This window comes from Microplitis mediator, chromosome 3, assembly GCF_029852145.1.
Source record: "Microplitis mediator isolate UGA2020A chromosome 3, iyMicMedi2.1, whole genome shotgun sequence".
NCBI classification, from domain to species: domain Eukaryota; kingdom Metazoa; phylum Arthropoda; class Insecta; order Hymenoptera; family Braconidae; genus Microplitis; species Microplitis mediator.
Window position 1 is genome coordinate 23,635,438 of NC_079971.1, and position 115,009 is coordinate 23,750,446.

Sequence of the window (115,009 nt, forward strand, 5' to 3'; positions counted from 1 at the left end):
ATTGAATTTAATACCTAATTGCACTGGACCTTTTTTATAGAGGATAAAATTCTCTATAAAAAATATATCAATGATAAAGTCTGTAAATTCAGTATTTAAAAAGTTATCAAATTTTGAAGACTGACGTCTCGGAAATGGGAATTAAGAATTAATTTTTGAAAAAAAAATATATAACTTTTTAAATATTGAATTTAATGACTAATTGCACTGGACCTTTTTTATAGGGAATAAAATTCTCTATAAAAAATATATCAATGATAAAGTCTGTAAATTCAGTATTTAAAAAGTTATCAGACTTGAAAGTTTTATTACCCGGGAATTATTAAAAAATTCTTTTAAAAATAAATTACTTGTTTATAAATATATATGAATATATATATACATATATATATATATATATATATATATATATATATATATATATATATATATATATATATATATATATATATGTATACATTTTCAACTAAATGTATACACATATAAATATATATACATCGATATCTAGAATAAAATAAAAAAAACAATTAGAAATCTAAAATAAAAAAAATAAAAATTTGAATTTCCCGCCGATTTAAACTTAAAAAATTCAAACCAATGAAATCATCAGAGCTGAGAGTTTGAACCAATGGCAATCACTCACATAGTTTCTTTGTCTCTTCACCAATGAGATAAAGTCAACCCCTTCTTCTTCTCTCAGATGATTCTGGGAAACTGGAAACAAACACCAGACACCCGAGCAGACAAAACACGCGGACGCGGTAGGAACAGACGCGCTTTAGCACCGGCATTGACATCTTGTGTGTCGCCGGAAATAAAACCGGTAACCTTTAATTTGTATTTCATTTGCCATCACCGCAGATTATAATTTATATCCTCAGTGTTAATTCGCAATAATTGATAATAAATAATTAATTATTTAAAAATAATTAGAAGATAAACAGAAAAGTGATAAAAATATCAGGTAAGATTTTATTTTACACGACGCGGTTCTTTTTTTCTTTTCTTTGTGTCGTCTTAGTTTCATCATTTTCGCACGTTCATATTTTTTAAATATATATTGATATATTTATTAATAAATTTTTTATTTATTATATTTAATTTTTTTATCACTGATTGGATTTTTAAATAAATCGATATTTTTATTTATTATTTTGTAAGTGAAATTCAGTAGATCGCGTCATAGTTTACATTCGTACTGCGATTCAAGATCAAGTTTCTTGTGTATTTAGGGGGAGGTAGGAAACTAAAAGATTTTTTTAAGATTAAAATTTTTATCTTCCATCTTTCGTTACCATTTCATTATTATTTTTATTTTTCAAACTCAAGTATGTAATTCATACATTTATATATATAGATATATGTATACTTTTTTTTTTATTCATTTTATTTAATCAATTTTTTTTCTTCGAAAGTTGACTGATATTTTTTTTTTAAATTTATTTCATATATTTAATAATTCAAAATTTTATTTTTCGCTGTGGGCGGGAATAAATTTTTGAAAATCCGAATAATTTTTTTCTGCCGTAGGATAGACAGGAACTGAATTTTTTTTTTTTTTTTTTTTATAAAATAAACTTTTTTTTTGAATTAATTTTTCTTATTTATTTTTTGCTATGAATGCGCGGGAAAAATAAAATTTTTAAATTTTTTTAAATTTATTACATTTCTAAGTCTACATCGATAGTAAAGTTACCGGACATCTGAAAATTTTTAAACCTTTAAAATAATAAATAAAAATGTTTATAAAATAAAAATATAAAAATACATGTTTAGAAAATTCAAAATTCAGTACATGCATTTTTTAAATTTTATTATTTTAATTATTTAATTTTTTTATTTGTAATTTTAAAATTTTCGTGTTTTACATTTGCACGAGTGTGAATGTCGCAGACATCAAATTTAAAATTGTTAATAAATAAAGTAAATAATTAATCAAATTAAATTTTTAAAAAATGCGCATTTACAAAATTTTGAAATTGATAAGTGCATTTTTTAAAATTATTTACTCTATTTATTTATATTTTTAAATTCAAATTCTGCTGTATTCACACTCGTTACATTTACATGATATGATACTGAAGTTAGCAGACGTCTAATAATTTTTTGATTTTTTTTTAGAAGATAAAACATTAAAAAAAAAATCGGTCTGTCAGTTGACCCTGCGGGCCAGCCCCAAAACTTCCCGCTGTTTTCGAGCTCGCTGAGCTCGAAAACATTATTGTGAATATATTTTCGAGCTCTTCGAGCTCGCAAATACTTTTGTATGCCATTGTTTTGTAAAAAACCATTTTTTAGCATTTCTTTCTTCCACGATATCTCGCGAACGAATCAACCGATTTTGATGGTTGAGGTGGCAATCGACGCGTTTTATCAAGTTCTAAAGCTGGTCGAATTTTGAAATTGATTTACTCAGCCGTTTTTGAGAAATTTCAAAAAAACCAAGGAAAAAATTTTTTTTGAATTCTTTCGTCAACGGTTTCTCTTGAACGAATGAACCGATTTTGATGGTTGAGGTGGCATTCGACGCGGCTTATAGAGTTTTAGAGCTGATTAGATTTTGGAATCAATCCATCGAGCAAATTGGAAGTTATCCAAATAAAACATTTTTGAAAAAATTTTATTTTTGAAATATCTCTGAACGCACCCTACCGATTAAGTTCAAATTTCTACGGCCTCAAGACATTAACAAGCCGCGTCGAATGACACCTCAACGATCAAAATCGGTTCATCCGTTCAAGAGTTATGAATATTTACATACATACATACGTACGTACGTACGTACACACATACATACACTCGGACATCATCGTGAAATTAGTCAGGATAGCTTCCTAGGACCTCGAAACGTCGACATCTGATGGAAATTCGATTTTCGTAAATCGGACCGAAACCAATAACTTCCCGAATTTTTGAAAATTTACAATTTTCTTAGCGGGAAGTTAAAAATATTTAAAAAAATTCCACCTGTAGTTTTTTAAATTTTCTACATGTGCATATTTTTATATTTTTTTTTTGCAATTGATTTATTGAAAAACAAAAATTCAAAAATTTTAAAATGTCTGCTAACTTCTGGATCATTTACATGATTATGAAGTCAGCAGACAATTAAAAATTTTCGGATTATTTTTCCACAATTGAATTTGAATAAAAAAAAAAACTAAAAATATGCACATGTAGAAAATTCAAAAGACTGTAAGTGCAATTTTTTAAATTATTTTTCATTTCAAATTTATCGTGTTTTAAAAAATCCCAAAATTATTAGACGTCAGCTAATTTCAGTATCATGACATTTACTCTCATGTCTCTACATAAATTTTATTAAATTTTTCACAGAATGGCTGATCCAGGACGTGGTAGAGGTTCAGCAGGACGTGGTGCAGCATTGCTGGCCATGTTAAACAAAGCACCGGAAGCAGAAGTGGGTGAGGCTGTACCCCACCCACCAGCACCAGCTCCTACACCAGCACCAGCTGGTTCTCAACAACCGGGTGTCCATGTTGAGCCAACGCGACCTCGTGGACGAGCATCGCTGATGGACATCGCCCGCCAATTGTCAGCACCCGGCGAGGTTCCGTTTTCTCCACCCGCACCATCAGGACCAGCACCCGTGTCTCCATCGAGACCACTGACGGTATCAACGAGCGTTCCCATGTCCGGTCGCGGTGCCGGTCGCGCGACACTTCTAAGTCTCGCACAGAAACTGAGTCCTCCTGGAGAACCCGAGCCCATCAAACCTCGACCTCAGACTGCTGCGCGTCCCGGTGGGGATTTGCCAGTAACCGCTTCCGTTGCGGGACTCAGTCTCGACTCCAGCGACTCTCGTGGTCCAGTAATCCGTCAGGGATCCGATGGAACTACGTAAGAAATTATTTTACTTGACCTTCACTTGGTACCCAGCTGCTGATCTAGACGAATGTTGATTTAATCCTCAATTTTTTTCACAGGATCGACATAATGTCTAATTATATAAACATCAAAATAAATCCCAGCAAGGGAATCCATCGCTACGAGTGTAAATTTGAACCAGAAACCGATTCCCCACGTCTACGTAACGCTCTGCTGAACCAGCACATGGCATTTTTGGGGAGAACAAAAGTTTTTGATGGAGTTATTTTATTTTTACCACAAAAACTTCCACAAGATGTGAGTTTTATTTTTTTTTTTATTCATCTAAAAATCACCTGGGGTTGGAAATTTTTGTCATCATCGACTTCCAAGCTTCTTTTAAATTCGTCCCTTTTACGCTTGCACATTTGAAATATTTTTATCAAAGTTCCATTTGAATGGAAAATTTTCGGTATTTAAAAAAAAATTTATTTTTAAATTATCGGTACCGAGACCAACAGCAGGACAGTAATAATATTTTTTTAAAATTAAAAAATATGACGTACGATTACACAAAAAAAAGAATTTTTTTGGCGCGAAAAATTTTTACACGTCCAATAAATTTTTCGCATTTCAAATTTAAAACAAAAAATTTTTTCTAGTCCTAAGATAATTTTTGTCTTCAATTCGAAATTTAAAATTTTTCTCGTTCCAAAAAAATCAAATTTATATAAAAATTATTTTTAAATCTGTCCCTCTATTGGGTCAATTGTCCCACTACTGGATTTTCACGATTTAAAAAAAAATCTTTTTGGCGCGAAAAAATTTTACTTGTCCAACAAATTTTTCGCGTTTTAAATTTAAAACAAACAATTTTGTTGGCGCGAAAAAAATTCTTGCGTCAAAAAAATTTTTCTAGTAAAAAAATTTTCGTCTTAAATTCAAAATTTAAAATTTGTCTCGCGCCAAAAAATTCAAATTTATATAAAAATTATTTAAAAATCTGTCCCTCTATTGGGTCAATTGTCCCACTACTGGATTTCCACGATTTAAAAAAAAATCTTTTTGGCGCGAAAAAAATTCTTGCGTCAAAAAATTTTTTCTGGTAAAAAAATTTTCGTCTTAAATTCAAAATTTAAAATTTGTCTCGCGCAAAAAATTCCAATTTATATAAAAATTATTCAAAAATCTGTCCCTCTATTGGGTCAACTGTCCCACTACTGGATTTCCTTAATCAAAAAAAATTTTTTTTATAATTTTGAAAAAAAAAAAAAACTCAAGTTTCGAATGTCAGGTGACTGAATTAAAAAAAAAATATTAAATAAATTTATTTATTTACAGCGAACTGTACTAGAGTCAGTACGCAAAGACGGAACCAAGATAATAGTGACGTTAATTTACCAGCGACAACAGCGCGCAGACTGCGCCGAAAGTATCCAATTCTTCAACATCCTCCTGAATCGCATTCTCCGTATGCTGAAGATGATCTGCATCAACAAAAATTACTACAACCCGCGCGCGCCGCACAAGATCGAGCAGCACAGGATGGAATTGTGGCCCGGGTACGTGACAGCGATTGAAGAAATGGAAGGAGGATTAAAACTGAACATCGACGCGTCGCACCGCGTGATGCGCACCGACACAGTCCGCGATTTCATCCAAGACATCTACAAGACCACGCAAGACCGCGGTAATTTCAAAGAGACGATCTTCAAAGAGCTCTGCGGCATGACGATACTCACCCGGTACAACAACGCGACCTACCGCGTAGACGACATCCTCTGGGAAAAAAATCCCACATTCACTTTTGATTACAAGGGAACCCAGACCTCAATTGCCGAGTACTTCAAGTCGCACTGGGATCTAGTGATCAGAGATTTGCAGCAGCCGCTGATCCTCCATCGCGCCAAGAAGAAGCTCTCCCAGGGTGGAACCCGCGAGGAAGAAGTTCTGCTGGTACCCGAGCTCTGTTACCTGACCGGTCTAACGGACAAAGTCCGATCCAATTTCCGTATCATGAAGGACCTGGCCCAGGTGACTCAGGTCCAGCCCCAAGAACGTCGCGGGGTGATCAGAAAATTCATTCAGACCGTCAACGAGGAGCCCGCGGCTGCCCAATTGCTGGCAGACTGGGGCCTGTGTCTGGCGGACGACATCGTCAGGCTCAAAGGTCGAGTTCTTCCACCAGAAAAAATCATTTTCGGGAACTCCAAAGAATTTAATGTCAATGAGAAGGCGGACTGGGGTCCGATGGCTGCGCGAAATCCGGTTCTGACATCCGCGAGCTTACAGAACTTCTGCATCGTCTATGTCCAGAAGGACGAGCGAATCATCAACGAGTTCGCCAAGATTCTGAAGAATGTCTGCGGCACGATGGCTATTAAATGCGGCGACCCTATCAAGGTTCCGCTGAGAAATGACTCCGCCCAGAGCTACATCACCGAGATCCGGAAGCTGATAAATCCCAAGCTGGACATGGTAATCGCGGTGACTCCGACCAACAGGAACGACCGGTACGCGGCGATTAAAAAACTCTGCTGCGTTGAGTCCCCGGTAAAGTCCCAGGTGATCATGACCAAGACCATCTCCCAGGACAATAAAATAAAAAGCGTCACGGAGAAGATCGCGCTGCAGATGAACTGCAAACTGGGAGGCGCTCTGTGGGCACTGAAAATCCCGATGAACGACATCATGGTCGTGGGAATCGACGTCTATCACGCGGGGGCCGGCGCCGTGTCCAAGGCTAGTGTCGCTGGTTTTGTTGCGAGTCTCAATCAGAATCTGACTCAGTGGTACAGCAAAGCCTACTTCCAGAGACCGGGACAGGAGTACGTTGATGTTCTTAGAGCCTGCTTCGTTTCGGCGCTCACTTCCTATCGGAAAGTCAGGGGCGAGTTTCCCAACAGAATTGTCGTCTACAGAGATGGAGTCGGTGATGGCCAGCTCAATACTGTCGCTAGTTATGAGGTCGAGCAGCTCTCCAAGACATTTGCGATGGTCGATCCTAATTATTCGCCTAAGCTGACGGTTGTTATTGTGCAGAAGAGGATCAATACACGTGTCATGGCCTTGGTAAATTTTATTTGAATTTTTATTTTAGCCATTGAATTTTTTTTTTACTAATAATTTTGACGTTAAGTTTTGAAAAATTTTTTTTCTGCCCTCCGGCCGGAAAGTGGCAACTTTCGGGCCGCTGCCCCAAACGAAGTTGCGACTTTCCGGCTTCGTCGAGCAGAAAAATAGTATACGCACCTTGGCCAGTAAAAAAGAAAGCCTCAGACCACATGTTTGTCAGCCTCGGCTTCGCCTCGGCCAACAATTACATGTGCTCTGAGACTTTTCTTATTTTACTGGCCTAGGTATGTAATATACTATTTTATCAAAAATTGGACTTCTGAATTTAAAAGAAATTTTTTTCACTGAAAATTTTGCTACTGAAATTTGTCTTGACTGAAAATTTAGACGTTGAGTTTTGAAAAAATTTTTTTACTGAAAATTTAGCTTCTGAATTTGCAAGAAAATTATTTTCACTGAAAATTTTGACATTAAGTTTTGAAAAAAATTTTTTTATTGAAAATTTAGCCTCTGAATTTAAAGGATAATTTTTTTCATTGAAAATTTTGCCATTGAATTTTTTTTTTTTACTTAAATTTGGACATTAAATTTTGAAAAATTTTTTTTTATCAAAAATTGGACTTCTGAATTTAGAGGAAATTTTTTTCACTGAAAAATTTGCTATTGAAAATTGTCTTGACTGAAAATTTTGAGGTTAAGTTTTAAAAAAATTTTTTTTACTAAAAATTTAGCCTTTGAATTTAAAAGAAAATTTTTTACACTGAAAATTTTGCTATTGAAATTTGTCTTGACTGAAAATTTTGACGTTAAGTTTTGAAAAATTTTTTTTTTACTGAAAATTTAGCCTCTGAATTTAAACGAATTTTTTTTTACTGAAAATTCGGACATTAAATTTTTTTTTACTGAAAATTTGGACATTGAATTTTGAAAAAATTTTTATTATCAACAGTTGAGCTTCTGAATTTAAAAGAAATTTTTTTTCACTCAAGATTTAGCTGTTGATTTTGAAAAAAAAATTTTTTACTGAAGGTGTAGCCATTAAATTTTTGAAAAAAATTTTATTTCATCAAATTTTTAATTACAAATCGATTATCAAAAGGCAAAACGGGTCTGAAACACAAAAAAAAATTAAGAGTGTGAATGTAGCAGACATCAGACAAAATTAAAATTATGATTAAATAGAGTAAATAATTAATAAAATAAAATTTTAAAAAAATGCTCATTTAAAAAATTTTGAAATTAATAAGTGCATTTTTTAAAATTATTATTTTTTAAATTATTTATTCTATTTATCTACAATTTTAAATTTGTCTCATGTCTGCTACATTCACACTCTTAAAAAAAAGGATATCTTTGTGATTTTTTTTTTCAGAGTGACTTCGTTATTAAATTTTTCAAAATTTGTGACATTATTAAGCGACATTTCAAGAATATTCTGCTAAATTTTTGGAAAAAAATATTGAAAAATCAGCCAGTGGTAGTGGGGAGAGACGAGTCACAAAAAAAAGTCTCCATGCCGTAGGCAGGATAACTCATGACTGCCTCATCTGAAATAAAAAAACCAAAAAGATTTCTTTAGTACACAAGTTTATCTTAGATTTGAACGAAGGATTTTTTTTTTCAATAACTACTTATTTTTTAATTAAACAAAAGGAGAAATTTTTGGCAAAAATCAGAGTTTGTTTATTGCACCTTTACCAAAAATTCAAAAATGAATATTTTGTTTATTCCTTCGTTCAAATCCAAGATAAACTTTTGTACTAAAGAAATCTTTTTGATTTTTTTATTTCAGATGAGGTAGTCATGAGTTATCCTGTCTACGGCATGGAGACTTTTCTTTCGTGACTCGTCTCTCCCCACTACCACTGGCTCATTTTTCAATATTTTTTTTTGAAAATTTAGCAGAATATTCTTGGAATGATACTTAATAGTGTCACAAATTTAAAAAATTTTAATAACGAACGTACTCTGAAAAAAAAATCACAAAAATATCATGTACCCGAAGATCGGAACTTTTTTTACGCAACAGAAATGAAAAGTAAAAAATCTACCGCGTCAAAATTTCTGAAATGTTTCTCATACGTGCTAGTATTCCAGCCGAAAATTACAGGCCACCCCCAACTTCCGGAACTACCCCTTAAGCATTTAAATTACTAAATTTTTTCAATTTCCGTGGCGTGAAAAAAAAAGCTCCGATCTTCCGGTCCATGATTTTTTTCTCTTCATTCTGTTTTTTTATTTTCGTTCAACGAAAAACTTTCCGATCTTCAGGTACACAAAATATCCTCCATTTTTTTTTATCTCAGACCCGTATTGAAAAAAAGATGACAATAAAGTTAGCAGACATTCACATTTTGATTTTTTTCAACAAAAAAATAAATATTTTGAAAAATTGCATGTATAGTTTATTGAATTTTCTACATGTGCATTTTTCAAAAATATATTTTTTCTTATTATTTATCTATTTTAAAAAATTTATTTAAATTTCAAATGTCTGCTAACTTTATTGTCATGAAAAAAAGTCAATTACTAAAAAAAAATTGTCATAAAAATGAATAATTATTTACAGAGAGGACAGAGATTAGACAACCCACCGCCCGGTACCATCGTCGACTCAGAAGTGACCCGCAGAAACTGGTACGACTTTTTCCTGGTGCCTCAAACGGCTCGTCAAGGGACCGTCACACCAACGCACTACGTCGTTCTCCGCGACGAAGCCGAATTCAAGACTGATTACATTCAGAGACTGACTTACAAAATGTGCCACCTGTACTACAACTGGCCCGGCACAATCCGCGTACCTGCACCCTGTCAGTATGCCCACAAACTCGCGAATCTCGTCGGGCAGAGTATCGGGACTGAACCCAACGAGTGTCTCGCCGAGTCCTTATATTATTTATAAATTATTTATTATTTAAAATTACTGACCAGTTGATAATTTTTACGAGTATCAGTACCTCGACACTACAATTAGCGTTTTTCAAAAATCACGTACGCGCTTTTTTTTTTTTTTTTTTTTTTTTATAAAACAAACGCTAATTTTAAGTATTTATTTTTTTTCTTTTTTTTTAATTTAAGTGAACGTAAGTGAAGTATTATCGTCAGTAATTATTTTTCATATTAAAAAATATTTTTTTTTTATCACGAGCAATCGCCCGAGCAATTATAGTTTTATAAGATTTGATATTTTAATATCAATTTAAAAAGTCAAAGAAAGAACTTGAATGAAAAAAAATATATATATCTATATTTATATATAGATATTTGTTATAATTATAAATGTTGATTACATTTAATAAGTTTGTTAAAACTGGCGCGAGTCGCTGGTTTATTTTAAATATTAAAAGATATTTAATATTTAATCGTTACTATTAATGATGAGTTAATATATTAAACTTATTAATAATATATTAATATTTATATTGATATTTAGTCGACAATAAGTATTATTGTAACTCAAGTGTATTGAAATTTGATATTTAAATACATTAAAGTTCTTTCAAAATATTTATTTTTGCATTTAATTTTTAAAATTTTTTTTACCAGAGGTAAGTGACCAAGTTTTCGCGCTTAAAATTTAGTTTAAATTTTTTGATGATCGGTAGAATTTTACGAAATTCTCCTGGTGAATTTGTGACATTCATTATGATAAATATGAAGTTTTTTTTTGAAAATCCGCGGCAAGATTTAATTTCTGTATAATTTATAGATAGAGGACCCTATGAAAAAACAATGTATGGTTAAAATATATAACATCATATATGTTTGCAACAAAAAAATATATAATATATTATATTGTGTATTATAAATAATCATATAGAGATTTTAGCCGAGTTGATATAAAATTATATACAGTAGTAAATATATGTATTCCATATATATAATAGGGTGTGTCATTTTAAGGCCATATTTTTTTTTTACTGCTATACCAGCAAATCTGGTAGTATAAAGAAAATAAAAAATTATGCCGCTGGGCTAAAGGGTTTAAGTCCAATAGCGGCTTAGCTCATCAAAAAATTCGATTTCCCATTTAAATAACACGGGAAAATTTTTTTTTAACTTTGAGTATTTTTAACTCGTGAACAAATTAATAGATCGAATTGACTAATACATATTTTTGTAGGAAATTGAACGCTCTACAAAAAAGGTCTCTTATCATTTTTCGATCAATCCATCTGTTCTAAAGTTATTGGAGCTCGAAGTCAAGTTATAGTAAATTTCGAGATCTTTTTACTTTTCCGGCAAAACTATCAGACTTATCACAAAATATCATAAAATCTTTTTTGTAGACAATTTTATTTCCTACAAATTATTATCAGTAAAATTTTTTCGAATTCCGCATTGTTTTCTAGTTATTTTCATTTTAATTTTAAGCTCCTAAAAAAGTAGTGTTCTGATCGATTTCAAGAGCTCGACATTGAAATGAAAATAACTAGAAAACAATGCGGAATTTGAAAAAACTTTACTGATAATAATTTGTAGGAAATAAAATTGTCTACAAAAAAGACCCTATGATATTTTGTGATATGTCTGATAGTTTTGCCGGAAAAGTAAAAAGATCTCGAAATTTACTATAACTTGACTTCGAGCTCCAATAACTTTAGAACAGATGAATTGATCGAAAAATGATAAGAGACCTTTTTTGTAGAGCGTTCAATTTCCTATAAAAATATGTATTAGTCAATTCGATCTATTGATTTGTTCACGAGTTAAAAATACTCAAAGTTAAAAAAAACAATTTCCCGTGTTATTTAAATGGGAAATCGAATATTTTGATGAGCTAAGCCGCTATTGGACTTAAACCCTTTAGCCCAGCGGCATAATTTTTTATTTTCTTTATACTACCAGATTTGCTGGTATAGCAGTAGAAAAAAAATATAGCCTTAAAATGACACACCCTAATATATAACTTATATGTTTTTTATATTAAGCTATATATACATTGACATTTACCTTATAATATATTGTATTGATATATTTCCCTTTATATTTAAAAGATATAAAATTTTTATATGAAATGAAATATATGGTAGCATGTAATTTATATTATATATGGCACCATATATTTTCTTTGTTATATTTAAGCATATATTTTATTCGGTGTATGTATATTAGGGTGTTTCAGAAAGAACAAATTTTTTTTTGGTATTCAAAAATTGAAAGTATACTTGAAAATAAAAATTTTGGTGCCAATCCGAGTTCTTAATAATAATATTAAGGTTTGCCTCAATCCATTTTTCTATTTTCCATTTAAATAACATAGGAAAAAATTTTTTTTTTTTTTAGAATTCTCTAGCTTACAGACCACTCAAAAAATTTTTATGCGCAATGAAACTTTTTGTAGGAAATTGAACGCTCTACAAAAAAAGTCTCTTATCATTTTTTGATAAATCCATCTGTTCAAAAGTTATTTAAGTTTCAAGTCAAATTTATAGTAAATTTTGAGATCTTTTCACTTTTTCGGCGAAACTATCAGTCTTATTACAAAATGTCATAGAAACTTTTTTGTAGGTAATTTTATTCCTTACAAATTATTACGAATAAAATTTTTCAAAATTCCGCATTGTTTTTAATTTATTTTCATTTCAATGTCAAGCTCTTAAAATTAATCAGAAATCTATTTTTTCAAGAGCTTGACATTGAAATGGAAATAACTTGAAAACAACGCAGAATTTCGAAAAACTTTATTTGTAATAATTTGTAAGGAATAAAATTATCTACAAAAAAGTTCCTGTGATATTTTTTGATAAGACTGATAGTTTCGCCGGAAAAGTAAAAAAATCTAAAAATTTACTATAAATTTGACTTGAAGCTTAAATAACTTTTGAACAGTGGGATTTATCAAAAAATGATAAGAGACTTTTTTTGTAGAGCGTTCAATTTTCTACAAAAACATTTGTCGTGTATAAAAATCCGTTGATTGGTTTATGAGCTGGAAAATTCTAAAAAAAAAGTTATTTTTTTTCCTGTGTTATTTAAATGGAAAATAGAAAAATGAATTGAGACAAACCTTAATATCATTATTAAGAGCTCGGGATAGTACCAAAATTTTTATTTTTAGTTATACTTTCAATTTTTGGATACCATAAAAAAAAAATTGTTTTTTTTTTTGAAACACCCTAATATGTATACATTTTTTATATTTTCATCCATGAATTTGATATATATATTTAGATATTTGTTATATTTTAACATATATTGTTTTTATAAATTTATTTCATGGGGGTATAAATTTTCATGAGTTTTTTATCGACATCCACACTCAACAACAACCATGTCCTCGTATCCATACTGATAGGTAAGAGTTCCACTGGCATCCAAATAAAGCAGACTAGTAGGCGCTAATCGAGTCGGAACACAGCAGACACGCCCGACAGATTTCGTGCCATCAGCACCCTGGAGAGCTCCCGAAACCAATGCCTGGACAATAGCGTGCTTGGTAGGACTCAAATGGTCCCCAAATGGAAACAGACACCTTCCGACACACTGATAGGCTTCCCAAAGCTAATACTCTGAGCGGACGCAATTTACACCGGCTTAACACCGCCGAATTATACCTACACCGGTGTGATTTCATTTTAACACCGAGCGGAGTTAAAATAAGTCCATTTTTAACACCGCTCTTTTTACAGTGTATTTAAAACATTTTATTTCGATTTTAGTCGAACTGGTCGTTAGTCTTATAGCGAGGTTTCGGCGCAAAACTATTGAGTTGTTGGTAGGGGAAGAGTTCCGAGCGAGTTTTGAAAAATTGAGGGGAAGAGTCTTATAACGCGTAGTCTTATAACGAGGCCCTACTGTAATAAATATGGCGGGAACGTAAGAACAATTCAAAATAATCGGAATCATTTTGAATATAATGTTGGCCATGAAATTCATTTATTTTATTTAATTGATAAAACCAAAATAATGAATAGATATTTAAAAAACTTTTTAACAACTGAAAGAGTTTAAACCATCTGTGTTTCTATTAAATAATTGATATCAAATAAAATATTCTCGTAAAATGTTTACTCAAGTGGAAAATATAAATATTTTATTCATCCAGACAATCTTATCTTACAATTTGGAATGTAGAAATTTCCTATTCATTGCAGATGTTTTGCTTTTATCAGTGAATTAGATTATGATAATATTTAACTCCTTTGTTTCTTTCGCTTATAAATATTGTCTATGAATTCTAGATGTATTTAGTTGTTCCTTTGCACTCCACCGTAATTGGTAAGTTTTTAAATTAATATTCTTATTTTATTTTATTTTATTTTATTTTGTCAATAAATTTAAAAAAAATAAAAATTTTAGAACCGAGTCTGTAAAAAATGAAAATCCCTAAATTTTTTTGGTACATTTTCTTTGGGCTGATATTTAAAATGATAATGATAAATATAGTCGCAGCTGGATGCGCTGGCAGTAAAGTAAGTGTTCAAATCATTTTTTAAAATTTAATATTTTATAAATTTTTTAATTAATTACTATAATTATTGTAGTGCTCTTCAGACGCAGATTGTTGTGAACATCATAAGTGTCAGCATCAGTTCACGGGCATGTCGCTTAAAAGATGCCACCTACTAACTAAAAGATAATTATTTACACAAATTTTTAAAAATTATATTTGATACATTGTAAAGATTCGGAAGCAAATCTCAAATTTATTTTATTCCGAATTTACTACCTCATTTAAAGTTCTGGAGTTTTTTTTTAAATTACTCCGTGTATAAAAAAAAGAGAATTTTTATTTTCTTCATCGGGTGATGTAAATTTTATTTAAATGCGAATACACTTGAAATAAATTTTATAACAAGAAAATTAAGTAAAAAATCATTTTCATTCGATCCGCATCTACTATACATCCGATCCACAATTTCTTCGCACTCCGTCTGTATTCATTTCACATCTACTCCATATCTAATCCGGATTCACTCCGTACCCGATCCGCAATCACTCCGTATTTATTGCGTATTCGATCCGCATTTACTCCACATCCGTCTGTTTATCAGCCGTATTAATTTTGCATCCGCTCCATATAAAATCCGCACTGGATCCGCATCAAATTTGTCAATTACTTCATATCCGATCCGCACTCACTCAGTATTTCATCCGCATTCACCCAAAAATTACTTTTTATATAATCCGCAATCATTCCGCATCAATTTCTCAAATACTTCGTATCTGACCCGCACTCTCTCCGTATTTCATTCGCATTCGCCCAATAATTACTTTGCATATAATCCGCAGCTGATCCGCAATCATTCCGCATCAATTTCTCAATTACTTCGTATCTGACCCGCACTCACTCCGTATTTCATCCGCATTCGCCCAATAATTACTGTGTATATAATCCGCAGCTAATCCGCAATCATTCCGCATCAATTTCTCAATTACTTCGTATCCGACCCACACCCCCTCTGTATCTTACCCACATTCGATCCGCATTTACTCCACATCCGTCTGTTTATCAGACGTATTAATTTTGCATCCGCTCCATTTAAATCCGCAGTCAGTCCGCATCAAATTTGTCAATTACTTCGTATCCAACCCGCACTCACTCCGTATTTCATCCGCATTCGCCCAATAATTTGTATATAATCCGCAGCTAATCCGCAATCATTCCGCATCAATTTCTCAATTACTTCGTATCCGACCCGCACCCCCTCTGTATCTTACCCACATTCGATCCGCAGCTACTCCGCATTAATTATTGCACATACGACTCCTACTTAACATCAGCCGCATTAACTCCGCATTGATTCCGCACCGGATCCGCACAAAATTTTTCAATAATTTTGTATCCGACCCGCATCGACTTTACACCCGCTCCTTATCTAACCCGCATTCACTCCGTACTCGATCCGCAGCCACTCCGCACAAATTCAAAATTTAACTCGCAAATTTTTTACAGCATTACCAACATACTCCTTAAACGTCATCCAGTTCCCCCAGAAAATAATATAAAATATATCATCCACTCAAATATATAACAAATGTATGAGTTTCCTATTTTTAAATAATTAATTTATTGGATTGCAAATAAAAATAATAAATATCCGAGTTTTATTTATCAATCACATCCCCGTTAATATTTTTTTTAATAACATTTGACCCAACATAAATTTCCAACGCATATATCAACTCACGATAAATTTATCTACATATATTCATATATATTTATACTACTTGATTATAAACAAAGTAAGCTTTCATATTTCAAATAACTGCAGTCGCTTCTCCCAAGTGTTCATTAAAACAGTTTCTGTAGTTCGCCATCTTGTCCAGCCTTCAAAGCTTTCAATTAAAATCCCAGCCGCTAATTAACCAATTAATCGATCAATTGTATGAACGTTTGTAATCAAAAAATCAGAAATGGGAGTGTCCGTGGAAATATTGTTGGCCATAGTCGCGGTAATAGTTTTGCTTTATTACTATTTTGCATCGGCTTACAATTTCTGGTCATCCCGGGGCATCAAGGGACCGAAACCTTCTCCACCCCTGGGTAACATCGCCGAGATACTTATGGGTAAACATAACCCTGGTACATATTTACAAATGCTGTACAACGAGTATCCAGATGAGCCAATAGTGGGAATTTACCGTGTGCGTGAGCCAATAGCCTGCATCAATGACTTGGACCTGATAAAAGACGTTCTGATTAAAGACTTCAGTAAATTCGTCGACCGCGGAACGGAAATGTATGAAAATCACGAGCCCCTGTCCATAAATATCTTCAACTTGGAACCAAAACGCTGGCGGATGTTACGGACAAAATTGTCACCCATTTTCACATCCGGTAAATTGAGGGACATGTTCCATTTGATCGTCAACTGCTCGGAAAGTATGGGAAAGTATTTGGAAAAACATGACAATGAGGTCATCGACATACGAGAACTTTCCGCGAAATTCGCTACTGACGTCATTGGAGTTTACGCGTTCGGGCTGAAAGCCAATGCCCTGGAAGACGAGAACAGTTTGTTCAGGCAAATCGGCAGGCACATGTTTGAGGTAAAATGGACCACGGCGGGTAGAAATTTACTGGGGACCTTTTTGCCGACAATTTACCGCATGATTGGTTACATCATGCGCGATGACAAGACTCATGATTTTTTGATAAATGTCACCAAGGAAACGTTGGAGTACAGGCAGAAAAATAATATTGTGCGCAATGACTTCATTGATTTGCTACTGGGGATTAAAAACCAGGGGAAAATGATCGATGATGTTGGTAAGTATTTGGAAAATTACTTTTCGAATAAACGCAGAAATTTTCCAAAGGAAAATCACCCTAGTCGATTTAAATTGCAGTCATTTTACTGTAAGTTTACCGCGGCGATGACTTACGGGAACAATTTGTTGCAAATTTACCACGTGCATGAAAAATTTACCGCGGCAATGAATTTTTCTGTTAATTTCGCGTCAAATTTACTGCCGATGGTGAATTGTTTGAGAAATAACGGTTAATTAACCGGGGGTAATTTTCGGTTAATTTTCTGCGGCAGTAAATTCCTTAGGGCAATTAATGGAAATTTGATTGATTTTGTGAATTGGCCAGTAAAAAAACGGTCGTCAAAGTTTGGATTTTATTTTAAGAAAATTACTTTAGTTGATTGAGTGACTGCAGTTTTACGGTAAATTTGTCCATACGGTGAAATAACTACGAAATTTTAAGTCAACTTACCGCCGAGTGGAAATTTGGCGGCAAATTTAACGCAGTGACAAAATAACCGTACTCAGCGGTAATTTAACCAGCGGTTAATTATCCGGGAAATTTACTGGTTAGCAAATTTGTTAGAGAAATTTTTCGTAAATTTCCTGAAGTAGTCAACTTACTATGAACTTGGAGACACGTGGTCGGTAAAATTAAAATATTTGCGCACATCGAAGGTGAAAATAACCGCAAACACGGTCAATTTCCAGGAAATTTAACCGGAAATTATCTAGACCATAAATTTTCTAGGGAAACTTGTAGTAAATTTGGGAATAATGAATTTACCGCGAACTTTGAAGTAACCGCGAAAGGCAGCGGTAAAGTATCCCAGAAATTTAACGGTTAATTTACCGGCGGTGAATTTTTTAGAGAAATTTGTCGTAAATTTTCCGGAGTAGTAAGCTAAATTTGAACTTAAAAACACGTGGGCGGTAAAAATAACCGCGGGCGCGGTAAATTAACTGACGGAAAATCATCTCGGAAATCATCGGGAAATTTATGAATGGCGACAACCGCGAACTTCAAAATAACCGCAAAAGTAAAATAACCGTGACAGTGGCCGGTAAATTGACCGCAAAATAAATCAATCGGAAACTTGTACAGTAAATTTGCTGTCGCGGTTAATTGACCCTGAAAATTTGGTAACTTTGTCGTTAATCGAACAGCGAACTGCAATATTTTTATAGAAATTTCTACCATTACCATAAATGAAATTAATTGACGTAATTATTTAGAAATAACGGATAATTTATTGGCTGCCCAACTGTTGATTTTCTTTGTGGGAGGATTTGAAACAACGTCATCAACAATGAGCCATACATTGTATGAACTGGCCATAAATCAACATTGTCAAGACCGTTTGCGACAAGAAATAACCGAGCAATTGGAAAAAACAAACGGACAAATCACTTACGACAGTATAAAGGAAATGAAATATCTCAACCAAGTCTACCATGGTAATGAAAATTTCCGTACATAATTAACTCATTACTTATCTGCGATCTTATAATTTCCATTTATTTCGCAGAATCATTGAGAAAACACCCGGCGCTAATGATGTTCACGAGACGTTGCACGGAACCTTATACATTTGCGCGGACAAATGTCAGCGTGCCAGCGAACACCAAAGTCTGGATCCCGCTGTACGCGATCCAGTGGGACCCCAAGTATTGGCCGAACCCAGAAGTCTTTGACCCGGAGAGATTTAGTGAGGAAAATATCAAAAACCGGCACCCGATGGCGTTCCTTGCTCTGGGTGACGGACCGCGGAACTGCATCGGCGCGAGATTCGGCGCCTATCAGGTCAAAGTAGGGATAACAAAATTGCTGAGCGAATACAAAGTTGAAGTCTGTGAGAAAACTGATCTAACTCATGAACTAAATAGACGCGGTTTTCTTTTGGTACCGAAAAATGGAATTCACTTACGCGTCAAAAAAATATAATTTTTTTATATTGCATAATTATTTTTATACTAAAAATTTGTTTAACTTTGGTTTATTTTTATTGTTAATGATTAATTGTGAGTAAATAAAGTTATCATATCATAAAGATATATAAGGTCAAGATTTTTATAGAATTTAGAGCAGGGGACGCTAAAAATCGTATGCTCGGAATATAAAAAATTATTATTATTTTTTTTTTCTACGGCATGTCATATAATTTTTCATATTTTTCATACCAACGACCCACTAGCAGAAAAAATTTCAGTAGTTTTTTCTTTTTTTGTTGTTGTATTCAACTAAAAATACTAAGATATGATGATATATGACTATATATGATGATATATGACTATATATGATGATATATGCTCAGATATGATGATATATGTCCAGATATGATGATATATGCTCAGATATGATGATGTATGTCCAGATATGATGATATATGATGATATATGACCATATATATATGATGATATATGACCAGATATGACGATATATGACCAGGCAGTATCATATCTGTGACCACATAGATACTGGGAATACATCGGCTATCTGATCATATATGCACGTGCACTATATAGTTATCTATATGATTGTATAGGGTCAGATAGTCATATATGGCCACATACGGTCGCGGATAATGTTATATGCTCATATTTTGTCTATATGACATTTTCGTATATGATTAGATTTAAGTGTTCGTACATAATTATATATGATCATATAAGGTTATTTTTCAGTGTAAATCAGATCAAATGTTAGTGAAAAATCATATATATGATCATATAAAATCAGATATGATCAAATGAGGTCATTTTCTGTATCTGATGAGATCTTAGCGCCCACATATGATCATATAAAATCATACTTGCCAATTTTTGACCATATATGACCCAGCAGTGACATTTATTGTATATCATCCGATCAAATTTTTATATATGATCATATAAACTCACTTATGACCATGTGTGATCACATACAATCAAATATGACCATATATGACCAAGCAGTGACATTTTTCGTATTTTATCCGATCAAATGCTCATATATGATTATATAAACTCATATATGACCATGTGTGATGATATGTAATTAAATATGATCACATACGAATATTTCATATGATGAGATATGAAAAATGTCATTAATTGATCATATAAACTCATGTATAAGTATGTGTAATCATATGAAGTCGTATATGACCATATAGAATCATATATACTCATATATGACCATAAATAACCAATCAGTGAAATTTTTCGTATCTGATCAGATCAAGTGTTCATATATAATCACATAAACTCATATAGCTGTGTGTGATCATATATGATCATATATAATCAAATAGTGACATCTTTCGTATTTCCTCATATAAAATGTTTGTACATGATCATATAAGCTCATATTTGTAATCATATATGTATAAGCACGTGTAATCATATGAACTCGTTTATGACCATATAGGATCATATATGATCATATATGACCATTTGTGCTGATATATAATTAAATAAGACCATATATGACCAAGCAGTGACTTTTTTCGTATCTGATCAGATCAAGTGTTCATATATGGTCATATTTAATTATATATTAGCACACATGGTCATATATGAGTGTATATGATCACTATATCTCTGAAAAAATTTAAAAATAAAAAAATATTTGAACTTTTCTTAACTAATAAAGTAAAATAATGGAATAAACTGCTTTAGTAAATTTAAAAAAATATTTATATATAAAAATACTATTTATTTTCTCCTCCTAACAAAAAATAAAATCTAAAAAATACATTTTCAATACTTTTTACAACTGAGCCATTTAAACCCTCAATTACTTAAAGCCTACGAAAATAATTCTCACATCAACAATAACTTTCAATCTCGTAACTGCAGCCTGCGCAACAAAAAATAAACCCGCAGAATTACTTGAGCAATAAATCCTGGGTTATTTTACCGTCACCTCCTTACAATTCCTGACCCGGATGCTGATCAAAAGAATCCAAATATTTACTGGAATTATCTATCAGCAAAGCGTTTCTCTGAATAACGACCCGCGAAAACAGAAAATTATCATAAGAAACGTAGTCCGTGATTACGATATTGAGTCCCCCAGCTCCAGGCGCATGTCTTCTGATCCAGTCCAGCGAAGTCTTTCTGCAAACCCCCGCCAGGTCGCGATGAAGACTCCCGCAAAAATGTCTCAGAATATATCTCGCGTCCGGGGTCAGCAGGCACTGGGACACGAACCCCGTGTCCGCTAACCGGGTCTTCAGTCTCATGTCGAGAAAATCTACCAGGGCCCTGGGTCTCGTAGTGTCCGGCCACGGGGTCGGCCACAACCCACTCGGCCAGAAATTCATTTCCTTCCTGATAATCTCATTCCTGTAGATGATTATCACCTGGTACCGGTAATTTACCATCCACTCCAACGTTACCTTCCACAAATTGACCGTCGACGGGCAAATAAAATTTTTGAATATATTCTTAAGTTTGCTGACGAATTTCCCATGGGCCCGTTCGCTGAACGAATAAAAATGCTGGCAATCGATGATTATTATTTCCCCTGGATGTGAACGCAACCAATTGTTTATTTCTACTAGATGTTGTGTCACTTCGTCACCATAGAGACCGTGCAGAAAATAGACATCGTCATCATTGCGTTCAATGTCACTGTTATTATTTCTGGCCTTCGTCGCCAATCGAAAGTCCAGGTAACGCACCCCCCCGTTCAATTGCTGGACTACGTCATCGTATTGCGTAACAGACCAATTAAATATGAGAGGTTTCGAAACAACAGAAAAATATTTACCGAAAAACTGAAGCGAGGCCGGTTCGTCGGGTCCTACGTCATTAAAACGGTTTATTGTGTAGGTCATTGTGTTGTGGGAGCCTAGAAATTTATCCTGATTGTTGATCTAGGTTAATTATTGTCATTACTTTAGACTATGAACGCACCTGGAATCGCCAAGTTGATGAGCGGGATTTTTTTCAGCGTTCCTGGGAGTCGGGTCATCCAGAATTCCAAGTTTTCGGCCAGCACCGGATTGTTGTCGTGAGTTGGACCAATGAGATGCGTCCGGATGTTCTCCTCCATGATTGATTTTTAATGTTTTTCTTTTGTTTTTTGTTTGTTTGTATTGTTGTTGTTGTTGGTGGGAATTGTTGAGAGGAATTAACTTGAGAGACGACGGTAACACTGACGTGGCTTTTTATGAAGTTGATTTATTTAATTATTGACATACTTGGAAAGAAATTAATTTTTTTTTTTAGTGGTTAGGGCGACAGTGGAATATTTTTGTTTTCTACGCTACTGAGAATGGCGGGAAAATTTGAAATTGAATAATTACAGAATTATTTAATTATTACTATTATCAATTATATATGTGAAGGTGCGTCATTTCGTTGCAACATTTTTTTTTTGAAGTGCATGTAAAAAAAATTCATAGTTCAACACAAAAAAAAAATTTTCTCGCAAGAAAAAAATTCTATGTCGATTACAGACCTAGCTCATTGAAAAATTCGATTTTTCCGTTTAAATAACACAGGAAAAATTTTTTTATTAGCTTTAAGTATTGTTAACTCATTAAACAAATCGATAGATCGAATAGACTAATACATATTTTTGTAGGAAATTGAACGCTCTACAAAAAAGGTCTCTTATCATTTTTCGATCAATCCATCTGTTCTAAAGTTATTGGAGCTCGAAGTCAAGTTATAGTAAATTTCGATATCTTTCTACTTTTCCGGCAAAACTATCAGACTTATCACAAAATTTTGTAGGATCTTTTTTGTAGACAATTTTATTTCCTACAAATTACTATCAGTAAAGTTTTTTCAAATTCCGCATTGTTTTCTAGTTATTTTAATTTCAATGTCGAGCTCTTGAAATCGATCAGAACACTACTTTTTTAGGAGCTTAAAATTAAAATGAAAATAACTAGAAAACAATGCGGAATTTGAAAAAACTTTACTGATAATAATTTGTAGGAAATAAAATTGTCTACAAAAAAGATCCTATGATATTTTGTGATAAGTCTGATAGTTTTGCCGGAAAAGTAAAAAGATCTCGAAATTTACTATAACTTGACTTCGAGCTCCAATAACTTTAGAACAGATGGATTTATCAAAAAATGATAAGAGACCTTTTTTGTAGAGCGTTCAATTTCCTACAAAAGTATGTATTAGTCAATTCGATCTATTAATTTGTTCACGAGTTAAAAATACTCAAAGTTAAAAAAAAAATTTCCCGTGTTATTTAAATAGGAAATCGAATTTATTGATGAGCTAAGCCGCTATTGGGCTTAAACCCTTTAGTCCAGCGGCATAATTTTTTATTTTCTATATACTACCAGATTTTCGGGTATAGCAGTAAAAAAAAAATATAGCCTTAAAATGACACACCCTAATAAATATATATGTTCATAGAAGGGAGGGGGTATAATGGGCCGGTAAAAAAGTTAGTTTTTAAAAAAAATTTTGCCTAATGTTGCGATTATGGATATGTGACGGTGTATATGTAACACAGATATTATATATTTCACTACACAATCCTTGATTACTGAACGCGCAGCACGTCATGCGCAGAAATTTCAAATACAAGCATTTGAATTTTTAAATAAGTATTATGAAATTTCAAATGGAATTATTAAAATTCAATATGTCTTAGAATTTTCAATACTTGCTTTGAAAATTTAAAAAAAAAAGTATAAATTTTAAGTACGTATATTAAAATTCATATTTTTTATCTTAATTTTAAATACCAGCTTGATTATTAAATAACGTATATTAAATTTGAAGCTTTTTTCATTGAAAATACAATTCAAATATCTAGTTATGAAAATTCAATTCCTTTTGTATTGTAATTTTCAAATTATTTTTAACAGTGTATTAAATGTGATATACTGTTAAAAAAATTGTTTGAATTTTCAAAACATTGTATATAACGCAATAAACACATACAATTGTGTTTGAAATTTCATTGTAACGATCGTATAGAATTTAAAATACACGCTTTTGAATTTTTAAATAGACACTTCAGATTTTCAAATATATTTATTTGAAAATTAAAAAAAGAGTATTTGAAAATTAAAAAAAGAGTATTTGAAAATTCAAAAAAAAGTATTTGAAAATTCAAAAACATGTATTTTAAATTCTATATGAAATTAGTAATGAAATTTCAAGCACAAATGTATGTGTTTATTGCGTTATATACAATGTTTTGAAAATTCAAACAATTTTTTTGAACAGTGTAGTTTTTATGACTCGTGGTTCGAGTACTTTAAGCTATCTTTCTCCGAAATAATAAAATAAAACATTTTTCAAGGGTAAAAATGTGTTCACTAAATGTTACTCAAAAAGGAAAACTTTTCTTTTTCAGAATAAAAACAAACTCAAAATAAATAATACACTGTAAAAAAAATTGTTTGAATTTTCAAAGATTGTATATAACACAATAAACACATACATTTGTGCTTGAAATTTCATTACTAATTTCATATAGAATTTAAAATACATGTTTTTGAATTTTCAAATTAACACTTTAGATTTTCAAATACTTTTTTTTGAATTTTCAAATAAGTATTATGAAATTTAAAATAGAATTATTAAAATTCAATATATGTTTTAGGATTTTCAATACTTGCTTTGAAAATTTAAAAATCAAGTATAAATTTTCAGTACGTATATTAAAATTCATATTTTTTATCTTTATTTTGAATACCAGCTTGATTATTAAATAACGTATATTAAATTTGAAGCTTTTTTCATTGAAAATACAATTCAAATATCTAGTTATGAAAATTCAATCCCTTTTGTATTGTAATTTTCAAATTATTTTTAACAGTGTATAATATAATAAAAGAGAATGATTTTTGTAGAAGAACTCAATATTTTAACACCTAAAATATTTATGACCTATTGATAAAAAAAATAATAACAGTTAATAAATTTTCAAATAATTATTGTAAAACGTACGTTTTATTATGTACAATAAATTATACATTATAATAAGTATTTATAATTTATAATCTATTAATAATTATATGTAAATTTTATTTTTTTATTTTAAGTGGATATTTTATTCAACGCACATCACACTATTGTTTTAATTCACTCAACATTTAAATATCATAAACTTAATACGCGATATTATATATTTAGACAGTAATTATTTATCATATTTTTTAAATTAACACAGTAAGAACTATATTTGATTTTTTTACTACAAGGCGCGAATTTCAAAAATAATGAAAAAGTTTTTGGTCACTTCTATTTTTTTTAAAAATGTAATTAATTATGAGGTAAAACAAAATATGAAAAAATATTTTTATAATTTTGAATTTTTAAATTTCGCGGGCTTTCAAAATTTTCGCGCTCAAATTAAAATTTGATATTATGGTACAAATATTTGACGTTGGACTGGTAATTTTTTAAAAATCAGATAAATAATTATCACCTGATATATATATTTACTTATAATTATTGATATTTGTTCGAGGTACCGCAAGAAAAAAACTTTAAAGTGATAACGGAAAAAAAATAAATACGTGAGATATAAATTTATTATTCCCAATGAAAGTATGTACGATTTAAATGCGATGGTCAGTCCTCTTCTCAAAATATATAAATAAATTTATAATCACGATATTAGATTACTAAAAAAAAATATATTTATAAAAGGATTTAAATCACAGGGCTTTGACTTTAAGTTGTTTCATTCTGGGAGCGCGTTTTTTTGCCAAACGTTTCTGCTCTTTTTCTTCCCACTTGCGCTGTTTGTCAGGATCCTCTTCTTGGAGAATCCTCTCTTTCTCTTGTCGACGTTTTTCCTCACGTTTCGCTGCCGCGGCTTCGGCTCGCGCTGCGTGAGTAGTTTTCAGAAAAGCTTCCTCAACTTTTTGTCGGTTTTTGTCTGCTTTACTTTTACCCTGGAAATAAGAAAAAGTTTATTAAAGTCTGTACGAGAAGAAAGTAATGGTGACTGTTCTCAGTACATTAATGAAAGATCAACCAGTGAAGTTATGGTAACAATTACTGGGAATTATGGGATGTACGGCCATGTCTGGAAAAGTTGGATGCAATTTTTGGAATTCATTACTATTTTAAATTACATCTACAGAGACGTTAGATAAATTTATAATCCATTTATACGTTTACTTATTAGAGATTGAGGAACGTGAACGACTGTGAGATTGCGCTACTTATGTTTTATATTTTTCATAAAATATTTATTTGTCTGTATGAGAGAGTGTTTGTATGTTTATACGTGCCTGTGTAATTTTACTTTTATAAATATGGATATAGGTTAAGGAGATTATGTTTAATATATATACAGATGGAACCGCAGGAAACAACTGCTCAGTCATTAATAAATGAATGAATTAATAAAAGTTTCATTAATGATGGGAACAGTTGTGGTAATGGTTACCATAATAGTATAGTAACGATTACTATGATAGTATGGTAACCATACCATAATATTATCGTAATATTCATTATACTATCACAGTAATTATTACCATAATTTTTAGTAACAACTACTATACTATCATAGTAATTATTATCATACTTTTACAGTAACCATTATTATATCATAGTCATTACTATCGTAATATTATGGTAATTGTTTATATATTCATAGTAATTATTACCATAATACTATTGTAGTAATTACTATACTATCGTAGTAATTATTACCACACTTTTATGGTAATCATCACTATACTATCATAGTAATTATTACCATACGTTTACAGTAACCATTATTATACTATCGTAGTAATTATTACCACACTTTTATGGTAATCATCACTATACTATCATAGTAATTATTACCATACGTTTACAGTAACCATTATTATACTATCGTAGTAATTATTACCACACTTTTATGGTAATCATCACTATACTATCATAGTAATTATTACCATACGTTTACAGTAACCATTATTATACTTTCGTAGTAATTATTACCACACTTTTATGGTAATCATCACTAGACTATCATAGTAATTATTACCATACGTTTACAGTAACCATTATTATACTTTCGTAGTAATTATTACCACACTTTTATGGTAATCATCACTAGACTATCATAGTAATTATTACCATACGTTTACAGTAACCATTATTATACTTTCGTAGTAATTATTACCACACTTTTATGGTAATCATCACTAGACTATCATAGTAATTATTACCATACGTTTACAGTAACCATTATTATACTTTCGTAGTAATTATTACCACACTTTTATGGTAATCATCACTAGACTATCATAGTAATTATTACCATACGTTTACAGTAACCATTATTATACTTTCGTAGTAATTATTACCACACTTTTATGGTAATCATCACTAGACTATCATAGTAATTATTACCATACGTTTACAGTAACCATTATTATACTTTCGTAGTAATTATTACCACACTTTTATGGTAATCATCACTAGACTATCATAGTAATTATTACCATACGTTTACAGTAACCATTATTATACTATCGTAGTAATGATTACCACACTTCTATGGTAACCATTACTATAATATCATAGTAATTATTACCATACTTTTTAGTAACAACTACTATACTATCATACACTGTAAAAAGAGCGGTGTTAAAAAGGGACTCGTTTTAACTCCGCCCGGTGTAAAAATGAAATTACACCGGTGTAGGAGAAGTAATACACCGGTGTTAAAAATACCGGTGTTAAAGCGGGGTAACCGGTGTAAAAGAGGAGTAAACCGGTGTAAAAGCGGGGTAACCGGTGTAAAAGCGGAGTAATACCGGTGTAAAAGCGGTGTAAATTGCGTCCGCTTGGAGTATTAACTTTAAAGATTATAAAACACAAAAAATGTCAGTTCTTCATGAAAACTAATAAAGAATATTATTTATTAACAAGTATAGTGATCGAGTAAGTAAAAATATTCACAAAGTAAAATATTTTAACACCGATAACGAATATCTACACCGGTGGCGGCGTTATTTTAACACCAATCTAAAATATTTACACCGGTGGCGGCGTTATTTTCACACCGCTTTCGGGGGTAAATTTAACACCGATAATTTTAACACCTACACCGTTTGGACTTACCCCGGTGATTTTTTACAGTGTAGTAATTATTACCATACTTTTACAGTAACCATTATTAGACTATCGTAATAATTACTACCATACTTTTATGGTAACTGTTACTATAATCTTATAGTAATTACTATCATAACATTTTTGTAATGGTTACTATACTATCGTAGTAATTATTACTACACTTTTATGGTAATCTCCACTATACTATCATAGTAATTATCACTATACTTTTACAGTAACCATTATTATACTATCATAGTCATTGTTATCGTAATACTATGGTAATACTTACTATACTATCATAGTATTTATTACTGTAATTTTATAGTAATTATTATTATAGTAATTGTAACCATACTTTTTAGTAACAAGTACTGTACTACCATAGTAATTATTACTATAATATTACGGTAATTACTACTATACTTACAGTAATAATTACCATCATAAAGGTATGGAACTGATTCCTATATGAAAAATTTCTCACGGTAATCGCTACCACATTATTACGGTAATTATTACCACAACATATGGTCACGTTTACCACAGTAGTATGGTAACGATTACCATACTGACTTAGGAGATTACCACAATTTCCTATGAACTAGTCTACAATCGTACAGGAATGAAACCCATATAGATAGTAATTGTTACCGTAACTATTCTATTATTAATATAAAAAAAATCTATTCCTTACTTCTTTCGACAATTTAAACCGCCTCAATTTATCAACAAGATAAAACGTCAACTGCAACAGCGCTCGCATTTTTTCCACAGATTCAGCATTAGGAACTTTTCCTTTGATGCTGATATTCAGCCCAATCAGCAGCACACGTTTTACTTCTGGCATCGTCAGTGCCCCCGAGTCTCTAAAAAAAAACAAAATTAATAAATAAATTATCGATAAAAAAAAATATAAATAAACTCACTCTTGTTGTTTTGTTCCGCTGTACTGATCACTGACATGGATGTAATCAATAAATTGTGAGTATTTATTAAAAGCAGCAACGACTCTCGTGTCCAGAATCGCCGGCGTGGCCTCTGCTATTTCGGACATGACGTAGAAACCCATGGGTAACCCAAACTTCTCCCCGGGTCTCTTGTCGGGGCAATAGGTCGCGATATCCGCGATATCGCGAATGAAATGGACGGCAGTTCGCTTGGTAGCGACTGCGAAAACAAAATTATCCGTTTCATCTTTGGCCAGCTCGATCTTCAAATGCGTCTGGTCGTTCTGCGGCCTCAATATTTGGGCGATTACGTTTATCAGATCCTGTCGCTTCAATAATTTGAGTTCAATCAGCAACGAATCGCAACCAACTCGACCTGAACAGTAAATACTGTACTGAGATTCGCTTTCTTTTACCAAATAACTTTCCGAAGACTCTTCGATTGATTTTCCCGTGTCGCCGACTAGGGAAAAATTGTCCTGGAGAATTTTCCGGTGCTCCGCGAACCAGGACTCGGCAATGCGGCAATTCTTTGAACACCCGGTGAAATAATTTATGAAGTAAATTATCAACCCGGCGACCATCAAAATCTCCAGGTAGTAACTGTCCCAGCGGGCACGTAAGTGCAGGGGCACTTTGGTTATGGTCAGAGTCGAAGGCTCGTCGGATTTCCCGGGATTTTTGTTCTCGAGACCCTCGAATTCTTCTTCGTCTTGGAAGTGATCGAATTCTGAGTCGACGTCATCCTCGACTAGGGTATCGTCTTCTTCGTACTCGTCTACTTGGTTGTTATCATCATTATCATTATCATTGTTGTTGATATTGTTGTTATTGTTGATGTTTTTTTTTTCACTCGAAAACTTTTCGGAAGCCGCCGCAGATTTTTCGTCTTCGAAATCTTCAAATTCAGCGAACTCGTTGTCTTCGGTCAGCTCTTCATTGTAGTGAGCAGTCGCCCATAAGTTCGTGCCGACGAGGATGATGTGAATTATCACCAGCCAGAGTTTCATTTTCAATCTGGAAAAATTCAAATTTTTTCGATCGAAATTAGGGTTTTAATTCCTGGCCATTTCTGGACATTCATGTGGAATAAATGTTCATCTTTGGAGGTCTTTGGAAAGGAAATTTAATTCCCTACAACTTTTGTTTCAGTAAAAAATACCCTAGGATCAATTTTTGAAAAGTTACAGCCATTTTTTTAATTTGGAAATTTTTTATTTCGTTATGTAACTAAAAAACGCTATATCTTTTGAAATATTGATTTTATAAAATTTTTCAAAGACACAAAAGTTGTAGGGAATTCAATTTCCGATCCAACGACCTCATTTTTTGTAACTTTATAATTATTTAATTTTTTCCAAAAATAAAACAAAAATTCTAATTTTTATCAAAAAAAAAAGACACGTCATCCTTAAAATTAAGGGACAAAATTTGAAGTACACAAATATATACATAAATATATGTCATAATATAAAAAAATTTCTTAATGAAAAAAAGTAAAAATTTTTAACTTACAAATAATGAAAAAAAACTTGTAATTATTTTTTTATGTATTTAATCACGTCCCCTCATGTGATTTAGGTTTTAATTAACTTTATAATACAGGCCGAGGTAGAATAAGTCGAGATTCTAGAGCTCTATAATACACATATATATCTACATAAATTCTATATATATATGGCGGCTAGTAATCCAGCGGTTGTAAAAAAAATTATAAACCCATTTGTAGACGAAGAGAACTAAACTCGTAGTACTTTTTTTAATTGTCTTAGTTGTCACTATCTTACTACACTGTTTTGCGAGGATACTATTGGAGTAACGTCATCATCTCGCGTGGTTACAATATTTGACCACTGGTTTTGTAGTCACAAGTGAGAAAACTCAAAATTTTTCCGCGATTTAGGTATAGTTTGGTCTCAAACTCTTCTTTTCCGTACTACGGTACCACGAATTCCTGTTTTACCTCAGAAAATTCCGAGTATTCCCTCTCTGTTCCACGCATTCATTGATCGCTCGACTAAAAGTCTGAGGCAATTACGCGTGCGCAACTTCAAGCAAAGTCTTGAATGTGAACTGAATTGCGATAAACAAAAAAAACTAAAGATGTGACGCTTATCCTGAAAAAAATCCTAATCGCAATTATCGGAAAGGGCGCAGATATTTTTAAAAATCATTTTTATAATTGCCGCGATTGGAATCGAAAAATATAAGAGCGCTATTGGAGGTAATTGATTCAGAAAACATTGACATGGTTGGTATGGACTCAAACAATGGATCAATACACTCTGTTTCCAAGTGTTAAATAACAAAACTCTTAATAATTGATAAGGATCAAAGGTAAGTTGGCGTTAACTGATAGAATTTACCCTAGAAAACAATAATTTTTTATAAGAAATGATAAAAATTTTAGATTCCAAGATGGAGAAGGAAGGAAAGTTGTCAAAAAAACGTGCCAAGGCACTGACGATATCCGAAAGTGGTACCCAGTGTGTGCAAGTCGTGGTCCGATGTCGGCCGATGGATGCCAAGGAGACGTCACGTCAGTATTCGAGGGTCGTGGAAGTCGCGCCTTCGCGGGGGGTCGTGGAGATCAAGAACCCGAGGGAAGATCCGTCGAAGGACAACTTGAAAATATTCACATTCGATGCAGTGTACGATTGGCACTCGAGTCAGCAGGACATTTATGAAGAAACCGTCAGGCCGCTGGTCTCCTCAGTCCTTGACGGGTTCAACGGGACGATATTCGCGTACGGCCAGACGGGAACTGGGAAGACCTACACCATGGAAGGCTCGAAGAACGACTACGACCGTCGAGGAATTATTCCAAGGTCATTTGAGCATATATTCAATCATATAGGACGCACGGAGAACATGCAGTACCTGGTGCGCGCCAGTTACCTCGAGATCTACCAGGAAGAGATACGGGATTTGCTGCATGCTGATCAGTCCTTGCGATTTGAGCTCAAGGAGAAGCCGGAGAGCGGAGTCTTTGTCAAGGATTTGTCGACGGTGGTCTGCAAAAGTGCTCAGGAGATTCAGCAGCTGATGAACAAAGGGAACCTCAACCGGACGATAGGAGCTACGAATATGAACGAGCATAGTTCTAGGTCGCATGCGATATTTCTGATTACTATTGAGATGGAATCGCTGGTGGGCGACAGTCGGGGAATTCGTGTTGGTCGGCTGAACCTGGTTGACCTGGCTGGCAGTGAAAGGCAGAGTAAAACGGGTTCCTGCGGTGACAGACTCAAGGAAGCGAGCAAAATAAACCTGAGTCTTTCAGCTCTGGGTAATGTCATCTCAGCGCTAGTTGATGGGAAGACAACGCATGTTCCTTACCGTGACTCAAAGCTGACTCGGCTGCTTCAAGATTCCCTGGGTGGTAACTCCAAGACTATTATGGTGGCTAACATTGGACCTGCTTCTTATAATTATGATGAGACGCTGACGACACTGAGGTATGCAAATCGTGCTAAGAATATTAAGAATAAACCGAGGATCAATGAAGATCCTAAGGATGCCCTGCTGAGACAGTATCAGGAAGAGATCAGCAGATTGAAGGAACGACTAGCGCTCAAGGGACCGGTTGCTAAAAAGAAGAAGAAGACTAAGAAACGTGTAGATAAAAGTGATAAGGACGAAGATGACACGGAGTCGGAAATGGAGGACAGTCGGGAAGACAACCGGGTTACGGAGGCTGAGAAGAAACTTATTGCCGAGCAGCTGCGGACTGAGAAACAAGAAACTGAACAGCTGGTGATGAGGATCAAGGAGCTGGAGAGCAAGATGTTGTGTGGGGGTAAAAATATTGTTGATCATACAAACGAGCAGCAGCGGGCACTGGAGCAAAGGTCTGCAGAGATCGCCGAGAGGAAGAAGCGCGAAGTTGAGATGCAGCAGAAGCTAGAGGATGAGGAATCAACTTTCCTGGGAGTCAGAGACACTTATGCTAATTTGCAACAGGAGGTAGATGTCAAGTCCAAGAAGCTGAGGAAGTGTTTTGCTAAACTGCAAGCTCTGAAGCAGGAGTTGGAAGACATCAATGGCGAGTACAACCGGGACAGGCGTGAACTGGAGGAGACCCAGCATGACCTGATGAAGGAGTTGAAGCTCAAGTACTTGATCATCGATAACTTCATTCCTGTGGAAGAGAAGCACAAGATCCTATCCAGGGTACGGTTTGACGAGGATGAGGACACTTGGGTCATCAAGGAACCCAGTGTCTCTAGTGTCGAAGTGATCCAGCGACCCACTGCGACTCCTGGTGCCAGAAGACCTACTACTGAGTACGCAAAGATTGCTCTGGCCATGGGACGTGGCTACAGGTACGCTGGCGAGAACATCCTCAACCTGGAACTCGACATGCCTTCGCGTACGACCTTGGACTACCAAGGGCCCGCCATCGCCCCGACCATTCAAGCTGTCCTCGAAGAAGCGCTCCGTGACGAAGGTGACATCGACGTCGACGCATCGAATGTCAGGCTCAGGACACCCAAACCCAGGATCCCATCTGCCAAGACGCGGCCTCGGAGTGTTGGTAAGATCCCGCAGATGCAAATTCCCGCTCCAGTTTACCCTAAGACCCGGGGACTTGTTCCTAAATAGGCTTGTTTTATATTTATATGTTATATATAATGACTTATATGTCTACGCTATTTTTCTCGCTGGCTTCAGTCGATTTCACGTCTGCTTATCCTAAGAAATCAATGGAAACTTATTGATTTTGAGGATTTTTTTATTTTTTATAAAATTCATAATTGTACAGCAGTAATTAAAAATAAAATTATCAGGCCGTTTAATCAATAATAAATACTATTATTAATTAAACGCCCTGATATTTTTTTTTCAATCAGAGAACGGTCAATAGTTTCAATTAATTTCTTTTACAGCGGATTAGGTATTTTTATCAAAGTATTTTGTAATTATACAAGAGTGGACTCCAGAGTCATCTCGAGTCGACTTTTGTATAAAAGCCGTATTTATAATTTAATTGTCTTACTAAAACTAAATGACTAAGGATGAGATAATGAACGTGTACTTGTCTGAAATAAAACTAGACTGAATAATCTAGTCATAAATGTGCAATTTAAACACTTAAATAAAATAAATAATTATTAATTTGAAAGTTTATTTAACCACTAGCTTATTGACGTACTGAGTACATAGCAAAATCTTAAATACTTATTTTAAGCTGAACAATAAAACAAATAATAATTAATTAAACAAATCTAATAAAAGAGTTATGCAGACATTTTTTTACACGATAAAAGTTAAACCTTTTGTTCACGCAGGCCTGTAAAAAATGCGGTAAAAAAAATATCAATTTGTTTTCCAGGCATTGGTTAAACTTAAGACTTAATTTAAAACGGATGACATTTTAAAATCAGGGGTAATTTTGTCAGTTAACTGGAGATTAGTAGAACCTGTTACTGTAGTTGCTGTACTGGTTGTTTTGCTGGGGGTACCCGATGGGTCCAGGAGCTGAAGGTCCTGATCCGTACTGAGGGGGAGGGGCTCCGTACATCTGCTGGGGCTGGAGTTGGGACTGGGGTGGATACTGGTTCTGATGCGGCGGAGGTCCGTACTGACTTTGGTTGGAGTTGATGTTGTTGCCAGAGTAGGGTTGGTTGTAATTATTGTAGCCATTGTTCATGCTGGAGATCGGCTGGACGTTGTTGTTCATGTAACTAGAGTTGGGGTAATTTTGCTGGGGGGGTTGATAATTGTAGGGCTGGTTGGGCAGATTGTAGGGATTCTGGTGAGATGGGGGCTGGTGCTGAGATTGGTGGAGCTGAGACGCTTGGGGCTGGGGTTGGTGAGTCTGGGTCTGGGGTTGGGGCTGATGGTGGCTCTGAAGCAGAGGAGGGTTGAAAGCCGGGTAACTTTGGGGAGGGATCGTTACGTTGGTAGAACCTGGAGGCAAGACATCGGTATGGATTGGAGACCGGTCTCTCTGCATGTGGGATTTAACGACATACTTATTGGGAAGTCCGCCCATGATATTGTCGATAAGCCGTTTGGTTTCGTTAAGAATAGCGGCCGCGTCGTTTGATTTTTCTTTGCGATGCGGCGAGCGCGATCGCGACCGCGACCACGAGCGTGCTAGGGAATCTGAGTGTCTTTTAGCTTTCTCGCTTTCCACAACGTTCTTGTCCGCTGCTTTGTAGATGTCTTCGAACGAGTAGTCGTCATCATCGTCGGACAAATCGAGTTTTTTGGACCTGTCGTCATCTTTGAGTCTACGATCGTCGTCCTCGTCGTCGGCAAATATATCGATCTTGGGTTTCCATTTTAGATGGTCGTCATCTGAGGGATTATGAGCGCCCTTACGCGACGCGAATGGAGATATGCTGCGAGACGGTTTTGTGATCATCTCATCATCACGAGGCGAATCTTCACGATGTGAACTTCCACCAGTGTTGCCAAGATTTACGTAACCGCGTAGTTTTTCAACCCGCGCTGGATCACTGGCTTCGAGTTTCTTCAAGAAATTTATAAGCCCGTGCTGTTTATCGGTTCCCAGGTCATTGAAATTTTGTAGTAGATCTTTAAGATCATTGTCGGTAAGATTTTCCATCCTTGCAGTATGAGTTTCAACAGTTTCGACTGGTGAAGGTGTTGGTTTCTTTTCTTCGACTACAGCTACTGGAGCTGGAGCTACTGGTGCTGGTGCTACTGGAACTGGAGCTACTGGAGCCGGTGCTACTGGAGTTACCACTACTGCCGAAGCTGGTGCAGAGGCAGGAGCTGCAGGTATTTCAGTACCAGCCGTCAGACTCTTGACGAAGTTCGCAGTAGTGATCGGTTTGTCGCTGTGTCGGGAGGCTTCGGCCATTCCAACGACAGCATTTATTAAAGTCTCCAGTTCATCTTGCGACACGTTGGTCCGACCTTGGGCAATCAACGCTGCAGCAATTTGCTGAGCAATAGCGACCTTATCAACGGCACCAACACCCGGTACACTGACTGGTTCTGATTTAATCGAACCAATATCCGTAAGACTGCGCGTTCCCAAGAATGAAGAGCGCGATAACGAGGCCAAGGACCGTGCGATTTCCTCAGTCTGTTTCTTACGTTTTTCCTCTTCTTCTTCCTTCTTACGCTTATCTTCCTCCGCTTTGTGCAACAACTGAGCGATATTTTGTATCGCTGATTTAGTCGCTGGAATTGCTTTCTTTTCAATCATACCCGCGAACAACTGACCCTTCAATTTCTCTTTTACCGTTTCAAAAAATACACTTACCTCGTCGTCGAGCAACAATTCTTCCGCGGAATTCGGCTTTGCTTTTTCCAAAGCCAACGCGCGTTTCAACAGTTCCACGACTTTAGGGCCCATCGAACCCAACTGCTGCTCAATAGCTGACAGCAATCGCAGCAGACCGATTATCTCCAGGTCCTCTTTCAGAGCGTCCAGGTTCTGAGCGGAAGGACTTGGAGATTTTTCTTTCATCGCGTACGGGGCGTAGTGACGCGGGCGGGAATGGATCACTGGTCTGGGGGTCGCTTGGTAATAGGGCCGATAAGGCGGCTTATCACGAGCATACAAGTAACCGTAGTCACGATCGCGTACCAATTCGCGACTATGCTCATGATGACGTTCACGATCGCGAAGGTATTCACTGCTGCTACGAACGGTCGGCTCTGGTTTTATGGTTTTGGTGCCCACGTACTCGACATCATCGTCGCTGTCCTGCTGCCGCGACTTTTTACTCGGAGGCGGGGGTGAGGGCAGACGATCTTCTTTGCTATTACGCTTGGAACTGGATCCCCATTTGCTGATTTGAGGCTCTGGTGGTTTGTCTTCGGGTAATTCCAGCTGCTTACGAATCTCCTCTTTACGCGACGCCAGCTGCTCGTTATGAATTTCGCGCATCCGTTTGTTCCAGAACTCGATCCACTCGGGCTTGAAGTCGTGCTTTGACGGATCTTTGCCTTCGGCTTGGAGTTCTTTGTACCGACGGTTCCAAAACTTTTTCCACTCGTCCGGATACGCTGAATGTTTCTCGGGATTTTTCTCGTGGAAGGCCAACGCACGGTCGAGATTTTCTTCGGCGCGACGTATCAACTCGCGGTATTTTTCCCATTTATCACGTTCCCGTCGAGGCTCAAGGGAATGGGACCGTGAACGTGATCCACGTACGTGGTGACGCGACTTCGAGGACGCGGGTCGGTACTTTGAGGATGGATGGGCATGTTTCGAATGGTTTGATAGATCTAATCGTAAATCATGGGGCGAGCGTGAGCGCGAACGCGATGGCGATGGACTACTTGATATACTTGACAAGGATGACAGGGATTTTGTATCGTCTGACGGACGTATATTGTCTTTTGAAGGCTTCTTCATCAATTTTTCTTTTGTCACTATCCGTATTTTCATTGACCTAAAAAATATTATTTATTTTTAGTATTTATCCTTCTGATATTATTCATTATATTGTTTCACTGGTGCATAATTTAATTGTGGGATGTAGAATTTTTAAATAATTTTATGTTTATTACTTACGATTTAGTAGTATCGGGTTCTATTTTTTTAGGGAATGCTTTTTCCATAACTTTGTCTTCTTTTTTTGGTTTTTCCTCTTTATCCACTTCTTTTGACACGTCTTTTTTGTAACAAAATCATAGATTATTAGTCAATGATTTGAAAATTTTATTGTTTGTTTATAATTATTATTAATAATCATAACTATTCACAGTAATTATTAGCAGAATAGTATTTTTAAGGATTGGTATCAAAGATTTATTTTTATTTAAATTTTTACAGCAGAGGTCAGAAAAAATAGTCATAGTAATTATTACTGTAACGTTATTTTCACAGTAATTATTACCGGGGTAGTATTTTTCTAAGGACTGGTAGCAAAGATTCAATTTTATTAAAATTTTTTACTGCAGAGACAAGAAAAAATAGACGTAGTAATTATTACTGTAAAGTTATTTTCACAGTAATTATTATCAGAATAGTATTTTTTTAAAGATTGACAGCAGGGATTTATTTATTTATTTGCGTTGAAATTTTTATTTTACGACTAAGAAAAAAATAGTCATAGTAATTATTACTGTAACGTTATTTTCACAGTAATTATTACCAGAATAGTATTGTTCTAAGGACTGGTAGCAACCGTTTAATTTTATTAAAATTTTGTACTGCAGAGACAAGAAAAAATAGACGTAGTAATTATTACTGTAACGTTATTTTCACAGTAATTATTACCAGAATAGTATTTTTTTAAAGATTGACAGCAGGGATTTATTTATTTATTTGCGTTGGAATTTTTATTTTACGACTAAGAAAAAAATAGTCATAGTAATTATTACTGTGACGTGATATCCATAGTAAATATTACCGGGAGAGTATTTTTTTAAGGATTGGTAACAAGGATTTATTGACATTGAAATTTTTACTGTAGTGCTAAGAAAAAATATTATTAGTAATTTCTACTGTGATATCGTCACAGTAAATATTACCATAACAGTAGTTTCTAATAATTGGAAGCAGGAATTTATTTTTACTGGAATTTTTATTGTATCGCTAAGAAAAAAATATTCATAGTAATTACTACTGTGATATTATTTTCACAGTAATTATTACCAGCATAGTATTTTCTAAGGATTGATACCAGGGATTAATTTTTATTGTATCACTAAGAAAAAATATCCATAGTAATTTTTACCGGGAAACTATATCCTCAGTAATTATTAAATTACTAAAAAAAAGTATCCACGGTAATTTTTACCACGGAACTATCTTGATAGTGATTTTGGCTAAAAAAAAACAATCTACAATAATTATTACAGAACTACCTCAGTAATTATTACTAAGAAGCTCTCTATTTATTTTTATTTAGAAAAATAATTAAGAAAAATACACTCACCTTTTTTTTCAGCAGACGATTCAGCCAATTTCTCTTCAAAGTTTGTCACCCATCGCACATCATAAACTTCCATAAATGTTAACTCTGGCGTTTCCCTGCGCACGTAGGAAACAGCCACTTTTAATATATTCATATCAAACAACATTAATTTATAACAATACATACATATATATAATATTTTTACATACATATTATATATACATATATCAACAAAACTTCCACTTCCCGTATTATTTACAAGTTGATTTATTTTTTTACTTTAATTACTAACATCATTTCTTACTAATCAAACAATATCTCCAGAACTATTGATCTTACAAAATTTTTTATTGATACCAAATTTATAGATCATCAAATTTCCGTTCCAAAACCCATATAATTGATCAATTTATCCCTAATAGATACTGAGATATTTAAAATAAAAACATTCAATTTCCCTAAAAAATTTTCTTTTTCCCCCATTTTGATTCCTACCAACTCAAGTGGCCATATCTTCAAAACTATCGATCTTACAAAATTTTTTATTGATCCCAAATTTATAGATCATCAAATTTCCGATCTAAAACCCATATAATAGATCAATTTATCGCCAATAGATAATAAGATATTGCCCTTAAAAATTTTCACTTTTCCCAAAAAATTATTTACTTTCCCCATTTTGATTTCCAACAACTAATCTGCCCATAACTCAAAAACTATTGATCTGACAAGATTTTTTATTGATACCAAATTTATAGATCATAAAATTTCCGTTCCAAAACCCATATAATCGATCAATTTATCTCTAATAGATACTGAGATATTTAAAATAAAAACATTCAATTTCCTTAAAAAATTTTCTTTTTCCCCCATTTTGATTCCTACCAACTCAAGTGGCCATATCTTCAAAACTATCGATCTTACAAAATTTTTTATTGATACCAAATTTATAGATCATCAAATTTCCGTTCCAAAACCCATATTTTTCATCAATTTATCTCCAGCAAATACCAAGATATCAGTAATTAAAGTCAAGGTAAAAAATCAACTAAAGAAATAATAAAATCCAATAAAAATAAATAATAATAAGACCTACCTGAAGTGGTAATCTTGAAAGACATTTTTAATAAACTGAACTCTGTTTTTTTCAAATTGCGCCTTATCAACAAGCTGTGGTTGCAATCGGCCGAATTTTTCTTCTATTTTTTTAGCCACCAACACTGACATTTCATTCGCCCCACGTTTATAATTAGGGGTACGTGGTAGGTCCGCGATAGCACGTGATATTGTTGGAAAGTGACGATTCAAATAAGTAATACGATGATTATAACTGGTAATGTGGGCCATAACAGTGCGTGGGTCACCACGTTTATCACATAACACACAAGTGTAACTCGGTTCACATGAATCATTATCAACTAATTCTAATAAATATTCCAACCCCACAAGCGGTGAGCTCTGATGGCGATCTAAGCTCATCTGAATAGTAGTAACCCGGGTTATCTGGTCTTCCATACCCGGCGGAACGGGTTCTCCGGGCGCCAAAGAATTCGGAATCCCAATGGTCGCTCCCTGCGGGCCCTGCAGTTTCTTGACCGTGTCCCTGTCGGACCAAAGTGACACCGGGTACGGCCATTCGTCCAACTTGAGTTTGTGTCTCGACGACGTGTTGTGGCTTTGCAACTTGTGGGCGCCAAATAATTGCAAATTACAAATGTGGCACCAGATGTCGCCATCTTCCATCCGCGAGTACACGGGTCTCAATGTGCTGTCTTCCGCGGTGACGCTGCATCTCATTAATCTTTTGCGATCATTTTCTTCCTGTAATTAATTTTATTATTTATAAATACGTTGGCTCTCGACCTATTCATTATTTTATTAATTATTGGCTGAAAATAATTTTCTTCAGTCGTTGACTGCGACCGGTTTATCTTCGGGTGATGACATTTCTTTACCTTTTCGCGTTCTTCTTCAGATAAATATGAAGGATTACGTCCTTCTATATCGAGATCGTCGAAATTCTGCATGCTGTTCGGTGGTTAGCTTAAGTTTTTAACGCATTCTGAAAGTATATATATATTGAGATTTTTATATAAGTTATCAAGGGGTAAGTAATTAGTTTTTACTTAAACTATGGCCGTGTCATGTAATCTATCCTTTAAAACCACAATCCATCTACTTACCGGAGTTTTATTTTTTTTTAGGTACAATTACTTTAGGAGTAATTGTAGGAAATACTTTTTTTAATTATCGGTTACTTGTTCAAGTTTTTATTTGAGAAATTTGATAACGAGATTGGGAACTTTCTGTTGAAAAATTTGAATTTCGAGTTTTTTTTAAAATATATATTCATATATATTTATACAGAGGTAATTGTCGATGTAATTTATCAAATTTATCAGGCTCTTGATAAAATGTAAAAATAATTTTTAAAAATGGGCGCCATTAGGCTTAAAGTCAAAGAATTTAAAAAGCGCGGGAATTTTTAAAAATTCAAAATTTAAAAAATAGTCACTGGAAATACTTTCTACAGATTGATACTTTTTTAATAAAGTTTGATATTTTTAAAATGAAGGGAAAAATTCAAAAAAGCGCGCGCAAAAAAATAGAATGATTACAGATTTAAACAGAACGCGGCGCTGCGAATTGAAAAGTAAATATTGTTTTTTTAACATTAGGTAAAAATTGCACTTGCAATTAATAATTTTATTAAATACTTAGCAATTAATTAATTTCTCGCTGGTAATTTAGTAAAATTTTTAATTATTTTACTCTAGGAATTCAAAAAATTTTAATCGATCACTCGCCGCCTGTATACAGGATATTGGTACCATTTGTGAACACTTGAAAAAGTTTCATTGCAATGAGTGTAATTACAGAAACTATAAATGCATTGAAAAAATTAATTACCTCATTGCTTATTTTTAAAATTAAACGATTTTATTTAAATTTCACGATCTTGAAAGTTAACAGGCAATTAAAAATTTTTGATTTTTTTTAACAGATCAATTCTAAAAAAAAAAAAAAAAACTAAAAAAATGCACGTGTAGAAAATTAAAAAAACTATAGGTGCAATTTTTTTAAATATTTTTTTTTTACAATTCATCATTTTGAAAAAAATCCAAAAATTATCAGACGTTAGCTGACTTTATTATCACTAAACTTTGACAATTAACAATTTTCGGATTTTTTTTTCCAACCAATCAATTACAAAAAAAAAAAAAACTAAAAAAATACACATATAGAAAATTAAAAAAACTATAGGTGCAATTTTTAAAAATAATTTTTTTTTTACAATTCATCATTTTTAAAAGAAATCAAAAATTATTAAACGTTAGCTGACTTTATTATCATTAAATTTTGATAATGAACAATTTTTGGATTTTTTTTTCCAACCAATCAATTGCAAAAAAAAAAAATAAAAAAATGCACATGTAGAAAATTAAAAAAACTATAAGTGCAATTTTTAAAAATAATTTTTTTTTTACAATTCATCATTTTTAAAAAAATCCAAAAACTATCAGACGTTAGCTGACTTTATTATCATTAAATTTTGACAATTAACAATTTTCGGATTGTTTTCTCCAACCAATCAATTGCGAAAAAAAAAAAAAACTAAAAAAATGCACATGTAGAAAATGAAAAAAACTACAGGTGTAATTTTTCAAAAATTTTTTTTTCTTGTAATTTATCGTTTTTTCAAAAATCCAAAAATTATCAGACGTTAGCTGAGTTTATTATCATTAAATTTTGACAATTAACAATTTTCGGATTTTTTTTTTCCAACCAATCAATTGCAAAAAAAAAAAAAATTAAAAAATGCACATGTAGAAAATGAAAAAAACTACAGGTGCAATTTTTCCAAATTTTTTTTTTCTGTAATTTATCGTTTTTTCAAAAATCAAAAATTACTAGACCTCGGCTAACGTCAGTATCATATTCTGTCCAGTGTCCAAAATTCACCAGAAGTAGCACCGGTACTCTAACCTCTAAAAATCCCCAGTAAAATTAAAAAATAATAACAATTACAAAAAATATTTTTCAAAAATTTCAAGCCAATTTTTAATTACGAATTTCAATAAACCGGCATAAAATTTATAAAAAATCTTAAACAAGTCACCGATAAATAAAAACATTTTTTTTTAGTAACCATTAACTATATTAATTAAATATATATATAAATATATCGTGTCTTGATCACAGAGATTTAAAAAACCAAAGAATGACAGTAATTATTTTTATAACTTCAACAAATTATCACAGCTTTCAACTTTTTACGGGTAAATTACCACTTTACTTACCAACAACTTTAATTTACAATTAATTTACTATTCAATTACGATATAATTCAACACTTCCACGTACTTTTTTTTTTTTTAATAAAAAAAAAAATGGTAAAAAAATTTTTATTTGATTTAAAAAACCGAGTCAGCGTCTCGGTAAAAAAAAATGATTAAATTAAAAAATGTTTAAAAAAAAAATATTTGAAAATAATCATGACAATGAATCACAACTTTATTATGTAAAATTATTTTTTTATGAAATTTAAAACAACGCCGAATTTTAGCGCATCGTAATATATATACATATATGTATACATGTATATGTGTATGTATATAATTAAATTATTTAATAAAATTAGATGAATAAATTAAGTTTACTGATAAATAAATTAAGTAATCACTTACCAGCGCGCGAAATTTTTTTATTTAAACAAATATATATATGTATATTTATGTTTTTTAGTATTAGTTATTTATATTTTTAATAATTAATGGTGAATTTTTATTGTAGTCACGTTTAGATATCGAGTCTGTGACCTGATTGCGTCCATTTTGTTTTTTTTCTGGGATTAGAGACGGCGACGAAAAATTTTGCGGTGCTGCCATCTGTTGGTTTTAAAAATTTTACTTTGCGTTGAGGTTTAGAAAGTTTGAATTTTTGGCGGGAAAATTTGAATTCATTTATCAGACGGCAGGAATTATTTTCTTAATTTCAGATTTTACGTGAGTGAGTGTAGCAGATATGTGACAATTTTTTAATTTTAAATAAATAAGTTAATTAATTAAAATAATGAAATTTAAAAAAAGGCGCGTACTTATTATTCAAATATTTAAATACAAATTTTTTTATTTTTATTTTATTCACGTTTTACCGTCAATTCAAAATTTTCCAATCGTCTGCTTCATTCACACTCGTGATTTTAAACTTCCCGCTATAAAATTTGAAAATTTTCAAAAAATGGGAAGTTCGATCCGATTTTTGATAATCGAGTTTTTACCAGATCTCGACGTTTTGAGGTCCTAGGAAAATATTCCGGCTATTTCCAGATGGACGTCCGCGTGTGTGTGTGTGTGTATGTGTGTAAACTTTTTTTGCCCGACCATATCTTTAAAAGAACTCACCAAGACTGAGAACTAATTAGATTTTGAAGTCCTTCAGTCAAGTAGTTTCCGAGTCATAAAACATATAAAAGTTTTTTGAACCCAAAGATAATTTTTTTTCCTTCGCTTTTGTATGCTGGCGTTTTTCCAAAAGACTAAGGCCCCCGATGCCTTCAAACGGCCATCCTACGCCTTAATTTTGATCAGGATCGCTGTCTAAGAAAATCTATAGAAGATCGAAAATCTAGACTCAGGGCTCGGTGTTGTAAAGTTTTTTTTTTTTTTGATACTTTTGGCTATCGTCCCAATTGGGCCACGTGCCAAATGTCTTATGAATTCCTACAGATAATCTAGACTCACCCTGAGCTTGAAAACAGCGGGAAGTTTGAAGTTTTTTTAGATTTTTCAAATATTTGAAAAATTTTTATAATCTTTTCTTATAAAAATTATAAAAACCCATTAATCAGCTAAAGTGGGCGACTAATGATACCGATAATATTTTGGGTCTTTTACCCTCAGCCAAAGATTGAAAAAAAATTTGATTTTATTCAAAATTAATTTTTAAATAAATATCTTTCTATTTCACTGTCCACTTTTGTCTCAATAAAAGTATCAGAATTTAAATTTTAAAATTTTTTTCAAAATTTAGTTTCCTAAAAGAATGAAATTTGTGCCGCAGTATTTTATTTGAAATCACACCTTATATTCCGCCGCGAGCACGTCGCAGCGCAATGTAAAATCAATATTGTTGACAAAAAAAATCTTTTGTTCCCCGGAAACTTGAGTTCCGCGTTGAAAAAAACTAAATCCACCTTAAATTTTATAAAAATTATTAATTCCAAATAAAATCAACATTTAAAAAAAAAAAAAAACATTTAAACTCTTAAACTCTCGAGCTCCCGTAACATAAATTGATTAAATTGAACGTGATTAAGTTGAATTGAATAAATCGTACCTTTATGGACCCAATTGTCTATATCTATACCTATATGTATACACACATATATATATATATATATATACATAAACAAGCACATTAATGTTATATATTATATGAGTATGAGAGCTTTAAAAGGACGCTTAAAAGCTTCATTCCTCGTTTAACCACCGTCAATAACGCTATGGAGTATTTGATACCCTTTCTTCTCAGTAAGTACTCACATTTAATAACTAACCAAACAATATATATAATATATATCAAAGTGGTCCGTAAAAGGGTGATATCCTAAATTTTTTCAATCACTTCTCAAGCGGTTCAAAATACAAAATTTTACTAGTGATTTCTATAGTTTTTGAATTTCCCGCCATAAAAATTCAAATTTTCAAAAAGAGAAAAGTTAGTGGTTTCGGTCCGATTTTCGATAATCGACTTTTCATCAGATCTAGACGTTTTGAGGTCCTAGGAAATTATTCTATTTTTGAGTCGACGTCCGTGTGTGGGTGGGGGGGGGGGGGGGGTAAGATAATTTTTGTCGTACGATCTTTGGAACGAATCAACCGATTTGAATTTAATTGGCGGCAATCGAAAGGGCTGATGAAAAGTTAGATCTGGATAAATTTTGAAGTTGATTGATCGAGTGTAACCTTTTGGGAAGTGATGGTAAAAAATTCAAAAATTGCCGTTTTAAGGATCACTTTATTGTATATTTTTTTGAATTATTTCAGGCGCACAGTATTCAATAAATGACCCAAATGTTTACAACATGCCTGAATACGTATTCAACTTCACTAAAAATTGGGAAAGGCACTACGACAATTCAACAATCGGCCACGGCAATATTCTGACGATACTGAAATGTCAAAATTCATCTTTTAGAAGTATAATCTGTTTTGTAGAAAATTCATGGACCCAAACGTACATTGAAGTACCTGGCGGTACTACGAAACCTTTGGAGCCAAAATTCGTACGCGAAAGCTGTGAAAAAAATTTAAATCGCGGACTGTGCGAGCCGTTTGAAATAGTGTTCGATAAAAATGGAGTGACCGAATTGGTGGCGCCCAACGATACTGACAAATCAATTTACGGATCCTGGTGGGAAATGGCCAATCAGCTCAACGTTTTGTGGATCAGCGAAATAGATCTCGGCGGGCAACTGGTTCCCACTTTTGAATCAACGATTCACGGGAAATGCAACGCGACTATTAAGGCGAGCAAAGAAAAACTGGGGATTGATTTTTTGGACAAAAATAAAAAATTTTATAGGTTCAAAATTGACATTGACGGCGGGTTCGACGGAATGAGATTCATTTACAAAAAAACACGAGATGTCAAAACCTGCACGCGGGGTAAAAAAGTTTTAATGGCGGATGCTAATTCATTTTTGATTTATTCCTTGGAGATGGCGATGATGAGAGTCGTTGTGTCCGAGTATGAATTTTCTTCCATGTTTGAAGATGAAATTTCGTTCATCCTACCGGATATGGAAACGGTTATTAATCATCACAAGATTGGGTTGACGCTTACTGAGATTCGGATCGCTGGAGATAAAATTCCACCGGTTAAAAATCCTAAATCTAATCCGTTTACCAGTGGGTGAAATCCTTGGTATTAATTGTAAAATAAAATAATAATAATAATGATATAAATAGATTTGTAATAGAGGGCGCTGTAAAATTATGTGAAAAATTTAATCGATGTACCTGTGGTAGATGAAAGAAATTTATTTGATGAATTGATTGGATAATAAATAATTTATTTTGAAGTTTTGTTGTTGTTTGGTAATTATTTGTAATTTTATTTTATTATTTTGATATTTGATACAGTGGAAAATACAAAAAAAAATAATTTTTTGGCACAAAAAAATTTTACTCTTCAATTCGCAATTAAAAATTTTATTGGGGTGAGTAAAAATTTCTTGTGCCATAAAAAAAATTTCTTGACGTAAAAAATATTTTGCATTTCGAATTAAAGACTAAAATTTTTTGGCGCGAAAAAATTTTTTGTTGCGGGGTAAGTCACAATATTTTGAGCCGAGAAATCTTTTTTTTCTGTGTATTCAAACAATAAAATGTATACATATATGTCTTGAAAATATATAAGTATATAAAAATATATAGTTAATTATTGGGTAATAAATAATATATAGGGAAGAAGGGGGGGGGGGGGTTTGTAAAAGTTTTTGTAGTCTCTAGAAAAATTGTGGGGTAAGTTGGTCATATAGTAGAGCGACGATTTAAAAAAATTGAGAGTAAATTTTTCGTGTTTAGTAAAATTGAAAAAAGAAAAATAACGCGGGAAAAAAAATTTCAAATTTTGTGGGAAAGTTGTGATGAATAAATTAAATATCTACATGCAGTTTATAGCTGATATATTTATTTTCGAAATTTAAAATAAAAATTTTTTTAATTTATTTTACCCTTCAGCTTTTTTGACTTTTTGTAAAAAAATTTGAATGAACACAAAAAAATGTTTTCTTGTCAAAATTTCAAAATCGTCGCACTGTTGGGGCTGACCAACTCACCCCATATTTTTTCTAGACAATAAACATTTTCAAAAAATTTTTTTTTTTTTTATAATAAAAGAAGTGTCTCATTTTGCCCCACTCCTTCAGAATTTTAATTGAAAAAATAAGTTTTAAAAAAAAAATGTTAAATAAACTATTTGTCAAACAATTCATACAAAAAAAAATTCCAAGAGTTGCTAATTTATAACAAAGTTATCGGACAGACTGGAGCGAGGTAAAGTTTTAGAAAAAAAATCTAAAAAACAACTCAGTTAACACAGCTAACAATTTAAACTCACTTCTATTTTAATTTCCTGTTATATTGTTTCAATATCAAACTACCAAATACTACAAGCCAAGTAATTGTTTTTTTTGTATAAAAAAATTTTTATCGCCTCCTAATTTCGTGCCATTTCTGCCAGTTAATTATTCAAATAAAAACCTGGCGAAATTCTTTTAGCAGAAATCCCGAAAGTAAAAATAAAACATCTCTGGCAAATGGCGGGGTCATAAATAAAATATGTAGTAAAATCATTATTTATATATATATTATATAAAATTCAGTATTTATATTTGAAATCGTGTAATTTTAATCATCCCGACCCACTGGTCGATAATTTGCTCTAAAAATACCCGCGAGTTCGGCTTTATATATTTTTCATACTTTTTATTCGTCTATTTATTTAAGTCTTTGATATAAAAAAAAATAATTATAATTGTCATACTTATTTTTAGTAATTTTATATCAATTTATCAGACTTTTCATCCCCAGTATTTGAATGTTTCATTATATTTATTTAAAAAATCAACAAATTTTACTCAATTTTTTTTTTTTTTGCAAATTTGACCCAAGTCTTGTTAGTAACAATTATATATATATATATATATATTTTATAACAACGTTTACACAGCAAACATATTTTTTAACGAGGAATTTTTTTTTTTTTTGAAATATTAAATATCAGCATATTTTTATCCCGTATGAAAATAACATATATGGTCAAAATATATGATAAATATCAGAAAATATATGTGGCCAAATTAACTATATTTTCTGATATATTTTTTTTCATATTAAAAAATACAATATTCATCATATACGAGTCCGTATTGTTTAGCATATATAAAATATATATGTCAATCATATACAAAAAATATATTTTTATCATATATGAAAATATATATTCTTGTCATATACGAAAACTATATTTTTATCATACATAAAAATATATATTTCTATCATTTACGAAAAATATATTCTGATCATATATAAAAACATATATTTATATTGTGTATGAAAAAAAAAGTTTGATGCGAATATATATACCCATATACAGATACATTCACCGAATAAAATATATGCTTAAATATAACAAAGAAAATATATGGTGCCATATATAATATAAATTATATGCTACCATATATTTCATTTCATATAAAAATTATATATTTTTTGAATATAAAAGGAAATATATCAATACAATATATTATAAGGTAAACGTAAATGTATATATAGCTTAATATAAAAAACATATAAATTACATATATGGAATACATATATTTACTACTGTATATAATTTTATATCATATCGGCCAAAATCTCTATATGATTTTTTATAATATACAATATAACATCATATATTTTTTTGTTGCAAACATATATGACTTTATATATTTTTACCATATATTGTTTTTTTATACGAGTATATATTTAAGCAAAAAAAAAATTTTATTATGGGAAAAAAAATAAAAGTCTGGATAATTTATTATTATTATAAACTATCGCGACTGGAAGAATAAGACGCAGAAGAAGATGAGGTTGAAGAAGAAGAAGAAGGAGGAGAAAGAAATGGAGGGGGAATAAAAAGAGGATAATGATGAGGTTGATGGTCACCCAGTTGAGTGAGATTTCCGCATAAAGAGCAAGACCTTGAACCAGGGAACAAGTTTGCGTAAATCATCAAAGGCCACTGTGCCTTTTATACCGTATTGTGTAAATACACATCGATATTCACATGAGTGTTGTCTTTGTGTGGCTGTTGTAGATGTCCCGTTGTTGTCACAGCCGTGTTTACATTACCTACGAGTGGCTGAAGATAAGTGCGCTGTGAGACACAATAATTGCTGTGTCGTTACGTCCTCGGGTTTTATGCGACCATACGAACCATGTGCCGATGGACTGCGATATCATGCTGGTGGACTATTATTTTGGTTCTCGTGGCGCCGAGTCAACACTGGTCCGTGTTCAATATGTGGCCTGGCTTTGGGCAATCGCCAGTCAAGGGGAATAAACAACAACTTTTTCCGAATCGAGAGATAGAGCCCAGAGGTAACGATATTTTATTTATCCGCCTGGGAAATTATGATAAAAAACGGGATTTCTTTTCATGGCTGAGAATAGGGACCGCGATCTGAAAAGTGGTTCAAGCTGGACACAATAATTATTTACTTTTTTTAATACTAATTATAGTTATTAAATACTGCAATGGGATTTAAATAGACAGCATGGACTATCGATCGCCGAACACCTGAGTCCGAATACTTTAAACGCCGGTATTCATAAATAGTACCGATTATAAACTTTTAATGACCCACTTACTGACACTAACAATTAACGAGATAAATAATTATTTTATTTTATTTGCTGAGCCTTTTGTTGGGACGAGATCGGCACTTATTCTCATACATTAACATTTTTAAATTGTCTTTATTTATTTTTGAAATGAACTACCGACAAATAAACCACTTGGGATTTAAAATAGTAAACAATAACAAACTTTAACATCTTTATTTTATCTTTATAAAACAAAATAATATTTTTAATTAATTAACATCTCCGCAATAATTATATTTGTCATGCGATTATTTAAATAATTAATAGAAAAATGTAAATCATCGGCGTTAAATATTATTGAGCAAAAGCGGGTCAATTGTTGGGGACTTTTTGACTAAAAAATGATTAATTAAATAAATAAAATGGTTTAATTAGCAAGTGAGATAAATAAACAAATAAATTAGTATATATTTTTTTTTTAACAAACGATTTTTAAACTCAAGTTTCCTGGTTTTATTTAAAATAAACCAAATAAACAAAATATTTTTTTAAAAATATTATAATATAATAAAATAGTTATTTTGTCTCAACATCGGGACATTTGTCGATGATATTAACCAGTTCATAAAACATCACCACCCACCCATTTGTTATTTAAAAATAAAATAACTCGAGGGCCTGAACATTGAGTCCGATAACCTCATGCCCAATAACAAAATTCCCAACCGCGCTTTTAAAAATATTATTTGATCCTTGTGACCCTCTCGTTAATTAAATAATCCGTCGATTTGAAATAATTATTTACCCAGCCCGACCAGTTGTCCTTCCACTAATAAAACTCTGTATAAATGTCACTAAAGTTTTATTGTGTCGTGCAAATAATCTGTTATTTAAATAAACAAATAATATTTATCTGTTTCCCCGCTCACAAGCTCCCTATTCCTCACATTAGTCAATTACTATTTTCCCCCACTCCATTATCTACTATACTACGCAACACCCACTCACAGTTGTTAAATTTATATAAATGTATCACTAATAATTTCTTACCAGACTCAATATTAATTGATTAATAACAAATAGAGTCCGTTTAATAGCAACAATAGCTCAACATCTCAATAAATCCAATCACGGATTGGAAATAAAACAACTGGTGATTCAATGCTACTCAATGCTATTTATTATATTATATATTACTAGCATTGTTTCAATTTTCAATATTATATCCTTTATCTCATAATATATATATATATAGATATATATGTATTTTATATACTAGCACGCCCCGTTCCCATTTTTCCACATAAATAATTAAAGTATATCGGAGTATAGTTGCTTTAACTCACGTGAATCTAAATTAACTTTGACTATTTTCCCCCTTAGGTAATTTTGTTCATCGGTGTTTGAATTATTTCTTTTGTTGCAATCGTTGTTTTTTTTATTTTATTTTTATTTTTATTTCAATCACTCCAAAATTTAGTTGCACTTTCATAAAGAAAATTACTTTTACTCGAATGAATTTTTTTTTTTGAACTCCATTAGTTTTATTTAAAAAAAAATTATAAATTTGATGTAAAAAAAAAAAATGGATATTGCATTGCAATTTATTTAGTCGAATATATACATATATATATATATATTTATATATATAGAGTATTTACATATAGATTTATTAATGTTGCACATCTGTCTATATATTTGCTTTGTATTATATTTATTGTCATATTTATACAATGTCCAATTCAATACAATGTAATTTTTATATTCATACATATATGAATTTCGTGGCAGCTTATGAAAAATATATGACGACGGTTGTAATTCCACGTTATTGGTTTCACAATTTTTTTTATATAGAAGATAATGTGTATGTATACATTAGGGAGGCCCAAAAAAACCGACTGTTTTTTTTTTAGTCTTATATGAAAATTTGTTGGTTTGATGTTTTAAGAACCCGCTCCAAAAATCAGCTGGATAAAAAATTTTTAAGGAGTCGCTCAAAAATTTGGAAAATTACAAAAATGATTGAAATTCGGATTTTTTTTTTTCTAAATTTTTTCTTTCTCGTGGCAGAAATATTTTATGTAAAATCAATACCAGGCTGAAAATTTTAGCTCAAAATATAGATTTTTAGACGTCGCTCAATAATTTTGAATATTAACTCAAAATATGTAACTAATACTTTGAATTAATTTTTGTATTTTTTTATAACTCAATTATTATCATTCCACTAAAATATAACTGTTGCATAACCGAAAATATACTGGACAGTCTTAAACAATAAAATTGGGTAAGATTTGAAAAACCAAAAAAACCTAAAAATTTAATTAAAAAAGGAAAAGTGTGCAAATAAATAATTTTTTCTATGTCTCGGGTTCTATTTTTTTTATTATGATACAAAATGATGGTGAAAAAATCGAGAAGCCTTAATATTAATATTTCAGGGTCGCTCGAAAATGTCCAAAAGACAGCACTCGGAAAGATTCGAAATTCCCGAGCGACGTTTAAGTACTCAAATTTTGGGCTTAAATTTTCAGCGTATTCATGATTTTACCACAAACTATTGCAGCCACAAGAAAGAAAAAATTTATAAATAAAAAATCTGAATTTTAATCATTTTTGTAATTTTTCAAATTCTTGACCCTTCAAAAAAATCATCAGTTTTTTTGGTTCACCCTTACATATATTGAAAAGTATTTTTTGACCCTTGATTTTTTCATTAATTTTTTTTTTTTCGTTAGTTCGTTCATAAATCCGCTAGGTGGCGGATGGAAGTAATTTTGCCCGCTAGTAGAAATGACAAAAATTAAATTATCCATTTTAACGGTAGTCAAAAAAAATTTATTGATCACTTGCCTATAGTATGAAGGCTACAAAAATAATAATTGAAAAAAAAATCAAAATTAACTAAACAAAAATAAATAAATAAAATCATCGTACAGCAAAATCATTACAGAAAAAAATCTAAAGAAATATTAAAATTTCCGATAATAACCCAGAGAGGACAGTACCACGGGCTCAGGCTTGGCCCAGACTTGGCCCAACTTTGTAGAACCTTGGGCCAGGCTTGTAAGCCAGTCTTGGCCCAGCCTTGGTAGAAGCCTGGAATGATAATCTCAGGCCAAGCCTGGTTGCCAGACCTGGCCCAGGCTTCCAGGAAACGAATAAATTTAATTAAAAAAAATTTATTATTATTAACCTCGTTAATTCATGATCATTAACGTTTTAATTATCTAAGGGAGGTAAATGATGTGAAAAAAACTCGGTGGAAATTCTGCTGGACTCTGGGCGCGAACTGCCGTCCTTCTGATTACTGGGTCCGAACGGTAGCTACTGGACGAACCTACTAAAGTTGAACTGGTACATTTATATGATCTACTTATATAAACCATAGGTATATCCAAACTTGGGTAATCCTACCTTGGCCCAAGACTGGGTTGCCATTGGACGGCCAAGGCTAGGTTACCCAGTCTTGGTCCAAGCCCGGGTAATCATTGTAACGGCCAAGGCTAGGTTACCCAGTCCTGGCCCAAGCCTGGCTTGCCATTGGATGGCCAAGGCTAGGTTACCCAGTCTTGGCCCAAACCCGGGTAATCATTGTAACGGCAAAGGCTAGGTTACCCAGTCCTGGCCCAAGCCTGGCTTGCCATTGGATGGCCAAGGCTAGGTTACCCAGTCTTGGCCCAAGCCCGGGTAATCATTGTAACAGCCAAGGCTAGGTTACCCAGTCTTGGCCCAAGCCCGGGTAATCATTGTAACGGCCAAGGCTAGGTTACCCAGTCCTGGCCCAAGCCTGGCTTGCCATTGGATGGCCAAGGCTAGGTTCCCCAGTGCTGGGCCAAGTAGGGGCCCGTTGTTCCTGGCAGCTCCTGTATGGAAAGTAACAAAAAATACCAAAATTTTGTACTATTAAATAAAAATGAACAACACCTTCATCTAAAAAAATTATCAGTATATAAAAACTATGAATACAGCCCTCTTAGGTGAATTTATTCAAAAAAGTATAAATCCCAGCTTAATAAATAATTAATAAAACTTTTTATATATTATGCTAACAAGACACGTTTCTTTACGATACGAACTTATAAAACCACCGGACCAGATATTACTGCACTATCACTAAAAACTTTTTTCATGCCTTAAATTTATTCTCCATAATAACAATACCCAGGAGCTTAAGTATTTAAGTGATATAATTAAAAAAAAACCTGTAATATTATTATATAAATTTTAATTATTAAATTACAGTTCTAAACTTTTTTCCCGTACCCGTCGAGGAAGAGTGTCGGTCTGAAGATCAACGTCGACGTGGAATATGCATGAACACATACGAGTGCCGAATTCAACAAGGAAAATCACATGGACCATGTGCTCTAGGTTTTGGTGTTTGCTGTGTCTGTAAGTTAATATATATATATATATATATATATATATATATATATATATATATATATATATATATATATATATATATATATATATATATATATATATATATATATATATATATATATTTATTATTCATACATTCGTACCACGTTTTAGTTACTCGTGAATCTTCAATAAAGTAAATAAAAAAAAAATATTTTTACCATAAAATGAAATTAAAAAAAAAAAAAAATTTTTTTATTAAAATTTAAAAATTTTATTGTCAGAAAAAAAATGCAGAGAAAATTGAATTGTTTCATAAATTCGTGAGAAGGAATTTTTCACAGATTTAACACATGTTGCTTATATATATATATATATAGATATAGATAAAAAAAAATTTGTATTGAATCACGTACATGTACAACCGGATCCCAAGTACAGTTACTTGATTGCTTACTTTTAAAGGTTTGGTGTAGATTTAATTCAACGTTCGAAAAAAAAAAAATTCAATAAATTTAAAAATAATAAATAAATCTAGGAATTGTTTTTATAAAATATTTACCGTGGACTTTGTTGCGGGATTAAATTTTTTTTTTTTTAATTAAAATAAAATATAGACACTGATTATTTATTGAGAAAGTCAATAAAGTTTATTGGCGGGTAGTTAAATATTTAAATTGTGATACTTGTTTATATGGACCGTAAATTAGCTTATTTATTTATGCTGAGACGGAAGAATTTATTATTTAGGTGATGGCTTATAATATGAGGAAATGGATAATTCCGTACGGTTTTTTGTTAAGAGGCAAGTTTGTAGGTTGCGGAGTTTTATTATATTGTATGGTGATGGGATGGGATGGGATCTTAAGAGTACGGGATTTTATTTTAACAAACGGGAAATTCTTGAGTCGCAAATCGTGAGTGAGAATTTTTTTTTATTTTAATATTGTAATTTTTTTTTATTCAGATATATACAAATATATATTGTTCATATTTTTTACGGGGTACAAAATTTATAATCAATTTTTTTTTCATGTAAAAAAAATTTGGAAATAACTCAGTCTTATCGTGTGTCCAAAAATCAATTCTCCAGCTTAAAGTCTTTACTTAAACTTCTCAACTTTTTAACGTCAGATCTAAAAAGTAACTTAAGAAACTCTATCAATTTTTTCCCCGAAAGCCCTCAATAACTCAAAAGAACGCAGCCCAAATCTCCGCCTGGCTCCTCAAGCCCAAAAACTCTTTTTTATTGTAATCAAAACACATCTCAAAAATTTTTTAACCCATTTTACCCATACTTACTCACAACCTAGACATTCCCCGCTCCAATTTCTTTTTTTTTTGTTTCAATTCCCACAATTCTGAGCCAAGTTACAACCGTTTAAATATTAATAATGACTGGGGCCAGGATTTTTGCGTTAATTTAAAAATAATTAATAATTAGTGGTGTGAACTTTTTTATATTACGAGGAAAATATTGGTCTTATTAAAAAAGTTTTCAAACAAAAGTTGTAGGAAATTTAATTTTCTAAAAAAAATGTCTCTTATTATTTTTTTTTAGGACTAATAAGAAAGCCGTAATTTCAAAAATAAGATTTTCATAATTCCAAAATTTTGAATCATTCATTATGAATCTTAATTTTTGAATTACGGCGAAAATATTGATCTCATAAAAAAATCATAAGAGACATTTTTTATAGAAAATTAAATTTCCTACAACTTTTGTTCGAAAATTTTTTTAATAAGACCAATATTTTCGCCGCAATATCAAAAATTTGAACTACTCATTTCAAATAATGACTTTCCAAAAAAATTATCATTATACTTCCAATTGGTACCTTCATCACTTAGACTAAAAAAAAAAATTTCAATTAATAATCACAGTCTTAATAATAATAATCTCGACTAATCAATGATTCTGAAAAAAAAAAAAAAAAAAAAAAAATTTATATCCTCACGTTGACATTTCATCCAGTATTAGGTTCTATAGATAACTAGTTAATACCGTTGAGGTTCATGACCGGTTTTCTACTTACCCATGAGAGTGGGGTAATAATCCCCCTCTCTCTCCCTTCTCTCAATACCCAGCATCCAGTAGCCTCTGGTATAGTCAGTATCTTTGCTGGTGATGCTTTTGGATCCATCCTGTCGACATGGGACTCCCAGCTCGACACTTGTGACATTTGTACTTACCCACTAGGGAAATTTACCGTCGAATTGTTGGGTTTAAGGGCCCAATTTAATCCCCAGCTTCTTAACTTGCATATTCTCTAATTTATTTGTTTATTTTTTTAGTCTGGTACTTAAACTTTACCTTTACCTTTGCCCTCAACTCGAATCCCAACGGTAACCCCAAGCCTGAGCCTAATTTCGACTCCGTCTCCAACCCTCGACCCTCATCCACACAAGCTTACGTTTCACCCCCTCCCCTTTGAAGCTTTGAAGCTCAGAAGTAGAATCGGTGGTCGTGAATTTTTAAAAGCTAGTTTTTTTTACCCGCGCCGTGTGCAAATATCTGCTCTGGAATGAAGAAATTATAAATGAAAAAAGAGTTTGTTAGTTGTGCCAGAGTACCATGCGGATAAATCGTGAATAGACTGAGCGGGTGAAGATGAGAAGAGAAAGAGACGAGAGAAGAGGCAAGAAAAGTTTTTTTTTAAAAATAAAATAAAAAATAGGTTTAACCACTAGGGAATTGCTTTGGAATGCATGAGGAGTTAAGGACCCACTTGCAACATTTCTCTCCGATCTGTGAATTGCCGGGTAATTTTCTATTTTTTTTTTTTTTTTCTTAACGGCCCTTGTGTAGTTTTTAATCAAAGTCTTTAAAAAAAGTTTTTTTTAGCTGGAGACTTTGTGAATTCGGTACTTGGTTTTATTGTTTTTAATTATTGATAGACGGAATTGTTGATCAAAGAAGAATATTTTATCAGGGTTCTCATTATAAAGTAGAATGTTGTTATTAACAGGTGTGAAGGAAAATTGGGTAATTTAAAAAATTGCGGGCTTTGAATTTTTTATATGAGTGACATCGGAAAATTTGGGAATTTAAAAAATTGCGGGCTTTGAATTTTTGTTTTAATTTTTTATATGAGCGACATCGTAAGATTTTTGAAATTTGAAAAATTGCGGGCTTTGAATTTTTTTTTTAATTTTTTATATGAGCGACATCGTAAGATTTTTGAAATTTGAAAAATTGCGGGCTTTGAATTTTTTATATGAGTGACATCATAAAATTTGGGAATTTAAAAAATTGCGGGCTTTGAATTTTTTATATGAGCGACATCATAAAATTTGGGAATTTAAAAAATTGCGGGCTTTGAATTTTTTTTTAATTTTTTCTATGAGCGCCATCATAAAATTTGGGAATTTAAAAAATTGCGGGCTTTGAATTTTTTTTTTAATTTTTTATATGAGCGCCATCGTAAGATTTTTAAATTTAAAAAAATTGCGGGCTTTGAATTTTTTTTATGAGTGGCATCGTAATATTTTTGAATTTTTTCTGTAAGAGAAAAAAATTTATGTAACACATAGGATATTTGTCAACGCATATATGTCATATATATTTTTTCGTCCGGGTGTGGACTAGAGGGTTCACTGCATCGTCTTGAGAATTATCGCGTACTTCAAACGCGAAGCGGAGAGGTAGTGCTCTACTGTCACAAAATTTTTTTATATTCGGGATATCGAATCTCCTGATCTGTAGGAATTATGGAAAATTTTCGAAATATAGTTCAGTGTGGCCATATCGTGGGTCAAAATTTTCCCCGCCCAGCATTACGCTCCATGCTATTTAACCTGGGAGAGGAAAATATCCCACGATCTGGCCGCACTGATACAGTTACTTAGAGATAATTATGGTTCAAAATAGGGGCAAGTAAGGGAAAATAAGACCCATTTTTTGATAAAATAGTACATTACACATCAAGGGAGGAAATTAAGGCCTTTCCCTATGGTGTGTATTCTATTTTTCATCAGATCTGCGCCTAAAAGTTAAAATTTTGATTCCGTTTGCGGGAAGAATGGCGCATGCGCAAATTTTTATCATCTGTTTTCTCGTAAAAAAAAATAACGACTTTCTTCCCTCTGAACATCAAGGCAGAAATTCAAACTTTCGGCGCAGGTCTGGTGAAAAATCGTATTCAAACCACGGAGGCAAGTAGGACACCCCGAGCCGAAGGCGGATTGGCCTTCAAGACAATTACACACGTGGGTCAGCATGTCCTGCTTTGCTCCCTAGGTGTGTAATTTACTATTTCTTAGAAATAGTCTCATTTTACCCCGCTGTTATTACTATGTATAAAAATGATAGCAATAAAGTACATAAATAATTTATGTCCCATCAAGTCACAGCGAGTTGCGGCGGCGAGGTGATCAACAATTTGACCTACGTGATAAGTCCTGGTTTTCCAAACCTTATCGATCAGCCTATGAATTGTTCAGTGGTTATAAAAAAAATTGAGTCGCAAGTCAGCCAGATGAGAATCGACTTCATCCACTTCAATATTGTAAGACATTATTATTATTATTTTTTTTATAAAATTTTAATCAAAGTTTGAATAAAAATAACACCCGAAATATTGATCGTACAAAAAATTTAAACAATACTTTTTTGTCGCAAATTTAATTCTCTATAAATTTTGTCTCATACATTTTTATCGTATCTCTCATATATATCTCACAATATGAATTTTATGTATCTAGTCCCCAAAACTGTAGCCTTGTTGTGGTTTTCGGTCTTCATATCAATTTTCTGTCTTAAATATCAAAAATATGACAAAAACACATCAGTGCAATTTTATCAGAAATTAAATTTTCTACAAAAAACTATCAGGTAACTTTGTCTATAAACTCAATAGTTTAGCCATAATTCCAAAAAATCAATTAATAAAACATCACATTTTAGTGGATTGGAAATATTTTCTATTTTTTTTTTTTTTTTTCAAACAGACAATCCAAACCCGATATGTGTATTGATCGATGTAAAAAATTCATGAAATGAGAATAAAAATAAATAAAAAAAAATTGTATTGCATCCAGGGTCAACCGAATTTACGAACTGGAGTCTGCGACGAGGACGTTATGGAGATCAGCAGCGATGTGCGGACATTCCAGCTGTGCGGTTGGAATAGCGGTCAGCATAGTAAGTATCTTTATATAACAACAATAATAATAATCATAATATGTAACTTTATATCCAATAGTCTAGTAAGATAACTACAAGGTGGTAATGGTTTGGCTAAAATTGCAGGTGAAATAATAATGAGAGCGTCTAATAGTATGAATTATTTATATATATCTATATATTTATATATGTTTATTAATGTAGCAAAATGTATGTATATATATATATATATATATATATATATAAATATATTTTTGTAGAATGCAGTTATGAAGTTTCTGTTATTTCGTTCCGATTGCAGGCGCGCTTAAGTTTTTTTTTAAATTTTTTTTTGAAGACGTGCAATACAAATAAATATGGATTCATTCTAGAATATCAAGTGAGCGAGTTGTTATTTGTTGTTTATTTTTGTAGAGAAAAGTGGAGAAAATGAGAGAAAACAGGAACTGAGAAAAAAGAATTTGAAATTTTTTTTTTATTTAATTTAACAACTGTGAGTGAGTGTTGCGTAGTATAGTAGATAATGGAGTGGGGGAAAATAGTAATTGACTAATGTGAGGAATAGGGAGCTTGTGAGCGGGGAAACAGATAAATATTATTTGTTTATTTAAATAACAGATTATTTGCACGGCACAATAAAACTTTAGTGGCATTTATACAGAGTTTTATTAGTGGAAGGACAACTGGTCGGGCTGGGTAAATAATTATTTCAAATCGACGGATTATTTAATCAACGAGAGGGTCACAAGGATCAAATAATATTTTTAAAAGCGCGGTTGGGAATTTTGTTATTGGGCATGAGGTTATCGGTCTCAATGTTCAGGCCCTCGAGTTATTTTATTTTTAAATAACAAATGGGTGGGTGGTGATGTTTTATGAACTGGTTAATATCATCGACAAATGTCCCGATGTTGAGACAAAACAACTATTTTATTATATTATAATATTTTTAAAAAAATATTTTGTTTATTTGGTTTATTTTAAATAAAACCAGGAAACTTGAGTTTAAAAATCGTTTGTTAAAAAAAAATATATACTAATTTATTTGTTTATTTATCTCACTTGCTAATTAAACCATTTTATTTATTTAATTAATCATTTTTTAGTCAAAAAGTCCCCAACAATTGACCCGCTTTTGCTCAATAATATTTAACGCCGATGATTTACATTTTTCTATTAATTATTTAAATAATCGCATGACAAATATATTTATTGCGGAGATGTTAATTAATTAAAAATATTATTTTGTTTTATAAAGATAAAATAAAGATGTTAAAGTTTGTTATTGTTTACTAATTTAAATCCCAAGTGGTTTATTTGTCGGCAGTTTATTTCAAAAATAAATAACGACAATTTAAAAATGTTAATGTATGAGAATAAGTGCCGATCTCGTCCCAACAAAAGGCTCAGCAAATAAAATAAAATAATTATTTATCTCGTTAATTGTTAGTGTCAGTAATTGGGTCATTAAAAGTTTATAATCGGTACTATTTATGAATACCGGCGTTTAAAGTATTCGGACTCAGGTGTTTGGCGATCAATAGTCCATGCTGTCTATTTAAATCCCATTGCAGTATTTAATAACAATTATCTTAAGTTATAAAAATAATATCTCATAGCGAAATTAAATTGTCTAGATGTTAATTAATACAAATTATACCTCGATAGATTTATACATCGAATAAAATTGAATAAAAAAATGTATGGATTTATTATAATGAAAATATATGAACGCCGTCTGCACGGCTAGCATCAGATATAGATAGGGTCTGACGTCATGAAAATCGATCAACAAAACACCGTAGTTACAGTATCGATTTACACGAAAATAAAGAAGCTCCAGCGAAATACTTAGCTCACAATAGTTCCTCAATTTTCCCAGATTTTTTTTTGTCCCACCCTCGACAAATAACTACTAGGGGAGAAACGCCGGCCTCTGACAGGAACTACAATAATATATACTCGTCAATTACTTTTCATTTAATATATATCAGCTCATTTCTCTACACAAGTCCATTGAAATTTAATAAATATATATCTTTATTCTCTCTCTCTTCTCTCCTACCCCCTCTCTCTCTTTCTCTATATACATATATATATATGGAGAAAAAAATTTAGGGAACTTTACTTAAATATATGAGTTTAAATTATTAAATTTAGGGGAGGGTGGGGCAGAGCGGCCCCCCTGAAATTTTGATAAAAAAAAGTTTGCGCATTTTTACCCCTACGCATGACATTTGGGGCAAAATGAAGAAGCCCAAAATTTTGAAAAAGTGATTTTTTCATATTTTTATCGTCAAATTAAAAAAAAATTATTATAATTCCACATTTCTAGCCCTACGCATAAGACCTGGGGCAAAATGGACCAGCCGAAACTTCCGAAAAAATTATTTTTTCATATTTTTCGGCCGTTTCTCTATAAAAGAGGCAAATTTGGTCACTAAAAATTTATAAAAATAAAATTTTTTTTTTAGTTGATAAATTTTTGAAATAAAGTAAAACTATAGAATTGTTTTTTTTTTTTTATTAAATAACAATTAGTAATTAAGGTAATCGAGAGTGAACGATTTATTACACCTTAAAAAATTTTTTTCGAGTAATATAAAACCAAAAATAGTTGTCAAGAGAAAGAAATACATTCTTAATGATGAAAACAATTTAAAAAAAAAAAAACGAAAAAAAAAAATTTTTTATCATTTTTGGAGGGGGGCCGCTTTGCCCCACAAAAAAAATTTTTTTTTTTCAGAATTTTGGCAAAATGTCCATAAATTTGTTCGAAATAGGACAAAAGTAAAGTGATCTGATGGTTGAAAGACACAGAAAGTAATAATTGGCTTAGGGGGGCCGCTCTGCCCCACCCTCCCCTATATGGTAAACTCAAATCGCTATTGAAATTCTGTAATTTTTACTATCATGATTGTACGATAACATTGCGGTATTTCACCGTAAAATACCGTAAATTATGGTTAAAGTGTCACAATTGCAGTAAATTACCGTAATATGTCTATTATACCGTAAATTACTGTTATCCCACTGCAAATTTACGGTAAAAATCCCATACTTTTGCCTTAAAATACCGTAGAATATCGCATTTTGCCGTGAATTGCAGTATATTAACTTACATACCGTCATTCCTCCGAATATCGTAAATTGCGGTAATTTATGAAACTTCGCGACAATTTTCAGGAATTTATAGAAATTTACGGTATTCTACAGCGAATTTTGGTAAAATTTTGGTAAATACTGTAACTTGCGGAATTTTTACCGTTTGCTTAAGCATCCCTGGTGGACCCAAATTACGGTAAATTACCGTAATTGACGGCATTTTGTCGTAATTCACGATATTTGGGAGAATTACGGCAAACTACGGTATTTTACGATAAATTACTGTATTTTGTGATAATTTACGGTAAAGTTACAGTTGATTTGCCGTAAATTTGTGGCAATCCTGCGGGATTGTAGGTAAAAGAGTGGTATTTTACCACAAATTTGCGGTAACTTTGCGGTACTTCATCGTAAAATGCCGTAAATTACGGTTGAAGTGTCGCAATTGCAGTAAATTGCCGTAATATGTCTATCATACCGTAAATTACTGTTCCCTTACTGCAAATTTACTGTAAAAATACCGTACTTTACCTAAAGCATCACATTTTAATGTTAAATACCGTAAATTACGGTATCTTAAGTTACACACCAGTGTTCCTTCGCATATCATAAATTGCGGTACCATACGAAACTTCGCGGCAATTTACTGTAATCTGCGGCATTTTTACCGTATGTTTAAGCATCCCTGGCGAATCTAAATTACGGTAAATTACCTAATTTATGGCGTTTTGCTGTAATTTATGATATTTGGGAGAATTACGGCAAACTATGGTATTTTACGATAAATACCGTATTTTTCCGGTAATTTACGGTAAAGTTACAGTTGATTCGCCGTAAATTTGCGACAATCTTGCGGGATTGTATGGTAAAAGTGCGGTGTTTCACCGTAAAAGGCCGTAAATTACGGTTAAAGTGTCGCAATTGCAGTAAATTACCGTAATACGTCTATTATACCGTAAATTACTGTTCCCTTACTGAAAATTTACCGTAAAAATACCGTAATTTACCAAAGGCATCACATTTTACTGTTAAATACTGTAATTCCGAATACCGTAAATTACAGTAATTATCGTAATTCGGATCCACCAGGGCATGATATTTTCGCGATTCGTTTTCTCCTTGAATATCAAATCTATAGAAAAGCTCCCAGCTTAGAAATCATCATATAAAAAATTATATATGAGAGTAATAATAAATATGATATAGATAAAATCGCTACCCCAAATTGATATTAAATAATTTAATAAAAAATAAATCCCATAGAATGTAATCCTCCCTCAGTATAAACCATCTATCAAAATATCAGTAGCCAATAACTCATGATGACACTTACAATAAATTACAGTGTACGTGGACGTAACCGATGGTCCGGTGACCCTAAATCTGCGATTGCCCCGCAATATTCAATCACGCATGTGGGAAATGTCCATAACCCAGTTGCCATTTGAGCAACGGGCGCCAGCTGGCTGCCTCCAGTACTTCGACGGCGCCAAGGGAACCCTGAGAACCCTCAACTATTTGCCGAACGGACGGTACCTGGCCAACCAGGACTACCTGATTTGCATCCGTCAGGAAAAGGGATCCTGCAGCATCGCGTACTTCCCCTGTACCAATGACTCATTTCGCATCGGCCCGTCAAGGTTTCGTCGGCAAACTAACGGCAGTTCCACCAATCAGCCCTCGCTGGATGACGAAGGATCTGGAACGGGACCCGTTGATGACCCTATTGTTGACGGGCTTCCATTACGTCGCTGCGTCGATCGGATTCTCATTCCTTGTGATTTCGAGGAATTCATAACGGTATATTTTAATTGATTATTATTATTATCATTCATTACTTGCTCTGACTTCTGACTCTAGCTCGGGTTCTGAAGCTTGTGCTTGTGCTTGTCCTGGTTTTGGGGCTGTTTCAATCCCTTTAGTTTAGTAATTTAGCAAAACTACTATAGCCGACGTCACCGTCACTCTCATGATGGCTATGAATTATTCAACGATTCGATCGACAACGTCAGACATTGTTTGCAACAATCGCTGACAGAGTTTATATATTGAAGCTATTGTTGATTTGACTAACGGTTTTTTTTATATTCATGATTATAATAACAATAATTACAGGGTAAATTAATTTTTCACTTAAAATAAGTCGAAGATATTTTTTTTTACGTCATAAATTCATAGGAAGAAGGGGTCGCGTGGGGTAAAATGGACCCATAATTTTTTAAAAATTAATTTTAGTTAAAAAAAACAATTTTTGATTTTTTTAAAAGGGTTTTTTAAATGTCAAATATTTTTTACACGGGTGGAAAAAAAAATATGGGGTAAAATGGGTCAACAAAATTTTAATTGGCTGTTTTGTATCTGATTACGGCCTGCAATTATGAGCAACCGATGAAAAAAAAAATAATTTTACACAAAAATAAGACTGGATTTTTTTTTTATTAACACCAAAAATTTGTAATAAACGGGGTGGGGTAAAATGGACCCATAAATTTTTTCAAATTAATTTTACTATTGGAAAAAAAATTTTGATGTTGATACGAATTTTTTGCGAGAAAATTTGGAATTTTTTAAAAGGGTTCAATTTACCCGTAGAAATTTTTTAGCCGAATTTCATTTATGAAAAAAGAGGAAGAAAATGGGCATGAAAATTTGGAGAATTTGAAATTTTTTTTAATTAGCTGACTAAAAATTGAGTCAGTTTGATGTCAAATATTTTTTAAACGGGTGGAAAAAAAAATATGGGGTAAAATGGGTCAACAAAATTTTAATTGGCTGTTTTGTATCTGATTACGGCCTGCAATTATGAGTAACCGATGAAAAAAAAAATAATTTTACACTTAAAATAAGACTGGATATTTTTTTTATTAACATCAAAAATTTGTAATAAACGGGGTGGGGTAAAATGGACCAATAAATTTTTTCAAATTAATTTTACTATTGGAAAAAAAAATCCTGATGTTGATACGAATTTTTTGCGAGAAAATTTTGAATTTTTTAAAAGGGTTCAATTTACCCGTAGAATTTTTTTAGCCGAATTTCATTTATGAGAAACGAGGAAGAAAATGGACATGAAAATTTGGAGAATTTGAAATTTTTAAAAATTACCCGACTAAAAATTGGGTCAGTTTAATGTCAAATATTTTTTAAACGGGTCGAAAAACAGTCATAGGGTAAAATGGGTCAAAATTACGGTCTATAATAATGAGAAAAATAATAATAATTATCCAATAAATTAATTTCCCACTTAAAATAAGTCGGAAATTTTTTTTTATCATCAGAACTTTACAGGAAGAGGTATGGGGTGGGGTAAAATGAACCCATACATTTTTTAAAATTAATTTTATTTTTGAAAAAAAAATTTTGGATTTTCGGGTTCAATTTGCCCGCAGATTTTTTTTACCCGAATTTCATTTCTGAGAAACCAGGGGGAAAACGGACATGACAATTTAAAATTTAAAAAAATTACCCGACTGAAAATTGGGTCAGTTTGATGTCAAATATTTTTTTACCGGTTGGAAAAAAGTCATGGGGTAAAATGGGTGAAAAAAATTTTAATTGACAGCTTGTGTCTGATGACTTTCACGGCCTGTAATTATGACCGACTGATGAAAAAAAACTATAAAGATAACAATAATAATAATTGCAGCCAGGAAACGACGGCGCGGGTATCTGCGATATGGAGCACTGCGGAACATCGCTATGTATGACGAGTGAATTTGATGCTGATGGTAATTGCCGAGTTGAAACATCAGCCACTCCATTTAACATCAGGGTGGCGTTTGGTATGGGTGATCAAAACAACACATATCCTGTTGATATGACGGGCATGTGTCTCAACTACGAACAACTTGAATGTGCTGCCTAAAATCCTAGTCTTTATTTTTTATATTTTTTTCTTTTCTTCATTATACAATATATATATACATATATATTTGTATTTCTACCCTCGTATTTCATCCCTTAAATATTTACACTATGACATTGATAAAGTGTAAATTGACATTAAGTGCTCATTACTCCAGTTATATTTGTATATATATTTAATATTAAAATAGATTGTAATTTATTTTATATTTATATTTATGTTATTATTGTATGTATATAAATATATATTGACTTATATTTATTTTTAGTCTATTAAATTTAATGATAAATACACAGAAAAAAAAATTGCTTGGCGCAAAAAATTTTTTCTTGCCAAGAAATTTTTTGTTTCATAAATTAAAGAAAAAAATTTTCTTAAGAAAAAAATTTTTGTTTGGCCTCAAAAATTTTTATTTGCACGAAGAAATTTTATGTGAATTTAAAACCAGAATTTTCTGGGGTCGAGAAAATCTTTATTGGCGTGAAAATTTTTTCTTGTGTCAAGAAAATTTTTATTTGTCCCAAGAATTAAAAACAAGAATTTTTTTGGATCGAAAAAATTCTTAGTGCAAAAAATTTTTTTTTCTTCACAGTGCAAAAATTTTGTCAAATTCAAATTTTTTTGGCGCCAAAAAATATTTTTTTCTTCACAGTGCAAAAATTTTGTCAAATTCAAATTTTTTTGGCGCCAAAAAAATTTTTTTTTCTTCACAGTGCAAAAATTTTGTCAAATTCAAATTTTTTTGGCACCAAAAAATATTTTTTTTCTGTGCACGTATTTAAGGAGGATAGCCATTGTGAGGATCGAAAAAATAGGTGATTTTTGGGAATTTTTTTGACTGGAATAATAAAGGAATTCGGGGATCGGGTTTTTTTGTTTTACAAAGTGTACATTGAAGATAATTCTCCTAAATTTTTATTAAAAAATATCATGTTGTTACAAAGTTATAAGCATTTTTGTGGAGCACCAAAAAAATTTCCCCCACCACGGTGTCATCTCTAACTCAAAAACGGATTATCAGAAACAAAAAAACCAAACGGCGTTGTAATCTGTATGCATGTGGTTATCGTTCCACATAGGGGATTTTGAAAATTTGGATTTGAAAAAAAATGGCGACATATTAAAAATTTTTTCGTTTTTTTTTCTCATTTTTTTGGATTCAAACAGCCCTAAAAAATCTTAAAAATCAAAATTTTAAAAATTCCCTACGTGCAACTTTAGCTACTGAATAGACGAATACGAAAAAAAAAAAAGTTGCGAATAGGTTCATATTTATGAAAATTACAGATGCCACCAGTACAAAAAAAGTAGTTTTGAGAAAAACGCGTTTAAAGTTTTTAGTCGATGCAACGGTCAGTTAACGTGCTGTCACAAAAATTACTATAACTTGAAAAATATTCGGAATTTTCATATAAAACTTTAGATACATATTTTTGAACATATAAACTTTGATTTAATAAAAAAAAAAAATTTTTTTTTTTAAATTTCACAGTGGCTATCCCCTTAATAATTACGCTCCCAGATATGACCTCTCAGTTTATCGATTTTCGAATAATCTTATATTCTCACTATCAATAATTTAAATCCTCAGAATAAATTAAATTTCAGGATAAAGGTTTTAAAATAAAATAAACTTTTTTTTTTTTTTTTTTCAAAGAGTCAAATAATTTTATTTACAAACCAGCTAGAGTAAGTTCGTCGTTAAACTTCAGCTCCCGTTTTCTTGTAGTACAATAGTAATAATATATATATATATATATATATATATATATATATAATCATATTTAATATTTTATCTTGTTGTTTAGTTATAATATATATTATTATTATTCGTATCATGTAATTTATGAATTTTATTTTTAAAACTTTGTTATATTTTTTATTTTTATTTACGAAAATCATAGTAACGAGTCAACCATTTATTTTTTTTTTAAACATTATATTTTACAAACAATTGTTTTGTTTATTTATTATTATTTTTGTTATTTTGTTATATTTAAACTCTCGTCCTGTTTATCTGCTTAATTTTATTTAATATCACGGGCCAAGGAGCCAAGCACTCAACATATTTTATTAAAATTTTTATTATTTCACAAGCATGATTTTTTTTTTTCTTTCCCTTACATAATTTGTCGTTCGTAATAAGTCATGAGACTTTACTTAAGACATTAATGAAGTTAATTTATTATTAATAATAATTTTTTTTTAAATAATTTATATTATTACTATTTTAAGGAGAGGGCAAGATTTAACTTCATTAAACTCTTAAATTATCAAAAATTACGTAGTACTTTTTTTTTCGATAGTAAAACTTTGTTAGATAATTGCCATAATTTAATTCAACGATGCAATTATTTTATTTTTTTAGTATAAAGAAAATAATTTTTTTTTTTTTTTTTTTTTTTTTTTTTTTTTTTTTAACGCAATCTTATAAAATATTTTACATACTAAATATTGACAATAATATTAATAACTTTCACATTCTTAAAAAAGAGGGCAAAAAAAAAATTTTTTCAAAAATTAATTGACTAAAAATTTTCAAAAATTGATGGAAAAAAAATTTGAAAAAATTTATCGACAAAAATTTTAAAAAATTAATTTTCGAAATATTGTCAAAAATTAATTGACAATAAATTATCAAAAATTAATAGACAGAAAAATTAATACTTTTTTTTTTAAATTCTGGTACTGAAATAAAAAAAAAAATTAGGCAGCAGTAAAAAATTTTTTTTTAATTTTTGAATTTGCCCTCTTGTCTCTGAAAACGATCGAGCAGAAATTCATAATTGATTAAAGATAATTAGATTTATAGTAAAAAAAAAAATTTTTTTTAATTAAAAAATAATAATTATATATAACTGGATTTGGTGTTGATTTAAATATATACTTTAATTATTAAAAGGATACAAAATTTTTTTTTTATTGTGATTATGTGATTATGTTTTGTGTCGTGATGTTAACTTGCGTGTCATATTTATAATAAAAAAAAAAAAAAAAATATTTAGTTTTAAATTTATTATTATTTTTAATCCATACGAGTAAATCTTTCGCGTGACCTAAACCGTGTGCGTGAGTTTTAAAGTTTTTTTTTTTTTATATATATTTTTTTTTCCATTTCTGAAAACATATTCTCGTACATGAATCACAAAGTATGTTCGTGACACACATGATTTTTTTTTAAATCCCTCTCGTCATTAATTTCTTCATTGCTTCCTTTTTTCGCGCATAGAATTTACACAGTACTCGATTTTTTAATCTGTTTGTTTATAAACATATACTTTTATATTTTTTAATTATTTAATATCAGTGCTTACGTGCATTGTGTGTGCCCGTGTCTGGATATGCATTCATTTCCATTATTATTTGACAATCATTTCATGCATTCATTAAATATAATTAACGATTTAATTTAATTACGTTTTTGTGATGCGCCAGAATAAATTAGTTAGATCTGATTACTTTTTAATGAACAGAACCGAGTTAAATATTACGTATTTTTTGTGAATGACATGAAAAAAAAAAAAAATTTCTAGATCTGATTATTAGAAATTTTTCCAATTAATTGGATCTGATTTTTTTTATTAAATGGTTACATTTTATTAACAAAAAGTTTTTAATAATTTTCATTTTTCTAAATTTGATAGTTCAGATCCAATAGTTTGAGTTAGATCCAATAAATTAGATCTGATAAATTAACGACTGATTTTTAATTGTAAGAAAATTATTTCACACTTCAGATCTGAGTTATTAGACATGAAAAGTTTAACTATTTAGATCCATTAGTTTTTTATTGGATCTGTATAATTAGATCTGAAATATTTTAATTCTAATTTTTCATAAAAGATTTAATAGTTAACACTTATTAATTTCTAATTTAGACCACTGACACATTTAGATCTAATTAATATAAAATATGAAGCTTAAATGTAATTAATATTTTTAGATCTAATCGGACACGAATATGTACAATCTTCATAGTTTCAGATCCAATATTATCAGATTCAATTAATGAGAGTAAAAATTTTCTTTTTCCAAACTTTACCCTTTTAATGGATCTACTCGATTTTTTTCACATCCAATTCGACCCAACTCAGTACTGTTATTAGATCTAGAAAATTTTAAATCATCAGATCCAACAATTTAATCTATAATTGGAACTAAAATGGCATTTTTAATCATAAGAAAAATAATTCATCGTGAAATATATACAATCCTTACAATTTCAGATCCAATACTATCAGATCCAATTAATTTGAGTCAAATTTTTCTTTCTCATTTCACAATTTCAATAAATTTACTCGATTTATTAAATTTTTTATATCCAATTAGATCTAACCTTCCATTTTAATCAGATCTTGAAGAAAATTAGAATCATCAGATCTAAAAGTTTAATTTCCATAAGTGAAACTAAAATAAAATTTTTCTTTATAATAAATGTAATTTATCTCGAAATATTTACAGTCCTTAAAATTTCAGATCCAATACTATCAGATCCAATTAATCAGAGTAAATTTTTTTTTTATTTCACAATTTCAATAAATCTACTCGAATTTTTTTACTTTTTATATGCAATTAGATCTAACCCTCCACTTTAATCAGATCTAAAAAAAAATCATCAGATCTAAAAATTTAATTCCCACGAGTGAAACTAAAATAAAATTTTTCTTTATAATAAAAGTAATTAATCTCGAAATATTTACAGTCCCCAAAATTTCAGATCCAATACTATCAGATCCAATTAATTAGATCTAAAAAAATAAAAATCATGAAATTAAAAATTTAATTTCAATAAGTGAAAGTAAAATATTTTTAATCATAATAAAAGTAATTTATGATTAGATCTAATCAATATTCCCCTCAGCTCATATATAATATATATTTTATTACATACATTAACATGAAAAACTTTCATATCTTTCTGCTGACTCCCTGGGCAGAACAAACAAAAGTTTTTGAATATATTTTATACCCATATCCTCTATTCATACAATAAATTAATTAAAAATTAAAAATAACAATTAATGTTAACATTAATACTAATTTTCATATTGTTAGCATCATATATTTAACGAGTTAGTCCGATATATAATACTGGCGAAAAAAAAACCGCTCGAGAGTCACGTTTCCCTCATTGTTCCCTAGTAAAACGACAATTCCCCTTTTTTCACCCTTATAAAAAATTTTTTTTTTCTCTTATTCACATTTTCTTCTCGTTTTGTCTCGAGTTTTTTCATATATTTTTTATACTCTTCAACCTATGCCTCAGCTCTTGTGTTCTGTCGTTTCTCATTTGTTCGTTAACTGAAAAGAATAAGAATAAAAAAAAAAGAATTGATTGCGGCGCCACCCTCGCGAGCGAACAATCGAAAGAGCTCTTTCGTTATCGCAAATCGTTTTTTAGCCACCGAATATTTTAAGAAAAAAAAAAATTTCTAGTGGACACGAGAAAAAAAATTTGAATTTAAAAATTTATCAATTTGTCTTTAAATATAAATATTTATTGTGCTGTACATTTTATCACGTGATATACATTTGTATATATTTTTGTTGCATGGCCTTTTATTTATTTTTCATCCCCATTGAAAAAAAAATTTTAACAAATTTATGAGTGATAGCAATTACTTATGATATATATTGATATTTAAAAATATATAACATTCTCTAGGGCGGGTTTTGATTTTTGAATTTTTACTGCCTATGGGATTGCAAAGAAATTTTTTTTAAAAGAAACGGAGTTCAAAATTTGAAAAAATGGCGCGAGTGGAAACTGGCGGGAAAAATAAAAATTTAAAACCTGACTTTGGACCCAAAATTCCCACCTCACTATCGACTGAAATAATTTCCAAAATTCCATTTTGAATTCCCGATATGTCTATTTGAATTTAAAATTTTAATATCTCATTAGATTTTTTGAAAAATTTAAAAATTTTTTTGTTAATAATTCACTCGATTCAGGTCTTTGTTCTACCGTCGCTACAGGACTTTATTAAAATCGATACCAGAGTAAGCTTCTGAGCACGCGATTACTCGATCATACCCGAATTATTTTTTTAAAATTATTGTTATTTCGTGTTTTTTTTTTAATATATAAGACTTATATGAGGTAAAAGACACATTACCCGCTCACTTTTAATCAGAGTGAGGTTAAACCACACAATATAAATTGCTAAGGAAATGAAAAATCATTTTTTTTTTAGGTTATTTTTTGTAGTTTTGAATATTAGAATATAATTATAATTTAAAGAATAATGTTGATAAGTAATTATTATTAATTTTTAAAATAAGCTCGTGAGTGCACCCATAGTCGCTCACTAAAAGTTGTCATGCGCCATCTCTCGATCAACACATGGCCCCATACTCGCTCAAAGACAATATCAAATTGAACTGTCATGAGTTCATTGATTTGGATAATAATTTATAAAATATATAACTTTATTTTATTTTCACAAATTTAAAATATATATTGAATTACATATAATTATAACAGTTATTAAAAAGTTTAACGTAACCTAAATTTGATGTAACGAACGAACGTTAAAGTAAAAAATGGCCGGCTCTGCGCGATTTTGAAAACAGCCGCTTAATTTAAATTTTTAATAAATTATAAAATACTTTGATACGTCATATTATAATATATTTAGATTCACGAATAATTATTTATCAATGATCATTTTTTTACTTGAAATTTTTTTATATAAAAATTATGAAAACCCATTAATCAGTTAAAGTGAGCGACTAATGGTACTGATCGGGATTTGGGTCTTTTACTTCACATTTCACTTATACATTTCATTTATGTCGAGGCTCATTGTCATTATGTTTAAAATTTGCAATTAACACAACAATTTCATGTTCATATATTTATAAATATATAAGGGGTGTGCAGATAGTACCCCTGACGGATCCGAATTTCCATAAATTACGAGAATTTACCGCATTTTGTCGTAATTTACCGTAAAATACGGTATTTCTACGGCAAATTTGCCGCAATTTACGGTAACTTCCGGCACTTTTTCAGTAGCATGAGGTAATTTATGGTATATACGGTAACTTACCGTAATTTGCGGTATTTTTACAGTAAGCACCGCATGTTTCGTTATTTTTACAGTTTTTACAGCGCAGCAGTTCACTTTACAGTAAAATACCGCAGGCTTGCCGCAATTTTATGGTAAATTACCGTTTTCTCACTGAAAATTTACGGTAAATAAATCGTACATTTACCGTAAAATTCCATTATTTCTAGGCAAATTTGCCACAATTTACGGTAACCTACGGCAATTTTTAGTTACACACGGTAATTTATGGCGTTTATGGTAAAATACGGCAACGTATCGTAATTTGTGGCTTTTGTACCGTAAGCACCGCATGTTTTGTTATTTTTACAGTTTTTACAGCGCAGCAGTTCACTTTACAGTCAAATACCGCAGGCTTGCCGCAATTTTATGGTAAATTACCGGTCTCTCACTGAAAATTTACGGTAAAGAACCGTAAATTTACCGTAAAAATACCGCAATTCTTCGGATAACCGTAAATTACAGTGACTTACAGTAACTTACCGTAAGCTACGTACGTTTTCCCCATTTTTACAGATTTTACAGTACAATGCTTCACTTTAAGGTAACATACTACAGGATTTCCGCAATTTTATGGTAAATTACCGGTCTCTCGCTGAAAATTTACGGTAAAGAACCGTAAATTTACCGTAAAAATACCGCAATTCTTCGGATAACCGTCAATTACAGTGGCTTACAGTAACTTACCGCAAATTACGGTAACTTACCGTAAGCTACGTACGTTTTCCCCATTTTTACAGATTTTACAGTACAATGCTTCACTTTAAGGTAACATACTACAGAATTGCCGCAATTTTATGGTAAATTACCGCCTCTTACTGAAAATTTCCGGTAAAATACCGTACATTTATCGTGAAATACCGCAGTTTTTACTCAAATTGCGGTATTTACCCATAAAATATCGTAATTTCCGGTATTTTACCGTAATTCTTCCAATTACCGTAATTTGGATCCACTAGGAAGTACTCGAATTAAATCGAATCGAAAAATTCTAAATCATTCTAATTATTCGTAAATTCTCTCATTATTTCACTAAAAAATCCGAATATTAGAATTGAACTTAAAATTTCGACTATCAAATTTTCCTTTAACTTCTGATGAACAAAAAAAAAATTACAATAATTTCCTAAGAATTCGAAAATTAACGAGTAATTCGAATTTCAAATTGAATATTTCTCATCGATTCGATACACACAATTTGTACACCCCAAATATATATCTATAAATATATGTGTGCGTGTGTGTGCGTCTGTATATGTGTGAGTTTGGAAAGTTTTCTTTACGTATAAAATCCAACGGGTGAAAGAAAGCGGGTAGAAAAAAAGCATAAAGAACTCGGGGTAAGAGCGAAAAGACCCAGGGGGTGAGTGAGTGTAAGGGTGGGAATAAAAACAGGGATAGAATCTAAGGGAAAAACTCTGACACGGGTATATATGGGCAGGGGAGAAAAAGTTGCCCGAGTGATATGTCGATATAAAGAAGAATAAATCATCTATTGGATATTATTGTATTGAGGGTTATTTTTATACATGTGTATATATATTTTTCTGTTTATATACTTTCGTATTGATATTTTTAATCAAACGCTTTTTTAAAATAATATTTTTCTTCGCTTACTGAACTTTTATCCTCGTCCATTTCCGATAATCATTTTTTTACCGCAGCAAAGAACAAATTTTTTTTTTTATTCCAGCAAATTTTAATCATTAGTGTAAATTTGAATTTTTTTTAAATTTCCCGCTTCTTGTAAATTCACTCTACCCGACATTTTATCGTCATATTTAATATAAATTCTTCACTATTGTAATTAATATTCCATTTATTAATAATTTTAAGAAATCGATTATTGAATATCAATATTTCAGTATATATATTTATATATACATATATATGTATATTTATATGTATCAGTATTGTATTTGATAAACCTAGCTCGAAGCATTTCGTTCACTTAAAAGTCTAGTTATATATATATATATATATAACATTCCGTTAATCGACAAATGGAATCGAGAATAAAAAAAAAAAAAAAAAAAAAAAAAAGAAATTGGTATCCAGCCATCACACGAAATAGTAAAGTGTAAAATATACGAGTTGACATTCGATTTTGCGAACAAAATACGTCTCAGGCCTTGTGGTTATTTTATTATTATTATTTATTTATTTTTTTTTTTTGACCGAGGGTATGATTGATGATTGGTCCCAGCAGCGTTATGGGGTTCGGGAAGAAGCTTTCAATGTGTTTCGAATAACTCATAGTGTCTATCCCTAACCTAATTTATTTATTATATTTAAATAAAAAAAAAAAAAAAAAAAAAAAAAAAAAAATATATTTGAAACTCAGCGAATAGGATTCGAACCTACCGCGTTTGGAACCAAACTCAGATAGACAAAGCTACGGTTTTTTTTTTATATTTAAATCAATTGTCCCCGAATTATTGTCTTTTATTATTTTTTTTATCTTTTTTTTTTTATTTTATGTCTACGCGTTAATTATTTGCGATAAATCGAAAACAGTCGGAGTCGATTTGTGTTACAATATTTAGTCATTTTTTATTTTTAATTACTGCTGACTATTGTTGAGTATTGGGCTGACAGAAAGCGAGAAAAAAGATGAGCGATAAATGTATGATTGAAAAAAAAAAAAAAAAAAAAAAAAAATTAAAAAGAGCATTTGGTAAAAGCGGAGCAAATTAAATTCACTAGATTCGTCTCTTATTGACATTTACCGAGTGGAAAACTTTTTCTATAATCCGTAATTTTAATTTTCGTTTAACGTTTTTTTTTTTTTTTTCTATCTGACATAATTCATAAGCTTCCTTTTGTTATATTAAGCGTGTCATCTTTATATATTTCCACTGATCGAGATAGTAATGGAGGGATTTATTTTTTATTATTATTATTTTTTAATTAATGGGAATTGTTTTTTTTTTTTTTTTGGTGATAAAGGACGTGATGATTGTCCAAACGCGGGGTTGATTTTGTAAATTTAATAATAGATATAAACTATCACTGAAGCAGCTAATAATTTTTTTTTCATACTGGCTAAATATTATTTTTTTTAATTATTTTTCTGAGTTACTGCACTTTTACATAAAAAAAAAAAAAAAAAAATTTCACTGGGATTCGAACCCACGACCTAAGACGCTGAGAACAAAGGAAATCAACAAAATGAGTTTCTAGTGAAAAATGGGTCGGGAAATTTTTGTTTTTTAAATTTTGCAGAGTAAATGCAAGTGGGGAAATTGGGCCACAAATTTCCCATGAAAAAAAATAATTGCCGTTAAAAAATTAATTAATTTAAATTTTGAATTTCCTGCAGCCATTTTACCTCACGTTGAATTTTTTCAATGGTGAAATTTCTATAAAATATTAATTTAGTAAAAGTGAAAAAAAAAAAAAAAAAAAAAAAATGCCGAGATTCGAACCTACGGCCTAAGAATCCAAGCTGACGAGAACAAAGGAAATAACAAAAATCACTTTGTAGTGAAAGATGGGTCTCAAAAAAAATTTTTCTTAATTAACCAGAGTAAAAATTTGCAAGTGGGGCAAATTGGGCTGTCCATTTCCAATTAAAAAAATTTCATTGTCATCAAAGAATTATTTAATTTAAATTTTGAATTTCCCGCCATTTCACTACAATTTAAATTTTATCAATGGTCAAGTTTCTATAAAATATTGTTTTAGTAGAAGAAAATAACAAAAATGACCCCGACAGGATTCGAACCCAAGACTTTTACTGACCGGTATAGAAAAAGTGCAGTAACTGCAAGTAATCCATTGGCTTAATAAATAAAAGTAATTAACGATAATTATAAACAATAGAAAAATAAAAAATAATATAAATAAATTCATATATATATAAATATATATGTGTTAATGGCAAAAAGGCAGCGTGGATAGGTTTATTCGACCGGAAATACTCTCTTTGATAAGACATATGTATGAGTGATTGGATAATCAATCACGTGTCGATGTAAAGAGAAATTTGGTCATATATATATTATATACATATTATTAGTAATATAGTAAAAGGGTAAATATTTAATGTAGATGCAATCACGCCTCCCTTTTATCTATTAAAACATTTATCAGTAATCAATTATATCACTAATTAAATTATTTAATTACATTACATGGTCCGCGCCTCGTACTCATTTCTCCTCGATCTTGGACACATTTTTAAAATTATTATTATTTATTATTTATTTATTTACGACCTGGTTAACTCTAATTTAAGTCATTAGCTATCTAATGTACACTCACTCATTCACTTTATTTTATCTAATTATTTGTTCAATTGTTCGTTTGTTTTCTTGGTTAGTGATCTGATTATTATTTTTATCCGCGATAATTTGATCTGCGAGGACCCTAACTCGTAAATTATTAGTAACACAATCGATAGCACACACGTTTTTTAGTTTATTTTATATTTACTCACACAAGTGTCTCGTTAACTGGCATTATTTTATCGAAAATCTCTAATGACGAACGCAGTGGCAGTGGAGGTGAGGTTTTATTTCAATACTAGCCCAGGCCACTTGACGATTTGGTCCCGTTAGTTCGTAAATTTGAGTTTCTTCTGTCGTCGTCTGAAACAAAGAAATTTTGAAATTTGAATTTGAAATAAAAATGAAAATTTTTATTTTAAGTTGGGCCAGACAAAAATCTAAATGAGGAGTTTTGTTGATTATAATTTTTTATGGTAACTATCTCTATAATGATACGGTAATAATTACCAAGAGAGTGTAGTAATAATTACTATAATAGTATGGTAATAATTACCATAGAGTATAATAACCATTACTTTAATATGAAGAATTTCTAAATGTTATGGTAATTATTACCAGAATTTTTTGGTAATGATTACCACAATAGTATAGTAATAATTACCGTACTATAATAGTAATCATTACAATAACATTGTGGTAATTATGATCATAATAGTATAGTAGCCATAACCATACTTTCATAGTAACTATTACTATGCTATCATAGTAACCGTTACCATACTATCATAGTCACCATGACCGTGCTATGATAGTAACTATAATCATAATAGTATGGTAATTATTACCATGATATGAAGAATTTCTAAATGTTATGGTAATTATTACCAGAATTTTTTGGTAATGATTACCACAATAGTATAGTAATAATTACCGTACTATAATAGTAATCATTACAATAACATTGTGGTAATTATGATCATAATAGTATAGTAGCCATAACCATACTTTCATAGTAACTATTACTATGCTATCATAGTAACTGTTACCATACTATCATAGTCACCATGACCGTGCTATGATAGTAACTATAATCATAATAGTATGGTAATTATTACCATGGTATGAAGAATTTCTAAATGTTATGGTAATTATTACCAGAATATTATAGTAATGATTACCACAATAGTATAGTAATGATTACCATACTTTAATAGTAATCATTACAATAACATTGTGGTAATTATTATCATAATAGTATAGTAACCATAACCATACTTTCATAGTAACTATTACTATGCTATCATAGCAAACGTTACCATACTATCATAGTAACCATAACCATAATAGTGTAGTAACTATTACCATGATATGAAGAATTTCTAAATTTATGGTAAGTATTACAATAATATTATGGTAATGATTACCACAATAGTATGCTAACCGTTACTATACTACCATAGTAACCATTAGAATAAAATTATGGTAACTATTACCATAAAATATGGTAATAATTACTATGATAGTATAGTTACAATCACAGTAATAGAATGGTAACCATTACCGCACGATCACAGTAACTATTACCATGCTAGCATAATAACTGTCACCATACTATTATAGTAACCGTTATCATACTATCATAGTCACCATTACCGTGCTATCATAGTAACTATAATCATAATAGTATGGTAATTATTACCATGATATGACGAATTTCTAAATTTATGGCAATTATTACAATAATATTATGGTAATAATTACCACAATAGTATGCTAACCATTACTATACTACCATAGTAACCATTACAATAAAATTATGGTAATTATTACTATAATATATGGTAATAATTATTATATTAGTATAATAACAATTACAATAAAAGTATGGTAACTATTACAATAATATGAAGAATTTTTTTATTTATGGTAATTATTAAAATAATATTATGGTAATGATTACCACAATAGTATGCTAATCATTACTATACTACCATAGTAACCATCACAATAAAATTATGGTAACTATTACCATAATATATGGTAATAATTACTATAATAGTATAGTTACAATTACAGTAATAAAATGGTAACTATTACCGTATTATCACAGTAACTATTATCATGCTAGCATAATAACTGTCACCATACTATCATAGTAAATGTTATCATAATAGTATGATTATAATTCCCATAATATGAAAAATTTATAAATGTCATTGTAATCATTACTATATTATATGGTAATAATTATTTTATAAGTATAGTAACAATTACAACAACAGTATGGTAATAATTCCTATAACATGAATAATTTCGAAATGTCATGGTAATTATTACTATAATATTATTGTAACGATTTCCCTAGTAGTATAGTAATAATAACCATAACATTATGGTAATAATTCTCAATATAACATTAAAATTTTTTAAATGTTACGGTAATTATTATCATAATATTATGGTAACAATTACCACAATAACATGACATTTATTACCACAATCTTAAGAAACTAAATGCAGAATGAAACTCATATACATAGAAATGGTTACCAGAATTAGTACGGGCGCCAATTCTATAATCAAAATTCGAAAAATGACTTATTATCATTCGATACAGAAACTATTTTCACAGAATATTGTAATCGTTACCGTAAATTTATCTCCGTATATAAACTTTAATAATTAATCAGCACAAATAAATTGATAGTCGTTGACAATATCGAACAAAACAACTATTAATTACCACAGGTCAAGTGGCTCAAACAGATATATCACATGGGTGTAGATACAAAGACCTGGAAGAATCGTCTAGGTCTAGAGAATGTTGTGGTTTTCGCGGTCTTCTGATTAAATAATGACAGTAAAGTAGTATTACAAAGTATGTAGGCGAGGTAGTTGTTATATATATGCAACAAGAGTTAGTGAGTTTCCCCTAAAGGCAACAGGATATTACTCGATGTATAATATAATTACATTAATAATTTATCCCCAGGCTGGAAAAACTTTTGTCTAACTCAGCATCTTGTTATTTTATTAATACACAGTAAATTTTACCGCTTCTTTTGATATTAATACCTCATATTTTAAATCACGAATCATATCTATTGTGGTTAGATAAATTTTTTCACGTGTCCGATGCTTTTGGGCGCCAGAAAAAACCCGCCCTGCTAAAATAGAACGTAAATGCATCAGAAAAGTGGTGACATCTATGAGTATTTTGACGTATGACAAACTCGATTAACTTTCGCCGAAACATTTATAGGGTGGACACTACATATATATATATATATAGTGTGTAGTATGTAGTGTGGGAGGTATAATTAAGCTCGAACGACGCTAGTGTGCGGTTTCGTCATAATAGAAAATGTCAATATTAATTGGAAAATGTTTATCGGTTATATTGGATAAACTCTGGGTTTCAAATTCCACTTATATGACCTACGGCTAACTGACCGTATCCATTCATATGAAGTTATTATTATTTTTAATTATGGCTCTTGGGTTTGTAGTTAATGAAAAGTCAATTAATGCAGGCTAATTAAATACACGGGGGTAAAAATCCACAGTAATGATTACAAAATTTTAGAAAAATACTTTTTCCGTCGACTCCCGCATGAAAATAGCATATATGATAAATATATATGGAAAAATATATAATCAATATGTAAGTGGCCAAAAACGATATATATTTTCTTATATATAATATAGTAAGCTTTAATATAATTAATTATATACGTAAGTTTATAAGTCAATACATGTATTATATATATTTATAATCATATATGTAAACTTATAAGTTTTCAAATATATAAATAATATATAATATATTGAAGTTATATGGGAATATATGAAATCATATAAGAGAAAACATATATAGAAATATAATAAAATCGGCCAAAATCTATATATAGTTCTATATAAGATTTCATGTATTGGCACATATATATTTATATCTGTAACATATATTTTTTAATATATGTTTATCATATATGATATTTTCATGCAGGCTCGTGGCGCCCATGATCGAAATTTTTTGTTTACCCGGAAAAAAATTCTTCGTTAAAATTTCATGAAATTTTATGCTGAAAATGGCCTGATAAAATTTGAAAAAATTCGACAGTCAGTAAATACTTTTTTAAAAAATTTTATATAACAAAAAAAAATTGCAACTATATTTTACGAGTTAATCTAATGGATAAAGGCATTAGTGAGACTAATTATGTTTTTTATCGATAAAAAAATTCCGGCGACTGCTGGGCTCGAACCCAAGTCCTTCCGATTCTAAGTCCTCGCTGCTATCCACTGCGCCGACCCACTTGATTTAACTTTTTAAAATTTCATAAAAAAATTTTTTCCCGCGCATTTTCAAATTCGATTTAAATCATTCCTTTTTTACGAACATGAAAACAAAGCCCTCATTTCGCCCGGCCCAGAACCCAACTAACCCTCAATGGGTCCAGTAAAATTGTGACCACTAACCTTTGATAGCAAATGGATCCTTCGGATGATTCGTCTTGATGGCATTCATCCTCCTGTTCTGCGGAGTAATCATGGTTCCACTTCCGCCCCCACTCCCGATCCCCCCGCTTCCCGGAGGCAGTAGGGCAGTCTGTGGAGTACAGGCAGTACCACCATGACTAGTAGCCTGCCCTGCGGCCCCCGGAACTCCAGGACGCACCCTAGGTTGTTCCACCGGAAATACTCGACGCCTCTTCTTGGGCAGCTTGGCTCGCGCCTGCGTGTGACTGTAATACATAGCAAAGTTGCTAACGATCACGGGCACCGGCAGGGCGATGGTTAGGACACCAGCCAGTGCACACAGTGCACCAACAAACATTCCCACATATGTTTTGGGTACCATATCACCATAACCTACAGTGGTCATAGTGACTAGGGCCCACCAGAGACCCAAAGGTATGCTCTTGAAGTCATTGTGTGGATTTGTTTGTATCCTCTCGGCGTAATAGACCAAGCTGGCGAAGATGACGATGCCGAGGACTAGGAAGAATACCAACAGGGTCAGCTCCTTAGCAGACGCTCTGAACGTCTGTATCAGTATCTTAAGTCCCGACGAATGTCGCGTTAACTTAAACAGTCTCATTATACGGATTATGCTGAAGAACTCCAGGATATCTGCGTTCTCGAGATGCGACGCGAACTTCTGCAGCGCCAAGTCAATATAAAAACTCAGTGTGGCTATCATGTCTATCAGGTTCACTGAGGACTTGATGAACTCGCAGCGATTCGGGCTCGCTGTTATCCGGGTCAAGAATTCGATAGTGAACCATCCGTTGCAAAGTGCTTCTACGTAGAAAAATGCAACGTGGGCATTTGTGTGCTCCTTGTCGATGTGTGTCGTCGTACGGTTACCTTTTCTTACGACGTTGTTCGTTATCACGGGAACCCGCATGTCTGGATGAGTCTTAAGGCAAAATGATAAAATTGATACGCAAATAAAGAAGACGGATATCACGCCAATTATCTGTGGAAATAAAAATAACAATATTGTTTTTAGCCATTGCGTTGAGAAATTTTGATAGGGCGCCATTTTACAAGGAGGTTTGAAGGGATGGGCGCCAATTGGTTGAGGAATAGGACGTAGGACTAATTGGAACTTTTGGTGATTTCTATTGAGAGAATGTTGAATTACGGCAGTCTATTAATTTATCGGGCTTAAGCGTGTCTGCTAATAAACCGGGAGTCAATGAAGGAGGGAAATGTGAGGGGAATGTTGAGGAAGAAGGAGTCAGGGGTCGGTTCCACTAATGATTAAACATTGGCAGTACGTGTGAAATACAAAACCCACTTTGAATTTGTATTGATTTACACGGAGCGAGGGGTTCGCTAAATCAATTGATATTTTATGTATTCATAATAAGTATGACGATCAATAATTAATTACGCTGTGAATATGAGATACTAATTGATTAATTAATGTGGCGAAATCTATTATTAAACGGAGAGAAAATTATGGTAACAGTTCCTAATACGTTTATTAAATTTCAACCCTTAATGATATGGTAATGATTACTGTGATAGTATCATTACTATTACCATGATATTATAGTTACCATTGACATGATACTGTGGTAATGATTTCCATTTAATGGTAATGGTTACCATACGAGTATGATTATAATTACTACAATAGTATTGGTTACCGTAATAGTATACTAATGACTACTATGATGGTATTAGTTACTGTAATAGTTTGGTAATGATTACTATGATAGTATGGTAACCATTAACATGATACTATGGTAATGATTTCCATTCAATGGTAATGGTTATGATAATGGTATAGTAATGAGTACTATTATGGTATTGGTTACTGTAATAGTATGGTAATGACTACTATGATAGTATTGGGTACTATGATAGTATGGTCATTATTACTATGATAGTAATGGTTACTATACTAGCATGGTAATGACTACTATGATAGTCTTGGGTACTATAATAGTGTGCTAATAATGACTGTGATAGTATTGGGTACATGATAGTATGGTAATGATTACTATGATAACATGGTGATGACTACTATGATAGTATTAGGTACTATAATAGTGTGGTAATAATTACTATGATAGTATTGGGTACTATGATAGTATGGTAATTATTACTATGATAGTAATGGTTACTATACTAGCATGGTAATGACTACTATGATAGCCTTGGGTACTATAATAGTGTGCTAATAATTACTATGATAGTATTGGGTACATGATAGTATGGTAATGATTACTATGATAGTATTGGGTACTATGATAGTATGGTAATTATTACTATGATAGTAATGGTTACTATACTAGCATGGTGATGACTACTATGATAGTATTAGTTACTATAATGGTGTGGTAATAATTACTATGATAGTATGGTAATGATTACTATGATAGTATTGGGTACTATGATAGTATGGTAATTATTACTATGATAGTAATGGTTACTATACTAGCATGGTAATGACTACTATGATAGTCTTGGGTACTATAATAGTGTGCTAATAATTACTATGATAGTATTGGGTACATGATAGTATGGTAATGATTACTATGATAACATGGTGATGACTACTATGATAGTATTAGGTACTATAATAGTGTGGTAATAATTACTATGATAGTATTGGGTACTATGATAGTATGGTAATGATTACTATGATAGTATTGGGTACTATGATAGTATGGTAATTATTACTATGATAGTAATGGTTACTATACTAGCATGGTGATGACTACTATGATAGTATTAGTTACTATAATGGTGTGGTAATAATTACTATGATAGTATGGTAATGATTACTATGATAGTATTGGGTACTATAATATGATGATAATTATTACTATGATAGTAATGGTTACTATACTAGCATGGTGATGACTACTATGATAGTATTAGTTACTATAATGGTGTGGTAATAATTACTATGATAGTATTGGGTACTATAATAGCATGGAAATGATTACTATGATAGTGTTGGTTACTATACTAGCATGGTGATGACTACTATAATAGTATTAGTTACTATAATAGCATGGTAACCATTACCGTGATAATATCATCGTAAATATCACCATGGTATTATGACAACTATCCACACAATGAATGTGAATCAATATCATAATGTCATGGTAATAACTACCATGCTATTAGTGATCCAACAATGCTATTATGGTAATTATAACTATATTATCATGGTAATTATTACCATAATTTTTCAGGAACTATTCCGATATCGCATAGAATTGAAATCTATCTTAATATGAATGGTCACCAAGACTAGAATGGGCGCCACCCTTATAATCTATATTAAAAAAAAACTTTTTATCGCACAGTACGGGATCTGTTTCCCCACTATATTGTAATTGTTACCGTAACTTTTTCTCCGTGTATCTTTTTTCGAACTAAGACCGATGTTTAGCAATTTCTACCTCGGATTTTGGGGAAAATGTTTTTCTCCGTGTAAATGTCAAGGGAATGCAGTGAAAATGAAGTTGGGATGTAGGACAGTCGGCATTACCGCATAAGTACACGGAGATGACTGGATAGAATGTTGATAACAAAAAGCGTTGGCACGGCAATGAGTTAACTGTAACCCACATGATCGAATCAATGACAGGCAAATTACTGTACATCTATATATCAAACTGAAACTAAATGACGTGCAGTGTGTAGATATCACTGAACTATTTGCGTTTGTGGTTCATTGCATGCTTAGGGTTTTAAAATTTAATTTCAAAATCGATAGCTTTTGAATAAATTTGCTTATGTAATTAAATAAAGGCATTAAAAATCACTTGCAATGGAAACTGTTACGAAATTTTACATATGTTCCAGTCGATAATTGAAATTTACCTTCGAAATTTATTCAAAATTTTTTTTTTAATTCGATTTTTGTTAACACCCGAAAAATTTCCGTTTCCAGACAAAAAAAAAATTATCAAATTTTTATTCAGTTTATCAGCGCGAATTATGAATTTATTTTATGGCTCGACTATCAAAGATACGATAAAAATTTATAGAGAATAAAATTTTATAAAAAAAATTATTCGTTAAATTTTTTATTAAACTCAATATTTTAAAAGTTATTTCCGTTTTAGCTTAAAAAAAAAATTATATAAATATATATGATGTAAAATGAGATAAAATGAAAATCGATAGATAGAAGCAGAGATAAAAAAGTGTTTATCACAAAAAAAAATCTAGTGCATCCGGACAATTCAATCGATGATTAAATGTGTTCAGTAGAGTACAAATTATATAAGTATATGTATTTTTAAATCAACATATATGTATTTATATATATGAATATATGAAACTATATTAATGTAAATATGGAGAATAAATGATATACATTTACATGATGAATTGTATTATCGATAAATAATGTTTAAGTGTTTGTATTTAATTAATGGAGACAGTTTCACAGTTTGTTATCAGTCAGCAAATACATTTAGCAAATTAGTTGAACAGTTAATTAAATTATGTCAAAAAAAAACGAGTGATATTTACATAAGAACAGGTGCAATAAAATAAAATACAAAACTGACAGCTTCCAACTTCGAATAGAAAAGGTCACGCATAAAAAAAGTGTTGGGTTTTTTCCGGGAAAAAAATATATGATCATATATGAAGAGTGTGTATCTGATTATATAAGAAATTTGGCCCTACAAAATCGTATGATCATATGTGATCATATATGGTCGTATATGATCATATATAGTCATCCGTGAACACATCTGTTCATATATGATTGCATATGAAGAGTCTATATCCGATCATATAAGAAAATTCGCCTTACAAATTCTTATGATCATATTTTATCATAAATGGTCGTATATGATCATATATAGTCATCCGTGAACACATCTGTTCATATATGATCATATATATGAAGAGTCTCTATGTCTGATCATACAAGAAAATTGGCCTTACAAATTTTTATGATCATATGTGATCATATATGGCCGTATATGATCATATGTGATCATATATGGCCGTACATGATCATATATATTCATATGTGTATACATATATTCATATATGATCGCATATGAAGAGTCTATATCTGATTATATCAGAAATTTGGCCTTACAAAATCGAATGATCATGTGCGATCATATATGGTCGTATATGATCATATATAGTCATATGCGAACACATCTGTTCATATATGATCATATATGAAGAGTCTATATCTGATTATATAAGAAATTTGGCCCTACAAAATCGTATGATCACATGTGATCATATATGGCCGTATATGATCATATATAGTCATCCGTGAACACATCTGTTCATATATGATCACATATGAAAAGTCTATATCTGATTACATAAGAAAATTAGCCTTATAAAATCTTATGATTATATATCATTATATATGATCATATATTGCCTTGTACGTACATATATTGTCTTATATGATCATATATAGTATATATGCAAATTTGAGAATAACTATTTAACTAAAAAATAATGTTCAAATTTTACTGTTCATTAACTTTGATCGAAATAAATGAATCGTAAATAAGTTTCATGCTTCTTCATATACAAACATATGTGAATATATATGAATCTGAGTATATACGACCAAATATGAATTTTTTTACTCTGTCGTCTTGGATATGTTATTAACATATAAGTCCATATATGATTACATGATTCATATATATGATCATATATCGAGCATATATGTCTATATTACGGTATATATGAGCATATATATTCATATATGATGCTTCAAAAAATCTGTCTAAGATTATGTCTGACATATGATCTATATATGATCACTCGATACATGCAAATCATATATGATTAGATGTAGATCATATATGATCATGATCACATATTTATCATATATGATCACATATGAATCATATATGATCATGATCACATATTTATCATATATGATCACATATGAATCATATATGATCATGATCACATATTTATCATATATGATCACATATGAATCATATATGATCATGATCACATATTTATCATATATGATCACATATGAATCATAAGTGATCACATGCAATCACATAAGTTTCATAAATGATCACATATGATCACATATGAATCGTATATGATCATGTACATATATATTTTTTCCGGATTTTGATGAATGCTATATGTGGTGTATAGATGCATATATTTATTACCGACCTTGGCTGCATTTGAGGAATAAGGTTCGTCGAATAATGACCACATTTTAGGCTTGAGCTTTTGCCACCACGTAAGACGATTCTCGTAATAGGCCTCTTCGAATCCAAATTTACGGGCCAATTCTTCATCACTGGGCTTCTCTGTGTCCAGATCCAGTCTGTCAAGGACCGTTAAGGTTTCTTGTGTGTCTCGATGCTAAGGCATTTTAATAATAAATTATTAATATTAAGTAATGTAAAGAAAGTTTAAATTTAAAAAAATCAAATGGGAATTGGGGAATATGAAGTTAAATCAGTAATTAATTATTCGTTCTTTGATTAAGTAAAAGAAATATTCAAACATTTACTTAAAAAGATTTCAAAGCTCTTAATTGAGTTAAGAAAAGTTATTATGAAACTTTTGTCCCACATTTCGGCAATGCAGATGCCGTTTTTACGTCTGTACATTCTTATTGTGAAAGTCGATAATTTTTTTTGCGAACTCCTAGAACTAAGGAATTGAAATTTTTCCAAATTTTTGAATCCAAAAAACTCAACCCGCAATTCAGTAAAAATTATGTCCTATTTTTGAAAATTTTTGTCATTGTGTAACAAAAAAGAAGCCTTCAATTTCAGCGAAAGTGAACTTCTATGGTCAATTCTGAACAACAACTTTGAACCCCTATACGAAAGCATTAAAATTTATTGCAAATCGTGACCTAAATTTAATTCCTGTTTTCAAACTTTTAAAACCGCTTGAACTATCAAAAGATCAATTCACCTAAAAACTTTAAAAATAAAACTAAATTTAAATAGTTTTATTGAATTTATTTAAATAATGCCATTATAAAATTTTCGTTATTTCGTCGTTATGTTTTGGGCGCCATGCCCAGTGACCCGGAAGCAAAACGGCAAAATAACCGACTGAATATAATCCAGATAATAACCAGTGACACATAAACTATAATTTTCTAAAGTATTACATATATATTCATATATATAGTCCTTAAAATTACGGAAATATAGTTTTCCATTAAATACAAATTTTGAAAATTCAAATTTCCCGCCCTTTTACATAACAATTCTTAAGCCTCTGGCGTCTCCTAGTTGATGTTCCTTGGGTTAAAAATTTCAAAAAAAATTTCAAAAATTGACTAATTTCGATAATGACTTCGCTAATTGTCTCGCATTGATAATTTTCGCAAATAAAATTACTTAGGAAACTTAATAATCCAATTGGATAATCCAGAATAAGCTTAAAAAAGCTTAAATAAAAATAATTTATCTAACAGTGACTATATATATACATATATATAATAAAGTATCAAAACTCGGATCTAGCCGTCATTCAAAAGTGGATTTCAGAAGCTTAAAACTTTTCACTGACGTATTACATCTACGAGCTGTCTCACGTAACCACACATATATATATATATATATATATATATATATATATATATATATATATATATATATATATATATATATGTATGCAGTAATACCAGTGACTTTAACAAAAGCGAAATCTGTAGCCAAGTTAAATTTTAAGTTTATTATCCAGTGATTTAATCGGACACTGACTTCTAATGGATAAAATCCAATATAGCTGTCCAAACACGTTCGAGAGTGAGGTAGACAGACACAAATGCACACAATAATAGATAAATATATAGTTGTTGGAACATGCCAACATACAAACTTACATAAACACCAGTGAACTGGAAGATGATTCATCAAATTGCCCGAAAGTTTTGATAGGAAGGGGTTGGACAGCTGAGAGTTAGGAAACATTGTTAAGGGTGTTAGTAGTCCAGTGTACATGAGATTGTCATGGTATCCTAGGGCAACATGAATCAGGTTGTCTAGTGTCTGCATGGAAACGACCTGGGATTACCCCTTTGAAAAGGTCACGGTAGATCGAGATCGTTTTTACCACCAACCGTATTCACACGTAAATTTTTAGCCTGGATGAAAGCTACAAAACTAAATATACAAGGATAATTTGCATAACGGGTTAGAGCAGACGGAATAGACTTCTGTAAATCCGATGACATGTTTGTCGTGCAAACGACGCGCCCTACATAATAATATCTACAACCTGCACTGGTATATTAATATAACTGCGGTGACATTGACTATAGAATAAAACATTTGTTTGTTATAGTAATACACGTTGTACAATAGTTATATAAACTCTCAAGTGTATTTGAACTAGACTAAAACTATTTAACCCGTTGAAAATGTCATTTAAACTATAAAAACGCTTCTCACGTCAAAACTATTAACTGCGGTAGTATATCACCAAAGAGTTTTTTATCTAGAATTTAATTCTCTACAAAAAAGCTCTGATAGTATTTTACGGTAGCTCGTACGGTTTAGCCAGTAATGATGGTCCATTAATGCCCTAACAAAGAAAAGTGCACGAACTGCTGAAATTTTTGGACTTTTTAGTCGTGATATTTTTAGTACACGTTGAAATATTGCGATTTTATCATAAAGTGCATGCAGCTCAGAAGCACAGAAGTCGCTTTTTTTTTCAAATAATAGGATAAAAATAAAAAAATCAATAGAAAGCAGTTGAGGAGGATTTCACAAGTGCTTGGGTAAGTAAATTTATCGATTTTAAAAATCTTGACTTATTACCTGGTAAATACATTCAAGTGTTTACACTGTGATTTAAGGGTGTTAATAGGTACTTGACTTGAAAGTGTTATTGCTGGGTCAGACATCGATTTAGTCTGTGCAGAGAGAGCTTAAGTGAAAAAGGATAGACTACGAACACTCTGGATACGGTTTCTCTGTGTCTACACTCCTATTATGCACATATCTATCCCCACATAGTTATATATACATATATACACATACGTGAATCGACATACGAGTAGGAAAATCTGGGTCGTAGAGTTGCCAAGTTTTCCAGCGGAAAAAAAACACGGGAATCACCGTAATCCAATTGGAATTCGTCCGGATGTATCTGGTTATTTGTCAAATAAGTATGAAAATAAAAAAATAACTTAACAAAAGAATGAAAACTCGATACACACAAAGAAAAAAAAATATATAAATGTATATTGTAGGTATTCCATTTGTGTATAGTGACGCTTGCATTTGTTCTAAAGAAATATCCAACCAACAACCAGTAGAGGCTTGATCTATTTTCTTTTTCCTCGCTAGCGTATAACCGAGGCAATCGATAAGTTACAAGCGGGCGTCAGGCGTCAGGTAAAAGCTCTAAGCCGGCACGGAGGATAAACACGTACACGGAAGGCTTTTATGCACATGTAAACCACCCAGCATATTATTATTTTTTCTTTTATTACTTGGGCATTCACATGGCTGCTAAATTTTTTTTTTATTATATTCATGTACATATATATGGGGATAAGTTGCTAAGTGAAACTTTATGACGAAGGTGACTCCAATGCGACGATGTAAAATAGTAGAATGTGAGAAACTGCAAATGGTCAACGTGGGATTGTTAGAAAAAGAGGGAATGAAAAAATAAATGATAGAAGTTGATAAAAGAGGAAATAGAGACTGGCATTGGAAAATTGGAAGCTTCCGAAGAGAAAAACTCCTTTTTTTACTCAGCCAGGTACCAGTTCCTCGCTATATATCATATTCCTTTTTCATTCGCCTCAAAAGCAAAAGCTTTAAAAGTAATTCCGATGATCGCGTTTCTGGCCAGCGGCCAGTGGTAATTCTGTGTTAAAAATAAACCATCTGGAGTGGCCAGCCGGTGGATGTTGAACTTTTATTGAAAAAATCCAGCTGAGGTAGGTATGAAGATGAATAAAACGAGAGGGAGTCTGTGATCTTTCGTGTAACCAACTGGTAAGAAAGTGGTAAAAATTCTACAGAATTCGATCGAGCAAGTGAATTACGAGGCACGAGAGTTTAACGACTTGCTGGATTCGAGTAATTCAAGTGCACTCATTTTTCGGTACCTTTAACCCTCTGAAGTACTTAGACAACTTGTGGACTCTCAGTACGACCCTCCGAGAAGATTATCTCCAAGCAATACTGCCATGGCGATGTTCAAATTTCGATGGCTGTTTGAGGCTACAGTTCTTAGTTTACCGGATAACTTGATTTTATCAATGGCCATCCATTAATAGCTCCATTTATCCGCTCCAACAATCATTGAAACAGTTTAATCACTGGATATTCAGACAGTGGGCTCTGATGATGCAGTAGATTGGAATTGTTTTGGTAACTTTTCGGTGGCCTGATAATTACAGTATCGAGTATTAATTTGTTTTAATCAAGAGATGCATCCATTCATTGCATCAGTGGATCCTCCAAGGAATTCCGGTCGCCTTCTAGAAGGCGGCATTACTTTAAAAGTAGGTTTCAAATCGGAATGCCGCTTGGAAGTCTTTGAGCGACAGCAATTGAAAACATTTTAAGAAGCCAAACTTTTGAATCAGACCAAGGATATGTGACATAAAGTCTTGGAAGTTAAACTTGCCGCCTTTTAAACAGAATCAGTTTGAAAACAAACAATTTTAAGACGGAGTGTGTGAAATTTCTGACAGAAGGTCTAACCGATTGGCCAGCAAACATTTCAAGTAAACCCATTTTTAAAAAGATTGAAAAAGGTCGTCATAAAAAATTATGATTACTTAGCAGGCAGCATCGAGTTTTAAATCGGGCGTCAAGGTCTACGAGGGTGATAAGCTAGCAACAGATTGAGAGGTCAAACGTTCAGACCGATCAATAACCAGATAAATCAAATTTAAAGGCTCAAATCAGGCGTTATAACGACCAAGAATTTACGGAAACGTTTCATTTGCCAATTTGGGCGCCAGCTTTCACTGGGTGCTTGTAAAAAAAGCAACTTAATTTCGTAACCAAGCGTCAGTTTGGAATAATCTTTTGAGGGTTCAAGGCTCGAAGCATTTCAAAAATTTTCGGCCACTGAATTCTCAAATTGATCAATAAAATCCCAGAATTTTCTTCTGCAATGAAACTTGTCATAGAAACTGAGCATTCGTTAGTAGAAATCGAGGGGAAATCTTGAAACAATAAACTTTCTATGCTTGAAAAGCTTCAAAGTCAAACCCGTGGAGCATTTAATTGATCTGATGTCAATTTGGGCGCCAGCTTTCACTGGGTGCTTGTAAAAAAAGCAACTTAACTTCGTAACCAAGCGTCAGTTTGGAATAATCTTTTGAGGGTTCAAGGCTCGAAGCATTTCAAAAATTTTCGGCCACTGAATTCTTAAATTGATCAATAAATTCCCAGAATTTTCTTCTGCAATCACACTTGTCATAGAAACAGAGCGTTCGTTAGTAGAAATCGAGGGCAAATCTTGAAACAATAAACTTTCTATGCTTGAAAAGCTTCAAAGTCAAACCCGTGGAGCATTTAATTGATCTGATGCCAATTTGGGCGCCAACTCCCACTGGGTGCTTGTAAAAAAAACGAACTTAACTTCGTGACCAAGCGTCAGTTTGGAATAATCGTCTGAAAATTCAACGCTTGAAGTATTTCGAACATTTTCACCCACCAAATTCTAAAATCGATCGTCAACTTCCCAGGACTTTATTTATTTCAACCGAACTTGTCATAGAAACAGAGCGTTCGTTAGTAGAAATCGAGGACAAAACTTGAAACAATAAACTTCCAATACTCGAAAAGCTAAAATGTTCATCTCGTCGAGCACTTACTTGATCATTACACAAATTGGGCGCCATGGCTGTCACTCAGATCTCACAGAGCTCATGGAATATTTATCCGTTAATTACTTTTAGTGAAAATAAAAACTAAAGCAATATCAGTCGGCAATAAGTAGTAAAAAAAAAATGATTTACTTGTCGATCAAAGAAATTAAAACTTTTTCGATCAACCAATAGAAATGCTCCAAGTATGAAAGTAGACTAGTAGAATAGTAATGTCTTGGAATAAAAGTAATTTAAAATTCAAAAGTTTCATAGCAGCAATAGAGATTCTTTGTATTGAATGAGAGTTTAACGTTTGCGACAGGTTTTACCTATTATTCGGTGCTTCCTCATTTACCAAGTTATTCCATGAAAGACATTCCATATTTAGAAGTCTTAAGTTATTCCTCCCCGTCGCGAGACTATAGACTACAGACTACAGAGTCGCGATGCCTCAAGCAGTTACAGTGTATACCAACCAACCAACACTATTAACGGCACAAAGAGTCCTCTTACATGTACTATATAATGTAATACTTACAAAGTGACTCATTTTGCCATCCCTCGGTTGGCTGCTTGTAGATTATACTTTTAAGTTCCCACGAGATTATCCGCCAGTCAGAGATAGACCAAAGCAAATTGTTAAACACTTATAATAAGTTCCCGTATGACCTGAATAATATTTTCAGTTATTTTTACTATTCGTTACTTAATAACCTTGCGACTATATTCGCAGTGGCGCCCAACCTGGGACTCCTGACTCGGTACCCACTGCTCGCCTTTTAAATAATTAGCGCGAGCTGGATTAAATATAGATGACTATATATTTTTATTGCTGTGTAAAGCCTGGGTTAAATATGTGATAAAATTTATTAAATGGTTGGTTTATGCAGATATTTATTATTTTAATAATAAAGGAAAAGGAATGAAGGCAAATTATAAAGTTTGCTTTAGACAATTTGTTATAAAACATGACCTCAAAATAAAATTGTTGAGAACAAGTTTGAGTAAAGTTTTGTTAATACTTTTTAGCTCGATGCATAATATGTTATGCATAAATATGTTATGTAAAATAATGTATTACTTTTAAAATATAGAACACTGTTTTAATTTACACTATTTTAATTACATTTTTTTTTACTTTTATAACGACTGCTAAATGGTTGGTTAAGTAGGACTTAAAAGGATTAAAAGGTATGATTGGGTAGTAATTTTGCCAGATTAAAAAAGGCCATGGCGCCCAGTGGTGTTTGAAATTGGGCGGGAATTTTAATAGGATGCTAATTTGTTGTCTTTTAAGATGTATGAGAGCTATAACTGGTTGCGGATAAGGTTTTTTATGATCGGTAGAGAATTGATGTCTTGGATGCTCGAGATCGATTTCGGTAAGTCTTGAAAATGGTGGAATTTTTCATGCTTTCCCTAACGGCTTGAGAAATGCTCATTTTTAGCGGAATTTTATAAGGATATCAATTTATCTTGGATAGTTTTTATCGACTCTAAGATTATAACTCATGGAATTTCACAAATTTATCTCTAATAAAGACCTAGAGAAGCCATTCTGAACTAAATTTTACTTACAAAGTTACTTTGGAAACGAAACCTAATTTCGAGTTTTTCTAAAATTTGTGTAGTTTCGATATTTATTGATAAATTTTTGTGTTGTGTCTCTGAAAATGTCACAAATAGATTACATTTGAAGATCTGAAAGTGCCATTTCAAACTAATTACTGTCTCCAAAGTTATGCTCATTTCAGAAAAGGCGCCCAGTTTCAATTTCTGCAAAAATTGATGCAGCTCTAGTATTTGTGGATCAACTTGAAAATTTGATGTCTTAAAATGTTAGAAATTCACAACTTTTGAAGACCTCAAAGTGCCATTTAAAACTAATTACTGTCTCCAAAGTTATACTCATTTTAGAAAAAGCGCCAAATTTTGAATTTTGAAAAAAATTGATACAGTTCTAGTATTTATGGATCAATTTACAAATTTGATGTCTTAAAATGTCAGAAATGCACAACTTTTGAAGACCTCAAAGTGCCATTTAAAACTAATTACTGTCTCCAAAGTTATACTCATTTTAGAAAAGGCGCCCAGTTTCGGTTCTTCAAAAAATTGATGCAGTTCCAATGTTTATTGATCGATTTACAAATTTGATGTCTTAAAATGTCAGAAATGCACAACTTTTGAAGACCTCAAAGTGCCATTTTAAAATAATTACTGTCTCCAAAGTTATACTCATTTTAAAAAAGGCGCCCAGTTTCGGTTCTTTCAAAAATTGATGCAAATCCAATATTTATTGATCAATTTACAAATTTGATGTCTTAAAATGTCAGAAATGCACAACTTTTGAAGACCTCAAAGTGCCATTTTAAAATAATTACTGTCTCCAAAGTTATACTCATTTTAAAAAAGGCGCCCAGTTTCGGTTCTTTCAAAAATTGATGCAGTTCCAATGTTTATAGATCGATTTACAAATTTGATGTCTTAAAATGTCAGAAATTCACAACTTTTGAAGACCTCAAAGTGCCATTTTAAAATAATAACTGTCTCCAAACTTATATTCATTTTATAAAAGGCGCCAAATTTGAAATTAGGAAAAAATTGATGTAATTTCTATAATTCTCGATATATTTAGAACTTTGACCCTTTGTAATGTCAGAAATTCATTGCTCTGAAGCACCTGAAAGTGTCATTTCATCCTAAATATTGGCAGCAAAATTATATTGGTTTTAAAAAAAGCGCCTAATTTCGATTTTCACAGAAATCACCGGATTTAAGGTATTTTATTTACAAATTGATTAAAATATTCTATCACAAAAAATCTCAGCAATATATCAAGCTTCAATGCTTCTTGGCTTTAATCCAATCTAAAGCTTATTTACTCTATAACTCCAATTTTTCCCCAAGCGCCTTAAAAATTTAAAACTAACATCCATACCAATTTTTCTCTCAAACAACAAAACTGAAGCTTCGATAGAAATTTTTCACCGGATAATCCCTAAAATAAGCTCGTAATATCCTAAAATCTCAAAAATAATGACCGACGTAAAATCAATTTAACTGAAATCCAATTTTCGATCTGACATAAATTGCGTAACATTTTAAATCCAGAAATAAAATCCAGCTTATTATTCAGTTGATCCGTTACGCACTTGAATTCAAAAGCCCCATGAAAAAAAAGTAATAATCAATTTAAATTTATCTCTGCAGTACTTTGCGCAATAATTTCCATCGACAATAGAATGTCGTCGTTTCTCCTGGTCGTTGCTCGTTGATCGTTCGTCGAATGTAAAGCAATAGATTATCGTGAAAATGTTAATGTCGACGTACGCCGGCGTATACAATCATGAGCGCAATTGCGGTACGCGGGGTGTGTAAATCCGTTAGTGGCAGGTAGCGAACGCGAATGGACAGAATAAGCGACTAGTCCACGAGTATGAGAACCGGCAGCTGGATTAGATAGCAATGGCTCGTTTGACATCACTAATGAATTAGCTCAGCAGTCGTCAATTGAATTTCCAAGTTCCCTATCATCACCCCGATCATCATCAGCATCAACAGTCAGCCCAAAGACCGTCCAACTGGACCCCGTTGATTTTCGGTGACAACTTACCTGCGTGTACGTCATCCAGCAGCAGGGTTCCACTTGATTTGAGTCAAGTCCCCAAAACTCAAGCTCCTCTTCAAACAGGGGGCCGCACACATCCGTAGGATAGTGCAACTTCCCAGTCCGGTAGTAGTTCAAGACCTGGGCAAAGACACCTGGGTGTCGATCGAAGAAGTACTCGTTGAGGATGGGGTCGTAATTGGCTAGTGCTTCCGTTAGCCTGGACAACCTCGTAGCGGGTATTTTTTTAAGGGTCGCCTTGTAGGTTTCGTGTCTGATGCCTCCAATATTGAGGACCACCCGGTTCTCCGCGTCCATATTTATCAGATTCATTGTGATTTAAGTGAATTGTTGGTTTATTGCTGGCAATTAGACAGTTACTGCTGGTTATTCTATTGACTGCTCTGCCGCCGACTGCTCGAGTTGAGGATTTAATCGGCTTACTGCTACCGCTGGCAACCAATAGCTCCAGTTGCTACTGCTGCTGGTGATCCTGGCGGCCTCACCTGGAAAACGATTATTGTCAATGATTAATTGTCTTGCCGATGGATTTACGAATATTGATACAAATCTCTACTGTATCTGCATATGAGGCCTTAATGATTAATGGTTAATGATTAATGAGGGCTGATTAATGGCCTAGGCGTTTTTTGCCAGGTCTAGGGCAGCGATCGTGGGTCGGACGGCAGTCGAGATATCGAGTCTTAGCCATTTCTTGCCGGAAATTAAGGCGAGGAGGCAAAGGAAGGAAGGGGGGAGAAGGGGGAGGTTGATTGTGAATATTGGGAGGCTCTTAGACACAAAGAAGGCTGTAAAGAATAGTGTCAAGCGTAAAATATTCCTCAGTCAAGTTCACTCGTGCTGTGATAATCGCGTTAAGAGAAACGCCGATAGCGAGGGGAGACAAGGAAGGAGTTTATAAGAGGGTGATTGAGATGGGGGTTTACTTTTAAAATAAAATTAATGATCTTAACGAGTGAACGGATGATTGAGTGAAATAAAAAGGAAGAAACTTGTTTTTTAAGACGGAATTTTTTATTTGTATTTTATAATTTATACAGATGGATTTGTATTTGAGCTGAGCTTTGAATTCTGGGGATGGTAATCTTTTTATTCTTGTGAATTATTTATTGGGTTTTAACTGCTGGTGGAAATAATTACGTTTGTAAAGTTTATGCTAATGGATTAATGGAAAATTTTAAATTCGGTGGATGTTTTTGTTTAATTTGTTTATGTGGAGTTGGGATGAATCTTTAATTTTGTTTAGAAATAATCCGGCATTTTAACGATCAGATTAAATTTTTCCATTTGAAAAATTGAACGATTTTTTTTTAAACATTGAAATTTTGTTTATAAAATTCGATAATAGATAGATCATATAATACAATTTTTTCTGTTTATTACAAGTCTTTGTATTTGTAGATCTCGGATTTTTAGTTGAGCTTTTTATTTAAATTTTAATAAATAATTTTTGACGCTATAATTTTTAAAATTGGCGCCAAGTTACGAAAACATTTAATTAAATTCAATTTAAAATACAGTCGCATTTATTTATCTTTTTTATTGTCAATAAATAATATACATATTATTTATATTTATATATATTTAATAGTTGTCTCTTTAATTAAATTTATTTATTTATAAATTATTCGACAACTTTTTATTTCAATAATTATCATACAAATAATAAACAATAATAAATCTATTTGAATGTCCATTTCTAAATTTAATTTTTTAATTTTTATAATGAGAGTCTGCATAGATGAGTACATGGTTTCACATGTTTAAATAAATAACGCGGGTTAAAAAAAATGAAATCCCCGTCGATTAACGTCGACGGTGTCTGCTGATATTTCAATGTCGCGACCTGTTATTTGTGTTATTAACCGACTAATTTAACGAGCCGATTATCAAACCACGAGATTCATTATGCCCCCCTTTGATTATTCACGTCGACATGACGGTTTTGTTATTTAGTTGCTCTAATAATCCGTTTTATTTATTATATTTTTTGTCATTAATTATTTATTTGTTTATTTTATTTACGAGCGAGCAAATTCGTGGCGATAATTAAGATAAATAAATAAATTATCAGAGCTACTGATCTTTAGCGGCGACTTATTTCACCTGCAGATAAAACTGCCTCGATAATGTTTTGACGAAAAAAAAAAAATAATATACGCGTAATATTTTGTTCAACAGCCCGCTCTATATAATCACAGCAAACAAAACTCGTTATTTATTTATTTTATTACCCCGGTTTATTTTATAATTATCATCAGCAATTAATAAAAATAATTAAAATAATTAACCGGTAAAAAAGTGACCATTTCTCAAGACATTTAAACAGCGTACTCATTATTTATAATAACAATCTCCACAAGCAAGCATTCTACTGGTTAAATTTAAAAAAAAAATACTCATCTAATAAATTAATTAATTAGTTAATTTATTAATAAAATGAATTATAATTTCTGATTAATACTCCAATTAAATCTATTATTAAACTATTGCTTAATATTTTAAATACATACACCCGTTTACTTTTTTTTTCATATCATTTTTTTTTTCCACATAATTAAATATTTATTTTCAAATAACATTTGTATTTATTTATATATTTATCATTATAATTTTTTTTCTATACAATATTTCTATATATAAATAATAATAAATTTATAACAAATAAATGGATTTGTCGTGGGTTTTATTCGTTAATAATAGCAATCTATTTGTTGATAAGCATCGTGATAAAATTCTTCGTAATAAACGTATTTTTTTTTTTAAATAAACAAAAATTTATTAATAAATAAATAAATAAATAAAAACGTCTTCATATAAAAATTCTAGTACACAAAAGCTAACAATAGTAACAATAAATTAAAAATTTAATCTCGACAATTAATTAAAGCCCATAAAGACCGACATATTTAACCGGGAACATGAAATTATTAAAAACCACACTATCATTAAGATTTAAAAGTCAACCCTTATTTCTGTCTCCGAAGAAAACTCCGTCTCCGGCACCGGCAGCAACATAATCTTGCCCTTTTTATCTTCTTGTTCCTCATTTCGCTTACTCGGATTCCTATCCCGAGTAAGAGTCGGCATACTCTACTCTTGCTCTCATTCTTCATCCGTTTTTGCTCATCCCTTCCCCTCCCCACCCTACTCCCTTACCCTTAGCACCCTTATCACTCTTAGACTTCTTCCCACCTCCTTATCCTTCACACCCTAGTCTGCCACTGTTCACCATACTAAAGTACAGTTATTCCCAAGACTTTTATCCCCATTATTTTTTTTTTTTTTTTTTTTTCATTTTTTACGTGACCTTAATTCCATAAAATTGACTCAATAAAAAAAATTAAGAGGCATTTGTATGTCGCCGTTACACCACTAAATTTGATTTTTTTTTTTATAACTACTTACTACCACTGAATAATAGAGTATATATATAAATATATATAAACAATCATAATAAATATTTTATATCATCCCCCCAAAAAAAAATCATTGATTTCCGGGCTTCATTTCAAATTATTATCTAAACTATCCGACATACGGCTTAGGTTATCTCAAACTTTTTTTACAGAATTTTATTACCTACAAATTTTTCCTCATACATTTTTATCATGTTTCCATTATTTTTCCGAAAATTTCCGTTTAAACACGAAATACCCAAATCACTTTTTTGGACTTTCTCATATTTTGTGTGTTTACTCGTTATTTATTGAAGATACGATAAAAGTGTATGAGTACAAATTTGTAGGGAAGAAAATTTCCTAAAAACAAGTATTCTTATAATTTTTCCGAAAACTCAATCGTTTTGAAGTTATTTTAATTTTAAAGTCAACTGAGTCTTAAAATTTGAGTTTTTCCGAAAGTAATTTTAAAAAAATGATAATTATGTTTTTTATTTTTAATTATCATTAAAAATTGTTGGGGATTATGATGGCAGTAATGTCTAGATAATGATATGGTATCTTTAATTTTTTTTTATGTCCGCCCTCTAGACAGTAGTAACACATTTTCTCATGTTTTCATGAGCAATCGACTTTAGTAAGGTACATATATACGTATATATCTACGTATAAATATATGTAATGTGCACTCATAGTGATATCAAGTATGTAGTATACATATATACTTATATACGTATGTATATATTTTTTTTTTACTTTACTTTAACCCCTTTTTGTTGTCACTCCTCTCGTCCTTATTTCTTTTATGTGACATCATATCTAGGGAATTACTCTCTTTTACGGTTGAATTAAAAATATACTCGATATTACTTTCAGCAAAATTGTCAACAATAATTTTGATAAAATTTTATTAATATTAAAAAATAAAAAAATTTGCCATTGAAATTCTGGATAAAATTTCGTATTTTTGAAAAAATCTCGACGGCTATGGGAAATTTTGAAAAAATGTCCTTGTACAATTTTGTAGCCCAGAAAATTTTCTATTCAAAACACTGGTGAGTCTTTGATTTTAATAAAAATTTTCACAAGTTACTGGAATTACGAAAGAAGAAAAAAATATTTTGGGAGAATAATTTTGAGTTTCTGTGATTTTTTGTGAATATCTCAAAAACTATTAGGAATTTTGAAAAATTATTTCAGTACAATTTTGTAGCCCATAAAATTTCCTAACTATTACATGCGAATGAAATTTAAAAAAAAATTTTCCGGTTACTAAAATGTGAATTTTCCAAAAATTTCCTAAAATACGAGTTTCATAGCTTTTTTTTTCTATTTTTAACAATAACTCGAAAACTATCGATAATTTCGAAAAAATATATCAATACGATTTTGTAGCTCGGAAAATTTCCTAACTATTACATATAAATAGAATTAAAAAAAAAAATTTTCCGGTTACTAAAATGTGAATTTTCCAAAAATTTCCTAAAATACGAGTTTCATAGCTTTTTTTTTCTATTTTTAACAATAACTCGAAAACTATCGATAATTTTAAAAAAATATATCAATACGATTTTGTAGCCCGGAAAATTTCCTAACTATTACATGTAAATAAAATTTAAAAAAAAAATTTCCGGTTACTAAAATTTGAATTTTTCAAAAATTTCCTAAAATACGAGGTTCATAGCTTTTTTTTCTATTTTTAATATCTCGAAAAATATCAATAATTTTGAAAAAATATATCAGTGCAATTTTGTAGCTCGGAAAATTTCCTAACCAAAACCCATACTGGTAATTAAATTTAATTAAAACCGTCATAAGCTACATGCATATTAATGACGCGAAATTAATCGATCGTCAAAAATGTCAGAAAAACGTTTTCTCATTTTTAATTACAAAACTAAAAAAAAAAAAATTATACATATTTAATAATTTTTCTTAAAGACCATGTAATTAAAATTGCTTTTAATATTACCTCATTAACTCGGAATTTAATAACCCGTAACATAAAACCATCTAAATTATTTAATAAAACGTATTTGCATTTTTTCATCACTGACTTTTCTCATCAAATTTTCTTAAGAATTTTCAATCATGAAAAGAAAAAATAAATTAAGCGACTGTAAATTTTTAATAATTAATAGTCGTAGAACACAAATAAATAAATGGGTAAGTCGTTATCAATCTTGATAATTCTCAGGTCATAAATCATTATTATAAAATTTTTTAAAATCCCTTCGGTTTTTATATTTTTTTATCTATTCGTTCCATTTACAATAAAATAAAAATATATGAATATCTAGACAATGACAAACTGATATTTTTATTCGTTTTGTAACGGTTCTTTTTAATAAAAAAAATTTTAATTCTTAATAGTGATTTATGGTCGGTATCAGTTTTCTAAAATTTTCTGACGTCTTTTGTAATAAAATTTTTTTTTATTATTATTACGCTTGTAACTTTTTTTGGGTCAGATTTAAATTAATGACACATGAATGTTTTTTCTAGGAAATTTTCTGAGCTACGAAATCACACTGATGTGATTTATCAAAATTTTTGATAGTTTTCGAAATATTTACAAGAAAAGACAAAAAAATATGGGGCTGAATTCTTAGAGGGAATTTTTTGGTAAATTCAAATTTTTTGAACTTTGAGTTTTTGTAATTCAAATTTTTTGGAGTGTAATCGATTGGAAATTTTGCGGGCTACAAAATCGCATTCGTGCAATTTTTCAAAATTTCTGATAGTTTTCGAAATATTTACGAAAAAAGTATGAGGTTGGACTTTTTAAGGGAATTTGTGAGAAAATTCTAATTTTCCAAACTTGTAATTTTTGTAATTTCAATTCTTCGGAGTGAAATCAATCGGAAATTTTCTGGGCTACAAAATTGCACTGATATAATTTTTCAAAATTTTTGATAGTTTTCGAGATATTTACAAAAAAAGTGTGAAATTGGATTTTTGAAAGAAATTTTCGGAAAAATTCAAATTTTTGAAACTTGTAATTTTTGTAATTTAAATTTTTGAGAATAATATCTTTTGGAAATTTTCTGGACTACAAAATTGCACTGACATAATTTTTTGAAATTAATGATAGTTTTCGAGATATTTCTAAAAAAAGATCAAAAAGTATAGGATTGGATTTCTTAAGGGAAATTTTGAGAAAATTTCCATTTATTAAACTTGTAATTTATGAAATTTGAATTTTTTAGAGTGTAAAGTATAGGAAATTTTGTGGGCTAGAAATTAGCATTGATATTAATTTTCGAAATTTTCGATAGTTTTCGAGATATTTCTAAAAAACGTTCAAAAAGTATGAGGTTGAATTTTTCAAAGAATTATTTGAAAATTTCCAATTTTTAAAACTTGAAATTTCTGTAATTTGAATTTTTTGGAGTGGAATTTTCAGGAAATTTTCTGGGCTACAAAATTGCACTGATATGATTTTCCAAAAATATCGATATTTTCCGAGCTAAACGGAAAAGAATATCGCGAGCTCCTAAAAAAAAAAAACCGACGTTTTAAAACTTCTTATAACAACGGCAATTATCCAGCCATAATTAACTTTAAATAATTGGGATAGTAAAAAATAAAACAGTTTTTAAAATATCTAGCGGTAAAACTTTTTTTTTTATTGTCAAACTTTTTTCGCTCTGGGCACGAAAAAGTAAGAAACAATTTTTTTCTCCACAACAAAAATAAAATAGTTCTTTTTTTTCTTTACTTCATTCAATTTTTTTTATTACACAGGCAACTTTGAATGTAAAAATGTGCAAGTTGTTTGAAAACAGAGTTGCGATCGAAACTAGAACGTATCGTGACGTCACGCATGCGAGTAGTAAATGCAGGAAAATTTTTTTTTGTATGTTTTGTTATATATTAGAATTCTATGTTTTGCTTTCATGTTTTTATTTAAATTTTAAAAAAAATATTTATATAAATATGTATACATATACATATATTTACATTTATGTACAAAATTAACGAAAAGTGACACAAAATATAAATAAATCAAATTTTTATAAAAAAATTCGCATCTAATTTTTTGAATTTAAGATCGATCTTGTTACTAATAGATCTATTAGATATATACTCATATATATAGATTTATAATTAATTATAAATTTTCAAATTTTTTTTTACCTCCAAAATTTTTTAATTAAAAATCAAAATTTCAAATTCTCGAAATTTGGTTATTTTTTTTTTGTCGATCTGGTTTAGGTACAGATCTAGATCTAGATTTATATAGATCTAGTATACGTGTAATTCCAGATTTATATTTTTGGAGACCTAATTTTTTTCTGGGATATTGTGACTGTTTTAGAAAATTTATGATAGCGGGTGACAATTAAAAGATTGTTGACATTTTGTGATATTTATATATATATATATATATATATATATATATATATATATATATATATATATATATATAACAACAAATAAATTATGTAGAGTAAGCATACTATATAACAATCGATAGTCAACGTGTACGCATGCAATCTATTATAAAAAAAAAAAAATTGTTCGCTTAAATTCTTAATATTTTTTTTAATCAGATTATTTTTTATCTAAAATCTGTTAGAAATTTTTTTTATCAGATTTAAAAAAATTTTTTTTTTTCTGCCAAGTAAATTTTTTACGAATTATTTGAAATTTCGTCGAAATTAGGAACATAAAAAAAAAAGCAAAATTTTAATTGAATCAAAAATTTAATTAATTTTTTTCAAAAAAAATTAATTGAAGTTTTGTGAAAATTACGACCATATAATTAATTAAAATTTTAATTGAATCGAAAATTAAAAATTACACTTAATTCCGTTTCATTAAATTCTTTTACATGAAAAAAAAACAAAAATACAATTCGCAAAAATCTCAAAATTTGTTTTAATTTTTCATCATTCACCCAAAAAATTTTATCACCACTGATACAAATTTTACTACAAAAAAAAAAATTGAATTTTGAACCACAAAAAATTAATTAATTTTTGGTAATTAAACTCCAATTTAATTTCAAATTTCTCTAATTAAAATCTCTCTGTACGTCAATTAAAAAAAAAATTACTCATATTAATCTTAAATACAAAAAAAAAAAAAATATATATGACCAGTAAAATAAAACTTCACCCCTAAATAATTAAAAAAAAAAAACCCACCCTCAAATCTTGTCTCATGTCTTAGTAATCGCGTAACATTTCCAGCTCTGTAATTATTTTATAATAATAAGTCATCACCCACTTCACATAAAATCACCATACACTCACATTTAATCCAGTCAGTAATTAATTAATTACGTAATTAACTTATTAATCAATAAATCGATTTATTTATTTACAAATAAATAATAATAATTATTATTATTTTGAACTGCACTTCACTACACACACGGCAGTGATTAAAATTAAATATATATATATATCTATATATGTATATATGTATATATATATATATATATGAATAATATTATTAATTAAAGTAAATAATGAATATTAATAATAATAAAATCATACGGTGACACGAGTCAGGGCGTTACACATAAAAAAAGGTGACAACAAACCCGTACGTGATGCACCGGATGCTACGGTCTAACGTAGACTGAACTGACCCCGACTGGAAGTGGCGCCACAGGAGGTACGTGGATGAAAAAAGTACACTGACGATCTGCAGGGGTAGTAAAAGGGGGTGAGTTTAAAGGTAAGGGTGAGTAGAGAGTAGAGGGTGCTGTTTGATAAAGAGAAAGTGGGGGTGGGTGGGGGAAGGGATGAAACAAGGGAATGGTTTGTGCTCGTTCAAGGGGTGCAGAAATTATTACGCGCAGGCGTTCCCTAGTCGCCGCTTCCGTGCGGTTTCATGTTGAATTCTAGACACTGATTCGAATTCCAACTGCCGCAGTTATCATGTACCGAGTCCCTGGTCTTCAACACCTTCTGATTTATCGATGACCAATTGGGTCCATTCGAGCTAGACGATACGTTGGTTTTACTACTGGACGGCTTAAGAACAGGAACTGGGTTTTATTTTAAAAAAAAATTTTTTTTTATTAATAGGTATATATATATATATGTATATATAGGCGCATGGAAACTTTGTAATTTATGTTTATATATTTGCGGTTGATGTTTATTCCGTGTACTGAAGAAAATGGGATAATTTTGCTTGAGGCCATTAGTCATCTGGTTCTTTTATGTTTTTTCTTTTATTATTTTTTTTTTATAATCATCATTCATATTTTTTTTCATACTTTTAGTTAGTTATTTATTTAAATATATTAAAGTACAATTATTTAAGACGGAAAAAAAATTTCTAATTAGTTGATAAAATTTGTCATATTTTTTTAAGTATGAAAAGACGTAGAGGAAGATCGGGGAAAATGGACATCAATTATGAGACAGGTTTTTTTTACTTTTATTTCATGATTCAGTTTTTCGGTGCTCAGAAAAACGATCAGAATGACAGACATATTTTTTTTTATACAAATTTGAAATTGCCAGCTGGTCAACTTACCTCTCCCCCACTCATTTTTTACAAATTGTCCATAAAATTTATTTTTACAAAACTAAATTTCTTTTATCAAAAGTAGAATCTCATGTCGTCTGATTTTCCTTGTATATTTATCATATTATATATAAATATATATAGGGGGTGGCGGGCAAAACAGACCACCCCTACCAATTGGTAAGCAATTTTTTTTACAGAATTTCGATCACTTATGTATAATTTTGTGTCCGAAAATTGATATATATCAATATCTATATAAGTATATATATATATTTGTAGTATGGTTACAATAAAATAAAATTAACAATATTTATGAGACATCAAAGTACCAGGACTGGAGTATACAGAAAACCTATACACGAATTGTCTATTAAAAATTTTATTCTACAGCATAAAGCTAAGTGGAGGATTTAAAAACGTTTTACTAGGACTTTAGTGGCATGTGAGGAGACTATTCAGTAGCCCGAGGTACGAAATCCTCTACAAATTATATATAACTACCTTAAACATTTCACAAGTTTTAATTAAAACCGCTAATTATGTATAATTATTTCAATCTGATGTCAAGGAAAATGACAAGTACTTAATTTTAGAAAATTACCCAAAGAAAATTTTTATTATGAATAAATACAAATTTTTTTTTTCCTTTCGAAATTCACTGGCATAAATTATTATTCTTTGACACAGAATTGAATACATTTTTTTTATGTTCTCATATAGTAGGCTAATACAGAAAAAATTATAACAACAAAAACAACAACAACAACAAAAACAACAACAACAACAACAACAAAAACAAAAAAAACAACAACAACAACAACAACAACAACAACAACAACAACAACAACAACAACAACAACAACAACAATAACAACAACAACAACAACAACAATAACAATAACGGCAACCACCACAACAACAAAAGCAATAACAACAACAACCGCATCAACAAGAACAAGAACAAGAAAACTAACAACAACAGCAACAACGACAACAATAACGACAACAAGAACAACAACAACAACAACAACAACAACAACAACAACAACAACAACAACAACAAGAACAACAACAAAAACAAGAACAAGAACAAAAACAACAACGATAACGACAATAACAACAACGACAACAATAACAACCATAACAATAACAACAACAACAACAGCAGCAGCAACAACAACAACTAAAACAATAACAATAACGACAACTGTGACAACAATAACACAACAATAATAATAATAATAATAATAATAATAATAATAATAATAATAATAATAATAATAATAATAATAATAATAATAATAATAATAATAATAATAATAATAATAATAATAATAATAATAATAATAATAATAATAATAATAATAATAATAATAATAATAATAATAATAATAATAATAATAATATTAATAATAATAATAATAATAATAATAATAATAATAATAATAATAATAATAATAATAATAATAATAATAGTAATAAAAAGAACAACAATAAAAAATATATAGATGTATATATTTTTTTTTCTATGAATTCCTTTAGAGTGGTATTTTAAGAAAGTTTGTTTTTACGGTTAAATTTTTTATACTTTACTATTTCAAGTTGAAAGCTTAAAAGATTGAGTCGGCGTACGCTGTAAGACAAGTAGAAATTTTACGCTAAATTGTAAAAGTTCGGTTGTTCTGAAACTAAAGACCCATTTATCTTGGTAATAACTGAAAATAATGTGACGGAAAATACGTTGGAAACAATAAAATAATTGTTATTATTATTATTATTATTGACAAAGTTGGTTTAAAAAAAAAAAAGAAATCGTTAAAGAAATATAAGTATAGATGATTTTTATTAAAAATATATAGTAGAAGTAGTGAATTTAAATGGCAGTAAGGGGAAGCTAAAATTCAATTTTTATATAACTCCGTTGTATTCGTTTTTATTTTATTTTTATACCGAGTTACGGATCCCGCGGGAGAGCACAGACATTTTTAGGTCCTCATGGCGACCGGTGTAAGGGCGTGAAAAAACTTTTGGTGATATCTGATGTATATTGTCTGGAAGATTAGAATTGAGTGACTAGCCATTTTTTATTTTTTCAAGCGCCCTTATGATTCCCGAGATAAGGGCCGATATCTACGAGGGGAGATAATAATTTCTTTACTTTTTTACTTTTACATATTAATGAAATTGGTTAGTAGTAGAAATTTTTTTTGGCCCTTATGGTTCCTGGTATAGGTCTTGGGAACCATAAGGGCCAATTAACAAACCTTCAATTTTTACTGTTTCATTTTTAGACTATTACCTGGAAATTATAACGATTTCTAGTAAATTTTTTTCTCAAGGTCCTTACGACTCTCCAATAGGTCGAGGAAACCATAAGGGCCAATAAAAAATTTTTATGGATGATAATGCATACGATTTTACTCTGAAGTCTAAAATTCAAAATAGGGAAAATTTCTAATTTTTTGGCCCTCATGGTTCCCGAGACCTATACCAGGAACCATAAGGGCCAAAAAATTAAAAAGTTTTACTTTTTTAATTCTTTGACTTCAGATGGAAATCGTATTAATTACATAATTAAAATTTTTTATTGGCCCTTATGGGTCCAGGTATAGGTTCCGGGAATTCTAAGGGCCGATTAACTTTAAATTTTTACTATTTTATTTTTAGACTAACATGAAAATTATAACGATTTCTAGTCAATTTTTTTCTCAAGGTCCTTACGATTCTCCAATAGGCCGAGGGAACCATAAGGGCCAATAAAAAATTTCTATTCATGATAATTCATACGATTTTACCCTGAAGTCTGAAATTCAAAAAAAAAAATTTCTAATTTTTTGGCCCTTACGGTTTCCGGTATAGGTCCTGACATCCATAAGGGCCAAAAAATGAGAACTTTTCACTTTTTTGACTTCAGATGGAAATCGTATTAATTACATAATTAAAATTTTTTATTGGCCCTTATGGTTCCTGGTATAGGTTCCGGGAATTCTAAGGGCCGATTAACTTTAAATTTTTACTATTTTATTTTTAGACTAACATGAAAATTATAACGATTTCTAGTCAATTTTTTTCTCAAGGTCCTTACAATTCTCCAATAGGTCGAGGGAACCATAAGGGCCAATAAAAAATTTCTATTCACGATAATTCATACGACTTAACTCTAAAGTCTGGAATTCAAAAAAGTGAAAATTTCTAATTTTTTGGCCCTTACGGTTCCCGGTATAGGTCCTGACATCCATAAGGGTCAAAAAATTCAAATTTTCACTTTTTGATTTCGAGATTTCTGATTAAAATCCTGGTAATTACCATAACCAAAATTTTTTATTGGCCCTTATGGTTTCCTTGACCTATTCCAAGGACCATAAGGGCCAAATTTTTTTTAACTCTTCCAATTTTGCATTTTTAGACAAAATTGCATAAAAAAAATTTAAGGTCATTCCCTCTCATCGCTACAGCTTGCAAGGTTACGCCCTTACTGTATCTGTAACGCGATTTATCACGCTCACTAATGAAAAACTAGGTGATGCGTTCATGGTTCTGGTTGAACTATACCGCGAAGTGGAAAAAAAGTTAAAAAAAAAAATAAATGAAATAGAGTGTAATGATATAATGATTAATGATTAAAAGGGTTAGTGAATGTAGGCTTAAATCCTCCGTCAGACATCAGAGAACAAGTGACCTTTATTCATCTTGTATATAACCCTCGACTCGTTTCACTTTTCCTGTAAGTAGCACAAGTCATTGAATGAACATAAATGTATAAAATAAAACCCAGATTAAATTAGATTGAAGGGTAAAAAAGTATAGAATAGTATTATGGGTACTAGTAGTGTACCCGGAGTCGGGGTTAGAGCTTTAAGCTCAAGCTGAAGCTGAATCTTTTGAATAAAATGAATAAGACGTTATGGAGAGAATGCGGGTGGATGTCAACAAAATGAAAGACGTCGGTTAAAAAATAAGTATAAAAATATAAAAATGAAAGAACGGACTGCTCCGGTAGTGAGTCTCCAGTCTTTGTATAGTTGAGAACTATATATACCTGTTTTTTGTAAAGACGATACGAAGCTTTAATAGAGATTTTATTTTGTCTGAAGAAAAATTTAAAAACTTAATTTTCATTCTCTTTGTTTTCGAAACTTCAGTTTATGATGTATGCTATTCATTGTTATATACTTACGATCATAATAACAATAATAGTATTCTTGCTCCTGGCTTACGGAAACAACTTTAGTATATATACATATGTATTTATATGTATATTTAAGATATACATATTCACCTGTTTCTGATGCAAATGAAAAAATATTCGATCTACTGGCTGTTTATTTTTATGAGCATTGAAAAATTTTAAAACATAAAATTTAGTTATTATTATTTGTTATTGTTGTTGTTTTTGTTGTTGTGTAATTAGTACTATTGCTCTTATAGTTGTTGTTGCTGTTCTTGTTATCATTGTTGATGTTTTTGTTGTTACTATTGCTGTTGTTTTTGTTGTTGTTGTTATTATTGTTGCTGTTGTGTAGCTAGTACTATTGCTCTTATTGTTGTTGTTACTGTTCTTGTTATCAATTTCCGTTGTTTTTATTGTTGTTGTTGTTGTTGTTGTTCTTATTATTGTTGTTGTTGCTGTTCATGTTATCATTGTTGTTGTTTTTGTTGTTACTATTGCTGTTGTTTTTGTTGTTGTTGTTATTATTGTTGCTGTTGTGTAGCTAGTACTATTGCTCTTATTGTTGTTGTTACTGTTCTTGTTATCAATTTCGGTTGTTTTTATTGTTGTTGTTGTTGTTCTTATTATTGTTGTTGTTGCTGTTCTTGTTATCAATTTTGGTTGTTGTTGTTGTTGTTGTTGTAGTTATTATTATTACTGTTATTGTTGATTTTGTTGTCGTTGTTGTTGTTATTATTGTTGTTGTTGTTGTTGTTGTTGTTGCTGTTATTGTTGTGTAGCTAGTACTATTGCTCTTATTATTGTTGTTGCTGTTGTTGTTATTATTGCTGTTGTTGTAGTTATTATTATTACTGTTATTGTTGATGTTGTTGTTGTTGCGGTTATTGCTGTGTAGCTAGTACTATTGCTCTTATTGTTGTTGTTGTTGCTGTTCTTGTTATTAATTTCGGTTGTTTTTGTTGTTGCTGTTGTTGTAGTTATTATTATTATTGATGTTGTTGTTGTTGTTGTTGTTGTTGTTGTTGTTGTTGTTATTGTTATTATTATTGTTGTTGTTGTTGTTGTTGTTGTTGTTGTTGTTGTTGTTGTTGTTGTTGTTGTTGTTGTTGTTGTTGTTGTTGTTGTTGTTGTTGTTGTTGTTGTTGTTGTTGTTGTTGTTGTTGTTGTTGTTGTTGTTGTTGTTGTTGTTGTTGTTGTTGTTGTTGTTGTTGTTGTTGTTGTTGTTGTTGTTGTTGTTGTTGTTGTTGTTGTTGTTGTTGTTGTTGTTGTTGTTGTTGTTGTTGTTGTTGTTGTTGTTGTTATCAATTTCGGTTGTTTTTGTTGTTGTGATGTTGTTCTTGTTATTATTGTTATTACTGTTATTGTTGATGTTGTTGTCGTTGTTGTTGTTATTATTATTGTTGTTGTTATTGTTATTATATGAATTGTTGTATTTTTACATAAAATTTTGTAAAAAAAAAAAGCTCAACAATTTTATCCGTAAATAAAATAGTTGAGAGAATCTCCTAAAGTTTGAAAAAAAAATTTATTTAAAAATTCAAAGACTAAAAATATTACAACTATACACTAAAAGTTAACAGTTAATAATAAAGTTTAATTAAATGTAAGCACAAAAATCATCAAAAGAAAATTTTTAAACTAAATCTATCTGTCTATTTATCTATCTATCAGTTAAAAAAAGTTTAAGTAAGAATATTTCTTACCGAAATTGAAACGCCAGTAGACGAAAATAAATAAGAATCCGTTGCGCGAGGAACTGGGTGATAAAAAACCCGAAGTCTGTTAAATGTTTCGTTTAGTTTTTAGTGTTTTTTCTTCTTTTTTTTGTTCAACAAACACAACTCTGTGTAGAGGGTGAGAATGGTCCCAGAGCGGCCTCCAATGAACGACGTCATTGGCTTTTCACCGGTGATGAATAGCTTGGGAGCCGTTTGCTAAAGGTACAACCTACATTAGAAGAAACTTTATGACCGGCCAACTAAAACCACCCACCAGCTGTCCGTTTCAACCATCATACTAAATTACAACTAGTAGTGTCTAATTGAAACTGTCGCATTTCACATTACTATTAATACTCAAGTTAATTCGTAATTCAACTCAAAACTCTAAACTCATAAAGTTCCAACTCTGGCTCTAGCTCTGGCCCTGGTTCTCGTCGTCCATTCGATGTTTATTTAGACTTATCGCACATTAATATTGATAAGCGTGATTATTTACTGAGTGGTCGATAGGGTAAGAAAATAAGATAAGGGTAAATAGGTCAGATTAAAAAAATTAACCGATCGATACACAAGAGATGGCCATCGACTTTACATCAAAATGTCCAGGACACGTTTCTGTGCGGAATCTGGAACTCAAAAATTTCGATTCTGATACTTCCGTAAATTAATTTAGTTTCTTAATTGACACCGACTTCTTTGGATAGTAATCGGGTTTGCTGAGAGCGAGCAGTCGAACACGTCAAACATCATCTCATAAAATAATTTCCTCTTACCATATCGTAAAATCCACAAACCACTCCATTTACTTCCTAAGCTATGTTTACGTGAACTTATTTCAAAATAAACTCAAGCAAACACTTGGCGCCATAATTAAAAAAATGAAATCTCTTTAAAAATAGATTCATTATAATTAACTTGCCTCCATTCTCTTTCTATATAATTTCGCTGCATAAATTAAACTTCTCACGGTCGAGAAACCTCAACTTCATCTTCAACTCTGACAAAAAAAAATTGTTCCATCTGTGATAAATTATTAATCAATTTTTTTTTTCATTTCTATAGTAGCTCAGGTGCATTTAAGAAATCGTTACATCTGTCACCCAACAGTTATATAATAAATTACTTCCTTATTGGTCTATGTCTCTGTAATGATTTACTATGCACCCAGTATCTAATACCCAGTAC

General features: G+C 31.2%; 8 protein-coding genes, 1 long non-coding RNA gene and 1 pseudogene across 15 annotated transcripts; 6 read left to right on the forward strand and 4 right to left on the reverse strand.

Moving 5' to 3' along the window:
- Positions 1 to 736: 736 nt before the first annotated feature.
- LOC130665067 (piwi-like protein Ago3) lies at positions 737 to 9,922 on the forward strand. Its single transcript, XM_057465329.1, has 5 exons — positions 737 to 964; positions 3,337 to 3,861; positions 3,948 to 4,146; positions 5,170 to 6,900; positions 9,473 to 9,922. Exons 2-5 carry the CDS (start codon positions 3,338 to 3,340, stop codon positions 9,803 to 9,805), a joined length of 2,787 nt encoding a protein of 928 aa, XP_057321312.1. The 5' UTR covers positions 737 to 964; position 3,337; the 3' UTR covers positions 9,806 to 9,922.
- A 436-nt stretch (positions 9,923 to 10,358) lies between these two features.
- Positions 10,359 to 14,693, forward strand: LOC130665086 (uncharacterized). 2 transcript variants are annotated; one of them, XR_008989506.1, is made up of 4 exons: positions 10,359 to 10,451; positions 14,088 to 14,124; positions 14,206 to 14,318; positions 14,391 to 14,693. It is a non-coding gene; the product is annotated as an uncharacterized LOC130665086 (long non-coding RNA). The 2 variants fall into 2 exon arrangements; XR_008989505.1 differs by lacking the exon at positions 10,359 to 10,451 and having other exon boundaries at positions 13,967 to 14,124; positions 14,391 to 14,691.
- A 1,401-nt stretch (positions 14,694 to 16,094) lies between these two features.
- On the forward strand, positions 16,095 to 20,784 carry LOC130665077 (cytochrome P450 6k1-like). The gene is made up of 3 exons (XM_057465346.1): positions 16,095 to 17,119; positions 18,337 to 18,558; positions 18,630 to 20,784. Exons 1-3 carry the CDS (start codon positions 16,264 to 16,266, stop codon positions 19,043 to 19,045), a joined length of 1,494 nt encoding a protein of 497 aa, XP_057321329.1. The 5' UTR covers positions 16,095 to 16,263; the 3' UTR covers positions 19,046 to 20,784.
- A 16-nt stretch (positions 20,785 to 20,800) lies between these two features.
- Positions 20,801 to 22,320, reverse strand: LOC130665081 (PI-PLC X domain-containing protein 3). Of its 2 annotated transcripts, XM_057465350.1 has the most exons (3): positions 22,003 to 22,320; positions 21,857 to 21,937; positions 20,801 to 21,787 (listed from the first exon to the last, which is right to left on the reverse strand). In XM_057465350.1, the coding sequence occupies exons 1-3, from the start codon at positions 22,139 to 22,141 to the stop codon at positions 21,012 to 21,014; spliced, it is 996 nt and encodes a 331-aa protein (XP_057321333.1). In that variant the 5' UTR covers positions 22,142 to 22,320; the 3' UTR covers positions 20,801 to 21,011. The 2 variants fall into 2 exon arrangements, with proteins under 2 accessions (XP_057321333.1, XP_057321332.1); XM_057465349.1 differs by having other exon boundaries at positions 20,801 to 21,937; positions 22,003 to 22,313.
- Positions 22,321 to 25,029: 2,709 nt separating this feature from the next.
- LOC130665066 (PAT complex subunit CCDC47-like) lies at positions 25,030 to 43,780 on the reverse strand. Of its 3 annotated transcripts, XM_057465326.1 has the most exons (6): positions 43,630 to 43,780; positions 40,897 to 41,003; positions 40,038 to 40,762; positions 38,963 to 39,057; positions 37,594 to 37,693; positions 34,207 to 37,471 (listed from the first exon to the last, which is right to left on the reverse strand). In XM_057465326.1, the coding sequence occupies exons 2-6, from the start codon at positions 40,966 to 40,968 to the stop codon at positions 34,504 to 34,506; spliced, it is 3,960 nt and encodes a 1,319-aa protein (XP_057321309.1). In that variant the 5' UTR covers positions 40,969 to 41,003; positions 43,630 to 43,780; the 3' UTR covers positions 34,207 to 34,503. The 3 variants fall into 3 exon arrangements, with proteins under 3 accessions (XP_057321311.1, XP_057321310.1, XP_057321309.1); XM_057465328.1 differs by lacking the exons at positions 34,207 to 37,471; positions 37,594 to 37,693; positions 38,963 to 39,057; positions 40,038 to 40,762; positions 40,897 to 41,003 and adding exons at positions 25,030 to 25,973; positions 28,838 to 29,009; positions 29,070 to 30,107; XM_057465327.1 differs by lacking the exons at positions 34,207 to 37,471; positions 37,594 to 37,693; positions 38,963 to 39,057; ... (1 more) ...; positions 40,897 to 41,003; positions 43,630 to 43,780 and adding exons at positions 25,031 to 25,973; positions 28,838 to 29,009; positions 29,070 to 30,107; positions 30,606 to 30,929.
- On the forward strand, positions 31,125 to 34,190 carry LOC130665072 (kinesin-like protein KIF3B). The gene is made up of 2 exons (XM_057465337.1): positions 31,125 to 31,427; positions 31,501 to 34,190. Exon 2 carries the CDS (start codon positions 31,509 to 31,511, stop codon positions 33,693 to 33,695), a length of 2,187 nt encoding a protein of 728 aa, XP_057321320.1. The 5' UTR covers positions 31,125 to 31,427; positions 31,501 to 31,508; the 3' UTR covers positions 33,696 to 34,190.
- Positions 43,781 to 45,361: 1,581 nt separating the features above from the next.
- LOC130665087 (uncharacterized) lies at positions 45,362 to 47,032 on the forward strand. Its single transcript, XM_057465356.1, has 2 exons — positions 45,362 to 45,474; positions 45,991 to 47,032. The coding sequence occupies exons 1-2, from the start codon at positions 45,447 to 45,449 to the stop codon at positions 46,860 to 46,862; spliced, it is 900 nt and encodes a 299-aa protein (XP_057321339.1). The 5' UTR covers positions 45,362 to 45,446; the 3' UTR covers positions 46,863 to 47,032.
- Positions 47,033 to 49,658: 2,626 nt separating this feature from the next.
- LOC130665088 (uncharacterized) lies at positions 49,659 to 68,439 on the forward strand. 2 transcript variants are annotated; one of them, XM_057465358.1, is made up of 6 exons: positions 49,659 to 50,097; positions 54,571 to 54,720; positions 59,047 to 59,201; positions 59,734 to 59,836; positions 64,269 to 64,723; positions 66,570 to 68,439. In XM_057465358.1, exons 1-6 carry the CDS (start codon positions 49,935 to 49,937, stop codon positions 66,786 to 66,788), a joined length of 1,245 nt encoding a protein of 414 aa, XP_057321341.1. In that variant the 5' UTR covers positions 49,659 to 49,934; the 3' UTR covers positions 66,789 to 68,439. The 2 variants fall into 2 exon arrangements, with proteins under 2 accessions (XP_057321341.1, XP_057321340.1); XM_057465357.1 differs by having other exon boundaries at positions 49,661 to 50,097; positions 59,041 to 59,201.
- Positions 68,440 to 69,744: 1,305 nt separating this feature from the next.
- Positions 69,745 to 107,016, reverse strand: LOC130665160 (potassium voltage-gated channel protein Shaw). 2 transcript variants are annotated; one of them, XR_008989517.1, is made up of 6 exons: positions 106,591 to 107,016; positions 98,022 to 98,521; positions 88,765 to 88,959; positions 82,573 to 83,575; positions 78,303 to 78,453; positions 69,745 to 72,089 (listed from the first exon to the last, which is right to left on the reverse strand). XR_008989517.1 is itself a non-coding variant. In XM_057465450.1 (5 exons), exons 2-5 carry the CDS (start codon positions 98,346 to 98,348, stop codon positions 78,389 to 78,391), a joined length of 1,590 nt encoding a protein of 529 aa, XP_057321433.1. In that variant the 5' UTR covers positions 98,349 to 98,521; positions 106,591 to 107,016; the 3' UTR covers positions 77,561 to 78,388. The 2 variants fall into 2 exon arrangements, 1 of the variants encoding a protein (XP_057321433.1); XM_057465450.1 differs by lacking the exon at positions 69,745 to 72,089 and having other exon boundaries at positions 77,561 to 78,453.
- A 243-nt stretch (positions 107,017 to 107,259) lies between these two features.
- On the reverse strand, positions 107,260 to 113,526 carry LOC130666000 (putative uncharacterized protein DDB_G0286901; annotated as a pseudogene).
- Between the last annotated feature and the right edge of the window lie 1,483 nt (positions 113,527 to 115,009).

What these genes read in the sequence shown, in the direction of transcription:
- LOC130665066 (XM_057465326.1), bottom strand. Translation starts at nt 40,968, where the DNA reads ATGCAGAATTTCGACGATCTCGATATAGAAGGACGTAATCCTTCATAT. An exon ending in CTGAAGAAGAACGCGAAAAG is followed by an intron (nt 40,763 to 40,896) that starts GTAAAGAAATGT and finishes AATTAATTACAG; the next exon opens with GAAGAAAATGATCGCAAAAG. An exon ending in GAACCCGATACTACTAAATC is followed by an intron (nt 37,472 to 37,593) that starts GTAAGTAATAAA and finishes AATATTTTTTAG; the next exon opens with GTCAATGAAAATACGGATAG.
- LOC130665077 (XM_057465346.1), top strand. Translation starts at nt 16,264, where the DNA reads ATGGGAGTGTCCGTGGAAATATTGTTGGCCATAGTCGCGGTAATAGTT. An exon ending in GAAAATGATCGATGATGTTG is followed by an intron (nt 17,120 to 18,336) that starts GTAAGTATTTGG and finishes GTAATTATTTAG; the next exon opens with AAATAACGGATAATTTATTG. An exon ending in TCTCAACCAAGTCTACCATG is followed by an intron (nt 18,559 to 18,629) that starts GTAATGAAAATT and finishes TTTATTTCGCAG; the next exon opens with AATCATTGAGAAAACACCCG.
- LOC130665081 (XM_057465349.1), bottom strand. Translation starts at nt 22,141, where the DNA reads ATGGAGGAGAACATCCGGACGCATCTCATTGGTCCAACTCACGACAAC. An exon ending in CATCAACTTGGCGATTCCAG is followed by an intron (nt 21,938 to 22,002) that starts GTGCGTTCATAG and finishes ATAAATTTCTAG; the next exon opens with GCTCCCACAACACAATGACC.
- LOC130665087 (XM_057465356.1), top strand. Translation starts at nt 45,447, where the DNA reads ATGGAGTATTTGATACCCTTTCTTCTCA. An exon ending in TTTGATACCCTTTCTTCTCA is followed by an intron (nt 45,475 to 45,990) that starts GTAAGTACTCAC and finishes GAATTATTTCAG; the next exon opens with GCGCACAGTATTCAATAAAT.
- LOC130665088 (XM_057465357.1), top strand. Translation starts at nt 49,935, where the DNA reads ATGTGCCGATGGACTGCGATATCATGCTGGTGGACTATTATTTTGGTT. An exon ending in TCGAGAGATAGAGCCCAGAG is followed by an intron (nt 50,098 to 54,570) that starts GTAACGATATTT and finishes ATTAAATTACAG; the next exon opens with TTCTAAACTTTTTTCCCGTA. An exon ending in TTGGAATAGCGGTCAGCATA is followed by an intron (nt 59,837 to 64,268) that starts GTAAGTATCTTT and finishes AATAAATTACAG; the next exon opens with TGTACGTGGACGTAACCGAT.
- LOC130665072 (XM_057465337.1), top strand. Translation starts at nt 31,509, where the DNA reads ATGGAGAAGGAAGGAAAGTTGTCAAAAAAACGTGCCAAGGCACTGACG.
- LOC130665067 (XM_057465329.1), top strand. Translation starts at nt 3,338, where the DNA reads ATGGCTGATCCAGGACGTGGTAGAGGTTCAGCAGGACGTGGTGCAGCA. An exon ending in CACAAAAACTTCCACAAGAT is followed by an intron (nt 4,147 to 5,169) that starts GTGAGTTTTATT and finishes ATTTATTTACAG; the next exon opens with CGAACTGTACTAGAGTCAGT. An exon ending in ATACACGTGTCATGGCCTTG is followed by an intron (nt 6,901 to 9,472) that starts GTAAATTTTATT and finishes AATTATTTACAG; the next exon opens with AGAGGACAGAGATTAGACAA.
- LOC130665160 (XM_057465450.1), bottom strand. Translation starts at nt 98,348, where the DNA reads ATGAATCTGATAAATATGGACGCGGAGAACCGGGTGGTCCTCAATATT. An exon ending in GCTGGATGACGTACACGCAG is followed by an intron (nt 88,960 to 98,021) that starts GTAAGTTGTCAC and finishes AAAATGCCTTAG; the next exon opens with CATCGAGACACACAAGAAAC. An exon ending in GGATCCATTTGCTATCAAAG is followed by an intron (nt 78,454 to 82,572) that starts GTTAGTGGTCAC and finishes TCTTTGTTTCAG; the next exon opens with ACGACGACAGAAGAAACTCA.